The sequence below is a fragment of the Cetorhinus maximus genome, chromosome 5, assembly GCF_964194155.1.
Source record: "Cetorhinus maximus chromosome 5, sCetMax3.hap1.1, whole genome shotgun sequence".
NCBI lineage: Eukaryota > Metazoa > Chordata > Chondrichthyes > Lamniformes > Cetorhinidae > Cetorhinus > Cetorhinus maximus.
Window position 1 is genome coordinate 84,206,040 of NC_135883.1, and position 144,179 is coordinate 84,350,218.

A 144,179-nucleotide genomic window follows, 5' to 3' on the forward strand; every position below is an offset into this window, starting at 1 on the left:
ATGTATATTTGTTCAAACAAAAGGACTACGGGGGCTGACTGGATGTGGTTCAAGGCTATCAGACGGTGTTAAATAGTCTTCCCCATTTCTTAATCGAATCATCCCATGTCCGCGCGCGTGTGTGTCTCCCATTTCCTAATTGCAAATTTACAGCCCTTTGAACAAGTTTTTAGCTTTCATGTAAGGCTGTGATTGTCTGTGTATGCTTTGGTGCCCTAGCTGCTGGTCCTGGCTGGCACTTCACAATAAATCCAAATTTTCTGCATCTTCATTTCCAAGTCAGGACGGTGAGTGACTTGGAGGGTAACTTACAGCACGTGGTCTTCCCACTGTTCCCAACATTTACACTGTGCTTGGTCTGAATCTGGGAATGTTCATACTGTGAGCTGTCTGAAGCAGGAATGTTCACAATCTGCCTGGTCTGAATTCTGGAATGTTCGCACTATGAGTTGTCCGAACCCGGGAATGTGCACACTGTGCCTGGTTTGATCCGAGAATTATCACACTGCACCTTGTCTGAGCCAGGGAATGTTAAAACTGCAAATTGTCTGAACTGGCGAATGTTCACACTGTGAGTTGTCACAACCTGGGAAGTTTCACACAGTGCCTTGTCTCATGATTTGCTTTGCTGAATCTGTGAATGTTCAAACTGTGCCTTCTCTGAACCTGGGAACATTCACACGATGCCTTATCTAAATACGGGAATGTTCACTCTCTGCCTTGTCTGAACCTGGGAATGTTCACACTGTGCCTCGTCCAAACCTGGGAATGTTTACACCGCGCCTTGTCTGAATCCTGGAATGTTCACACTGCGTCTTGGCTGAATCCAGGAATGTTCACACTGTGTCTTGGCTGAATCTGGGAATGTTCGCACTGCAAATTGTCTGAACGTGGAAATGATCATACTGTTCCTCGTCTGAACCCGGAAATTTTCACACTGTGCCTTGGCTGAATCCGGGAATGTTCACACTGTGCCTTCTCTGAAACCGGGAATGTTCACACTGTGCCTTGTCTAAATCCAGGAATGTTCAGACTCTGCCTAGTCTGAACCCAGGAATGTCCAGACTCTGTCTGAACACGGGAATGTTGCTGCACATTGTCTGAACCTGGGAATGTTCACGCTGTGCCTGGTTTGAATCCAGTAATGTTCACACTGTGAGATGTCTGAACCCAAGAATTAATTTTTATTATTATTCATTGACAGGATGTGGGCTTCGCTGGTTGCACTAGCATTTATTGCCAATCCCTAGTTGCCCTTGAGAAGGTGGTGGTGAGCTGCCTTCTTGAACCGCTGCAGTCCAAGTGGTGTAGGTGCACCCACACTGCTGTTAGGAAGGGGGTCTCAGGATTTTGACCAGGCGACAGTGAAGGAACGGCGATATATTTCCAAGTCAGGGTGGCTAGTGACTTGGAGGAGAACTTACAGCATGTGGTGTTCCCACTATTCCCAATGTTTACACTGTGCCTGGTCTAAATCTAGGAATGTTCATACTGTGAGCTGTCTGAAGCAGGAATGTCCACACCGTGCCTTGTCTGAACCCGGGAATGTTCACACTGTACCTGGTTTGAGCTACGCTGTCTACACTGTCTACATTGTCTACACTGGCAAATGTTCATACTGCGAGTTGTCTGAATCCGGGAATGTTCACACTGTGAGTTGTCACAACCCGGGAAATTTCACACAGCGCCTTGTCTGAACCAGGGAATTTGCATGATTTGCTTGGCTGAATCCGGGAATGTTCAAACTGTGCCTTCTCTGAACCTGGGAATATCCTCACGGTGCCTTATTTAAATACGGGAATGTTCACAGGGTGCCTTGTCTGAATCCGGGAATGTTAACACTGTGAGTTGCATGAAACAGGGAATGTTCACACTGTGAGTTTTCTGAACCCGGGAATGTTCACACTGAGCTAAAAGCTACTGCGGATGCTGGAAATCCAAAACAAAAACAGAATTACCTGGAAAAACTCAGCAGGTCTGGCAGCATCGGTGGAGAAGAAATCAGTTAACGTTTCGAGTCTTCATGACCCTTCAGCAGAACTGAAGCATAGTTAGGAGAAAGGTGAAATATAAGCTGGTTTAAGGTGGGGGGGGCGGGGGGAGAGAGAAGTTGAGGGTGTGGTGATTGTGGAGATAAGCAAGCAGTGATAGGAGCAGATAATCAAAAGATGTCACAGACAAAAGGATCAAAGAGGTGTTGAAGGTGGTGATATTGTCTCAGAAAAGTGCTAATTAAGAATGGAAGACAGGACACTCAAGGTACAGCTCTAGTGGGGGTGAGGTGGAAAGACTAACAAAGCTTTAGTTTTAGATTTAAAAATAATGGAAATAGGTGGGAAAAGAAGAATCTATATAAATTATTGAAAAAAAAGGGGAGGGGGGAGAAACGTGGTGGGGATGGGGGGAGGGGGAGATTAAGATCTAAAGTCATTGAATTCAATATTCAGCCCGGAAGGCTGGAAAGTGCCTAGTCAGAAGATGAGGTGCTGTTCCTCCAGTTTGCGTTGGGCTTCACTGGAACAATGCAGCAAGCCAAGGACAGACATGTGGGCAAGAGAACAGGGTGGAGTGTTAAAATGGCAAGCGACAGGGAGGGTTGGGTCTTTCTTGCGGACAGACCGTAGGTGTTCTGCAAAGCGGTCGCCCAGTTTGCGTTTGGTCTCTCCAATGTAGAGGAGACCGCATTGGGAGCAACGAATGCAGTAGACTAAGTTAGGGGAAATGCAAGTGAAATGCTGCTTCACTTGAAAGGAGTGTTTGGGCCCTTGGACGGTGAGGAGAGAGGAAGTGAAGGGGCAGGTGTTGCATCTTCTGCATGGGCATGGGGAGGTGCCATAGGTGGGGGTTGAGGAGTAGGGGGTGATGGAGGAGTGGACCATGGTGTCCCGGAGGGAACGATCCCTACGGAATGCCGTCAGGGGGGGTGAAGGGAAGATGTGTTTGGTGGTGGCATCATGCTGGAGTTGGCGGAAATGGCTGAGGATGATCCTTTGAATGCGGAGGCTGGTGGGGTGATAAGTGAGGACAAGGGGGACCCTATCATGTTTCTGGGAGGGAGGAGAAGGCGTGAGGGCGGATGCGCGGGATATGGGCCAGACACGGTTGAGGGCCCTGTCAACGACCGTGGGTGGAAAACCTCGGTTAAGGAAGAAGGAGAACATGTCAGAGGAGCTGTTTTTGAAGGTAGCGTCATCAGAACAGATGCGACGGAGGCGAAGGAACTGAGAGAATGGGATGGAGTCCTTACAGGAAGCGGGGTGTGAGGAGCTGTAGTCGAGGTAGCTGTGGGAGTCGGTAGGCTTGTAATGGATATTGGTGGACAGTCTATCATCAGAAATTGAGACAGAGAGGTCAAGGAATGGAAGAGAAGTGTCAGAGATGGACCATGTGAAAATGATGGAGGGGGAAATGATGTTCTCCGACAGGATTTCCGCCTGTCTCTTCTGCCCTGCTCACCTTCATTGCTTTCCATTTCTCTCCTGGTGTTTGACAAGGTGTTTACTAAAACCCGCTTTCACAGCCATATCTCCTTTCTCAGTGACTGTCTCCGTCTCCGACTCACCCCACGTGGATTTCAACTGAAATTCCATCCCTCTTGTTTCGAACCCACCCAGGCTTACAGGTATCTCCGGGACATAAAACGTTTCTCGGACTGCTGTTCCCGTCGCATTCTGAGATCCACACTCAGTGCCATGCACCGCCATATGAACACACTCGACCTCTCCCTCCAGCAGCACCGCCGCACCCTTTTTCAAAGCTGCGCGTGCCCCCAGTTTCATTTTATTCTTCGCCTCATCCGTCGCCTCAGCAAGAAACTTTTTCTCTTTCTCTCAAGTGCTAAGGAACGCAAGCTCCAACAACTCATCGACACCAACACCCATCTGGGACCCTCCACCCCTGCTTGTCCCTCCGTCCCCACCCCATCTTCCAATCCCAGCCCCAGCCGCGTATTCACTATACCCCCTGACCTTCCCCTCTCCGATGCTGAACGTTCAGTGCTCAGCAAAGGACTTAGTTTCATACCCTTACGCCCTCATCTCAATGAATTTCGGGCTCGGCATGATGCTGAACTCTTCTTCCGCCGTCTTCGTCTCCGTGCTCACTTCTTTGGGCAACGGATCCTTTTACCCACCTCCAATATTCTCCCTCCACCTGGACCCCTCCCTCTGGATTCTTACCTTCTTTTGATCTTTTCATTGAGAACTGTCGGCGTGACATTAGCCGTCTCAATTTCTCTGCTCCTCTCACCCATTCTAATCTGTCTCTCTCTGAACTCACTGCACTCCGTTCTCTCAGGTCCAACCCCAACATTGTCATCAAACCCACTGACAATGGTGGTACTGTTGTTGTCTGGCGCATTGACCTCTACCTCGCGGAGGCTGAGCGTCAACTCGCAGACACTTCCTCCTACCTCTCCCTGGACCATGACCCCACCACAGAACATCAAGCCATTGTTTCCAGGACTGTCACTGACCTCATGTCCTCTGGAGATCTTCCTCCCACAGCTTCCAACTTGATAGTCGCCCAGCCTCAGACGGCCCGCTTCTACCTCCTAGCCAAAATCCACAAACAGAACTGTCCTGGCAGACCGATCGTGTCAGCCTGTTCCTGCCCCACGGAACTCATTTCTCGTTATCTTGACTCCCTTCTCTCTCTCCTTGTCCAGTCCCTTCCCACCTACATCCGTGATTCCTCTGACACCTTACGTCACATCAACAATTTCCAGTTCCCTGGCCCCAACCGCTTCCTCTTCACCATGGATGTCCAATCCCTCTACACCTCCATCCCCCACCAGGATGGTCTGAGGGCCCTTAGCTTCTTCCTTGAACAGAGGCCCCAACAATCCCCATCCACCACTACTCTCCTCCGTCTGGCTGAACTTGTTCTCACACTGAACAATTTCTCCTTTAACTCCTCTCACTTCCTCCAAATAAAAGGTGTGGCTATGGGTACCCGCATGGGCCCCAGCTATGCCTGTCTCTTTATGGGGTATGTGGAACATTCCTTGTTCCAGTCCTACTCCGGCCCCCTCCCACAACTCTTTCTCCGGTACATCGATGAGTACTTTGGTGCTGCTTCATGCTCTCGTCGGGACCTGGAAAAATTTATTAATTTTGCTTCCAATCTCCACCCCTCCATCATTTTAACATGGTCCATCTCTGACACTTCTCTTCCCTTCCTTGACCTCTCTGTCTCAATTTCTGATGATAGACTGTCCACCAATATCCATTACAAGCCTACCGACTCCCACAGCTACCTCGACTACAGCTCCTCACACCCCGCTTCCTGTAAGGACTCCATCCCATTCTCTCAGTTCCTTCGCCTCCGTCACATCTGTTCTGATGACGCTACCTTCAAAAACAGCTCCTCTGACATGTCCTCCTTCTTCCTTAACCGAGGTTTTCCACCCACGGTCGTTGACAGGGCCCTCAACCGTGTCCGGCCCATATCCCACGCATCCTCCCTCACGCCTTCTCCTCCTTCCCAGAAACATGATAGGGTCCCCCTTGTCCTCACTTATCACCCCACCAGCCTCCGCATTCAAAGGATCATCCTCAGCCATTTCCGCCAACTCCAGCATGATGCCACCACCAAACACATCTTCCCTTCACCCCCCCTGACGGCATTCCGTAGGGATCGTTCCCTCCGGGACACCATGGTCCACTCCTCCATCACCCCCTACTCCTCAACCCCCACCTATGGCACCTCCCCATGCCCATGCAGAAGATGCAACACCTGCCCCTTCACTTCCTCTCTCCTCACCGTCCAAGGGCCCAAACACTCCTTTCAAGTGAAGCAGCATTTCACTTGCATTTCCCCTAACTTAGTCTACTGCATTCGTTGCTCCCAATGCGGTCTCCTCTACATTGGAGAGACCAAACGCAAACTGGGCGACCGCTTTGCAGAACACCTGCGATCTGTCCGCAAGAAAGACCCAACCCTCCCTGTCGCTTGCCATTTTAACACTCCACCCTGTTCTCTTGCCCACATGTCTGTCCTTGGCTTGCTGCATTGTTCCAGTGAAGCCCAACGCAAACTGGAGGAACAGCACCTCATCTTCCGACTAGGCACTTTCCAGCCTTCCGGGCTGAATATTGAATTCAACGACTTTAGATCTTAAACTCCCCCTCCCCACATCCCCACCCCGTTTCTCCCCCCTCCCCTTTTTTTTAAATAATTTATATAGATTCTTCTTTTCCCACCTATTTCCATTATTTTTAAATCTAAAACTAAAACTTTGTTAGTCTTTCCACCCCACCCCCACTAGAGCTGTACCTTGAGTGTCCTGTCTTCCATTCTTAATTAGCACTTTTCTGAGACAATATCACCACCTTCAACACCTCTTTGATCCTTTTGTCTGTGACATCTTTTGATTATCTGCTCCTATCACTGCTTGCTTATCTCCACAATCACCACACCCTCAACTTCTCTCTCCCCCCGCCCCCCCCACCTTAAACCAGCTTATATTTCACCTTTCTCCTAACTATGCTTCAGTTCTGCCGAAGGGTCATGAAGACTCGAAACGTTAACTGATTTCTTCTCCACCGATGCTGCCAGACCTGCTGAGTTTTTCCAGGTAATTCTGTTAATGTTCACACTGAGTTGTATGAAACCAGGAATGTTCACACTGCAAGATGTCTGAAATTGGGAATGTTCACACTGAGTTGTGTGAACCTGGGAATGTTCATAACGAGCCATGTCTGAATCCGGGAACATCAATACTGTGATTTGTCTGAACCCGGATATGTTCTCACTGAGAGTTGTGAGAACCGTTGAATGTTCAGACTGTGCCTGCTCTGAATCCCGGAATGTTCGCGCTGTGAGTTGTCAGAACCCGGGAATGTTGACACTGTGCCTGGTTTGAATCTGGGAATGTTTACACTGTGCCTTTTCTGAACCTGAGAATTTTCACACTGTGCCTTGGCTGAATCTGGGAATTTTCACACTGTGCCTTGGCTGAATCTGGGAATTTTCACACTGTGCCTTGGCTGAATCTGGGAATTTTCACACTGTGCCTTGGCTGAATATGGGAATGTCACACCATGCCTTGTCTTAACCAGGGAATGTTCACACTGTGCCTGGTCTGAACCAGGGAAAGTTGACACCATGAGTTGTATGAAACTGGGAATTTTAACACTGAGTTGTCTGAACACAGAAAGTTCTCACTGTGCCTGGTCTGCATCCAGGAATATTCACACTGTGCATTGTCTGAACCCGGGAATGTTAACACTGTGAGCTGTATGAAACAGGGAATGTTCACACTGTGAGTTGTCTGAGCCCGGGAATGTTCACACTGTGCCTTCTCTGAACCCGGGAATTTTCACACTGTAAGTTGTCTGTATCTGGGAATGTTCACACTATGCCTTGTCTGAACAGGGAATGTTCACACTGTGCCTTGTCTGAACATGGAATGTTCAGACTGTGAGTTGTCTGAACCCAGGAACGTTCAACGGTGCCTAATATGAATGTAGGAACGTTCACACTGCACCTTGTCTGAATCCATGAATATTCACACTGTGCCTTTTCTGATCCAGGGAATGTACACCCTGGGAGTTGACTGAAACTGGGAATGTTCACACCGAGATTTGTCTGAACCCGGAAATGTTAACACTTTGTTGTGTCTGAACCCGGGAATTTTCACACTGTGCTTTGGCTAAATCCAGGAATGTTCACAGAGTGCCTTCTCCGAATCTGGAAATGTTCACACTGTGCGTTGTCTGAACCCGGGAATGTTCACACTGTGCCTTGTCTATATCTAGGAGTGTTCACACTGTGCCTTGTCTGAACAAGGAAAATTCATACTGTGAGTTGTCTGAACCTGGGAATGTTCAACGGTGCCTAATCTGAACCCCGAAATGTTCACACTGTGCCTGGTCTGAACCCGGGAAAGCTCACATTCTGTCTGAACCCAGGAATTTTCACACTGTGCTTTGGCCACATCCAGGAATGTTCACACAGTGCCTTCTCTGAATCTGGGAATGTTCACACTGTGCGTTGTCTCAATCTGGGACTGTTCTCTCTGTGCCTTATCTGAACCCGGGAATGTTCACAGGGTGCCTTGTTGGAATCCAGGAGTGTTCACACTGCGCCTGTCATGAACCCAGGAATATTCACACTGTGCCTTGTCTGAACCTGGGAAAGATTCCACTGCGAGATGGCTGAATCCGGGAATGTTCACACTGTGAGTTGTCTGAAGCTGGGAATGTTCAAACTGTGCCTTGTCTGAGCCCGGGAATGTTCACACTGGGAGTTGAATGAAACTAGGAATGTTCACACCGAGAGTTGTCTGGACCGGAAATGTTTACACTGTGCCTGGTCTAAGCCCGGGAAAGTTCACACTGTGCCTTGTCTGAACCCGGGAAAGATCACGCTGCAAGTTGGCTGAACCCGGGAATGTTCACACTGTGCCTTGCTGAACCCGAGAATTTTCACACTGTGCCTTGCCTGAATCTGGGAATGTTCACACTGCACCTTGTCAGAATCCGGGAATGTTCACACTGTGTCTCATTGGAATCCGGGAATGTTCAAACTGCAAGTGGTCTGAACCTGGAAATGTTCACACTGCCTCATCTGAACCAGGAATATTCACACCGCACCTTGTCAGAATCCGGGAATGTTCACATGGCGTCTCATCGGAATCCGGGAATGTTCACAATGTGCCTTGTCTGAACCCAGGAATGTTCAGAATGTGCCTGGTCGGAGCCTGAGAATTTTCACATTGCGAGTTGCCTGAAACGGGGACTGTTCACACTATACCTTGTCCAAATCCAGGAAAATTCACACTGCGCCTCATCAGAATCTGGGAATGTTCAAACTGTGAGTGGTCTGAACCCAGAAATGTTCACACCGCCTCTTGTCTGAACCGGGAATGTTCACACTGTGCCTTGTCTGAACCCAGGAATGTTCACAAAGTGCCTTGTCTGAACCCAGGAATGTTCAGAATGTTCCTGGTCGGAGCCTGGGAATTTTCACACTGCGAGTTGTCTGAAATGGGGACTGTTCCCACCGTGCCTTGTCCGAAGCCAGGAAAATTCACAATGTGCCTTGTCTGAACCGGGAATGTTCACACGGTGCCTTGTCTGAACCCAGGAATGTTCACAGGGTGCCTTTTCGGAATGCAGGCATGTTCACACTGTGTCTATTATGAATCCGGGAATGATCACACTGCGCCTTGTCCAAGCCTGGAAATTTCCACACTGCAAGTTGCCTAAACCTAGGAATGTTCACTCTGTGCCTTGTCTGAACCCAGGAAAGGTCCCACTGCAAGTTGGCTGAATGCGGGAATGTTCACACTGTGAGTTGCCTAACACCGGGAACGTTCACACTGTGCCATTTCTGAACCTGCAAATGTTCAAACTGTGCCGTATCTGATCCTGGGAATCGTCACACTGTGCCTTGTCTAAACTGGGAATGTTCGCACAGTAAGTTGTCTGAAATTGGGAATATTCACACTGGGAGTTGAATGAAACCGGGAATGTTTACATCGAGATATGTCTGAACCTGAAAATGTCCATGCTCTGTTGGTCTGAACCCGGGAAAGCTCACATTCTGTCTGAACCCGGGAAATTTCACAGTGTGCTTTGGTTAAATCCGGGAATGTTCACATAATGCCTTCTCCAAATCTGGGAATGTTTACACCCGTGCATTGTCTGAACCTGGGAATGTTCTCACTGTGACTTGTCTGAACCTGGGAATATTCACATGGTGCCTTGTCTGAATCTGGAGAAGTTCACACTGCAAGTTCTCTAAATCTGGGAATTTTCACACTGCGAGTTGTCTGAACCTGGGAATGTTCACTCTGTGCCTTGTAAAAGACTGGTAATGTTTACTCTGTGCTTTGTCGGATCGGGAAAGTTCACACTGCGAGTTGTCTGAACCTGGGAATATTCACTCTGTGCCTTGTAAAAAACCGGCAATGTTTACTCTGTGCTTTGTCGGATCGGGAAAGTTCACACTGTGCCTTGTCTGAACCTGGGAATGTTAACGCTGTAAGTTGTCTGAAATCGGAAATGATCACACTGTGAGTTTTCTGAATCCGGGAATTTTCACACTGTGCATTTTCTGAGCCCGGAACGTTCACACTGTGAGTTGACTGAAACCGGAAAAGTTCACACCGAGAGTCGTCTGAACCCAGAAATGTCCACGCTGTGCCTGGTCTGAACCCGGGAAAGCTCACATTTTGTTTGAACCTGGGAATTTTCACAGTGTGCTTTGGCCAAATCCGGGAATGTTCACACAGTGCCTTCTCTGAGTCTGGGAATGTTAACACTGTGTGTTGTCTGAACCTGGGAAAGTTCACACTGTGCCTTGTCCGAGCCCGGAAATTTTCACGCTGTGAGTTGTCTGACACTGGGAATGTTCACACTGTGCCTTGACTGAACTCGGGATAGTTCACACTGTGCATTGTCTGAATATGAGCATGCTCACACTGTGCAATTTCTGAACCTGTGAATGTTCACACTGTGCCTTATCTGATCCCGGGAAATTTCACACTGTATTTTGTCTGAACCTGGGAATGTTCACACGGTGCCTTGTCTGAATCCAGGGAAATTCATACTGCAAGTTCTCCGAATCCGAGAATGGTCAGACTGTGAGTTGTCTGAACCCAGGACTGATCACACTGTGCCTGGTCTGAATCCGGGAATACTCACACTGTGAGTTGTCTGAATCCTGGAATGTTCACACTGTGCTTTGTCGGATCGGGAAAGTTCACAATGTGCCTTGTCTGAACCTGGGAATGTTAACGCTGTAAGTTGTCTGAAATCAGAAATGATCACACTGTGAGTTGTCTGACCCCAAGAATGATCATATTGTCCCTGGTCTGAATCTAGGAACGTTCACACTGTGCCTTGTCTGAATTTGGGAATGTTTACAGGGTGCCTTGTCCGAATCCGGGAAATTTCGCACTGTGCCTTGTCTGAGCCTGGGTATGTTAACGCTGTGAGTAGTCTGAAAAGTCTTAATGTTAGTTTTCTGAATCCCAGAATGTTCACACTGTGCCACTTCTGAAGCCGGGAATGTTCACACTGTAAGTTGACTGAAGCCGGGAAGGTTCACAACAAGAGTTGTCTGAACACGGGAATGTTCACACTGTGAGTTATCTGAATAGAGAAATGTTCACACTGTGCCTTGACTGAATCCCAGAATGTTCACCTTGCACATTGTTTGATTCCGGGAACGTTCACTCTGCAAGTATTCTGAACCCAGGAGTGTTCACACTGAGAGTTGTCTCATATCGGGAATGTTCACACTGTGAGTTTTCTGAATCCTGGAATGTTCATACTGTGCCATTTCTCAAACCGGGATTGTTCACACTGTGAGTTGACTGAAACTGGGAAAGTTCACAATGAGAGTTGTCAGAACCTGGGAATGTTCACACCGGAAGTTGCTGAGCCTGGAAATCTTCACACTGTGCCTGGTCTGTACCTGGGAGAGTTGACACTGTGTCTGAAGCTGGGAATTTTCACACTGTGCCTTGGCTAAATCCCGGAATATTCACACAAGGCCTTCTACGAATCCAGGAACGTTCAGACAGTGCCTTCCCCGAATCCGGATATGTTCACACTGTGCCTTGTCTGATCCTGGGAATGTTGACACGGTGCCTTTTCTGAATCCAGGAATGTTCACACTGCACCTTGTCCGAATCCGGATATGTTCACACTGTACCTTGTCTGAACCTGGCAATGTTCACAAGGTGCCTTTTCTGAACCCAGGAATGTTCACACTATGTCTTCTCAGAATCCACAAATGTTCACAATGTGGCATGCCTGAGTCCGGAAATGCTAACACTGTGCCTCGTCTGCATCAGGAATGTTCCCACCGTGCCTGGTCTGAATCAAGGTATGTTCACACTGTGAATTGTCTGAAACTGGGAATGTTCGCACTGCGCCTTATCAGAATCAGGGAATGTTCACACTGTGCCTTTTCTGAGCCAGGGAATGTTTACACAATGCTTTATCTGAACCCAGGAATGTTCAATCTGTCCCTAGTCTGAACACGGGAATGTTCACACTGCACCTTGTCTGATTCCGGGAAAGTTCACCCTGCGCTTTGTTTGATTCCAGGAATGTTCACACTGCGAGTTACCTGAACCCGGGGATGTTCACACTGTGAGTTGTCTGAACCCAGGAATGATCACACTGTCCCTGGTCTGAATCTGGGAATGTGCACACTGTGAGTTGTCTGAATCCGGGATTGTTCACACTGCAAGTTGTCTGAATCCGGAAATGTTCACACTGTGCCTTGTCAGACTGGGAAAGTTCACACTGTGCCTTTCCTGAACACGGCAATTTTCACACTGTGCCTTGTCTGAATTTGGGAATGTTTAAAGGGTGCCTTGTCCGAATGCGGGAATTCTCACACTCTGCCTTGTCTGAACCTGGATATGTTCACACTGTGAGTTGACTGAAACCGGGGAACTTCACAATGAGAGTTGTCTGAGCCCAGGAATGTTCACAATGTGAGTTGCCTGTATACAGAAATTTTCACACTGAGAGTTGTCTGTACTTCGCATTGTTCACACTGGGAGTTTAATAAAACCGGGAATGTTCACACTGTGCCTTGTCTGAACCCCGGAATGTTCACCCTGCACCATGTTTGATTCCGGGAATGTTCACTCTGTGAGTATTCTGAACCCAGAAATGTTCACACTGTGCCTTGTCTGAAGCTGGGAATGTTCACACCGAGAGTTGTCTGAAACCAGGAATGATCACATTATGAGTTGTCTGAAACCGGGAATATTGACACTGTGCCTTGTCTGAATCCGGGAAAGCTCACACTGGGAGCTGAATAAAACCGGGAATGTTCACACTGTGAGTTGTCTGAACCCGGAAATGTTCACACTGTGCCTGGTCTGTACCTGGGAAAGTTCACACTGTGTTTGAACCCGGGACTGTTCACACTGTGCTTTGTCCAAATCCGAGAATGTTCACACAGTGCCTCGTCTGCACGGGGAATGTTCACGCTGTGCATTGTCTGGATACGGGAAAGCTTACACTCTCCCTTGTCTGACCCCGGCAATGTTCATAACACGCCTTATTGGAATCCGAGAATGTTCACCCTGTGCCTTGTCTAAACCCAGGAACTGTCACACTGTGCCTTGTCTGAATCCGGAAATGTTCACACTATGAGTTGTCTGAACCCAGGAACGTTCAGATGGTGCCTTGTCTGAACCCAGGAATGTTCACACTGTGAGTTGCCTGAACCCGGGAATGTTCGCACTGCACCTTGTCTGAATCCGGGAATGTTCACACTGTGAGTTGTCTGAACCATGAAATGATCATATTGTCCCTGGTCTGAATCTGGGAATGTTCACATTGTGAGTTGTCTGAACTCTGGGATGTTCCCATTGCGCCTTCACTGAACCTGGGAATATTCACATTGCGAGTTGTCTGAATCTGGGAATGTTCACACTGTGCCTTGTCGGAATGGGAAAGTTCACACTGTGCCATTTCTGAACCCTGGAATGTTCACACTATGCCTTGTCGGAATGGGAAAGTTCACACTGTGCCTTGTCTGAACCTGGGTATGTTCACACTGTGAGTAGTCTGAAATCGGTAATGATCACACTGTGAGTTTTCTGAATCCCAGAATGTTCACACTGTGCCATTTCTGAAGCCGGGAATGTTCACACTGTGAGTTGACTGAAACTTCGCAACGAGAGTTGTCTGAGCCTGGGAATGTTCACGATGTGAGTTGTCGGAATACAGAAATTTTCACACTGAGAGTTGTCTGAACTTGGCAATGTTCACACTGGGAGTTGAATAAAACCGGGAATGTTCACACTGTGCCTTGTCTGAATCCCGGAATATTCACCCTGCACCATGTTTGATTCCGGGAATGTTTACTCTGCAAGTATTCTGAACCCTGGATTGTTCACACTGCGCCTTGTCTGAAGCTGGGAATTTTCACACTGAGAGTTGTCTTAAATCAGGAATGATCACACTGTGAGTTTTCTGAATTCTGGAATGTTCACACTGTGCCTTTTCTGACCTGGGAATGTTCACACTGTGAGTTGACTGAAACCGGGAAAGTTCACAACGATAATTGTCTGAACCCGGGAATGTTCAGGCTGTGAGTTTTCTGAATCCAGAAATGTTCATACTGAGAGATGTCCGCAATGTTTTGCTTTTAATCTTCACACTGTGCCTGGTCTGTACCCGGGAGAGTTCACACTGTGTCTGAACCTGGGAATTTTCACACTGTGCCTTGGCTAAACCCAGGAATGTTCACACAGTGCCTTCTCCAAATCCGGATATGTTCACACTGTGCCTTGTCTGAATTGGGAATGTTCACACAGTGCATCGTCTGAATATGGGAATGCTCACACTCTGCCTTGTCTGACCCCGGGAATGTTCACACTCTGCATTATCGGAATCAAGGAATGTTCACACGGTGCCTTGTCTGACCCAGGGAATGTTCACACAGTGGCTTCTCTGAACCGGGAACGTTCACACTGTGAGTTGTCTGAACTCGGGAATGTTCAAACTGTCCCTAGTTTGAACACGGGAATATTCACACTGCACCTTGTCTGATTCCGGGAAAGTTCACCCTGTGCTTTGTTTGATTCCGGGAATGTTCACACTGCGAGTTACCTGAACCTGGGGATGTTCACACTGAGTTGTCTGAACCCAGGAATGATCACACTGTCCCTGGTCTGAATCTGGGAATGTGCACACTGTGCCTTGTCTGAACCCTGGAAAGTTCACACTGTGCTTTGTTGGAATGGGAAAATTCACACTATGCCTTTTCTGAACCCGAGAATTTTCACACTGTGCCTTGTCTGAATTTGGGAATGTTTACATGGTGCCTTTTCCAATTGTGGGAATTTTCACCCTGTGCCTTGTCTGAATCGCGGAATGTTCACCCTGCACCTTGTTTGATTCCAGGAACATTCATTCGCAGGTCAGAAAAGGCACAGTGTGAACATTCCGGGATTCAGAAAACTCACAGAGTGATCATTCCCGATTTCAGACAACGCATAGTGTGAACGTTCCCAGGTTCAGACAAAGCACAGTGTGAACATTCCCAGTTTTATTCAACTCCCAGTGTGAACATTGCCAAGTGCAGACAACTCTCAGTGTCAAAATTTCTGTATTCAGACAACTCACATTGTGAACATTCCTAGGCTCAGACAACTCTCGTTGTGAACTTTCCCGATTTCAGACTACTCACAGTGTGAACATTCCTAGGTTCTGACAAGGCACAGCTTGAACATTCCCGGCTTCAGATATGGCACAGTGTGAAAATTCTGGGGTTCAGAAAACTCAGTGTGTGAACATTCCCGATTTCAGACTACTCACAGTGTAAACATTCCCAGGTTCTGACAAGGCGCAGTGTGAACATTCCTGGGTCCAGAATACTGAACGTTCTGTTCTGGGAAAGTTCACAACGAGAATATTCACACTGCAAGTTGTCTGAATCTGAGAATGTTCACACTGTGCATTGTCTGAACTGGGAACGTTCACACTATGCCTTCTCGGAATGGGAAAGTTCACATTGTGCCTTTTCTGAACCCGGAAATCTTCACACTGTGCCTGGTCTGTTCTTGGAAGAGTTCACACTGTGTCTGAACCTGGGCATTTTCATACTGTGCCTTGGCTAAATCCCGGAATATTCACACAGTGCCTTCTCCGAATCCGGATATGTTCACACTGTGCCTTGTTCGCACCGGGAATGTTCACACAGTGCATCGTCTGAATATGGGAAAGCTCACACTGTGCCTTATCAGAATCAGGGAATGTTCATACTGTGCCTTGTCTGAATTTGGGAATGTTTACAGGGTGCCTTGTCCGAATGCGGGAATTTTCACACTGTGCCTTGTCTGAACCTGGGTATGTTCACACTGTGAGTAGTCTGAAATCGGTAATGATCACACTGAGCTTCCTGAATCCAAGAATGTTCACACTGTGCCGTTTCTGAAGTCGGGAATGTTCACAATGTGGGTTGACTGAAACCGGGGTAGTTCACAACGAGAGTTGTCTGAACCCGAGAATTTTCACACTTTGCATTGTCTGCACCGGGAATGTTCACACAGTGCCTTGTCTGCACCGGGAATGTTCACACAGTGCCTTGTCTGCACTGGGAATGTTCACACAGTGCCTTGTCTGCACCAGGAATGTTCACACAGTGCCTTGTCTGCACCGGGAATGTTCACGCTGTGCATTGTCTGAATAGGGAAAGCTCACACTGTGTCTTGTCTGACCCCGGGAATGTACGTACCACGTCTTAGCGGAAACCGAGAATGTTCACATTGTGCCTTGTCGGATTGGGAAAGTTCACCCTGTGCCTTGTCTAAACCCGGGAATTGTCACCCTGTGCTTTGTCTAAACCCGGGAATTGTCACACTGTGACTTGTCTGAATCCGGAAATGTTCACACAGTAGCTTGTCTGAACCCGGGAATATTCAAACTGTCCCTCGTCTGAATCCAGAAATGTTCATACTGTGACTTGGCTGAATCTGGGAATGTTCACACTGTGAGTTGTCTGGACGCTGGAATGTTCAGACTGTGCCTTCTCTGAACCTGGGAATATTCACACTGCAAGTTGTCTGAATCCGAGGATGTTCACACTGTGCCTTGTCTGAACTGGGAACGTTCACACTATGCCTTCCCGGAATGGGAAAGTTTACACTGTGCCATTTCTGAACCCGGAAATCTTCACATTGTGCCTGGCCTGTTCTTGGAAGAGTTCACGCTATGTCTGAACTTGGGCATTTTCACACTGTGCCTTGGCTAAATCCCGTAATGTTCACACAGTGCCTTCTCCGAATCCAGATTTGTTAACACTGTGCCTTGTCTGACCCCGGGAATGGTCACACTGTGCCTTATCAGAATCAGGGAATGTTCACACTGTGCCTTGTCTGAATTTGGGAATGTTTACAGGGTGCCTTGTCCGAATGCGGGAATTTTCACACTGTGCCTTGTCTGAACCTGGGTATGTTCACACTGTGAGTAGTGTGAAATCGGTAATGATCACACTGTGAGTTTTCTGAATCCCAGAATGTTCGCACTGTGCTATTTCTGAAGCCAGGAATGTTCACACTGTGGGTTGACTGAAATCAGGAGAGTTCACAAAGAGGGTTGTCTGAGTCCGGGAATGTTCACAATGTGAGTTGTCTGAATACGGACATTTTCACACTGAGAGTTGTCTGTACTTGGCAATGTTCACACTGGGAGTTGAATAAAACTGGGAATGTTCACACAGCACCTTCTCTGACCCTGGGAACATTCACACTGTGAGTTGTCTGAAATCGGCAATGATCACACTGTGAGTTTTCTGAATCCTGGATTGTTCACACTATGCCTTGGCTGAATCCAGAAATATTCACACTGTGACTTGGTTGAATCCGGAAATGTTCACACTGTGAGTTGTCTGAACGATAGTATGTTCACACTGTGCCTTCTCTGAACCTGGGAATATTCACACTGTGAGTTGTCTGAATCTGGGAATGTTCACACTGTGCCTTGTCTGAACTGGGAATGTTCACACTATATATATAAAAACAAAAAGCTAAAAGCTACTGCGGATGCTGGAAATCCAAAATAAAAACAGAATTACCTGGAAAAACTCAGCAGGTCTGGCAGCATCGGTGGAGAAGAAAAGAGTTGACGTTTCGAGTCCTCATGACCCTTCGGCAGAACTGAAGTATAGTTAGGAGAGGGGTGAAATATAAGCTGGTCTAAGGTGGGGGGCGGGGGGAGAGAGAAGTTGAGGGTAGGGTGGTTGTGGGGACAAGCAAGCAGTGATAGGAGCAGATAATCAAAAGATGTCACAGACAAAAGGATCAAAGAGGTGCTGAAGGTGGTGATATTTGTCTAAGAAAAGTGCTAATTAAGAATGGATGGCAGGATACTCAAGGTACAGCTCTAGTGGGGGTGAGGTGGAAAGACTAACAAGGTATTAGTTGTAGATTTAAAAATAATGGAAATAGGTGGGAAAAGAAGAATCTATATAAATTATTGGTAAAAAAAGGGAGGGGGAAGAAACGGGGTGGGGATGGGGGGAGGGGGAGATTAAGATCTAAAGTTGTTGAATTCAATATTCAGCCCGGAAGGCTGGAAAGTGCCTAGTCGGAAGATGAGGTGCTGTTCCTCCAGTTTGTGTTGGGCTTCACTGGAACAATGCAGCAAGCCAAGGACAGACATGTGGGCAAGAGAGCAGGGTGGAGTGTTAAAATGGCAAGCGACAGGGAGGTTTGGGTCTTTCTTGCGGACAGACCGCAGGTGTTCTGCAAAGCGGTCACCCAGTTTGCGTTTGGTCTCTCCAGTGTAGAGGAGACCGCATTGGGAGCAATGAATGCAGTAGACTAAGTTAGGGGAAATGCAAGTGAAATGCTGCTTCACTTGAAAGGAGTGTTTGGGCCCTTGGACGGTGAGGAGAGAGGAAGTGAAGGGGCAGGTGTTGCATCTTCTGCGTGGGCATGGGGAGGTGCCATAGGTGGGGGTTGAGGAGTAGGGGGTGATAGAGGAGTGGACCACGGTGTCCCGGAGGGAACGATCCCTACGGAATGCCGTCAGGGGGGGTGAAGGGAAGATGTGTTTGGTGGTGGCATCATGCTGGAGTTGGCGGAAATGGCTGAGGATGATCCTTTGAATGCGGAGGCTGGTGGGGTGATAAGTGAGGACAAGGGGGACCCTATCATGTTTCTGGGAAGGAGGAGAAGGCGTGAGGGCGGATGCGCGGGATATGGGCCGGACACGGTTGAGGGCCCTGTCAACGACCGTGGGTGGAAAACCTCGGTTAAGGAAGAAGGAGAACATGTCAGAGGAGCTGTTTTTGAAGGTAGCGTCATCAGAACAGATGCGACGGAGGCGAAGGAACTGAGAGAATGGGATGGAGTCCTTACAGGAAGCGGGGTATGAGGAGCTGTAGTCGAGGTAGCTGTGGGAGTCGGTAGGCTTGTAATGGATATTGGTGGACAGTCTATCATCAGAAATTGAGACAGAGAGGTCAAGGAAGGGAAGAGAAGTGTCAGAGATGGACCATGTGAAAATGATGGAGGGGTGGAGATTGGAAGCAAAATTAATAAATTTTTCCAGGTCCCGACGAGAGCATGAAGCAGCACCGAAGTAATCATCGATGTACCGGAGAAAGAGTTGTGGGAGGGGGCCGGAGTAGGACTGGAACAAGGAATGTTCCACATACCCCATAAAGAGACAGGCATAGCTGGGGCCCATGCGGGTACCCATAGCCACACCTTTTATTTGGAGGAAGTGAGAGGAGTTAAAGGAGAAATTGTTCAGTGTGAGAACAAGTTCAGCCAGACGGAGGAGAGTAGTGGTGGATGGGGATTGTTGGGGCCTCTGTTCAAGGAAGAAGCTAAGGGCCCTCAGACCATCCTGGTGGGGGATGGAGGTGTAGAGGGATTGGACATCCATGGTGAAGAGGAAGCGGTTGGGGCCAGGGAACTGGAAATTGTTGATGTGACGTAAGGTGTCAGAGGAATCACGGATGTAGGTGGGAAGTTCACACTATGCCTTGTCGGAATGGAAATATTCACACTGTGCCTTCTCTGAATCCGGGAATTTTCACACTGTGCCTTCTCTGAACCTAGGTATGTTCACAGGATGAGTAGTCTGAAATGGGGAATGATCTCACTGTGAGTTTTCTGAATCCCAGAATGTTCACACTGTGCCGGTTCTGAAGCCGGGAATGTTCACACTGTGAGTTCACTGAAACTTCACAAGGAGAGTTGTCTGAACCTGGGAATTTTCACACTGTGCTTTGGCTAAATCTGGGAATGTTCTCACAATGCCTTCTCCGAATCAGGGTATGTTCACACTGTGCCTTATCGGAATCCTGGAATGTTCACACTGTGCCTTGTCTGCACCGGGAATGTTCACGCTCTGCATTGTCTGAATACGGGAAAGCTCATACTCTGCCTTGTCTGACCCCGGGAATGTTCATACCGCATCTTATTGGAATCTGAGAATGTTCACACTGTGCTTCGTCGGATCGGGAAAGTTCACCCTGTGCCTTGTCTAAACCCGGGAATTGTCACACTGTGCCTTGTCTGACCCTTGGAATGTACACACAGTGGCTTGTCTAAATCGGGAATTTTCACATTATGAGTTGTCTGAACCCGGGAACGTTCACACTGTGAGTTGTCTGAACCCGGGAATATTCAAACTGCCCCTAGTCTGAGCACGGGAATGTTCACATTGCACCTTGTTTGAATCCAGGAATGTTCACACTGCGAGTTGTCTGAACCCGGGGATGTTCACACTGTGCCTTCTCGGAATCTGGGAATGTTCACACTGTGAGTTGTTTGAACCCAAGAATGATCATACTGTCCCTGATCTGAATCTGGGAATATTCACACTGTGCCTTTGCTGAATCCGGAAATGTTCACACTGTGACTTGGCTGAATCCGGAAATGTTCACACTGTGAGTTGTCTGAGCGCTGGAATGTTCACACTGTGCTTTCTCTGAACCTGGCAATATTCATACTGCGAGTTGTCTGAATCCGGGAATGATCACACTGTGCCTGGCCTGAACTGGGAACGTTCATACTGTGCCTTGATGGAATGGGAATGTTCACACTGTGCCTTCTCTGAACCTGGGAATATTCACACTGTAAGTTGTCTGAATCCGGGAACGTTCGCACTGTGCCTTGTCTGACCCCGGGAATGTTCACACTGTGAGTTTTCTGAAAACGGGAATGTTCACACTATGCCTCATCTGAATCTGGAAATGGTCACACTGTGATTTGACTGACCCCAGGTATGTTGATATCGTGCCTTGCCTGAACCCTGAAATGTTCACACTGTGCTTGGTCTGAATCTGGGAAAGCTCACATTCTGTCTGAACGTGGGAATTTTCACACTGTGCTTTGACTAAATCCTGGAATGCTCACACAGTGCCTTCTCCGAATTTGGGAATGTTCACACTGTGCATGGTCTGAACCCGGGAATGTTCACAGTGTGCCTTGTCTGAGCACGAAATTTTCACACTGCAAGTTGTCTCATCCTGGGAATGTTCACTCTGTGCCTTGACAGAACCCAGGTAAATTCCCACTGCGATTTGGCTGAACCCGGGAATGTTCACACTGCGCCTTATCTGAATCCAGAAATGTTCACACTGTGCATTATCTGAATACGGGAATGTTCACACTGTGCCTTAACTAATCCTGGGAGTTTTCATAATGTGCCTTGTCTGTATCTGGGAATGTTCACACTGTGCCTTCTCGAAACTGGGAATGATCACACTGTGAGTTTTCTGAACCAGGGAACGTTCAAATGGTGCCTTGTCTGAAGCCAGGAAATTTCACACTGTGAGTTTTCTGAACCCGGGAATGTTCACACTGCGCCTTGTCTGACCCCGACAACATTCATACTGTGCCGATTCTGATCCTGGGAATGTTCACACTGTGCCTTGTCAGAACCTGGGTAAGTTCCCATTGCGAATTGGCTGATCCTGGGAATGTTCACACTGTGCCTTGTCAGAACCCGGATAAGTTCCCATTGCGAATTGGCTGAACCCGGGAATGTTCATACTGTGCCTTGTCTGAATCCGGGGAGGTCCACACTGCGAGTTCTCCGAATCCAGGAATGGTCACACTGTGATTTGTCTACACCAAGGAATGATCACACTGTGCCAGGCCTGAATTCGGGAATGTTCACACTGTGCCTTGTCTGAATCTGGGAATATTCATACTGTCATTTGTCTGAAATCAGAAATGATCACACTGAGTTTTCTGAATCTGGGAATTTTCACACTGTGAGTTTTCTGAATCTGGGAATTTTCGCACTGTGATTTGTCTGAACCCGGGAATGTTCACACTGTGAGTTGTCTGAACCCTGGAAAATTCACACTTTGCCTTGTCTGATTCCGGGAATGTTCACACTGTGCCTGGTCTGAACCTGGGAATGTTTACATTGTGAGTTGTCTGAATCCAATCATGTTCGCACTGAGAGTTGTCTGAACCATGGAATGTACACTCTGTGAGTTATCTGAAACCAGGAATGTTCACACAGTGAGCTGTCTGGACCTGGGAATGTTCACAATGTCTGAAACCTGGAATTTTCACACTCAGTGTTGTCTGAAACGGGGAACGTTCACACTGTGCCTCGTCTGAACCCAGGAATATTCACATTGTGCCTGGTCTGAATCGATGAATGTTCAAATCACAAGTCTTCTCAACCTGGGAATGTTCACATTGTGCCTTGTTTAAATCCAGGAATGTTAACAATGTGCCTGGTCTGAACCCGGGAAAGTTCACACTGTGCCTTGGTTGAACCTGGGAATGTTCATACTGCAAGTTTTCTGAACCCAGGAATGTTCACGCTGTAAACTGTATGAATCTGGGAATGTTCACACTGTGCCTAATCTGAACCGGGGAATGTTCACACTGTTTTTTGTCTGAACCCGGGAAAGTTTACACTGCGCCTTGTTTGAACCTGGGAATTTTGACAGTGTGCCTTGGATGAATCTGGGAATGTTCACACTGTGGCTTGTCTGAATCCAGGAATGTTCACAATCTGCTTTGGCTAAATCCGTGAATGTTCACACTGTTCCTTGTATGAACTCAGGAATGTTCACATTGTTCCTTGACTGAATCCAGGAATGTTCACATGGTAACTTGTCTGATCCCAGGAATGTTCATACTGTGCCTTGTCTGAATACGGGAATGTTCACACTGTGAGTTGTCTGAATCCGGAAATGTTCACACTGCACCTGGTCTGAATACGGGAATTATCACACTGCGCCTTGTCTGAACCCGGGAACATTCACATTGTGCCCTGTCTGAATCCAGGAATGTTCACACTGCACCTTGTCTGAGCTTGGGAATGTTCACACCGTGCATTGTCTGAGCTCTGAGTGCTTACATCTGCCATGCCACTATAAACTGGTCACTATCTCTCTATCCAGGGTAACTAGGTCAAGTTACACTTTCCAGGCAGAATACTGTAACTAACCTGTTCCTATTTCATACGATTTTATGACTGGTGTTCAATTGCACCTTCCACCTCCCTGCACTGCCTGTCAAGCTGGGCATCAGAGGACACAAATTGTACATAGGTGCGTCTAATAGTTAATTTAGACCTGACCTTAGGATTTCTGATGGATTGATTTTGTCCCTCAACGTGCATGAGAGTTGGTGGATGGAAGTTATGCTCTGCCCCAAGGTCTCCCCAGGAATTTCTGGCCCTCCATTTGTGAGGATATTTGACAGATAGTATCACGTGAACTTAGCATACAATTCCTTTCCATTGAAGTATGAAATACTTACAGGAGAGGAGAACATCAGGACACAGTTAGAAACTAGATAAACCAGAGGGGTAATTTTAAGCAGTAACTACATGCTTAGACTCATCGACTTTTGGAGTGAACTGCCAAGGGCAATGGATATTGGATCTGCTGAATTCAAAAGGAAACTGGGTCAATTTCTCATTTAGTAAAGAGCAAAGGGATGGGGGTTTGATGTGGGAAGAAGATTTTTAAAATGGTCAGGCTATATCCTGAAACAAGAGTTAGGCGATGAGCAGAATCAACTGAATGACGGGTTTGTTTTCTGGACAGCATGCATAAATGTGAGTAAGTTATTTATCTATTCCCTCAGAATGATAATTTCTCTATGATCTTTTGACATTGTTTCCCAATTGAGAAAATATTAATGTATAATTCTTCACAGTTTTCATTGTGAAAACTAAATTCTGGCACCAAACCAACTCAGAAATTACCCCGCATTGTAGAATCTATATCCCATCTCTGATATTAAAACTTTAATTTACTGTGTAATTATGAATCCTCTTGTACCTCAGACTACAAGAATCAGCTGGATATACAGAAATTAAAGTGGTGCTTTGTGGCCCCATTTGTACAAACATTGATTCTATTTCACTTTTGAATTTTTGCAAGAGTAAGTGAAGCCAACATGTGATGTTAGTGAATGTTTTTTAGATTTCATTCAACTTTCTTTCAATCAAGAAAGCAAAATGTGGAAGAGAAGATAGAACCCTCATGGGAGATGTGAGTTATGAAAGTTTTGGTGAGTACATGCACAGTGTAGTACTTTCTCTGAACTGAAATGCAGTGTATTTGACACCAATCGACCTGGCTTGGTGTAATGAAGATACCATGGAAGGGTCAGAAAAGAGAAGCTCTGTCTCAAGGCTTAGATGTTTGGTTTAGTAATGCTTAGTGATTTTTGGTAAACTACTGCAACCAGACAGAGTTGATGCTTAAGACAAATGTTAGTACCAGTGTACATATACTAAACATGGGGTGCAGTCAGTTAGGATTCATCATTGAGGTTGAACTGAGAGGATAAGAATTCCTGGTGTTATGTGCTTTGACTGAAGCTGAAGGCCATGACAATGGTGGTGAGAACACCTGAATAGCTGCTGCTGGAACATGATGGTTACAGGTATGACATGATAATATTTCTTGCCAACATACTAGAGGCTGAGTGCATAGGTTGCAATAATTGTCAATTGAAGCTTATTTATTTGGCCCAAAATTAATGGAAAAATAATGGTGAATTAATGCGCTCACCATTAATAGTTTGTAAAAAAAAATCCAGCAATTTGAGCCACAGAAATATACCATGGGTTCCAATTCTCCAGAAATTATTGGATTATTTCCCGCACTCCATCGTTAACCTTGACAAAACTGGAACTGCAATCTCAACTTAATCCTAACCCTTGAACTGAATTGCATGTCTTGAAATTGCTGGATGAATGCCATTAATTGAATTAATCTCACGGAAGCCATTTAGGGTTGATAATCTTGTTGTAAGAACACTGTTAGAGAAGTGATTTATGGTCCTGACATGACACTCAATGTTGCAGGCCAACAATGAAACTTTTGGGTCTCACTCCAGCAGGTTTTTCTTTATTCAGTCATGGGATGTGGGGTTCGCTGGTTGGGCCGGCATTTATTGCCCATCCCTCGTTGCCCTTGAGAAGGTGCTGATGAGCTGCCTCCTTGAACCGCTGCAGTCCATGTGGTGTAGGTACGCCCACAGTGCTGTTGGGGAGTTCCAGGATTTTGACCCAGCGACAGTGAAGGAACGGCGATATATTTCCAAGTCAGGATGGTGAGTGGCTTGGAGGGGAACTTCCAGGCGGTGGTGTTCCCATCCACCTGCTTCCCTTGTCCTTCTAGGTGGTAGCGGTCATGGGTTTGGAAGGTGCTGTCGAAGGAGCCTTGGTGAATTCCTGCAGTGCATCTTGTAGATGGTACACATTGCTGCTACTGTGCATTGGGGTGGACAGAGTGAATGTTTATTGATGTAGTGCCATTCACAGCAGACTGTTTTGTCCTAGACGGTGTCAAGTTTCTTGAGTGTTGTGGGAGCTGCACTCTTCCAGGCAAGTGGGGAGTATTCCATCACACTCCTGACTTGTGCCTTGTAGATGGTGGACAGGCTTTGGGGAGTCAGGAGGTAAGTTACTCGTCACACGATCCCTAGCCTCTGAATTGTTAGAATTGGTAGAATTGTTCCTATAGGTTGTTTAAACTTTTAATCTGCTTTGGCATTATTGTTGTGCCAGTCCTACCATTCATGTTCCTATTATTGTCGGAAGACAATAGCTTGCTTGCAGTAGCTTGCTTTGAGGGAAAATGCCGCCAAGACTCGTCAAAGAAAGTTTTCTTTGTATCCTTTCTAGATCTGTTATAGATTAATTGATAGAACAGCCCAGGCCTTCCAGTCTCCAGGCAGTTGGAGACCGAACATACCCTGGAGGATGCAATATGAGACCCCTCAGATGTCTCAAAGCAAGGAATCTGTGGGAATTGCTCGGGAAGTTTCAACTTCCAATGGGCAATCCCCTGCGCCTCCAACTCTGAGTTAGAATCGGAGACTTCAGAGTGTTCCCAGGAAATGTTAGGCAGATAAAGAACGGGTCTAACTCCTGGGTAACTATATGGCTGACCCTCTCTGACTCACCTCTGACCACACCACACCCCTCCACCCCAGCCCTGCGACTCCCCCCGACCCCTCCTGACCCTCCGACTTCCCCCTCTTGCAACTTCACCACCCAACCCACTCTGCCACCTACAACCCTGCCACCCTGCCCAGCTGGTACCCTCACACACTCATTCACTAAAACACTGAAAAGCTATTTAGTGTGTTAGTGAATGAAGACTTACCAAAATATGACAGCTAGTGCCGTAAAAAGGGGGCGTGGCTTGGCTTCCCCCAGCAAACAGGTACGCTCTGCACTTCTGAAGAGGCCCAGTTTGGAAGTCTGGCCTAGAAATTCGAAGCTCCGGAATTGTGTAAAAAAATAGGAGTGGAGTGGCAATCCGATGGTGATCATCACTCCTTGTATCATGCAAATACCATTTTTCTCAGAACTCCATGTTTGAATCCCTCCAGTTAGGTTTCCACCCCTGCTACTGTACTGAAATGGCTCGTTTCAAAGTCACAAATGACATCCTATGTGACTGTGACAAATGCAAACTATACCTCCTTATCCTTCGGCAGTCTTTGACACAATTGACCACACCACTTCTCTCAACTCCTCCACCGTTGCTAAATTAGCAGACTGCTTATCCAACATCCAGTACGATATGAGCAGAAATTTTCTCCAATTAAATATTAGGAAAATTGGAGACATTGTTTTCTGACCCCGCTCCAAACATCTCCTCCCTGTCTACTGACTCCATGCCTTCCTTTGGCAAGTCTGAGATTAAACCAGTCTGTTCACAACCCTGGTGTCATATTTGACATTGAGATGAGTTTCTGACCAGATTATCGTACCATCACTAAGACCATCTATTTCCACCTTGGTAACATCACATGACTTCACCCCTGTCTCAGCTTATCTGCTGCTGAAACCCTTCATTATCACAGGTCTTGACTATTCCAGCACTCTCCTGGCTTGTCTCCCACATTCTACCCTTCATAAACTTGAGGTCATCCAAAACTCAGATGCCTGTATCTTAAGTCACAGCAAGCCCCATTCACCTATCATCCCTGTGCTCGCTGACTTACACTGGTTCCTGGTCAAACAATGTCTTGGTTTTAAAATTTTCATCCTTGCCTTCAAACCCCATCATGGCCTCACTCCTTTCTATCTCTGTAATCTCCTCCAGCTTCACAACCCTTCGAGATATCTGCGCTCCTCTAATTCTGGCCTCTTGAGCATCCCCAGTTTTAATTGCTCCACCATTGGTGGCTATGCTTTCAGCTGCCTAGGTCAATACTTGGGATTTCCATTCCTACACCACTCCATCTGTCTGCCTCACTTTCTTCCTTAAAACCGACCTCTTTGACCAAGCTTTTGGTCATCTGATCTAACATCTCCTTATGTGCCTTGGTGTCATATGTTGTTTTATGTCGCTCCTCTGATGTACCTTGGGACATTTTATTACTGGAAGGGCTGTGGATGGATTTTCCCCTCATTGCACAAAGTGCGGCAACAGACGTGAAAAATGGCGTGCTACCCGCCAGCCGCAATGGCGGGTTTTCATGCCATATCGTCCACTTCCCGCCGCATTAATTACGTGCGCACATGAAACATGCCAGATCGCACGTGGCCTCTGATTCGCCTGCCCCATGTGAGTTCACTTCCTCGCCCTGGGCGCCATACTTAAACAGCACCCATGCACAGCTTTTTTAATGTTTGCAGCACATGACTGCTCCACTGAAGGCGTGGCTCCCAAGGGAAGAAGCATGCTGCTTCGAAGTTCAGTAACACCTCACTGAAACGCCTGCTGGACGCAGTCGAGACCCGCTGCGATGTCCTCTACCCCCGTGATGGCTGGAGGAGGTCCATCAACCTGACCTTGGCAGGCAGTGGCAGCAGTGGTCAGTGCCAACACAGCACAGAAGAGGTCAGCCACCCAGTGCAGAAAGAGGATGAATGATCTCATCTGTGCCGCCAGGGTAAGTCAACTATCACATCACTCTAAAATCACACACTCACTGGCATCTCATGCTGCCACTCAAGGGATATCACCGCTCACTCTGTCACACACAACTTCACATTTCCATCTGGCCTCATATCCTTTGCAGTTCATGTGCTCATCCACTCCATGGCCGCACTCACCACTGTTATGGCCAGTCCCCGGTCGAGGTCCCCCAATTTGTTATGATTCTGGGCGAGATACCCCAAATTGTTAACTTCTCAAACAGGACCCCAATTTTGTTATGCTCCTGGGTGAGGAGGAATGAGCTGGCTCCCCTTCTTTATTCAATCCTCTCAGTTGGTCGCAACAAGATTTAATTTAAAAGGAAACCCTTCCCTCATGGATACCTTTTCCTAGTCCAAATGTATTTATATTTTAGACGGAGCCTTCTTAACCAGGCTTTCTTGAGTCAAAGAAAGAGGAAGTTTATTGGTTATTAAAAACACAAGGAAAAATAATAAAAATGCAACACACATACACACAGATCAGAAATGAGAAGTTAAGTTCAAAAATAAAAATTAAAAAACATACGAGTCACTCTGGCTTGTCCGTGAAGAGTACATGGCGAAACATTGAGGTCATTAAGCTGGGTGATACCGGTAGAATTGTGACTTAGGATAGAGTGCTGGGAGTTGGGTAATTAATGGAGTTAGGGAAGGAAGGGAAAGAGGTACTCTTTTGCTTTCTGACTTTCTCAGCCTTCAGCAAGTGGTCGTACTCTGCTACAGGAAAAGAAGCCAGTTATTTGGTAAGTATCTGGCAAGTGACTAAGGTTTATTCTGTTCCTAAGGTTCAAAATAGTCTAGCAACTGGTGGTAAGGCTAACAAAATATATTTTAAAAAGTAAAATATATAATATATTAATATATTAAATAGTTAATTAGGGCTGAAGGGTTCTCAAAATTCCCACATTTTTCATATCATCAACAAGGATATGACTTTTGGACTTATATGGCAGAGGACCCAACTGCTGAGTTAAGTGTAGAAGCCTGCAGACAGGAGGCTAGACCCATGAAGGCCTGGGACTGGACATGCCTGGGCTTGTTGAGTGCAGTGTGGATTGTTGCCTGCAACCAGACAACAAGAGGAGACAGAATACACATTCTTCCCTTTAAAACAATCAACCCAGAGAAAGACTTCATCTTACATGAAACTAAAGCCCATCAAAATCTTGCATAAATAATCGCTACTAACTACTAAGGCAGGAAGGCAGCAATAAATGCAATTATGCGAACCTATCAATACTCCACATATACAATGGCTTTCAGTTCAAGACTAGTTACGGGGACAGGAAGACAACGATAAACATCATGCGAGCCCATTAAAAACGAGACAACAATCACCTGAAGAAGCCCACCAAAAAACAGACAAAGAACTAACCTTGATTTGGATTGTGATAAGAAATTCGAAAAAAAAGCAGTATAACTGGGCCACCAGTTACGAAGGAGGAGGGTGAGCAGTTTTGGAGGGGTTGAAACAGAGTTTAAGCAGGGAGCTGAGCTAAGCGGAGGAAGGAGATCTGGAGGTTTGCAGGCCCACAGGCAACATCACGGCGAGGGGCATGGGGTGGCAGGCTCAACCGAAGACAACAAGGCCGCAACCACAGCCCTCCATGAAGATCGACCACCCACAACCGTGCCCTCCACCCAAGTGAAGAACCTTCGCAGATTCCACAGACCAGGACCACAGCAGGCCCCAGAGGACACAAAGAGCGTACCCCAAAACTACAACCAGCTTACCTGGCTGGATTTCGAACTGTCAAGGAACCCTGGTTGGTTAGCATGATCCCTGACCTCTCCTAGTTCAATTTAGTTAGGTTTTGGGGGTGGGACAAGGGTAAGGGGATTAGTAGCGTGATTTTCCCTCATTATGCTGTGTGTTCCCCATTCTTAACTAAGTGTACTTTGTAGGTCTGTATAATCTCAGTATAATCCTAATGTTATAAGTTCATTTGTGACTTCAATAAACCCAGTTTTCTTTTCTTGCACCAAAGCCAGTTGTCTGCTGCACTTTGTCACAACCCCCAAATAAGTCCAAGGTCTAGAACCCAGGGAGTGGGAGCAATTCGGACCACTCAGAAGTCAGAGGTGAAGCTGACACACACCACCACCCCCTACAGAACACATTAAGGATGTCAGGGCAGGTGATGTGTCACAGCTGCAGCACATGGGAGCTCCTGGATGCCAGTTTGATCCAGGGCAAACACGTCTGCAGCAGATGTTTGAAGTTTGAGCAGCTTTGGCTCAGAGTTTATGAGCTGGAGGTTGAACTACAGACACTGCGATGCATCGGGGAGGGGGAAAGTTACATGGATTCTTTGTACACCTCTTAAGACAGGATCTTTTGATTTGGTTAGGGGTCAGGTACAGGAGAGTGTGACTGCGAGTGAGACAGGTGTAGGAGTGCAGGCCCTTGCAACTGTTCAACTTGTCCAACAGGTTTGAGGTTTTTTCAGCTTGTTTGGGTGAGAGTGGGGGCTGCAGGGTGGATGAGATAACTGGCCATGGCACCGAGATACAGGAAGCCATTCAAGTTGGGGGAGCAAAATGAAATGTAGTGGTAGTAGGGGGATAGTATAGTCAGAGGGATTGACACTGTTCTCTGCAGGAAAGGATGTCTCAGAGAGGCTGCAGAGCATTCTGAAGGGGGAGGGTGAACAGCCAGTGGTCATGGTACATGTTGGTACCAACAACATAAGAAAAAAAAAGGACGCGGTCCTACAAGCTGAATATAGGGAGTTAGGATGTAACTTAAAAAGTAGGACCTCAAAGGTTGTAATCTCAGGGTTACTACCAGTGCCACGTGCTTGTGAGAGTAGAAATAACAGGATATATCAGGTGAATACGTGGCTGAAGAAATGGTGTAAGGAGGAAGGATCTGGGCAGGACTGGGATCAATGTTCTGGTGGGGGGGGTGTTTTCTAGTGTAGTTGGGGAGGGTTTAAACTAGAATGGAATGGAGAAGGGAACCTGAGCAGGGAGACAGAGGAAGGGGAAACAAGGAAAGAAATAAAAGACAGAAAAGTAAGAACAAAAGTGGAAGGCAGAAAAAACAAGGGCAAAGGACAAATGGGGTCATAGTGCAAAATAAAGTTAAGATGACTAGCAAGGTTAAAAAGACAAGTCTGAAGGCATTGTATCTTAATGCATGGAGCATTCAAAATAAGGTAGATGAATTAACAGTGCAAATAGATATAAACGGTTATGATATAGTTGAAATTACAGAGACATGGCTGCAGGGTGACAAAGGATGGGAACTGAACATTCAGGGGTATTCAATATTTAGGAAGGACAGGCAAATAGGGAAAGGAGGTGGGGTAGCATTGTTAGTAAAGGAGGAAATCAATGCAATAGGGAGGAAGGATATTGGCTCGCAAAATCATAATGTGGAATCTGTTTGGGTGGAGATAAGAAACACCAAGGAGTAGAAAATATTGGTGGAGTTGTAAATAGGCCCCCAAACAGTAATGGAGATGTAAGGGAAGGCATTAAGCAGGAAATTAGAGATGCATGCAATAAAGATACCCTGTAATCATGGGTGACTTTAATCTACATATAGATTGGACAAACCAAACTAGCAATAATACCGTGGAGGAAGTTTTCCTGGAGTGTGTACGTGATGATTTTTTTAGACCAATACGTTGAGGAACCAACTAGAGAGTAGGCTATCCTAGACTGGGTATTGTGCAATGAGAAAGGATTAATTAACAATCTTGTTGTGCGGAGTCCCTTGGGGAAGAGCGACCATAAAATGATAGAATTGTTCATTAGGATAGAGAGTGAAGAAGTTGAATCTGAAACTAGGGTCCTGAATCTAAATAAAGGGAACTATGAGGGTATGAGGCACGAGTTGGCAATGATGGATTGGGGAACCATACTAAAAGGGTTGACAGTGGATAGGTAATGACTAATATTTAAGGAATGTATCCATGAATTACAACAATTATTCATTCCTGTCTTGCGCAAAAGTAAAACAGGAAAGGTGGCTTGACCATGGCTTACAAAATAAATTAATGATAGTATTAGATCCAAAGAGGAGACATATAAAATTGCCAGAAAAAGCAGCAAGCCTGAGGATTGGGAACAGTTTAGAATTCAGAAAAAGTGGACAAAAAGATTGATCAAGAAGGGGAAAATGGAGCATGAGAGTAAACTTACAAGGAACATAAAAACTGACTGTAAAGCTTCTATAAATATGTGAAGAGAAAAAGATTAGCGAAGACAAATGTAGGTCCCTTACAGTCAGAAATGGGGAAAATTATAATGGTGAACAAAGAAATGGCAGAAGAATTGAACACATATTTTGGTTCTGTCTTCACAAAAGAGGACACAAATAATTTCCCAGAAATGTTAGGGAACCAAGGGTCTAGTGAGAGGGAGGAATTGAAGAAAATCAGTATTAGTAAAAAAAAAATGGTGATATAGAAATTAAAGGCTGAAAAATCCCTAGGGCCTGATAATCCAAACCCCAGAGTACTAAAGGAAGTGGCCCTGGAAATATTGGATGCATTGGTGGTCATCTTCCAAAATTCTATAGACTCTGGACTTTTGGACTCTGGTTCCTACAGATTGGAGGGTGGCAAATGTAACCCCATTATTTAAAAAATGAGGGAGAGAAAACACAGAGAATTACAGACCAGTTAGCCTAACATCAGTAGTGGGAAAATGTTAGAGTCTATTATGAAAGACATGGAAAACATTAATGGGATTAGACAAAGTCAGCATGGGTTTATGAAAGTGAAATCATGCTTAACTAATCTACTGGAGTTTTTTGAGGGTGTCACTAGTAGAATAGACGAGGGAGAACCAGTGGATGTGGTGTATTTGGATTTCAAGAAGGCTTTTGATAAGGTCCCACATAAGACGCTCGTGGGCAAAATTAAGGCACATGGGATTGGGGATAACATATTGGCATGGATTAAGAATTGGTTGGCAGACTGGAAACAGAGAGTAGGAATAAATGGATCATTTTCCAGGTGGCAGGTGGTGACTAGTGGTGTGCCGCAGGGATCAGTGCTTGGGTCCCAATATAAAATATAAAATTCTAACAGGGCTGTACAGGCTGGATGCAGGGAGGACGTTTCCCCTGGTTGGGGAGTCTGGAACCAGGGGCCACAGTCTCAGGATACAGGGCAGGCCATTTAGGACTGAGATAAAGAAACATTTCTTCACTCAGAGGGTGGTCAACCTGTGGAATTCTGTACCACAGAAGGCTGTGGAGGTTGGGTCAGAGTATATTCAAGAAAGAAATTGATAACTTTTTGGATGTTAAGGGCATCAAGGGGTATGGAGAGAAAGCGGGAATATGGCGTCGAGATAGAGGATCAGCCATGATCATATTGAATGATGGAGCAGGCTCGAAGGGCCGAACGGTCTACTCCTGATCCTAGTTTCTATGCTTCTATGAAAGAGTCTGAGTCCAGATGCTGTGCTGCCTGCTCGGTGCCAGGGTTCAGGATATCTGCTTGGGGATGGAGAGGAACTTGCAGTGGGAGGGGGAGGACCCAGTCGTCGTGGTCCATCTAGGTACTAATGACATAGGCAGGACAAAGAAGAAGGTTCTGCATAGTCACTATGAGGGCCTCGGCACCAAATTAAGAAGCAGAACCTCAAAGGTCATAATTTCTGGTGCAAATTGGCATAGGGCAAATCAGAGATGCATGTGTGGCTCAAAGACTGGTGTGGGAGAAGTGGGTTCTGGTTCATGGGGCACTGGCACCAGTACTGGGGAAAATGGGATCTGTACCATTGGGACGGTCTACACCCAAACTGTGCTGGGACCCATGTTCATGCGAGCCACATAAATGTAATTTTCCTGACTTCCGCCCCCACTTTTAAATTAAATAGTGGGGGAAAGGGATCAAATTTTGGAAGATGTGGTAAATCAAAGAGTAGAGACAAGGCAAAAGAAAAGGTGTTATTATGGGAAATGAAAAACAGACTGTGACAAGAAGGGATAGAGGGTAAAAATCAAGCAGTAAATTAACAATTGAAATTAGAGGTTATAAAAAGAATAAAACTAAAACCTCTGTATTTGAATGCACATAGCATTCAATAGATGAACTGAGAGCACACATAGAAATAAATAATTATGATCAGATAGCCATTATGGAGACAGCTGCAGGAGGGCATGGATTGGGACCTGAATATTCAGGATATTTAGGAAGGACAGGAAGCGAGGAAAAGGTGGAGGGGTGGCTCCGTTAGTTAATGATGGTATTAGCACAATGGAGAGGGATGACCCAAGTTCAGGAAACCAGGATGTGGAAATGGTTTGGATAGAGATGAGAAATGGTGTAGGCAAGAAGTCACTTGTGGGGGTCATATACAGGCCCCCTAATAGTAACCACATGGTAGAGTGGAACATAAAGGAAGAAATAATTGGAGTTTGTCAGAAAGGCATGGCGATAATCATGGGAAATTTTAATTTATGTATAAACTGGAAGTGAAGGTGCCCCTAGGTAGCAGCGATGACAATATGATTGAATTTTACATGCAGTTTGAGGGTCAGAAGTGTGGATCCGAGACTATGTTTTTAAACTTAAATAAGGGCAATTATGAGGGCATGAAAGCTGAGCTGGCTAAAGTGAATTGACAAATTGGTTTAAGCGATAGGTCAATAGGGATGCAGTGGCTAATATTTAAGGGGATATTTCAGAATGCACAGAATAGATACATTCCAACGAGCAAGAAAAAGTCCAAGGGACAGACACACCATCTGTGGTTAAGTAGAAAGGTTAAATATAGTATCACACTTAAAGAAAAGGCATATAATTGGGCAAAAACAGGGGCAGGTCAGAAGATTGGACAGGATATAAGGAACAGCAAAGAATGACTAAAAAAACAAAGGAGGGAAGGAAAAATTCGAGTATGAGAGAAAGCTGGCCAGAAATATAAAAACAGATAGTAAGAGTTTTTATAAATAATTTATAAAGAAACGAGTTATCAAAGTGAGTGTCGGTCCCATAGAAAGTGAGTCTGGAGAATTGATAAGGGAAAACAAGGAGATGGCAGATGAATTGAACAGATATCTTGCATCAGTTTGTACTATAGAGGATACAAGTAACATCCCAGAAGCAGTTATAAACAAGGAAATGCGGGAGGAAGTCAGGAAAATTACAGTCACCAGAGAGGAGCCACTGGGATAGAAGTTGGATGCGGCCGTTACTTTCAGAGCCACTGGCAATGGATGCCCTCCCAGTCCCCGTGGCACCAATTCCTGGAGAATGTGGCAGATTTGAGTCACCAGATCCCTGGACATGTGGCGGCGTCGGCTACACTGGTTCTCGATCATCTGCAGATAACACATGCAAGTTCTGTACACCCTCGCTCTTGCGATCCTGCTACACACGATGTTTCTGTGAGCATCACCCTCTGCACCCGGAGAGGGACCTGCTGGCCCTTGGTCTTGAGGATTTTGCTCCTCCCTTTGGTGAGCCAAACACCTCCGTCACAATCTTCTCCTTCTTCTCTCCTGCCTGTATGTGGTTATGCAGGCAGTGATAAATCCAGGCTCCATCTTTCTGATTTTCTCCTCTCTGCAGCATCAATGAGAAAGAGATAAGAGTCAGCATTAGCTTCCAAAGGTCCTCCTTCTGTCAATGACTCATCACTAAATGTGGGTTCCAGGGCTTTGTTCCCCTGTCGGCAACTCCTCGCCCCTGAGATAATGGCCAGTGCGGGTGCGTATCAAGGTGCCCTCATTTCCTGCCCCCCCGAATGCAATTACATGACTGACTGCTATGAGATTGCTTTGGCCAAGTGCTGGGATCTTCATTCGCTGCACTCTAATACAACATGCTTTGAAATAAACATAAGGGTAAATGTTTAGTCAGGAAATGAGATTATTTGATGGCGGCCTGGGGCATCTCTTCTGTGAACCGTCCAATGCCACGATTATAACACACTTCTAAAGCTTGTCCAGTCGCCCAATTGCTCAGGAGTTCGTTATCACTGGGTAATTTCCATGCTGCAAACAAGGGGTTAAAACAAGGAGATTGATTAGTGCCACTTTGCAGGAATAGTCTCATACGAATGTTCATCAATGCTTCACTTTCCTGATTCCCTGCATTGTCATTGAAAAGCTCCTAACATGTCTCAGCTGTGCCTCTATCTTCATTTGGGAATGCACAGTTCAGTTGGGTGGCCCTTTAACCAGCCCCTCCAGTTCATGCACCTGCCCTCCAATCCACCCGCAGAGCCCTCATCAGCAGAGCTTCTCCACATTTTAATTTTGCACTGCCCCATTGCTGCAGGCTGGGAGATGGTGGTGCTGAGCTCTCACTGCCAGATCAGCTTGGACCCTCCCTGTGTGACTGTGGAAACCCCCCTCATCGTCCCGGAGGAGCTCAATGTTCAGGTTTCCCTCCCTCCAAGGACCTCTCAATCCTCCCCCTGTATTCTTTGATCCCATCGTGATTGTGGTAGATATCCGTTTGTTAGCCCCTGAACATTTTGAGATGGATGTGCCTATGCCCCATGTGGACCTCACCTCTCCCCATCTTCAGGCCACTTGTACAGTTAAACATATAGCACCCCACTATGTACCCTCGGATACCCCCACAGTGCCTTTTCCCCATCTGTAGACTGCAGCTGCCTACACTGACTGTCAGCTCCCTGATGCAGTAATGGATGTCAAACTGTCGTTAGTTATGTCACCCCTTGCAGCCTGGAAGGAATCTGACCCATAGAGGTTGAAGGTCACAGTCACCTTCACAGCCACTGATATTGCCGTCCTCTCACTGTTCTGAGATTGCAGGTCTGGTTACAAGAGGCAGGGTTCTGTGAGCACCTCCTTTGTGAATTGCAGCCGACATACCTCCACCTAAGCTAGGAGCAGTGTGTCAGGAAAGAGTTCCCAGAAGATGTAGTGGATGAGGCCACCTGCTGAGAGCCCTTCTCCCCCTCTCTGTTCTCCCTCTGCGAGCAGCTTGGCTTCATATTTGCTGTCACTACTGCATCTCACATGCTATAGCCCCAGTGGAATAGAAACAATAGCAACCATGACTTCAGCAGCTGTGACCAACTCCTCAAAACACCCAGCACTTTCACAAACTCAAACAAAATTAGTAGAAAGTTGTCAGGAACTAACCTCCAGTATGTGATTAAACACCACTGGTAGGGGTTCTTCCTGCTATTGAACACGTTAAGCTGTGCAGTTGTGTTTACCAGAGGACATTAACTAGAGCGCCAAAGTCTAAAATAGTAGTACTGGTGCTCTAGTTAATGTAGATGCCGACCAAGTCACAACCTGCCTACTCTGCATACTTCCAGCACATACTCCTAATGCCCATGTCAACATCTCTCATCAAGATAACGTTGAGAGTCAGCCATGCCAGAAGTGAGCATGAGCAGTGCAGATGCCATTTTGAGAGCAAAATGGCACCCATAACACCGAAACTATGTGCACCACAGAACCAAGTTTTGCAGCCCTTAAGTTAAAGCCTCATTGCAGTTAGTAAGAAGCTACGGTGACCAAATTGACTATCATGTTTACCTACAACAGATAGTCTTGAAAAAGTAATTCATTGCCATAAAGTTCTCTGGGAATCTCAAGGTTATGCAGCCTTGCCCTCAGCTGAGTCCTAAACTCTGGAATTCCCTCCTTAAACCTCTGCTCTCTGCCTCTCTTACCTCCTTTAAAATGTTCCTTGTAACCTACTGCTTTGCATTTAGTCACCTACCCTAATATCATCTTAAACATGTCAAATTTTGTTTGATACCACTGCTATGAAGCGCTTCAGAACATTTTACAATGTTATAGGTGCCATATAAATACAAGTTGTTTTTGTTGAAAGGTGCTATATAAATACAAGTCCTTACCTTGTGCATATGCAAAGTTTATCAAATGCCACAAGGGAATTCCTTGCTATCAACTTAGAAACCCCTGTTAACAAGAATTCACTGTTTAAGGATCTTGGTGCTACATAATAGAAAAGGGGACAATGGACAATAGATCAAGACCATGACAACTAATTGATCATTAAATGTATTACTTATTGACAAAAGAAAATCAAAATTTGCCTCTGTCTCTCTCTCTCTCTCTTCATAAAGCTGTGTCACTATCCGTCATCCTCTTCTGATTAGTGAGAGTGGGAATTCAGTGCAGAGGGGGAAGGAGCTGCCTTTAACTCTTGTGTTTGTGTAAGCTTGAGAAATAAGTATTTAAAACTAAGAGCCTTTAATTAATGCTTTATTAAATTAATTATTTAATTTAGTTAATTAGATTTTAAAAAGCTAAAACTAAACCAAGTGAATTAATTACATTAAGCTTTAATTAATTCAATATATTAAACAAAGTTACAAAAGGCAGTGCAGGTGTGCTGATTCTGCAGCATGTAAGAGTTTGTGGAGATCAGCATAATCCCAGGCAAGTACATCAGTAGCAGGTGTCTGTAACTCAAGGAATTTCGACTCAGAGTTGTTGAGCTGAAGTCCAAGATGCAGATATTGCGGTGCATCAGCGAGTCCAAGAGTTATCTGAACATTTTGACCCAGGAGTAATTTACAGCCTTATATTAGATGTGCGTTAGATTTGGTTAGGTGTCAGGAACAGGAGGATGTGACTGACTTAGGCAGGTAAGGGGACCTTAGATTCAAAAGTGGAGGAGCCTCAGGCTTCGCCACTGTTTAACAGGGACAAGATATGTGCTACTGGTGTGGCTGATAACAAAGACTGCAGGGAGAATGGGCAAATTGACCAAGGTGACATGGTACAGGAAGCCATTCAAGTGGGAAAAGTGAAAAGAATTTAGTAGTGGTAGGGGATAGCATAGTCAGGGGGATAGATACTGTTTGCTACAGCCAGTCTTGATGGCAGTGTTGTCTGCCTGAAGCCAGGTTTGAGGACATTTCCTCGAAGGTGGAAAAGAACTTAGAGAAGGGGTGGGTGGGTGGGTGGGTGGGGGTGGTGGTGGGATCCAGTTGTTGTGGTCCATATAGCAACCAATCACATAGGTAGAAATAGAAATGAGGTTCTGCTAAGGAACTTTGAGGAGCTAGGGCATACATTATAAAGGTAATAAACTCTGGATTATGACCTGAGCTAAGTGCAAATTAGCATAGGGACATGCAGGTCAGAGATATGAATGCATTGCTGAAGGAGTAATGTGGGAGGCAGGGGTTGCAATGGTAAGATGAAGCTGTTCCATTGGGACAGACTCGATTTAAACCAGGCTGGAGCCAGAGCCCTGATGAGCTGAATGGCTGGAGTGGTGGATAAAGCTTTAAACTAATAAGAGAGAGGAGGATTCAGATAAGGGTAAATTGATAAACCTGAAGAGAAAAGTCAAGGCTCGGGAGCAGAGTATCAATTGAAGTAAAATCAAGCAGACTACGTCAGGAAGGATCAAAGGATTTAATAATGGTAATAGAGCATTTAGTAACTATGGTCACATCAGGCAAAAAGTTAAAATTAAAGGCACTGTGTCTGAATGCACAAAGCATTTGAAACAAAATAGATGAATTAATGGTATAATTATGGATAAATGGATTTGATTTAGTCACCATTACTGAGGTATAATTGGAAGACGGAGGTTGGCAATTAAATATGCCAGGGGAAATGACTTTTACAAAAGATAGGTAACTTGAAAAGGAACAGGATAACCTTGATAATAAAGGGTCAGATAAAGGCAGTAGGGAGAAAGAATCTTAGCCCAGAAAATCAGAGTGTTAAATTGGTACGGTTGGGGCTAAGCCTACCAAAAGATTCTCTGTGATGGTGTCATGAGTCCCCTTTGGATGGTCAAAACTAAGATACAAAGATTCATGAAAGTAAGACATCATTTCATGTAAGATTGACTTCAATAACTGGGAACAGTCTGCATATGGCTGAAGCATTTTGTTCCAAAGTCTCCATACTGTAACACGGAGATTTGAAGAACTACGGCTTCAGATTGCCACAGGAAAGCATAATTGGAGGAATGAGCATGTGGCAGTAACCCCTGTGTCAGCAAATGATGACCTATAATATCCCCACTGCAACTGACAATGCCTTGCTTGAACAAGATTGTACTTCCCCTTGAATACTCACAACAGATGAGCAGTAGATGTACATCAGCAGCAATGATGCAAATCCAAAGAAGAAGGAGAATTAACAAATGGCAGAAAACACTTCTCGGAGTAGTTTATAGGCCCCTAACAGTAATCACATTAGACAAAGTATAGATCAGGACATTAGGGGAACATGTAACAAGGGTAATGCAACACTTACTTCATGCAGACAGCAAAAACCAAAGTAGCTTGGAGGATGACTTGATAGATGCATTCAAAACAATTTTCTGGAACAATGGCCCTGATTTTTGCAGTCAGTGGTGAAGTGACAGTGTTCACTGCTGACCTTGAAGAAAGCCCACAAATGTCTAGCGATCTATGTTGTGGATTTCAACTTTCCCAATGTTAAGTTCATTCTGGTGCCAACTATAGGAGATTACTAATGTCCAGCAACAGTGTTGTCACCAAGCAGGTTAAGCAGCCAATCACATTGAAGGATTCTCACTGACAGCAAACCACGAAGTAAAAAGCACTGATTATCCTTCAGTGTTTCTTTAATAATTTCACAGACTGCAAAATAAAGTTGAGACATAAAAAATAGAAAGGTTCACATTTATATTGCATTTTTCATGACCATCAGACATTACAAAGTGCTTACAGCCAATGAGGTACTTTTTGAAGTGCAGTCACTGTCGTAATGTAGGAAGTGCGACAGCTAATTTGCGCTCAGCAAACTCCCACAAACAGCACTGTGATAATGACCAGATAATTTGTTTCTTGTGATGTTGATTGAGGGATAAATATTGGCAAAGACTCCGATAACTACCCTGCTCTTTGAAATAGTGTCATGGGATCTTTTACATCCATCTGAGCAGGCAAATGGGGCCACTGTTTAATGTGTCATTTGAAAGATGGCATTTTCAACAGTGCAATGCTCTCTCAACACTGCACTTGAGTGTCAGCCTTGATTTTTCTTCATACACATGGGATTAAGGTAGAAACTGTAGTATCATAAAGAAGCTTAAAAAAAGTTATTTTAAAAACTCTTAGAATTGTTATCAATGGAATGGAGAAATTTGACATTCCATAAATAAAAATTAGTTTTTCAACTCAGAGGTTACTCATTGATAATAATGGCTTAGTAAGCCATTTAAAATCCAGTTACACCTCATTCAACAAGGCATCATTTTTTCAAGGGGTTTTATACTGAGATGATTAGTGCAAATGTGGTAATTTGCATCAAATCAGTGATTTCTAGATGGTTTCCACCTGGGAAGACTTCAACAGGGCATCTTGTTGAGGAGCGTAGAATCAATGACAGCAACATCTGGATTGCATTTCACTGCAAACGTGCAGATGCCAAAAGTTGCTGTCAGTTTCACAGAGTAACAACAGGGAATCCTGGCAGTTTAACTGTCATTACAACTGTAAAATCTGGGCTAATGCGTCGAGGAGCCAACTCTGGATCAGGCTATTTTAGAAGGAGTATTGTGCAATGAAGCAGAGTTAATCACTAATTATTTTGTAAAAGATCCTCTGGATGACCATAATGTGAAATAATTTCATATTAATTTGAGAATGATGTAGTTAAGTCTGAATTTAGGGACCTAAATTTAATAAAAGCCAATTAAATAAGTATGAAACAAGATTAAAAAGTATGATGATAGATAAGCAACAGCAAACTTTAAAAAAAAAGTCATAAATCTCAATGAGTAGACATTCCCAAGAGGAATAGAATTCCACTGGAAAAGTGGTACAACCATAGCTAACTAGAGAAGTCAAGGATAGTATTAGATTAGAAAAGAGCTTACAATATTGCCAAACAAAACCCTCCCTATAGAGAGGATTAGGAAGGATAGAAAAAACAGCAAAGGATCAACAATTGATAAAGAGGGATAAACTATAATTTTAGAATAAACTGGAAAGAAATATAAAAACAAATTGTAAGAGCTTTCTCAAGTGTGTAAAAAGAAATTAGTGTCTGGTATTTAATGGTTATGGCAATGGGCCTGGAGAGCTGGTGGCAATCCAGCTGTGATTTAACGCCAATCAGGCACATACCTAGTTATCGAAGCACAGAATTGTTACGGTGCAGAAGGAGGCCATTCGGCCCATCATGGCTGCACCGGCTCTGCGAAAGACCATTATGACTTAGTGCCATTCTCCTGCCTTTTCCCTGTATCCTTGCACATTGATTCTATTCAAATAATCATCTAATGCTCTCCTGAATGGCTCGATTGAACTGCCTCCAATCCTTTTACGAGCAGGAACAGTTTCTCCTTATCTACTCTGTTCAGCCCCCACATTGCTTTGAACACCTCTATCAAATCTCCTCTCAGCCTTCTCCTCTCCCAGGAGAACAGTCCCAATCTCTCCAATCTATCTTCATAACTGAAGTTTTCCATCCTTGGAACCATTCTTGTAAACCTCTCCTGCACTCTCTCTAATGTGTTCACATCCTTCTTATAGTGTGGCGCCCAAAACTGTACACAGTACTCCAACTGAAGTCTAACTAGTGTACCATAAAAGTTCAGCATAACCTCCTTGCTCTTGTACTCTATGCCCCAATTAATAAAGCCTAGGGTACTGTATGTTTTATTAACTGCTCTCTCCACCTGGCCTGCCACCTTCAATGATCTATACACTTAGACACCCTGCACCGCCTTAAGAATTGTACCCCTTATTTTATATTATCTGTCCATGTTCTTCCTACCAAAATGCATCACCTTGCACTTCTCCGCATTGAACTTCATCTGCTGCCTATCTGCCCACTCTACAACTTGTCTATGTCCTTTTGAAGTTCTATACTGTCCTCCTCACAGTTTACAATGCTTCCAAGTTTCGTATCATCGAGGGGATCCTTGTCATATTTGAGGTTAATGCCCCACTTCCAAGTGCTGCTGGCCAATCAAAGGCCGGCAGCTTTCCAATTACTGACCGCGCCACCTGGAGTTGTGGCCACTGCTGGAACTGCAGTAGCCCAGGCTGCAAATTGTCACTGGAGCCCTGTAGTGAAGGTAGGTGAGGCAGGTTCACTGTGGCCAGTAGAATACCAGTGGCAGGAGGATATGCGCTTTGGTACTTGAAGTCCTCAATTGGCATCTGTGCAGGAAGAGCATACTTGATCATTCCTTCCTTGCACTTAATTGGTGGAGGTGGTGGAGAAGAGTCGGGAGGTGACGGAGTCTCCACCTCGCACCTTCCCCGCAATTATATGCGCCCTCCCACTTCCTGGGGAACGTTTACTTTCGCTGGGCAGAATTTAATGTGGGTCATTAAGAGGCAGAGACAGAAGAAATTATAATGGGGAATAAGAAAATGGTAGAGACGTTAAACCAACATTTTGTGACTATCTTCACATTAGAAGACATAAAGAATATATCAGAAATTGAGGTCTAATGAAAATGAGCTACTTAAAGTAATTAATATTTGTAAAGAAAAGGTACAGTAAAAAATAAATGGGATAAAAGCCAATAAATTTCCTGCTTTGTTGGCCTCTACTCAGGGTTTTAAAGAGATGGCTGCTGAGATAGTGGATGTATTTGATTTAATCTTCCAGAATTTCATAGATTCTAGAGGAGCGCCGTGGATTGGAAGGTCGCAAATATAAACCTGCTGTTCAAGAAAGGAGGGGCAGAGAAAAACAAGGAACTATTGGTGGGTGAGGCTGAGATCAGTTGTTGGGGAAATGCTAGAATCTATTATTAAGGAGGTGGCAACAGGACACTTGGAAAATCACATTATGGCTGACAAGAGTCAACAAAGTTTTATGAAAGAGAAATTGTATTTGACAATTTTTAAAAAATTCTTCTTTCATGATGTGGGCTTCGCTGGCTAGGACAGATTTATTGCCCATCCTTAATTGTCCTTCAGAAGGTGGTGGTGAGCCACCTTCTTGAACCGCTGCAGTCCATGTGGTGTAGGTACACCCACAGTGCTGTTGGAAGGGAGTTCTAGGAATTTGACTTGGCAACAGTGAAGGAAGGGCAATATATTTCCAAGTCAGGATGGTGAGTGACTTGGAGGGGAACTTGCACGTGGTGGCGTTCCCATGTATCTGCTGCACTTTTCATTCTGGATGGTAGTGGTTATGGGTTTGGAAGGTGCTGTCAAAGGAGGCTTGGTGAGTTGCTGCAGTGCATCTTGTAGATGTTGCATACTGCTGCTACTGTGTATTGGTGGTGGAGGGAGTGAATATTTGTGGATATGGTGCCAATCAAGCGGGCTGCTTTGTCCTGGATGGTGTCAAGCTTCTGGAGTGTTTTTGGAGCTGCACTCATCCAGGCAAGTGGAGAGTATTCCATCACACTCCAGACTTGTACCATGTACATGGTGGACAGGCTTTGGGGAGTCAGCAGGTGAGTTGCTTGATGCAGGATTTCTAGCCTCTGACCTGCTCTTGTAGCCACAGTATTTATATAGCTGGTCTAGTTCAGTTTCTGGTCAATGGTAACCTCCAGAGTGTTGACAGTGGAGATTCAACGATGGTAATGCCGATGTCATGGAGAGATGGTTAGATTCTCTCTTTTTGGAGATAGTCATTGCCTGGGGCACTTATGTCTGCAAATGTTACTTGCCACTAATAAGCCCAAGCACAAGTGCTGTGCAGGTCTTGTTACACTGGGACACAGGCTGCTTCTGTATCTGAGGAGTCACGAATAGTACTGAACATTGTGCAATCAATAGTGAACATTCTAACTCCTGACCTTATGATGGAAGGAAGGTCATTAATGAAGCAGCTAAAGATGGTTGGGCCTAGGGCACTACCCTGAAGAACTCCTGCAGTGATGTCCTGGAACTGAGATGATTGATCTCCAATAACCACAACCACCTTCCTTTGTGTTAGTGGAGAATTTTCATCCTGATTTCCATTGACTCCAGTTTTGCTGGGGCTCCTTGATGCTACACTTGGTCAAATGCAGCATTGATGTCAAGGTCAGTCACTCTCACCTCACCTTTGGAGTTCAGCTCTTTTGTCCATGTTAGAACAAAAGCTGTAAAGAGACCAGGAGCCAAGTGGCCTTGGCAGAACCCAAGCGGAGCATCAGTGAGCAGGTTATTTCTGAGTAAGTGCCGCTTGTTAGCACTATCAATGACACCTTCCATCATTTTGCTGACAATCAAGAGTAATGGGGTGGTAATTGGCCAGGTTTTATTTGCCCTACTTTTTATGGACAGGGCACACCTGGGCAATTTTCCACATTGTCAGGTAGACGCCAATGTTGTAGCTGTACTGGAACAGCTTGGCTAGATGTGTGGCTAGTTCTGGAGCACCAGTCTTCAGTACTATTGCCGGAATGTTATCAGGACCCATAGCCTTTGCAGTATACAGTGCACTCAGCTGTTTCTTGATATCAAGTGGAGTGAATTGAATTGGCTGAAAATTGGCATCTTTGATGCTGGGGGCCCCAGGAGGAGGCCGAGATGTTTGATACACTCAGCACTTCTGGCTGGAGATAGTTGCAAATGCTTCAGCCATGTCTTTTGCACTGTTGTGTTGGGCTCCCCTATCATTGAAGATGGTGATATTTGTGGATCCTCTTCCTCCAGTTAGTTGTTTAACTGTCCACGACCATTCACAACTGAATGTGGCACAACTACAGAGCTTAGATCTGATCCACTGTTTGTGGGATCACTTAGCACTATCTATCACTTGCTGCTTATGCTGTTTGGTGTGCCTGGTGCTGCTCCTGGCATGCCCTGCTGCACTCTTCATTGGACCAGGGTTGAGCCCCGGTTTGATGGTAATGGTAGAGTGAGGGATGTACCAGGCTATGAGGTTACAGGTTACCCATCTGGTTTACTAAAGTCCTTTAGGGAAGGAAATTTGCCCTCCTTACATGGTCTGGCGTACATGTGACTCCAGACCCACAGCAATGTGGTTGACTCTTAAATGCCCTCTGAGCAAGGGCAATTAGGGATGGGCAATAAATGCTGGCCTAGCCAGCAAAGCCCACACCCCATGAATGAATAAAAAAAAACTGTCATCAGATAGTTCAAAAAATTAGGAAAATAAGTTCAACAGATGGACCATAAGACCCAAGATGAGCGGAATTTTCCCAGATTTGCACTAAGTGCGGTCGCGGGCTGGTAAAAGTATGTTTTACCAGTTGGCCACGATGGCGGGTTTTCATGCTGTATTGTCCCAAGCCAGCCTCATTATATATGCATTCCCGGGAAACACGCCATTTCCATGGCAGACGGGCTCTTATTCGCCCTCTCGCTATCACCCTGCCTTTGCATCACGCCGGCCGCCATGTTTAAAAGGCAGCTGCCAGCACACCGCTCATCACTACCAGCTCACCACCGCTGCCCGGGTGACATGGCCAGTAAAGGAAAAAAGACTGCAGCACCCCGGTTTAATGACGGGACCCTCGAGTGATTGTCGGGTGCTGTGGATGCCTGCTGGGATGTCCTGTACCCCAGCTCTGGCTGCAGGATGGACAGACCAATCTGACTTGGGAGGCAGTGGCAGTACTGGTCAGAAGAGGACAGCCACCCAGTGCCGCAAGAGGATGAATGATCTCCTCTGATCCGCCAGGGTAAGTCACTCTTCTCATCACTCTCAACTCACACACTCACAAACCCGTCACACATCCACAGGGCCCTCACTCACTACCAGATCAAGGGACATCACCATTCACTCTCTCATACACACCCTCATTGTCCTCAGCCCATCCATGGGACCACTCACCACCCGCACAGGCAAGGTACATTTATCATCTGGCCCAGCAGGCCTACTGCTTATGCTTTCTTCACCTCTATTCATGCAGGAGAAGCTGGCACACAACAAGAGGGAGAGGTCGCAGACTGGTGTCGGAATGCCCGAAATCAAGGTCTTCACAGACTTTGAAAACAGATCCATCCAGCTGGCCGGCGACAATCGGGACTGGTCCTGTCCTGTGCCGATGATGAGGTCGGCATTGCTCTACCAAGTGAAGATCCAGCAGAGCAACATCCATCAGACAACCATGCTGTGAGTGATGTGTCCTGTTTCACAGGCCACTGCCATTCACTAATTATCTCTCCTTACTTTCTCAGGCACATCTGCCAAACAGCTGACCTAGTCCATGACCCAGGGCCTCCAATCAAGGCCCGAAGAAACATCCAAAGGGGAATCTGAAGGCACCCTCCACGAAGTTCTGTCACATCGCTCATCCACACCCTCCACCACCACAGAGACACACTCCTCAGTAGGACCTAGCTTTAGAGTAGCCTCGGGATCACAATCTGGTGAGCATATCGCACTGTCTGACCCACAGCAGGCAGGGACTTCCCAGATCACCGGCATTGAGAGGACTGCTGGAGGCCAGAACTTTGCTGAGTCCGAGTCATGTCACAATTGCTGGAGCTGCAAAGGCAAGCTCAGGAACATCTGGAAGGGATGTCCAGATTGCAAGGCACGATGGAGGAGTCTGTCCACCTACAGGCCAAGGTGATAGCGCCGGCATGCCAATGCACCGAGGTGAACACTGGTAGGAAGGCGGCCGCCATGGAAGCCTTGGTCCAGGACGTCGCTCCTGCACTGCTGTGTGAGCTCAGCTCCATCGCTGACGCATAGTTGGCCCCCAACAGTGTGTATGCAAGAGAGGTGCTGGGCAGCTCGGTCTCATTCCAGCTACCCTTTCCCCTCAAGGAGTCAGCTAGGGACCCCCAGGCACCCACAGGGAGGAGGGTCAACAGGTGCACACTCCGGGGCCATCCACCCAGGTGACTCCGGGAGTGACCGCCCCATCCATATCCCCTCTTGCTGTGATCTCCACAGCTCCAGCTTCACAGGCCAAGAGTGCCACAGCCACACAGCAGGACCCTGAAAGCAGTCCGTAGCCCTCCGAGTCTTGGCCCTCGGAGGATGCCCACCAAAATTACCACAGACAGGGCGTTGCAGTCAGCAGGCTGCCTCCGCCTCCGCTGTGGGTGTCCGGGAATCACCAAGACGTAGTGGCAGGGTTAGGAAAGTTAAGGAGAATTAGTTGCACAGCCTGTGCATGGGCGTTAATCACTTGTACATACTGTTCACTATTGTCAATAAATTCGCAAGAATGTCTCCCTGCCTATGGCTCCTCATTTTGTTGAGCAGTGTTCTTGTCACTCAGATGTGAAACCTCTTTGCACAAGGTAAAGGCAGGTGTCTCAGTCCAGGGCCTCTTCCCTGTGCTCTGTGCAACCTTCAGACCCAAAGTGATGTTCCGGCCTCACACTGCCTGGAACCATTACTGATGCCTGCACCTCGGCAGTGCTTGTCATTGCTGACAGAATGTCGTGGACAGGAGTCACAGAGTTCTCTCATTCTCTCTGTGTGCTCTCAGCACCTTTAAGGAGGGGCTGGCTCCCATCTGTTCAGCATCTGTGACCAGTGACGCTGTGCTCCTGAAGGGCTCAGGTGCTGAAGGCGGACAAAGTATCAGATGCTTCTAAAGTTTCATGGCTGCGTCTCTATATGACCCTGATCACAGAGCGCAAGTGAGCTGCCCTCGGCCAGACAGGCGTCAGACATTCTCAGAGGCTATGTGAAGATCTATGGAATGTCCTCACTGCATGTCGTCATCATCCTCCTGCAATCGATCGACTATTAGGGCCTCCACTGCATCTCAATGACAGGAGCATTATTACAGAGGGTATTCGTGCTGCCATAAGCCAGGCTGGAGTCAAACATTCACAACTGCGATGTGAGGATCTATGGTGTCCCCTCACTGCATGTCGTCATCATCCTCCACAAATCTAGCAGCTAAGAGGGTCTCCCGAGCATGCCTGCCTCGTCTAGCCAGTGCGAGAGCCTCATTCAAGAACCTCCTCACTCTCATCCCCGTCATCGTCAACACTGAGGACCCCCTCACCTTCATCCCCGTCGGCAACCTCATTGGAGGAGATGTGCAGCTCCTCCGTCGCCTCCTCAGCCAGCTCGACTCCCTGTTGCAGCGCCAGGTTGTAAAGGGTGCAGCAGACGACGATGATGCGTGACACCCTCTGCGGACTGTATTGCAGGACTCCACCAGTCCGATCCAGGTACCGGAACCTCACCTTCAGCATCCCAATCGTTTGCTCCACCAAGGTGCGAGCTGCAGCATGAGCCTCATTATAGCGTTGCTCTGCTGCAGTCTGAGGCCGCTGCACGGGTGTCATCAGCCACATCCTCTGCGGGTAGGCCTTGTCCCTGAGGAACCATCCCTGCAGCTTCTGTGGACCCTGGAAGACTCCAGGGATCTGTGACTGACTGAGGATGTAGGCGTCGTGCACACTCCCTGGAAACCGTGCGCACACCTGCAAGATGTGTTTCTGGTGGTTGTATACCAGCTGCACTTTCAGTGAGTGGAATACTTTGCAGTTAATGAAGTCCACCATGTGCAGCGATGGAGACCTGAGCGCCACATGAGTGCAGTCGATCGTGCCCTGCATCTGTGGGAATCCTGAGATCCAGGCGAATCTAATGGCCCTTGCATCCTGGCTGTCCCGGTCCTGGGCGAAATGCACAAAGTTATGTGCCCTCCAGAAGATGGCATTCGTGACCTCATGGATGCATTTGTGGCTGGTGGCTTTGTGATATCCCATAGAGGTCACCTATGGAGCCCTGAAAGGAGCCACTGGCATAGAAATTGAGCGCTGCGGTCACTTTCACAGTTACTGGCACTGGATGCCCTCCATGTCCCCTTGGTGCTGTCCTGCAGTTAGTGGCAGATATGAGTGGCCAGGTCCATAGAGATGCGCAGTCGTCGGTGACTCTGGTTCTCTGTCATCTGCAGGAATGGCAGGTGGCGTCTTTAGATCCTGGGTGTCGCTAGGTGCCGACCAGCCACGGCTCGCTGTCGCTCCTGGGCGGCATGTGCAGGAGCCCCAGCCACCCCTTCTTCCTGAGGTTGCTGCTCCTGCCTTCGCGCAGCCAGGTGCCTCAGTCGCTCTTTCCTCCATCTTCTTCACTCTCTGTAGGCCATCAGGCATACAGCTAGGTCACCAGGTTCCATACTCCTGATGTGGTCCTCCTGGAACATGAAAGGGAAAGAGACGTGGTTAGCATGGCTGTACTAAGCACCTTTCTTGGCCCTGTGTGTTGGCCCCTTAACGCTTTCCGGGAAGTGCTGGCCACCCCTTGGATGGCCACAGATGAGTGTTGTCAGCCTGCGACATGGGGGACACTGGTCCTAACCGGGATGCTGAGATTGCAAGGGGCTGTGAGCGCCTCCAGCAGTGACTGTTACATGGCCAGCGTTGTTGAGGAGGTTGTACAATGTGTGCAGCCCAACTGCTCCGCAGTCCAGTAAAGTGGTGGGCGGACTCGCAGTCTGTGTCAGCAGGGGGGGCATGGGGGAAGGGGGTGTAAGGTCTGGAGCCCTTGGTAACACTTTGGTGCCTCCGCGTTGCTTGTCTGGGCAGGCAGGCTAGGAGCCCGCTCCTGATCATATCACTGTGGCTGTGCCTGAACTGCCTCAGTTGCAGAGGCATGGTCAATTTATACAGTTATCCCTAATGCGTGGCCACTTCCCTCGCCTACCCTGCCCCCGCCTCAATTTCTTGTGTGCGGGATCCAATGCCAGGGCAGCAGTTACCACCCCTGCTCCCCCAGACAACAACAGATGCCTCCAAGGCCATAAGCTAGACTGGAGTCAAACATTCACAACTGCGATGTGCACGTTGCCTGTGCACTGTTGTGAAACATGTCAACGTGCTTTCCTGCCAACATTGGCAGACTATCCACCAGGGGTTCGAAAGCCTGGCAGGATGGCTTTTTAATGATACGCTGATTTATTACAATGAGCTTCCCGAAAACCGTTGGCGGAAAATGCGGCCCGCCGCCGGCATGCTGAGTGGAAGATCGCAAGCTGCTTTCCCTCTGTCGTGAAACCAATCGCGCCATATTGTCCATGCACACCACCTATCACGCCCGCTGCAAGCGGGCACAGAAAATTCCGCCCATAGGAGCAGAAGTAGGCCATTCGGCCCATCGAGTCTGCTTCACCATTCAATGAGATCATGGCTGATCTGATAACCCTCAACTCCACTTTCCTGCCTTTTCCCCATAACCCTTGATTCCCTCAATGATTAAAAATCTGTCTATCTCAGCCTTGAATATACTTAACGACCCAGCCTCTACAGCCCTCTGCTGTAAAGAATTCCACAGAATCACTACCCTCTGAGAGAAGAAATTCCTCCTCATCTCTGTCTTAAATGGGCGACCCCTTACTCTGAGATTATGCCCTCTAGTCCTAGACTCTCCCAGAAGGGGAAATAACCTCTCAGTATCTACCCTGTCAAGTCCCCTAAGAATCTTATATGTTTCAATACGGTCACCTCTCATTCTTCTAAACTCGAATGAGTATAGGCCCAACCTACTCAACCTCTCCTCATAAGAAAATCCCTCCATATCTGGGATCAACCTAGTGAACCTTTTCTGGACTGCCTCCAATGCCGGCATATCTTTCCTTAGATAAGGGGATCAAAACCATTCACAGTATTCTAGGCGTGGTCTAACTAGTGCCTTATATAGTTTTAGCAAGACTTCCCTATTTTTATACTCCATTCCCTTTGAAATAAAGGCCAAAATTCTATTTTCCCTCCCTATTACATGCTAAACTTGTATGCTAGCTCTTTGTGATTCATGCATAAGGACCCCCAAATCCCTCTGTGCTGCAGCTTTCTGCAGTCTTTCTTCATTTAAATAATATTCAGCTCCTTTATTCTTCCTGCCAAAGTGCATAACCTCACATTTTAAAGATGATTTGTTCTGGAAGGATGATTCTAAACCAAAAGCACCAAAACTGAACCACAGTGAGATCATTGCAATGATGTCATAGCCGGTCACACAGAATGAATTTGATGGGCTCTTTGCGTCAGATGCTGAAGACAATTAATTTGTTAGTTTTTAAAACAATTTGATTGTGGTTAAAGGTATCCCTGTGGAATTAATTAATTCAATAAAATCTGTCACATTGATTTAATTTGAATTGCTGGCGTCAAGTATTTTCTCACATTTCAAAACGGCAACCACCTGCACCAGCATTTCATATTTTATACTCAACATATAAGTCGATGCTTGTTTTGGAAGATTTTTCGAGGCTTCAAAGGTTGACTTATACATCCTGATATATGGTTATTTACAATCTATATCAATGACATAGGTGAGGAGGCCATAAGTAATATATCCAAGTTTGCTGATGGTACAAAGCATGGTGGGAAAGTAAGGTGTGAAGAGTACACAGAGAGACTGCAGGGGGATATAGATTGCTTAAGTTATTTGGCAAAAAGGTGTCAGAGCGTAATATAGATAAGTTTGAAATCTACTTTCATAGAAAGAATGGAAAAGTACAATATTTTTTAGAAGGCAAGAGATTCCTAAATGTTGGTATTCAGAGGGATTTGGGGATCCTTGTACATGAAACACGGCAAGTTAACATACAGGTAAACAATAAGGAAGGCAAATAGCATGTTAGCCTTTTTTGCAAAGGGTTTCAAGTACAAGAGTAAAGAAGTCTTGTTGCAATTATATAGGGCTTTGATGAGGTCACACCTGCAGCTTTAGGTTCCTTTCCCAAGGAAGGGTATATTTGCCTTACAGAGGTGCAAAAAAGGTTCCTAGACTGATTTCTATGAGGAGATATTCAGCAGAACAGCCATACATTTTCTAGAGTTTATAATGAGAGGTGATTTCATTGAAACATAAAACTCTTAGAGGGGTTGAGAGGGTAGATACTAAGAGGTTGTTTCCCATGGCAGGAGAGTTTAGAACTAGGGGATCATATTCTCAAGATAAGGGGTTTGGCATTTCAGACTGAGATGAGGGGAAATTTCTTCACTCAGAGGATTGTGAATCTTTGCAATTCTTTGTGAGCTGTGAATGCTCAGTCAATTATATTCAAGACAGACAGCGATAGATTTTTGGGCACTAAGGGAATCAAGGGATACGAGGATACAGTGGGAAAGTAGAGTTGATGTAGAAGTTCGGCCATGATCTTACTGAATGGCTGAGAAGCTCGAGGGGCCGGATGGCATATTCCTGCTCGCATTTCTCATGTTCTTATGATTAGTTATCTCCTTCTTTTATCTTTCTGTTTATCTCCAACTTTTTCTGCCTCCGCTTTTTTCTCTCTGCATGGCTCTAAGACACTAATTATAGATTTGATTTGAAACTCAGGATATATCTAATGAATTAGATATATTAATATCTAATTACAGTAATTACAAGCTCTGTAAAATGAAGCCTCAGAATACATAAATGAGAAAGAAATTGTGCAGGTTGAAAAACTGCATTTTTTTGAATTGCATAAAAAGATTAGTGATTAATAGTTTCCACTTCTTGCCAGAGGCTGGTATCAGTGCACCAAGAAGCATGGCAAAACTGTCACTCAAGTAAGAATCCTCTTGCCGATAAATCTGTAGTAATAGTTTTGTAAGGATGAAGACAAAAGCAACAATCTTCGTGGCTAATAAAATTAGGCTAGAAGCTAGCATGTTCATATGATATTATTTGTCATATTTTAATGGAAACATAAAGCTATTTTTTAAATGGGTTAATGCATCTATTTAAATAGTGGGCAGTGGATTGCTCAAATATGTCTCTAATAGTCCATTATTCAGTCATCTTTGCACTATAAATGATTTATTCAATAATTTGAATTAAACAATGCAAATAATATGGCACAGTGGGAATTTAGCACTAAAAGTCAAATCAGATAATTTGAATTAAGAAGTTAGTCTAAAGAGTATGTATCCGTATTGTATGTTACAACTATGCATCAATGGTATTTATGTTTCAAAACTGTAATGAAAATGAAGTCATATGTTGGATGGGTTGTTGTCTATAGCTATACCAGAATCTTCCTTAAAAAATGCTTTTTCTGATTACATTAATGATTGTCTTCCATTCCTTTTGTTTAAATATTGTTTAGATTTCATTTTAGTCATTTATTGTTTAACAACCTCCCAAAACACCAGCCAGAGTACACAGACAATTGCTACATGGTTGAACTGACCTACAATTGCCAAGGAGGTCAACTGGAAAAAGTGACATTGTTTTCAGAACATGAATTAAACCTTTCTGAAATTGGACAATTCTTTTTATGATGGTAATTTTTGCCAATTTCAGTACAATTTCATTGTTTCAAACCACATACAGGATATGCTGTTCTGCAGATGAAATAACAGTAGAAGTGCATGAAGTTGCAGTAATTACCCAATAGTTACCATTAAGAACATCAGAAAATGTTCAGGACTTGTCCATTCAAGCATTAGAGTAGAATTTAACTGCCCCTCCCGCCAGCCAAATTTTCTGATCCCGCCAAAGTGAATGGACTTTTGAACAGCTCGCAGCATTTTCTGCCCCTGCCCCCACTGTGAAGGGGCCTTAAAATTCCACCCTAAGTGAATTTCATTGTGCATGGTAATTCTTAATTATTACCAAACAAACTCTCTAGCACTGAAAGTTTAATTTTACAAATGTGGAATTTCATTCCTTCAGCTTTTAATTATTGTTGCATGGTGACCCCTCACCACGTGCATTGGCCATCAGCTAAATGGAGGCAGCTTTCCAGTGGAAGCCCAGGGACGAGGGCTCCATTGTCCAAAGAAGGGGCTGCAGGCAGTGCAGGCAGCACTTGCGGCCCCAACAACCTCCCAGGAGGGGTTTGTCTTCATTGCTGAGCAGGTCCCATTGCCAGAAAGTGGGGGTTCAGGACCTGCTTTTAGCCCATCAGCAGATTCCCCACTTACCTGGTAAAATTCCGCTGCCTGGACTCTGCTCCAAAGCAGACCTGCAGTACTTTGCAGAATGTGTATCAAGACTTGTAGTGAACTGCTGTATGCTGGACAACCTTGCCAACAGCCCATGTCCAAATGCAGCAAGACCTGGACAATATCCAGGCTTGGACTGACAGGTGGCAAGTAACATTCACCCCACACAAGTGCCAGGCAATGACCATCTCCAACAAGAGAGAATCTAACCATTGTCCCGTGATGTTCAATAATATTACCATCACTGAATTCCCCACTATCAACATCTTGGGGATCTTCATTGACCAGAAACTGAACAGGACTAGACATATAAATACTGTGGTTACAAAAGCAAGTCAGAGGCTAGGAATCCTGTGTCAAGTAACTCACCTCCTGACTCCCCAAAGCCTGCCCACCATCTACAAGGCATAAAGCAGGAGTGTGATGGAGTACTCCCCACTTGTCTGGATGAGTGCAGCTCCCACAACACTCAAGAAGCTTGATGCCATCCAGAACAAAGCAGCCCGCTTGATTGGAACCGCATCCACAAACATTCACTCCCTCCACCACCAACGCACAGTAGCAGCAGTGTGTACCATCTACAAGATGCACTGCAAGAATTCACCAAGGCTTCTTAGACAACACCTTCAAAACCCATGACCACTACCATCTAGAAGGACAAGGGCAGCAGGTAGATTGGAACGCCGCCGCCGCCTGGAAGTTCCCTTCCAAGTCATTCACCAGCCAGATTTGGAAATATATTGCTATTCCTTCACTGCTGCTGGGTCAAAATCCTGGAACTCCCTCTCTAACAGCACTGTGGGTGTATGTACACCCACATGGGCTGCAGCGGTTCAAGTAGGCAGCTCACCACCACCTTCTCAAGGGCAACTAGGGATGGGCAATAAATCCGAGCCTGCGAAGCCCACATCCTACGAATGAATAAAAAAGACATTATGGCGCAGCCCTTGCCACCAGCTGACAATGAGGAAGAAGAGCTGTCATGAAAGTATAATTTTCATAATATTTATTGTGAAGTAGGTTTATGGGGGCAAGTATAGTTGGGCCTATCTGTGTGTGATTTAACTACATTTGGAGTCAAGTAGACTGCAAGCTTTAACTAACCAAAAGAAGCTTGGTGCTTGACATGCTAATGAATAAACATGGGTGCTGGCTTAGCATGAAAGTTGTGAAGGGAATTTGCATTTTTTGATAAATGAAGGGGTATTTGGATTTCAAAGGGATTTTAGTCTGTTTACAATTAGCCAGATAAGCAAGGCCAAAGAATATGTTTATTTTTCCCAAAGGTTACTAGAAATAGTAACAACATGAAAGCTTTTATACTGTGAGGAAGATACAGTTTCAAAGACAAATGAAACAATAGAATTTATATATTAAAAAGAGAGAAACGTATGTAAAGGAGAATGAAGGGCATTGTGAAAGGAGAAGGCCATGTAGGAACTAACAGGAGTGTGTGAAAAGCCTTATTGAAGCCTCCAGCATTTGTGCATAAGTCTGCTATCTAATGAAACTGAAGGTGGGGAAAAGCAATTTGGAATTTGCTATCCAGGGTATTGTGTTAAGTTGCTGAGTTTATGTTAAATCTAAAATCTATTTTTGGACTGTTGCCTTTAAAGGGAGTGTAACTGGGAGTCAGGTTAATTAGGAATTATAGGAGTTATTATAGTAGTAACTTGTAGTCTTATGTATGTGCTTGAAATCTTTTATTTTGTTAATAAACTTTTTAATTTTTAAAAATCTCTAAAGGTCTTGGTGGATTTATTATTCTGAACTCAGTGCACATATCTTGTAATAAATACAAATTGCAAAACCATTGTGATAGAGCAACCAAGTTTCCCTCGTGGATTTGGTCCACTTAGCACACATCATCTGCCATGTTATAACAGAGCAGGAAGAGATGAGACAACCAACATGGCCCCCCTTCTGATCAGGCTGTTCATGATCAACTCATCTTGAATGTGATACAGTAAATGCAATCCCAACTCCCCGTTCACCAACAATCCCACACCTTGCCTTTCCTCTATTACTGAGCATCACAGTGTTCCCACGGCCACAGTGCAAAAATAAAAGCCAGCACAAAATAAATAATCCAAACCAAATTTATAAATATAATCATGCCATATTGCACACTAACATAACTGATCACTTTTGTGCATTCCTTAGTGCCTGTCTTCTATTTGCCTATACCTGTCGTAATGGTCTTATGAAGTGCTATTCCAGTGGCTGGTGGAAAGTTTCTGACTTTCAGTTGAGTACACTGCGGATGGCCACAGAGGACAATCCTAAACTGCTCTGGATCTATAAGGCCCAGCTTTAGACTGTACCATATTGGCATGGGTGGCAGCTGTCGGGGGGAAGTGGTAGTGGTTGGAGGATGAGTGTTGTCATCCTGAAAAAGAACAGTAGGTATATTAAATAGGCTTAACATAGCCATTGTCACTCCCATGTCAGTGTCTCAACACTAACAACCTGTTGATGGATACTCTGCAAGCCTCTTTGAATACTGGTCATTTACATCCATGAAGGCAGCAGCCTAAGATTGCATGTCAGAAAGCTGGCCTTACATAACGTGACAAATTGAGATAAAAACAGAAAATGCTGGAAAAACTAAGCAGATCTGGCAGCATCTGTGGAGAAAGAAACAGTTCATGTTTTGAGTCAAATATGACTTTTTTTCAGAACGGAAAGGAAACTGAGATATTGGCCATCAGCCGCTGCATCATGGTCGGGTCCACAAGTGTGCTACTGGAGTCAACCACCACTTCCATGGTGGAAAGGATGAGCTCCAAGCTCTGCACAAAATCCTGTGCAAGGTTAGTGCCAACTTCTGCATGCACCTTTACATTACGCACAGGCTTTCAGATTAAGAAGCAAAACATCAAAGGTAATAATATCTGGATTATTACCTGAGCCACGTGCAAATTGGCATAGGGCAAATAAGATTAGAGAGATGAATGTGTGGCTCAAAGACTGGTATGGGAGAAGTGGGTTCCGGTTTGTGGAGCACTGGCACCAGTACTGGGGAAAGTGGGATCTGCACTGTTGGGACGGTTTACACCTGAACCATGCTGGGACATGTGTTCTTGCAAGTCGCATAATTAAGGAAGTAGAGAGGGCTTTAAACAAGGTGGGTGGGGGGCGGTGGGTTAGGGATCAAGCTTGGGTAGATGTGGCAAATTAAGGAGTAGATTCAAGGCAGGAGACCATAATAGTAATATGGGAAATGAGGGTCATAGAATAGCAGGAAGGGGCAGAGAGATAAAATCTGAGAATACACCAATAGTCAAGACTAGATGTTGCAAAGATAACAAAAAGTCAAAACTAAAGACTCTGTGTCTGAATAAGTGTAACATTCATAACAAAGTAAATGAATTGATAGCGTACATTGAAGTAAATAAATATGATTTGATAGCCATTACAGAGATGTGGCTGCAAGATGACAAGGAATGGGTCCTGAATTTTGAGGGGTATTCAAGAAGAATAGGAAGATAGATAAAGGTGGAGGGATAGCACAGTTAATCAAAGAGGGCTTGGTGCAATAGTTAGAGATGACCTTTGTTCAGGAGATCAGGATGTAGAATCGGTTTAGGTGGAGATGAGGAATAGTAGGGGAAAGAAGCCACGAGTGGGAGTGGTCTATAGTCCCCCTAACAGTAACCACAATGTAGGACAAAGTATACAAGAAGAAATATTGGGTGCTTGTGATAAAGGGACAGCAATAATCTACATCTAATTTTAATCTACATATAAACTGGAAAAATCAAACTGGCAGTAGTAGCCTGGATGAGGAGTTCATAGAATGCTTTTGAGATAGTTTTAGAGCAGCATGTTTTAGAACCAGAGAGCCGGTTATGTTAGCCTTGGTATTGTGTAATGCAACAGGATTAATTAATGACATCAGAGTGAAGGCATCTCTAGGTAGCAACAAGCACAATATGATTGAATTTTGCATCCAGTTTGAAAGAGAGAAGAGTGGGTCTAAGACTAGCATTTTGAACTTAAATAAGTGCAACTGTGTGGGCATGAAAGCTGAGCTAGCTGAACAGAGTGAACAGAGATACTAGGCTAGGGGATAGGTCAATAGAGAAGCAGTGGCAGACATTTAAGGGAATATCTCAGAATACTCAGAGTAAGTATATTCTTACTATAAAGAAAAATCCTAAGGGGAGGACCCACCATCAGTGGTTAACTAAAGAAGTTAAGGAAAAAGCATATAACTGCGTTAAGCTGAGTGGCGGTCAGATGATTGCTCAGAATATAAAGAATGGCTGAGAATGACCGAGAGGTTAATCAGGGGAAAGAAATTAGAGTATGAGAGGAAGCTAGCTAGACATGTAAAAACAGTTAATCATAGATAATAAGGGAATGTCAGGTGAAATGAACAAATATTTTGCTTCTATCTTCACTATAGAGATTGCAAACAACATTCCAGTAATACCTGTAAATCAGGAGATGGTGGGGAGAGGGGAACTTGGTGAAATTACAATCACTGGGGAAGCGGTACTGAACAAACTGATGGAGCTACGGCCTGACAAGTCTCTGGGTCCTGATGGACTTCATCCTAGAGTCTTAAAAGAGGAGGCTAATGAGGTAGCAGATGTGTTGGTGTTAATTTTCTAAAATTCGCTAGATTCTGGAAAGGTTTCATCCGATTGGAAAGTAGCAAATGTAACCCCTCTATTCAAGAAGGGAGGGAGGCAGAAAACAGGAAACTATCGACTAGTTAGCTTGATGTCTGTCATGGGGAAGGTGTTAGAATTGATCATTAAGGAGGTTATAGCTGGGCACTTAGAGATACTCAAGGTAATTGGGAAGAGTCAGCAAGGTTTTGTGAAAGGGAAATCATGTTTAACCAACTTATTGGAGTTCTTTGAAGGAATAACATGCACTGTGGATAAAGGGAAGCTTGTGGATGTGCTGTACTTGGATTTCTAGAAAGCATTTTAAAAGATGCCACATCAAAGGTTATTGTAGAAAATAAAAGCTCATGGTGTAGAGGATAACATATTAACATGGATAGATTGGCTGGATGAAGAAAACAGATAGCATGAATAAAAGGTTCTTTTCTGATTAGCAGGATGTGAAGAGTGGAGTCCCACAGGGGTCTGTGCTGGGGCCTCAACTTTTTATAAATTTATATCAATGACTTATATGAGGGGAGTGAAAGCATGGTGGCTAAATTTGCAAACAACACAAAGATAAGTAGGAAAGTATGTTGTGAAGAGGACATGAGGTTGCAGACAGATAGAGATAGGCTGAGTGAATGGGCAAAAATCTGGCAAAGTATAATGTAGGAAAATGTGAAGTTAGTCACTTTGGCAGGAAGAATAAAAAAGCAGAGTATTACTTAAACGGAGAATGGCTGCAGAATACCAAGGAGCTGGTGGATCTAGGTGTTCTTGTGCATGAGTCACAAAAGGTTAGTATGCAGGTACAGCAAGTAATTAAGAAGGCTAATGGAATGTTGTCCTTTATTACAAGAGGAATTGAACTTAAAAGTAATGAGGACTTGAAACGTCAACTGTGCTCCTCTCCACCGATGCTGCCAGACCTGCTGAGTTTTTCCAGGTATTTTTGTTTTTGTTTTGGATTTCCAGCATCCTCAGTTCTTTGCTTTTATATTAAAAGTAAGGATGTTATGCTATACAGGACATTGGTGAGACCGCATCTTGAATATTGTGTGCAGTTTTGGTCTTCTTATTTAAGGAAGGTAAATGCGTTGGAGGTGGTCAGATCAGGTTTACTGGATTGACACCTGAGGCAGAATTCTGCCCCCCCACTGCCAAGGGGGGAAGTTCAGGAGCGGGCGCGCCTCCGATCAGCGCCGCCGATGGGGGGGGAGGGGGGCGCACCGCCATTTTACGTGGGCGGGCCGATTAAGGCCTGCCCAGCATGACATCCGCCAGGAAGCGCTATGCGCTCCCTGTGCGGGCAGGAGGGGATTCCCTAAGCCAAGAGTGCACCCTTTCGCGCACGCGCAAAAAATTTCCCTGACGTCCCCTCATGTGACTCTGTCACATGAGTTGGGACATGTCCATCGCTTTTAATTAAACTTTTATTAAACTTTTAAAAACCTACGTGAAACCTCATCCCGCCCGTGGATGAAGTTTCATGCTTTTTCCGAAGCCCGCCAGGGCTCCCGGCCTGCCCGTCAACCTTAAGGTTGGACGGGCAATTCCTTTAACTACTTTAATTAGTTTTTAAATGGCCTCAATTGGCCGTTGACAGGTTGGCGGGCACACAGCTGATTCGGCTGCACCCCCGCCAACCTGAAAATTGAAATGACACGGGGTGACATCGGGAGCTCCGCCCGATGTCATCCTACATCATTTTACGCGTCGGCGAGTGGGCCCCGCCCCCCGCCCTCAATATCCTGCCCCTGGAATGAGCAGGTTGTCTTATGAGGAAAGGTTAGACAGACTGGGCTTGTTTTCACTGAAGTTTAGAAGAGTGAGGTGTCATTTGATTGAAGTATCTAAAATCCTGAATGGTATTAACAGGTGGACGTGGAAAGGATGTTTCCACTTGTGAGTGAGTCCAGAACTAGGGGGCACTGTTTTAAAATTAGGGGTTGCCCTTTTAGGACAGAGATGAAGAGAAATTTTTTCTCTCGGGGGTTGTGCGACTTTGGAACTCTCGGCCTCCGAAGGTGGTAGAGGTGGGGTCATTGAATATTTTTAAGGCATAGGTAGATAAATTCTTGTTAGGCAAGCGAATTAAAGATTATCAGAGGGAGATGGAAATGTGGGATACAAAACACAAGCAGATCAGCAATGGTCTTATTGAATAGCGCGGATCAGGCTCAAGGGGCCAAATGGCCAACTTCTGCTCCTTTTTTTTAATGTTCTGATCGGCCTGCTAATGCATCAAACATTTTATTGTGTATATCCATCAGCCTTCTTTGGTAACTGCTCCACTGAAGTGCTCATCTGAGTTCTCTACAGCAAAAGTTGTGTACATTTTGCCCTCCAGGGAGCTGGCACCTATGCTATCCCTGCTTCCTGCCCTGGCTGCAGGCTATTTGTATCCAGTGTTCCACCATGTGTATGTCCTGACTCTAAACTATCATCTAATGATCTGCAATGTCAGTATCTGCGCTGGCGATTGTGAGTATGAGATTGAGTGATGGTGTTTCTTCCTCCTCACCATCTTCTTGCTCTCTTGCCTGGCCAGGTGACAGCTCTAGGGTATTTGAAAGGAGAAAGATACAAGCTAGGATTGTGGTGCAGGGAGATGGGGTGGGACAGTCAGGGGTTGGTGGAGTTAAAAGTGCATGTTTACACCATCTGCAAGCTTCTAAATTAGAAGAGATAGTGTGATGAGTACAAAGTTGGATGTGAGAAAGAGGATTAGGTGTGCAGATACCATCATCTTCGATAGGTGCAGCCACCCATTGGCCATGGCTTCAGCAATGCCAGCTTCAATGATGGCGAGCACCGTCTCCCCCAAGGAGGTAAGGACATGCAGCCACACCTCTCTCTGCTGGTTAGCAACTGCTGCCTCTGGTTCTGCGTCATTTTCTCCTGTGAAAGAGTGTCAGTGTGTGTCATGCAATCTGTTTAGGTAATGTGGCTGTCAAGGTGAAATAGTTGGAAATGTATGTTAACTATGAGATGTCGATGTGAGGCTTGCAGCAGTGCTGTGTGTGTGAGGGTGAGGTGAAGCCATGAATGTGAGGCATGAGTCTTGTTTGATAGAGATTGTTGACAGGTCAGTGATCAGGGTGTGGTGCCTTGAGCAATATGAAAGGCTAGTGGAGCAGTTGGTGTGATATTGCATTTGAAGATGCATTCCCTGATCTTCACCACTCATATGAAGTTGTTGAACTTTTTGCGGCACAGCAGCCAACTCCTCGGGGCGAGACTTCTGACTGCCACGATTATCTGGTCCCACAGCGTCTGAGTTTCTCTTCCATGCCTCCTGTGGATGGACAACATCTCTCCTGCTCAACCAAGGCATTAAGATCTCAACTCCTTTATTCAAAATATTACTATTCAAGGTGCATTTCCTTTCTTTCATTCTTATTTCTGAAATATATTCACACTGAAGTGCAGCTGCCATCTTTCTGCTATCCAAGCCTATGCATCACTGTCTGGAAATTTGCATGATCTTCAACCCAATTTGGTATCTTCACTAAATTTCTAAACATCAGACATCAGTGAAAAACTTCTTACCAGGCTGTTGTGAAGAATTTGCTTTTGCCCTTACCACCCCTCCAACAGTCATGTGGTCACATTCCCTTTAAACTCATGCACTATAATTTTCACATTAAGTACAACGTATCTTTAAATATAAAGGGGAAAATAAATTAAGAAATTGGAAAATAATAGATTTTTAATGTAGGATTAAAATGTTTCTTTAGTGTTATAAAGATTTAGGAAACATTTAATTCTTTGCTTTATTGAAAAAACATGGAGTTCCTAAATTCGACACCATAGTTTCCAACTCTTTAAGTATAGGACACATGCTATTATGCATGATTTTTCATGCAATTCCATATAACTATATAGAAACAATAAAGGCTAATGGTGAAAAATAGTCATAAGATGAACACATTTTCCTTTAAAAAATCCTACAGCTGTCAATAAAATCTGATCATAAACTGACCTTTTTATTCCTTTCCCACCTGTTAAATATGATTTTTTTTCTAATTGGCTTATCTTTCTTCCTTCAATAACAATCATCCAAGCAAATTGGAAAAGGTTAAACAAAAAAACTTAAGCAGAGCATCTATCAATTTCTTGTATACAATCCCTTTGTGATATTTATTATAACGTAAACCACTTCAAAATATATATATATTAGTGTTAAAAAAAAACTCAAGATGTGCTGCAAGCAAAAGCCCATCAGAGTGGCAAAATTGAATCCAGCTGCAAGACCTAACATGTCAGTGCAGTCTGTAAAAGGTTCCTTTTTCATACATTAAAACAATCTACTGCAGATCACTAGAGCATTGCCAAATGCCATATGTTTGGCATCATGGTCACAGCATCTGGTATTCTTTAACAAACAACAAAAAATGTAAAACACAATAAAATAACTGTCAGTCACATAACGTTTACTTTCTCATGTTTCAAATGGTTGATTTGCATTTGAAAGTTTATATATAAAAATAAACAAGTGTCAAAAATCCAAGTCTTATTTTCACACACATTACTCAATCCCTCACCTTTTGGCTTCATTGCTACTGTAGGCAAACTTCGATAGACGTATACCAAATCAAAAGAAAAGCATACAAAGTCAAGATAAGAGTTCTGTATTTGAACTGTAAGAACAGACTTTGCTTTCTATCTGCATTGTAGTGAATTGTTTTCCCCTACAATATGTGAATGACAAAACTGCTGAAAGCTGTTCCAAATATTTTCACTCTGCAGAAAATCAGTGTTGGTAATGCTAATATCACAACTAATTGTATAACTAATTATGTAAAAATTTAATAATTTTTAAAGTCAACTACAGAAAAATAACATGTATTAAGGCTCTTGTAAAATTAATTACAAAACAATATATAATGCATAATATAAGGTTTAATTCATTAGCAAAGATAAACACTCACCCAAGTTTCAATTATTGTAGGCATAATGTTGATGCATTTTTAAAGCAGCATTATTGAAGGTTTTATTTATAACCTAGCAACCAATCCATGAGGGGCTCTAATCCACATGTTTTCATTGAGAAGCCTGCCCATGGCGGTAACCCACCCCGTAGAGGTTGAAAACGCATTCTTTCACAGGATCTCCAAACTGTGAGGTTCCTCCTCTACCTCAGCTCTCCCTTTCTCCTACTTTGAGAGCCCAAGTTTGGCAGTAACGTTCTGCAACATCCTTGTCTTCAGAACAAGAAAATGTTGTTTAGCCCCTGAAATTAGCTCTGTCATTCGATTAAATTGTGATTACTATGTACCTCAATTCCATTTATCTTCCTTTGTTTCAAATCTCGTAATGTAACAAAAATCTATCAATTTCAGTTTTGAAAACTCTAATTGACCTAGCATCCACAGCCTTTTGGGAGTGAGAATTCCAGTCTCTCGCCCTTGTCTTCGCCACCCTTCAAATGGTTCAACAATACTTTGCAATCTCCTTCCAATCTGCATCCTTCACAGATTCTATCCTTCCAATTCTAGTCTGCTCTGCATTCTTCTCGCCCTCTAGTTCATTCAGAGCCAGACAATCTCTTCTTTTGGGATTGTCTTAACTCCTCCACTTTGCTGTGCTCAAAAAAAAGTATATCTGGCTTGTTCAGTTACTGCATCTAAATGCTCCACTACTTGTTCCAACACCACTGCCTTATCCCCATCAAACACACACGTAAAGCACACGAGGTAAGTTGTAGGTATAAGCACATGATTATTATTTTCAATGAGTAAAATATATCAATGCTGTTTTAAATACTCAGCTTAATTAGCATTAATTCAGGGCTATGCTCATTCTTAAACATGCAGGAGTCAGAGAAAGAGAACAACGATGAATTTAAAAACTCAATGTAAAGGATGATAAAAGCATATCCATGTGAAGCAATATTTATCTTTGATGATTCTGGTGTAGCATTTTTGCATTGAAAAAAATCACAAAATTAGTTGCAAAACTACTCACAAAATGTTTCATTTTTGCAACATTTTAGGCACTGACTGAATGCGGAAACAAAAAGATAAACTAGCAAATTGCTTTGGGCACAAAGCAGATGGTTGTGTTAAATAGGAGTCACAAATTTCAGCTTCAAATTCTGAAGGAAAAAGAGACAACCACATATGATTTTTATTTTAGTATAGTATGCCCCGCATATATAAACTAAGGGTTAAAAGGAATCCAAACCAGATAGTTTATTGAATAGTAAATATAAAATTATCTAATGCACAAAATGTATAAAAGGTTACCATCAGATTGTTGTGGATTACGGTAATTTTACATTCAATGACTTACAAAGTTCTGCAGATCATTTTCTCAGAACAACTTTGCACAAATTTTCATTTAAATGGTTCTAAAGCCTATATTTATTTTTTATTTTGAGAGCTAGTGTTGCAAAAGCTATAGGCGAAGATGGCATGGTGGTAATGTCACCGCACTAGTAATCCATAGGCCCGGGCTAATGCTCTGGGGACATAAGTTCAAATGCCACCAGGGCAGCTGGTGGAATTTGAATTCAATTAATATATCTGGAATATAAAGATAGTCTCAGTAAGGGTGAAAAAAAAACTCATTTGGTTCACTAATGGGAAGCCTGCCATCCTTATCCGGCCTGGCCTACATGTGACTCCAGACCCCTCAACAATTTGGTTGACTCTTAACTGCCTTCTGAAATGGCCTAGCAAAGCCACACATTTCAAAGGCAAGTAGGGATGGGCAATAAATGCTAGCCTTGTCAATGGCACCCACAACCCATAAAAGAATAAAAAGTTAAAAATATGCAAAAGGTCCTGAGAATGTAGGTTCTCAATCACATTAAATGTTCCACATAAAGAAGCATACTGTGTTTTTGTGGCAATCTGATGTGTAATATACCTTGAAGAAGAATGTCATAATGGAATGGATCACATGATCTTAGTATCCAATAACAGAGTAGTGTGGGCTATCTCTGTAAGTTAGTAGTCAGTAGTTAGTTGCAGAGGTAGTATAGAGATAGAGTTTGAAGTGTTAGCACATGTTTAGTTGTTTTCTACCTATGAAGTGTCTGCTACTCAACCAGGATCCACAGTTTTCAATGGAACTGTTTAGGAAATCATACTGCAACATGCACTTCAAGAAACGTCTGCATGATATGCATCATTTTTCTCAGTTAAAAAAATATAAAAATGCTGTAATGTTATCCAGGTATTGCTTTTTTAAAGTTGTTGGAAATAGCACAAGTCCCAAGTTTGAGAAACGATAATGTTGTTTGGGGGGGAATGGGGTGCATGTTAAAATAGATTTTACATGACCCTACAGACCTAAAGCAAATCTGATTGTTATTTTTGGAGTATTCTGCACTCTTATTGTAGACTTTTCAGTTTCAGTATTTTAGGCGATTGTGATAGGCGAGGCCCAAATCCTTTACCTGAGAGCATTTTAACCAGACTTAGTGTCTAGGGAAACTTTCAGAAACATGTCCAGAATAACAAACTGAACAACTTTAATTACTTTAGCAACTGAAATGATCTTATGCTTGCATAGGATCTTTCTCCCTTCTTCAATGAGTGATACAGTATGAAAACATCAGATATATCAATACATTTACATATATACATACACACATGTATATACAGTGATGTACATACACACATGGGCATACCATTTCTTTAAATAAATTAGTAATTCATCTATCTAGCTTCTGAATTTTTTTTGCAGTTTATTTTCTTGTACATTTTACTACTGTGGGAGTTGTGCTTGTCTACAGCAGCAAAGCTTGATAAGCCCCAAAAATGTGCAGGGGTGATCACAGTGCATGATTAACCTACATCAATTGCTTCAGATGCAGGCAGCAGGCCAACCTCGTGCAGGCTGCTGAATATTGTTAACTGCGCTGCTGAACAGCTGCACACCTCAGCAGAAGGAACAAAGTGTGAGAGGCTCGCAACAGTTAAAGCCTGCACTTCTTCCATGAGAGGTACTTTGCTGCTGCAGCAGATGCTGGAAGCCGATCTCCTATTGATTCTGATCTGGGAAAGACATAATAGTTGCATGCTACTGGATATTGCAAGCTCCAAGATTATCTGGGGCTGCACTGGAGGCCTTGGTTCTGATTGAGAGAAGAGATGTGCTCTATACGCAGGGAGCCAGCAAGCACCCCAAACAAACTCTGAGAAGGCAATGGGAGCAGATGGCTAATGCAATCAATGCCAGAAGTCTAGCTCAAGGACCTGAATGCAATAAGTTCAATGACTCCACACAAATAGTCAAGATCAGTGAATGCATCTTCAAATGCCATATCCCAACAATGGCACCATGAGCTTCAGACACTGCACATTACACCCTTTCAGTCACCAACAACCTTTATTCATCAGAGCTCATACCTAATATTCATAGCTTCAACTCACCCTCATGTTTAATGCTTCTAGGCTTAGAACTGCTCAAGGTTGTTCTCCAAGACCATTTGCAGTCTTCAGCCATGCAGCGGGCACTAGGGTAACACTGCATTGGAGCACTAGGATTAGCAAAGATATACAGAAAACAGGCATCTAGGGAATGCACAAACTGATTAGTTGACATTTCTGTGCAACATGACATGATTTAATTTATATATTTGGTTTGTAATATTTATTTTTTGGTAGTATTTATTTTTACATTGTGACCAAGCAGACATTCAGACAGTCATTGACAGCAAGATAAGGTGTGGGACTCTTGGTAAATGGAGAATTGGGGTTGTGTTTACGGGTATCATAGTTGGATTAGTTGTTCATGGATAACCCAGCCAGAAACGGGCTGTCTAGGTTGCCTCCTCTATTTCTTTATCTCCTCCTCCTCACAGACTCGGTCTGTATAGCTGGCGGTGAGGACTGTACCCTTATGTTAGTGAGCTTGTGCAGCATGCAGCAGACCACCACAAATCTTGATACCCACTCTGCCATGTATTGCAGGATTCTCCCAGAGCAGTTCAGAAAGGGGAAGCACTGTTTCAGCATGCCAATGTCTTATTACATGACATGTGGCAGCATGGCTATCGTTATATGCATACTACCCACAGGTATGTAGGTTACGCACCAGTCGGCAGCCATGTTGTCCTCAGAGGCCATCCTTTTTGATTTGTCAGGGGGCTCGTGCAGATGGCAAAGTGGACTGCCGCAGAATGATGTTAGAATGAATGATGTCAGTATATTTGGCATTGAGCTGCATGATTCTCTGTCGATGGTCACATACCAGCTGGACATTGAATGAGTGGAATCCCGTTCATTTGAGGTACATCTCAGAATTGAGATGCGGTGTCTGCAAAGTGTCATGCATGCAGTCAATGACACCATGGCCTGCTGCCTTGCATCCTCACACTGTCACACACCTGCTTCACCTTCTGTTCCCTGGCAAGAGAGAATGAAATGTAGTTAGCCCTCTTTGAACACGGCATCAGTGACCTCCTTTATGCAACAGTGGATGGCAAACTGGAAAATATTGCAAATATCTCCAACTCCAGCCTGGTAGGAGCCCAGTGCCTAAAAGTTCATAGGCACAGTGACCTTACTTCACAGTAAGTCAGTTCTTGTCCTGCTGTCAGATGGCAGTTGCATCTGCTGCAGGTGACTGATTTCAGAGAGAACATCCTTAATGAAATGCAGTCTCACACGTTGTTCCTCTCTTACAGTTCAGGTGGAAAATTGCTCCCTGTGCACTCTGGCTCGATATACCCTCCTGCTGAAAGTTCTACTGTCCCTCCCTTTAAGATGATGATAGAGAAGCACATAAGTATGAAAAAAAAACAAGTTGCGAGATTATGGAAAAGTTGATTTTGAGGGGCTGAGAATGGAACTTGGGAATAACAGACAACTATACTGGCAGACAACACTATGGATCAATAGGAAACATTTAAAAGTGTTCATCAGAGTGCAGGAAAAATATATTCCGTGAGAGGGAAAGATCAAGCTAAACACTGGTGGGATTCCACGGATGAAGGGAGACATAAGAGAACAACTGAGGGTTAGGAAAGAGGCTTACATCAAGTACATCAAAGCAGAGGAGAATGATAAGAGAGAATACACAGATTAGGAGAGAAGGCAAAATAACAATTAGCAAGGTAAAGAGGAGCTATGAAATTAAATTATCAAGAAATATAAAGCAATATAATAAAATATTTGATATGCACATCAATAAAAAAAGGCTGTGAAGGGAATAGGGCCATTAAGAGATAAGGAAGGATAATACCACAGGTGACGATAGAAGGATGGCAGAAATAGTAAATAGTTATTTTGCTTTGGCTCGAGTGGAGCATTAACACAAGCGTGGACTGGTTGGGCCAAATGGGCTGTTTCATTTTCGCATATCTTACATAATCCCATGTAAATCCCTCGTCTCACAGTTTGTCTTCCTCTGTATACCTTCCACTCGTTCTCCCGGTCATGCTGCATTGCATGGGAATGCCACTAATGCAGCAATGTCTGGGAGCAATTGGTTTGCACAGAAGCCTTGAAGATAGGACCAACTCCTTCAAGCACCTACCATACCTCCATGTAAGCTTTGGCAACTTTACAGAACTCAAGAAAACATCAAACATTTGCACAATAGTAGCAGCAGCCACAAGAAATCAACAACTAACCCAAAAGGAATTGATGATCCATTTAAATAGTGCAGTTGGGTGGCTGTGGGGAGTGGGGGCTCCCTGCTGCTGAACACATGTTTAGACTTGGCTGATTAAGAGATGGCATTAGCTGGAGTGGTGAGCATACGTATTGACATCATGATCTGACTGCTCTGCATATTTCCAACATGTGCTAACTTTATATGTGCTAACACAATGTGGCATCTGCCATGATGCCTAACAGATATGTGCATATGCTGCAGGTGCCATTTTGAAGCTCTAGGCAACCCAAAAAAATGGACACTACATATTTTAATTTTGAAATTGTCAATTTGACTTAAAGGTTTGGACAAACATAACTGAAAACAATTTATTTCCTGTATTTCAATAACTGTTGGCCACATTTGAAAATAACTGGCTGTCAAGCAACAGTGACTCAGCAACCTGCTCACTGATGTTCACTTTGGATTCCACCAGGTTCCAGACCAAATGTGAACAAAAAAAGAAATTACTTCCAGGGGTGAGGTGAATGATTGCCTTTGACACAAGGTAGCATTTGAGCGAGTATGGCATCAAGCAGCCTTAGCAAGATTGAAGTCAACAGGAAAATTGAGTTCTGATCAGATTACTGATGAAGGGTCATCATCGACGTGAAATCCTGGCTGTTTCTCCTCAGTGTCTGACCTGCTAAGTGTTTCCAGCATTTTGTTTTTAATTCAGATTTCCAGCATCTTCGATATTTTGCTTTTGTTTTTGTGGGGAAAAACTCCCCTGCTTGGAGCCATACTGAGCACAAAAAAAAATAGTTACGGTTGTTGGATGCCAATCATCTCAGCCCCAGGATATCACTGCAAGAATTCCTCAAAGCAGTGTCCCAGGTCTAACCCATCTTCAGCTGCTTCATCAATGAGCTTTCCTCCAAGATAAGGTTAGAAGCAGGGATGTTCACTGATGATTGCAGTGTCCAGTACCATTTGCAACTCTTCAGGTACTGAAGTAGTCCATATCTGCATGTACCAGCACGTGGACAATATTCAGGCTTGGGTTTAAGTGGCAAGTAACATTCTCTCTTCACAAATGCCAGATAATAACCATCTCCAACAAGAGAAAATCTAACCATCTTTCTCTGATGTTCAACAGCATTAGCATCACTGAGTCCTGCACCATCAACATCCTGGGGGTTACCATTGATCATAAACTGAACTCTACCATACATATACTTTAACATCCACTCCCTCCACCATCTATGTGGACAGTCTACAATTGCACTGCAGCAACTCACCAAGGCTCCTCAAGCAGCACTTTCTAAACCAGTGACCTCAGCCACCTAGATGGACAAGGGCATCAGATGCATGGGAACACCACCACCTGCAAGTTACCCTCCAAGCAACACATCATCCTGACTTTGAACTATATCACTATTCCTTCACTGTCGCTGGGTCAAAATCCTGGAAATCCTTTCCTAACAGCACTGTAGGTGTATCTGCACTACATGGACTGCAGTGGCTCAAAAAGGCAGCTCGCCACCACCTTCTCAAGGGCAATTAGGGTTGGGCAATAAAAATGCTAGTCAACCCAGTGATGCCCACATCAAAGAAGAAAAATACATAAGAGGTCAGAGGCTGGGAATTCTGAAGCTAGTAACTGACCTCCTGACTCCCAAAGACTGTCCACCATCAACAAGGCACAAATCAGGAGTGCGGTTGAATACTCCCCACTTTCCTGGATAAGTGCAACTCCAACAACTCAAAAAGCTCGACACCATTCAGGATGAAGCAGCTCACTTGGTCGGTACTCAATTCACCACCTTAAACATTCCCTTCACGAGCAGCATACAGTAGCAAGTTTCTACCATCTACAAGATGCACTGCAACAACTCACCAAGGTTCCTTCAAAAGCACCTGCTAACTTACGACCTCTACCACCTAGAAGAACAAGCACAATAGACACATGGGAACACCACCAGGGTGTTATATGTCTCCTCCAAGACATATAACACCCTGACTTCACTGTTGCTGGGTCAAAATCCTCCCTAACAGCACCATAGGTGTCCACTAGGCTCCCCGTAGGAACCTGCAAGTTTGCTTCTTCAACTCTCTTAGGCTCAACAGGTTCTGCAGGTACTTCCAAAGCAATAGGAGTTCCTTCTACCTGTGGTGTAGACTCCAAAGGGAATGCTTGGCGCACCTTTTCTTGTGGATCTGTTTCCTGAGGTGATCTATATGCCTTCTGATTATCCGACCTTCAACTGATATACAGTAAGACAGGGGTCCTGTCACATCAAACGGACTGTAGTGTTTCAAGAAAGCAGCTCACCGCCTCATGGACTGCAACTTTAAGAAAGCAGCTTTCTCAAAGGCAGTAAGGGATGGGCAATCAATGTTGGTCTTGCCAGTGACGCTTACATCCCATGAATGAATAAAAATCAAATTTTTGATACACTAAATAACTACTGCCAAGAAACCTTTTAAGAATTGTTTTTAAACTTTGGTACTCTTTTGCGCTATGGGGCTTTGGCCTTTACTTGGGCTCCTTAAAAAAGAACAATATAACATTGTTCAATTCAATTTTATACATTCACTGATTACTTGATAAGATAGTTTTTAAAAAGCATATAGATTACTTGAGTTTATAGAGCATTGCTTTTCTATTCAAAGACTTTTATACTAAAACTCTAAGCCTCAACTGAAGTAATGTGGACAATTCTGGGCACCACACTTCAGGAAAGATGTGAAAGCCTTAGAAAGGGTGCTAAAGAGATTTACTAGGGTGCTACCATTAACAAAGGACATCAGTTATGAGGAAAGGTTGGAAAAGTTAAACTTCTGTTCCAAGGAGAACAGTCTAAGGTAAGAGGTTTTGACGGAATAGGTAGAGAAAACTTATTCCTTCTGGTGAGTGAATCAATAACCAAACAAATTTAAAATCATTGGTAAACGATCTAGAGGGGAGATAAAGAGAAAAGTTTTCACTTATTGGGATATGGAATACTGCCTGAAAAAGTGGGAAACCGCCAATGCTATAAACAAGTTTCAAAGGAAGTTGGACAGGTACTGGAGGGTGAGGAACTTAAGAGTTACGAACAAAAAGCAGGGGCATGGGACTAAGCGCAACTGCTCTTTCAAATTCAAGAGAGGCACAATAGGCCAAATGGCCTCTTCCATTACGTAAATTTCTGTGATCTTATGAATTCTTCAGTATTAAGAACCATATTATTGTGGTATGGATATTTTAAATTGATATTTTACTGTAATCCACAGTTTAATCCAAACTGGTGCTTTTGTACCATAAGGGAATAACATACTATGTTTAACATAATCATATATTCAAATTACATTTTTTCCTTCGCTGCATTCTTTTAAGAACGTCACTGCACTACAAATCACTGTCTGTGCGTAAAAGATATTAGCCCCAAAGTTTCATAGCACAGCACCTTGCAAGAGAGAGATTGATGTTATCTGCTGCTGTCTAGAACTAGCAATAGCTCTTCCCAGTGCCCTTTAAAGCACCCATGTTAACAAAACGACGTCTTGATTTTGTTGACAAAGCATTGCATGGCTGAATGTCAGATTAGAAAACACTCGCCATCACTAATTGACACTTTTGAATAAAAAAAAGGACCCAGAATAAGAAATATACCATTTTTAAAATATTTGTTCATGGGATGTGGGCGTCGCTGGCTAAGCCAGCATTTATTTCCCATCCCTAATTGTCCTTGTTCAGAGGGCATTTTAAGAATCAACCACATTGCTGTGGATCTGGAGTCATATGTAGGCCAGGCCAGGTAAGGATAGCAGATTTCCTTCCCTAAAGGACATTGGTGAACCAGATGGGTTCTTACAACAATCAACAACTGTTTCATGGTTATCATCAGACTTTTAATTCCAGATTTTTATTGAATTCAAATGTTACCATCTGCAGTGGTAAGATTCAAATCCGGGTTCCCAGAACATTACCCTGGGTCACGAGAATACCAGTCCCACGACAATACCACTATGCTGCTGCCTCCCTCAAAGTGAATTTGGCTTTGTAGTTTAAACTGAGTATTAACCATAATTCATGGGAAATCACTTCACTACAAATCATTGCCTATACTTTAAGAAGAAATATTAGCCCCAAAACTCTCACAGCATAGCACAGGTTTCGGTCCATAAAATTATTCTGATAAATATGCAAGAGTAATTCTATGATCATGATGAACTTTCAGGAGTGGAAATGTAACTTAAAAATATATTCTTAAATTAAAAAGGACAGGACATTTGCTTGGAATAGACAAGGCAGTTAGAATTTTCTACCTACAATTTCTATATTTAGATATTTGCTCCTTTGCCAATATTTTCAGTAAAATCCCAAGTGCAGAGGGAAACATTTACCATTCAAAAATCTTTGGGCCTACAGGCTGTATTCAAATGTATTTCTAAATTAAATGTTTCATTCTCTTAATTTTAAAAAATGTACATTAGGTAACATGAAAAGGTAGTAGAGCATTACCAAAATTCAGAATTTTAAACAGTCAGCTTGACCTCCAATGTATTAGATCTGACTATATTACAGCCCCCTTCAGCACCCTCTCCACCCAAGATTGTTTATTTCTTTTAAAAACAGAGAAATGAAAACTCATTACCTCCAGAGTGATTATTTTTAATGATTTCAAAACAAAGTAGCCCAAAATAATTATTTGTAAAAATGTTTTAGGGAGGCAGTTAAAAGTTTTGTTCAGCCAACCACCGACTGCTTCTAAATCCATATACTAGATTTCACTGTATTTTCTCTTGTTCACATCACTCAAAGTATTACACAGCATTGTTCAATAAATAGAAAATACAACCCAGTATTTTTTAAATGACAGACGTGAATCAGTGATCTGTATTTTATGCAAAACAAACTTTATTTACAGCCAAGTTAAAACTGATCTCTTAAGAAGCTATGAAGGAGGACTCAAAATGTTAACTGTCTCCACAGATGCTGCCAAACCTGCTGAGTTTTTTCAGCATTTTCTGTTTTTATTTCAGATTTCCAGCATCCAAAGTATTTTGCTTTCATGCTCTGATCTTTTAATCATTTATTCATTATGTAGTATAGTATATCGAAAGCAACACGAATCCAACAACTGTCAAGAAGATTCTTCAGCTGAAATCGGAATTATTCATTTGCCCAGGGTATAAAACATAAGTATTCTATTTTTGTAAAAATATTAATACATTGTAGAACAGAACAAAAGAAGTTGTCATAGTAAAATGAAAGAATGACAAAAATAGAATTATTTTAGTAAGAAGCTGAGACAAAAACAATTGTCTCCAAAAAAATTTTTTCCTTTCCTTGATTACATACAACTCAATATTTCAGTTAACAATAGTTCATCAAATACAGAAAATAGTGCTGATAACATATGCATTGTTTCTCTTCAGCCTCTGCTCTTCTTCAGAACAGCCTGCGAATTAAAAACAGAAAACAGACTCAACTATTGAAAGAAGTTTGTATGTTTTATGATCTATCATGATGCTTTGTACACAATGATCTGAGAACAGGTTGTCATGTCTTAATTACAACTAAGAAGGTCACAATAAATATTTCCTCAAGGCTAAATTTTATTTAATTGGAAAACTATCAAAGGAGCATTATAACCGTCTAGCATCATGTATACAAGGATCACACACAAATATTTTGATCAGGTAAACTGCTATTTTATCGCAACCCATCATATATTGTGTTGTAAAAACATTTTAAAGCAAATATACTGAAAAGCAAGTGGAAGATTGGTACAAACATGTCCAACATTTAGCACTTTTTGTCCTTGATGCGATAGTGACTGTCCTCAACATCAAGGCAGTATTTGACCTCATGTGGCTTCAAGGATCCTTTGTAAAACTTAAGTCAATGGGAATCAGAGGGAAAACTCCCCAATGGCTGCAGTCACACCTAGCACAAAGAAAGATAGCATGGTTGTTGGAGGCCAATCATCTCAGCTCCAGGACATTGTCTCAGGAATTCCTCAAGGCAGTGTCCCAGGTCCAAACATCTTCAGTTGCTTCATCAGTGACCTCCCCAGTCTGAAGGGGAGATGCTCAACAATGATTACAGTATTCCGTTCTATTCACAATTCCTCAGATAATGAAGTAGTCCGTGCCCACATGCAGCAAGATCTGGAAAACATTCAGGCTTGGACTACAAGTGGCAAGTAACATTCGTGCCACACATGAACCAGGCAATGATTATCTCCAACATGATACAGTCTAACTACTTCCCCTGGTCATTCAACAGCACTGCCATCATCAAATCCCCATCATTAGCATTGACCAGAAATTTAACTGGACTAGACAAATACCATGACTACAAAAGCAAGCCAGAGGTTGAAGTATTCTGCGGCAAGTGACTCACTTCCTGACTTGCAAAAGCCTTTTCACCACCTAAAAGGCACGAGTCAGGGGTGTGATGAAATGCTCTCCACTTGCCTGATGAGTGCCACTCTAATAACACTAATCATCCAGGACAAAGCAGCTCATTTGATTGGCACCCCATCCATCATCTCAATATTCACTCCCTCTACCACCAGCTCATTGTAGCTAATATGTACAATTTACAAGATACACTGCAGTAACCCACCAAGGTTTAACAGCATCTCCCAAACCTGCAACCTCTACAGCCTAGAAAGAAAAGGGCTACAGATGCATGTAAGTACCACCACCTGAAAGTTCCCCTCCAAGTCACACACCATTCTGACTTTGAAACGTATCACCGTTCCTTCATTGTCACTATCTCAAAAATCATGAAGCTCCCTACACAACAGTACTGTGGGAGTACCTTCACCACACAGATTGCAGCAGTTCAAGGAGTCAGCTCACCACTGCCTTCAAGGGAAATTGGGGATAGGAAATAAATTCCCAGCAACACTCGCATCCCATGGGCAAATTTAAAAAAATTGATGGGCCACACTTTTTGCCAGATTAAAATCGCCTAGGTTGGAAGGACAATTTTAGTAATGGGTAAATGAAAAAATTGGCTTTGCCTACATTTTCATCACTCTTTCATCTCCATTCCAAAAAGCCAGTATGTCAAAGAAATAGGTCTACACCTAGGTTTAGCAAAATCCTATAACTTGGATGAGCCCAGTGTCCATCACTTGTAGATATCAATCAGCATCTTACTTTGCTCAGGTTAATGCACAAAGATCTGTGGCTTGCATTTAAAACAATCTACAGTATCCAGATGAATAAATTCCATTCCACTTCACTAAAATGATCCAAAATTAGAGTTGTATTGTTGTGGCATTTCTTTTTATTCATTCATGGGGTGTGGGTGTTGCTGGCTAGGCCAGCATTTATTGCCCATCCCCAATCATCCTCAAGAAGGTGGTGGTGAGCTGCCTTCTTGAACCACTGCAGTCCATGTGGTGTAGGTACACCCACAGTGCTATTAGGGAGTTCCAGGATTTTGACCCAGTGACAGTGAAGGAACGGTGATATATTTCCAAGTCAAGATGCCAAGTGGCTTGGAGGGGAACTTCCAGGTGGTAATATTCCCATGCATCTGCTGCCCTTGTCCTTCTAGATGGTAGCAGTCATGGGTTTGGAAGGTGCTGTCTAAGGAGCCTTGGTGAGTTTCTGCAGTGCATCTTATAGACGGTACACAATACTGCCACTGTGCATCGATGGTGGAGGGAATGAATGTTTGTGGATGGCGTGCCAATCAAGTGTGCTACTTTGCCCTGGATGGTGTCGAGCTTCTTGAGTGTTGTTGGAGCTGCACTCATCCAAGCAATTGGAGAGCATTCCATCACACTCCTAACTTGTGCCTTGTAGGTGGTGGACAGGCCTTGCGGAGTCAGGTGGTGAGTTACTCACCACAGGATTCTTTGCCTCTGACCTGTTCTTGTAGCCACAGTATTTAAATGGCTAGTCCAGTTCAGTTTCTGATCAATGGTAGCCCTCAGGATGTTGATAGTGGGGAATTCAGCGATGGTAATGCCATTGACTGTGAAGTGGCAATGGCTAGATTTTCTCTTTTTGGAGATGGTCGTTGCCTAGCACTTGTGTGGTGCTAATGTTACTTGTCAGCCCAAGCCTGGATATTGTTTAGACATTGTTTCAAAATATGCCCTGTGCAAATGAGAAAATAAAACTATTTTCCTGTGTCCTTTGCGCCTGGGCATCAAGCAGGAAAAAAAACATGTCCATAGTGTGCTACACCTGCAATGAATGAAGCCTGTCTTTATTTCCAGATTCAGATCATTTACATAAGTTAAATACCACTCTCAGCAGGGCCCATTGTGTGGAACTGGGGAGGAATGCCCAGTGCTGCTGTTAACCTCTTCCACTTGCAGCAACTGGAGTGAACAGCTGAAATTTACAGCAGAAAGAGGGGTCATTTAACCCACCGCTCTAACAGGACAGACACAATCATTAACAAATCCTATTGCTTTACTTCAACCGCACAACTCTATCTTCAACTTCAAATTGTTATGTACTCCTCCCTAAAAGATGAAAAATGCCCTATCTCAACCTTAAGGCAAACACTGCGAGGATTTGTTGGGGATTTCAAAGAAATCAGATTGGCTAGCAGCTCCTAAGGGCGGGACTTCCTCCCCAGTGAGGGCATAAGTCCCACGCGGCCATTGTTTAGCCTGCTCACAGCACGGTATGGCTGTGGACTGGCATGGAGCTGGTCAGCTCCGTGCCAATGTTGCTTCCAGGGGTGCGGGCGAGCCAACCACCCACTGCATAATATTCAGCCAAAGGTGTCCAGGAGCGAAAGGGAAGGAAAGAAAGGAGGGGTGGCAGTGGTAGCACTGATTAAAGAGAATATTAGAGTGCTGGAAATGGAGGATGCTCTAGAGGAGTTAAGGGCAGAACCTACATGGTTACAGCTAAGAAATAATAGATGTGCCTTTACACTACTAGGTGTATTTCATAGGCCAGCAATTAGCAGGGAAGATATGGAGGAATACATTTGCAAGGAAATTACAGAAAGATGCAAAATCTATGTAGCATAACAGGGTACTTTAATTACCCTAAACTGGGATAATAATAGTGTAAAGGACGTAGAGGAGAAAGAGTTTGAGTGTTCAGGAGAATTTTCTACATCAGTTAGTTTCTAGTCCAATGAGAAAGGAGGCATTGCTGGATCTGGTTCTGTGGAATGAGATGGGTCAAGTGAAGCAAATGTCAGTAGGGAAAAATTCAACGGGACAGTGGTCATAGTATCGTAAGATATAGCTTCGCTATAGAAAAAGGCAAAGAGCAATCCAAAATTAAAAATTAATTGAGGGAGGACCAATTTCGGTGACATGAGAATGGATGTGGCCAGGATAAAAGTATAAAAGGAGGAGTGGGGCCAGTCAGGGGTCCAAAAGGGGGTATGGTTGCAAGTACTTTGCATAGGTCTTTACCAAGGAAGATGATGTGGACAAAGTCATAATGAAAGAGGTAACTGAGGCACTCAGGTGAGCTAAAAATTGATAAAAAATACATATCAGAAAGACTGGATGTCCTTGAAGTTGATAAATTAAAAGGACCAGATCAGATGCAACCAAAGATACTAAGGGAAGTAAGGGTGGAAACTGCGAAGGAACTGACCATAATCTTCCAATCATCCTTAGCTACAGGGTGGTGCCAGAGGACTGGAGAATTGCAAATGTTACACCTTTGTTCGAAACAGTGTGTTGGGTTAAGCCCAGCAACTACAGGTCAGTCAATTAAACCTCAGGGGTGGAAAAGCTTTTAGAAACAATAATCCAATGCAAAATTAACAACCACCTGGGCAAATGTGGATAAATTATGAAAAGTCAGTACAGATTAATTAAAGGCAATCATGTTTAACTAATTTGCTTGAGTTTTTTTGATGGGACAACCAAGAGGGTTGATGAGGGTAATGCAGTTGATGTCATGTACATGACTTCCAAAAAGCCCAAAGTGCCACATGACAGGCTTGTCAGCAAAGTTAAAGCCCATGGAATAAAAGGAACAGTGACATCATGCATACTAAATTGGCTGAGTGATAAAAACAGTAGTGGTGAACAGCTGTTCTTCAGACTGGAGGAAGGAGATTTCCAGCCATGGGTGTTAGGACCACTGTTTTTCTTGATCTATATTAATGACTAAGATGCACAGGCACAATTTCAAAATTTGCTAATGACAAACCTACAAGCATTGTGGACTATGATGAAGATAGTGAGAGTCAAGAGGGCATAGACAGACTGGTGGAATCAGCAGACAGGTGGCAGAAGAAATTTAATAAAGAGAAATGCGAAGTGATACATTTTGATAAGAAGGATTACAAAATAAAGGATACAATTCCAAAGGGGGCATGGGGCAGAGGGACTTGGGGGCATATGTGCACAAATCATTAAAGGTGGCATGACAGGTTGAGAAAGTGGTTAATAATATTTGGGATCCTGGACTTTATAAATAGAGGCATAGAGAGTACAAAAGGAAGTTATGGAGAACCTTTATCAAACAGTGGTTCTGCCTCAACTTGGAGTATTGCGTCCAATTCTAGGCACCGTACTTTAAGAAGCGTGTGAAGGCATTAGAGAGGGTGCAGAAAAGATTTACGTCAGTGGTTCTAGGGTGAGGGAATTCAGTTTCATGGATAGATTGGACAAGTTGAGGCTGCAATCCTTAGAGAAGGCTGAGAGGAGATTTGACTCAGGCATTTACAGCACAGAAGAAGGAGGCCATTCAGCCCATCATGTCCGCACTGGTCAAATATCTGACAGCACTAATCCCATTTTCCAGCGCTTGTCCCATAGCCCTAAAGGCTATGGTAACGCAAGTGAATATCTAAATACTTCTTAAATGCTACGAGTGTTTCTGATTCAACCATGCGTTTAGGCAGTGAGTTCCAGATTCCCATCGCCCTCTGGGTGAAAAATTTCTCAACTCCCCTCTTAGCCTCTACCTCTTACCTTAAATCTATGTCCCCTGGTTATTGACCCCTCTACGAATGGAAAAAGTGCTTTCCTATCCACCCTATCTATGCCCCTCAATCTTATACACCTCTATCAGGTCCCCTCTCAACCTTCGCTGCTCCAAGGAAAACAATCCCAGTCTATCCAATCTTTCCTCATAGCTCAGACCCTCCAGCCCAGAGAGCATCCTGGTAAATCTCCTCTGCACCCTCTCCAGTGCAAATCACATCCTTCCTATATTGTGGTGACCAGAAATGTACGCAGTACTCCACACTTCATTCGAATAGAAAAAAATTCACGGCTATGGGCAAAACGTGGGGAGTGGGACTAGCCGAGTTGCTCTTGTAGAGAGGTGACAAGGACACGGCAGGCTGAACGGTCTCTCTCTGTGCTGCCACCATTCTAAGATAGCAGAAAACTCTTAGCATTCATTTAATGGGACTAATAATCCAATTCAGATTTAAAGATTTATAGAAGGTAAGCTATGGAAGAGCCACACTAGATTATGCAATTAGTGGAGAACCAATGCCAGGAGCTTGCTGATTCGTTGCTGAAAAAAATATTCTACAATAAAAAAAAACTGACAAGCACTTGAAACAATTTCAAGAACAGCAAGAACTGAAAATTGATGTGTGTGGGGAAAAGACAGGACCTGACAGTATCCTGGTGAGATGCCTTTATAGGGCAGGATTGTATGGTAGCAGGCTACTCTCACAAGTGAAATATCACCAGTCCTAAAATTGCTCGAGCCCATTTTGTTCCAGTTCTCCTCATTCCCAATGTGTGCTTATTCTTGCAATGTATGCATTATGCAACATTTTCCAAAGTACTTTTGAACCATTTTTTGTAAACTTTAATATAGCAAACAAATTAAGTTTTCAAATAATCCTCTCAAGTCAGCAACTATTTTGTATGACTGATCACAAAAAATACCTTTCACAAATTTGAAAACTGCTTTTTTTAAAAAAAAAGCAGCTCTTTTATTTATGCTATTTTATATACTTTGAAACAACGGTAGTGCCATACCAAATTTTTTTTGCAGATATTTATGGAACATATTTCTGAAGTAACTTAAATTTTGGGCTAAATATATGATCCAAATTACCTGTAATGCAAAAAAAAACTGTTTTTAGTAAGAAGTTTATATTCTAAGTTACCATAAATTGCAATGCAAGATACATGAATCACAAAAACTAACGTTTGTAATTATAGTTTACATAATCAAAAGCAGTGCTCAGGTTTAAAAGTATCTAAAGTCACTTACCACATACTGTTTAGGGCCACTAACCTTACTTCATAAATTCAAATTCAAAGGTTACAACAATTATAGACACCTGGAGGGTATTTCAAGAGGATTCTGAACTAATTAGTTCCTTAAGTGTCTAGTTTAAAATACCCCTTGAAGGATAAATCAAAAAATGGAAATTAGAGTACTGAATCTGTACAAAATACACACTCCTGATAGTGAGCTCCCCTATACAACTTCATCTGGATTACATTACATCAGTTATAGTTTGACTGACTGATTAGCTTAGCCACTTGTTCCTCTTTTAATAAGAAAGATACAAAGAAGTATGTAAACTAGCCAAATGTTTTTTTCAACCATGTGGAGTCCAAGGGGGAAAAATTCAATGAGGCTAGATATTGCACTTGGGGATCATAATGCATGATGACCCTACACCCAGTCCTATTGAGGCAGGCAGCACACAAACTTCATTCCGCTTGCTCAACTAAATGATTTCAACGTGCAACCAGCAAGGGACCAGGTGCTTGTGTGGCTGGCATGACACACAGCTAGTCTGAACCCCTTAAAGGGCCACTGCACTCATTCAACAGAAGCTGCTTCAACGTCTCTGGAAGTCATGGCTGGAAGGTAAAGCAGAGCAAATGGTACAACAAGCCAGAAAGGGGCTCTCAGGTTTCCTGATATGGCACTGGAAGTTTTAGTGATAAAGATGAAATGGAGGCGATATGCCAGGGGGCCTTCAACAAACATCCTGAGAAGAGAATGAGAGCAGATAGCCATAAAAGGTCAATTGCTGGAATCTTGCCCCAAGTACCTGACTGCAGTGCTGGCAAAAGCTCAATGATCTCACAAGAACGATTAAGGTCACTGAATGCATCTTCAAACAACATCACCTACCACCAGGCAACCAACCTTTTAGGCTGCTTAAGTTCCATAGCCCCCTCCCTCACCTATCAGCAATCAGGGCTAATGCCCAACATTCAGAGACTCCACTTCAATCTCACACCAATGCTGTCAGTCTCACATCCACCTCTCATTTCTTCACATACCTCCAGTTAATTATCTATGGCAGGCACATTAGCCAAATACATTGCAACACACTTAACATTTTTCCCACTTTTTTTCAGCACAAAGATGGCAACAGAGAACTGTAAAGGCACAGCACTTCTGTACCTCCTATGCCCTCTGGAGGAAACGGTGATCTGCCTCAGGCCATTGCATTCGGCGGCGTCGAGAACATTCAGGATAACATGTTCCTGCCTTTGCCCCTTCTCAAATCCAACCTCATCCTAATCCTGCTATCTGAAATGAAATTCAAGCTGCAGATGGTGTGACTGTGGACCTCTTGTTTTCCACCCTGCCCTCCTTCCCTCATCCCAGCACCCTCTTCTGCATTTATTCTTTCAGATACCAAAGAACTACTGCCTGGCAGCCAGTGGTGCCTCATCTTGAAGGCTGAGAGTTACACCAGAACCCAGAGCTGCTCAAAGTCATTCTAAAAGGCTGTCTGATTTAGAAGCATAGTCACTTGACCTACACTTGCAGCCAAATCTCTCAGGTACTAACACTGCATGCACCTTAGGGGAAAGTACAGAGTCAGATTCAGCATGTGGTAATTCACTAGGCACAAGTGACTGGCAAACAGGTCAGAGGGAAAGGATAATTTGTGTGCCAGCTCACTGGAACAAGAGATTAGAGATGACTCAGTTAAGGACTTCAATTGGGTGGCATAAAGGGAACAATGATGGATACGAGATGCTTGGTGTATTGGTAGGCCTGCCACAAAGCCTCTTCTCGAGGTCAAGAAACATGGAGGTCTCTGGCTCCAATTAGGCACAGGGCTTCATGGAGGGCTTGGGACCCATCCTTTCCAGTGTGAAAAGGGTGGCCAACACCATGACAGCACTTATCTTATTCCAAACCGAGTTCCAATCGTTCACCACCCAGGTCCACAGAAACCTACATTGGCACCCGGATTCTCAATGATTCATTTAAAATAATCAAATTTGTGCTTTAATTTCTCCAAGATCTTGCCTTTCTCCATCTCTGTAAGCTACTTCAGCCCTAAAACCTCTCCCTCTCGCCACAAACCTCAATTTCCTGACTCCTATTTTTTATGCAGTCTTCACCCAATATTGGCAGCTGATGCACAGCCACCTAGGTCCCATGCTTTAACATTACTTTTGTACCTTCCTCTTCTTGATTAAAAACCTCCTGAATACCACTCCATTGAGTAAGTATTTGTCCATCTCTCCTGTTTCTTATTTTTCTTCACAGTTCGGTGAACTGCCTGGGGACATTTTAAAAGTATTGTATAAAAAAGTTGATTGAGTTTACTTGGCTACTTAAACACATCTATGTGAATTCTCCACTTTCTGTGAAAGGTTGATGAAATAACAATATACAGCTTTCATAGCAAAATCAATGTTCCTCTGTTTCTTGATAGACAAACACGAGACGAGAGAGGGTGAGAAGAGAAATAGAGACGGAGAGGGAAATCCCTTGAAAATGCAAGATATTAGAGTATATGGCTCAAGTTCTACACTAATGGGGAAAACTTGCCCTTTGACGTGGGAGCAGAAGAGATCCACACATCTACTTTAGCTAAGTCCTTACTGGAATGTGAATGAGATAGTGTGACATCTGGACCTTCTGGTGTCACAAGCAGCTGCCTTCTCACAGCAACACGCACTGTTTGACACTGTACATAACAATCCACTAAAGAAATATATATTTTTTTTAGAAATTCCACTCAAGCAACACAGGCAAAGTACAACTTGCTAAAAACTGCCTTTTCAAATTTATTTTCCCCTAAGGAAAGCTGTACGTGTTTCTGCCCATCTGTGTCTTACAGCTACGATCAGTTAACACATCTTTAAAAAGTAGCTCCTCTCTTTAATTTACCTTTCAGCACTTTTACCTTTGTGGAACACTTAACATGCAAATTATGATGTTAAGCATAAACTTACATCGATACTAATCCTCACCTGTGACTCACTTCTCTGAATTTACACTTTATTTTATCAGTAAAATATTCCAAATAAACCCACAAGTTGGCTTGCTTTGCCTCCCACACCTGTTCAAAGCTTTGAGTAGAAGAGTACTTCAATGCTGAGCCTGAACCCAATAGGTTGCTAAAAGCATAAATAAAATCAATTTTCAACATCTGTGTAGCTAGAATTACTTACCAGTAAATAAATCAGTAATATTGAACTATTTGGCTCACTTAAGAGCAAGAACAACACTTCCATACAATGTTACAACATGGCACAGGCGGCATTGAGAGTGAATGATCTATCCATTTTCAAACCAGAAATATGCATATGCTGGAGTCAGTTTTTTTATTGTGGAGTCAAAGTTAGTGTTGAAGAAAAGCATTAGGATTTTGCAAGTTAACCATACAGAGAATCAACAAGGTTATAGCACAGAAGACCATTCATCCCAAACTCATTAGCTCAACGAGAGCTTCTGGAGAAGTTAGGTCGAAGGAAACTCCACTCTGCAAGCGTTTCGTAGCCATGCCTATGTTTTCCCTAACATTAGCAAATAGAAGAAAACATAGCTGCTGGAGGTGTAGTGAAACAAAATTATATTTCATTCAAGAAAACAGTGTGGAGTTAATGAGTTGAGAATGTTTAGATTCTTACCATTCACATTAAGTATTAAGTGCCATCATAAAGTTTGAAGTTTTTGTACCATGTCCACTTAAATGGACTCCCACATAATATTTAACATTTGCTAAAAAAAATCTATATCATATTAGTGTGATTAATATCAAATAGCATCAATTTTTGCAACTTAAAAAAACATTTGTTTTACCTTTGCCACTTCCTTGACATGGTTTGGCTGAATAGTAGAACTTTTTGATTCAACAGCTTTAGTCCGAGCCTCCACAGCCAAACGATGAAGGAACAAGAGACAGTTTAAATGTACCTATAATTCAAATAAAAAAATAGATTGACCATCTATTCTGACAAAAAACGCAACAGACTAGGGGGAGGAAGAGGAAGAAATTTTTGTGCGCAACCAAGCAATACCAGTGGCTTTGAATTGACATTTAAATGTCTTGCTAAGTCATTTCAGAGGGCAGTTAGTCAATTTTTAGGGATGGGGCAGTATTATGTAAAGAAAATCACTTAAAACTTTCCCTCCCTTTCAACACACCATCCCTTCTTGGCTCGTCTGAATTCAATTTACATAGCAGTAATTTTATACCGCAGGGCGATTGGAGATTTTACTTTAATCTCAGTGTGTGGAAGATTATACAGGTTTTCTCTACACTATATATAGATATAACTAAAAAACATAATGCACAGCAGATATTTCAAAATTAGATCAATTCATTGTACACAGTAGGTTATATAAAAACCAGATATCCTTGGAAGTTGATTTGAAAAACTATGAAAGCATTGTTTTTGATTTCTGGTGGTCTTTTTTTAAGAAACATATTCAAAAGATTCAAAAACAGCCCTTTAGTACTGCACTATACCAACCCAGATTAGCGGAATTATAATGCGCAAGTTCTGCTTATTACAGTTCAAAAAACCTGGAGTGATTGCTGTTCCTATTATGGTATAATACAGTTGCCTATTGTGCTTTAGTAGGCTAAAACTTATTTTTAAAATTACAACAAATACAAACATAGTTGTTACAAGAACTTCTCTGCGCTTCGAGGAAATTAAAACACTGGAAGACTAACTATTCCAAGCCTCCCTTTAACTTTATCAACAGAACATTCCTGTTGTTTATATTATCTTTAAATACACTATTTTTTAAAAAATACTAAAAATGGACATTTTGAATCATTATTGAACCAACTGATTGTTGGTTATGACTCACTTTCATACAATGGTTTGGATTTGTAAACTAACTGAATATGTCTGCGACCACTAGTTATAATTATGTGTATGTGACCACAAAACTATTTATAAATTCTAGTTACATTTTTAACAGTCCAAGTGAAGTCTGATGTTCAGGACAATTCCTTCAATTACTGTATTCCTATTCACACATCACATAATGGGATGATATCAACTCTACTCAATGAGAAACACTGCACACAAACTACAGAATTAGGATGAGGGACTATCTTGACAGAATCACCAAAATGCACTAGTTTCAATGTTTAAAATATATGTGAAAAGAACAAATAGGAAAAGGAACTAGCTTCCAAAGAATAAATACTTTATTTGTCCAATAACAAAGGATGTGCGATTCTACTTGCATGCTTTTACAAAAGGTCTAGATAGGTGGATTATTAGTGCAATCTGTTTTAGTGCACAGGGACCATCCAGTATGATGTAAAGCTCACCACGAACATATTGCAACTGATTTTGCTTCTAGAATCTAACCAATGTCCTCAATAAATTAATTAATTAAATGGTATCAAAATTACATCTAAACAAGACAACAAATAAACTTCTCACATTTTAAAGGTGCAGAAAATCAAGATGACAGCCTATGGCATTCACAAAGCTTTCAATATGCACAACATATACTGTTCACAAGTCTGATTCAGAATATTTTCTATTTAGAAAGGCTACACGCATTGTCCAATATCTAAAAAATCAGAAACATATACAATGATACAGAATTGGAAGAGGTGATTCGGCCCATCGAATCGGCGCTGGCTCTTTCAAAAAGTGATCTAGTTAATTACATTCTATATATCCCTACATTTTCTCCTACTTCAAGTACAGTATTTATCCAATTTCTGGTTGAAAATTTCTATTGAATCTGTAACCACCCCAATCAGGCACTGCATTCCTGCATTCGAAATCCTAACCACCAGTTGATTAAAAAAGATTTTCCTTGCATTGCCTGATTCTTTGCCCCAATTATCTTAAATGTGCACCTGCTGGTTATTAACCTTACATTCATTGGGAAGCTACCCTTACTCTAAATCCTTCAAAACTACCTAACGAATTTACTCTTAGTCTTCCCTACTCTAAAGAGAATAACCCCAGTGTCTCCAGTCTATCCACAGATGCATCTAGTGTGTGGGTGAACAATTAGCATATTTTCCACTTTTGTGTACTAGTTTGCTTTTCATTTTCAGCCTACATCGCTGGCTAGCAGCAATGTGAAAAAGAGAGCCAAGTGTGCAAGTTTCTCCCTGTCAGTGCACAGCCTCTCAATCGGCAAATCCTCAGCTTTGCATCCTCATGGTGACACACAGAAGTGGGTTGCACATTGTCTCTGAGGCACTTGAAGGAGGCTTAGCCCCTAAACATGCCAGTGGGCCTGCACACTGCTTGTGGGCATGCCCTGGCACACATGAACCAAACTCCCAGCTATGGGCAAATAGCCTTGTGGATACCTTGGGAATCAATCCTGAGAAATAAAAATGGATTACAGCCCAAAGGCAGACTAATGTCTAAATATGTCATCTTTCCAGCAACATCTCCTAGACTTTCTTCTATTGTCATGCTTTCACTTCTCTATCAGATATTCTGCCCTCCCAATTCCCTACCCCAACCCTTTAGTGCTCGTCAAAGTTCCTGTTTTCTTGCCGTTGTCCCGGGTTTGACCCCTATTAAACAAGTCTACAGTTTCCCTGTGCCTCTTTGAGCTGGTCAGAGGGTGCAAATTGAGGCACTCGGCACTGGCTCAAGGAGCAACACCCCAATTGCCTCAATCCACTCTTTTCGATCTTCAGGCTCACTGCGCCTGCTAAGGGCTAATCTTGCCAATCTTCTTTCTAGCCAACTCAACCCTCCCACTGCTGACCCTGTGGAATGCGCCAGATCAGTTCTCACCACCCCTCTACGCATCTCCCTCCAGAATGTTGTTCATTTGTGAACAAAGCCCGAGTCACCCATTAAGTTATTGTGAATTATTGCATCAACATCATGGCCTTAACAGAAACCTGGCTGTGGGGTGACAACACCTTCTCTCTGAAGCCTCCCTGCCTGGCTACATTGCCCGCTACTTGCCCCATCAAGACCATCGTAGTGGCAGTGTGACACTTAGCACCAGGTCACACTTTGGCTTCACCCCTCCTCCTTTGGTACACTCCCCCCTTTTGAGCATCTCACCTTTTTCCATTCCACTTAACTCTTTCAAAATTCATTCTCTACTGCCCTCCCAAGTGTGATAAAAATGTTATTACTGAAATATCTCCACTGCTTTCCTTCCTCAGCCTCTACACCAAACAATTCAACCTCAGTGATTTCAGCCTCCATCTCAACTCTCTCCTCTGAATTCACTGCCCTCTTATACTCCCTAAATCTTTCCCTTCATGTAAACTCCCAACACATTCACGACCATCTCCTTTACCTTATCATCTCACGTGGTCTTGGTAGTCCAATTGTCTCAACCACAGATAAGGCCATCTCTGATCAGTTTCATGTATCACTCATGACCTTCTGGGAGCGAAGACAGCCGGACCCGAGAGTGACGCCTCTACTCGGGCAGCGGATAAATAGAGGTCAAGGCTCGGGGCCTTCACTCACCTTCCGGGAGCGGAAACAGCCAGACAGAGGGACACCCCCGGACTGGCACAATCCAAAGTCCAGGACTACGTGCTGAGGGACGCACTAAAGCTTGGGGCAGCTGCCGCAAAGGCGCAATGGGGAAGGGTCGCTGTCTAAGACCTTTCTGCCACAGCGCACCGAGAGACTGGGAACTGTTTAGAGCCCCTCGGGCTGTACAGCTCAAAATGAAAGGCTGTAAATGATTGTAATATTGTTTGTACTGATGCACCTGGTGATACATTTTGTAAAAGTTTAACCTGGATTGTACCCTTGTAATGGTGTTTTTGAAATGGTTTGGAATGTGATTGAAGATATTTTATGAATAAAGTATATTTTTGCAAAAAAAAAACCCCCACTCGGGGAGCAGGCCGAGTTTGAAAAAAAAAAATCCAGGAGTGACATCACAGGAAAATTGTAAGCTCATTGGTTGGTAAGAAGATGCTGTTAGGGGGTGTGTTTAAAAAGCTTAAAACTAGAAAAACGTATCATTTATAAAGTAGTAACTACTTGGATTTCAGGAAGGAACACTAGCAATAGGGAAGTAAAGTTAAATCAAGTCAAAGCGAAATAGAGTAATAAAGTAAACCAAAGTAAGATAAAGTTAACATAAGTGTAGTAAAGTTATTAGCAATTTATTCTACTCATTCTACTTACTCTAAGTGTAATAAATAGCTTAGAGTTATGGGATGGCAGGTCAGCTCGGCCAAGTGGAGTGTACATTGTGCGGTACGTGTGAAGTTGTGGGCGCACCATGTGTTCCTGACAAGCACATGTGTAGGAAGTGTCACCAGCTGCACAAGCCTGAGTTCTGGGTTTCAGAACTTGAGCGGTGGCTGGAGACACTGTTGTGCATCTGCGAGGCACAGGGCTATGTGGATAGCACGCTTAGGGAGGTGGTCACACCACAGGTCAGAAACGTACAGCCAGAGAGAGAATGGGTGACTGCCAGGCAGTCTAAGAGAACCAGGCAGGTAGTGCAGGAGCACCCTGGTCTATCCTGCTTGCTAATCGGTTTTCCATTTTGGATGCTGATGAGGGCGATGGTTCCTCAGAGAACTGCAGCCAGAGCCAAGCCTGTGGCACCACAGGCGGCTCAGCTGTATTGGGGGGAGGGGGAGGTTGGAAGAAGAATGGAAGGGCGATATAGGTAGGGGATTCCATAGTCAGGGAATCGGACAGGCATTTCTGCGGCAGTAAACGTGACTCCAGGGTGGTATGTTGCCTCCCTGGTACCAGGGTCAAGGATGTCACAGAGCGGCTACTAGACATCCTTCGGTGGGGAAGGGGATCAGCCAGAAGTCGTGGTCCACATTAGTGCCAATGACATAGGTAGGAAGAGGGAGGAGGTCCTGAAAGCAGATTTCAGGGAGTTAGGAAGATAAAAAGCAGGACCTCAAGAGCAGTAATCTCAGGATTACTCCCAGTAGTACATGTTAGTGAGCATAGGAATAGGAGGATTGATCGATTAAATACATGGCTGCAGAACTGGTGTAGGAGGGAAGACATCAAATTTCTGAGGCATTGGGACCGGTTCTGGGGCAGGTGGGACCAGTACAACCTGGACAGGTTACATCTTAGCAGGACTGGGACCGATATATTTGCAGGGAGATTTGCTAGTGCTGTTGGGGTGGGTTTAAATTAGTTTGTCGAGGGGTTGGGAACCTGAGGTGTGGCCGAAATTGGAGGAAAGTAAAGTTGGTAACAGGAAGTAGTAGTGAAAATAGAAGGCAAGAGAAACAAAGCAGAGCATTGAGTATGCTTCGAATGCAGAATGATGTCAAAAAGACAAAGTTAGGGGCACTCTCTGAATGCGGACAGCATTCGCAATAAGGTAGATGCCCTAAAGGCACAAATAGGGGTAAATGGGTATGATATAATTGTAATTACAGAAACATGGCTGCATGGTGACCAAGACTGGGAACTGAATAATCAAAAATATTCAACATTTAGGAAGGACAGACAAGAAGGGAAAGGAGGTGGAGTTGCGCTGATAATATGGGATGCGATCAATGCATTAGTAAGGAAGGATCTCAGATCGGAAGAACAATGTGTGGAATCCATTTGGGTGGAGCTAAGAAACAGCAAAGCGCAGCAGACACTGGTTGGAGTTGCTTATAGACCACCAAACAGTAGTGGTAATGTGGGGCATGGTTATTAATAAGATGATGGGAGAAGCAGGTAGAATGGACAATACAGTAATCATGGGTGACTTCAATCTGCATATAGACTGGGTAAACCAACTGAGCACTAATGCTGTGGAAGGTGAGTTTCTGGAGTGTGCTAGGGATGGTTTTCTAGAGCAGAGTGTTGAGTAGCCAACTAGAGAACAGGCTATTTTAGATCTAGTATTATGTAATGAAAAAGAGCTAATTAATAATCTTGTTGTAAAAGAACCTTTAGGGATGAGTGACCACAATATGATAGGATTTTACATTATGTTTGAAAGTGAGGTAGTTCACTGTGAAGCAAGGGTGTTAAAGTTGAATAATAAAGGAAATTGTGAAGACATGAGGGACAAATTGGCTGAGGTGGATTGGGAAAGTATATTAAAAAGAATGCATAGACAATGGATAGTTTTCAAAGAACCACTACATAGCTTTCAGCACCTGTACATTCCTTCAAGATGCAAAAACCCAAAAAAGTCAGTCAACTGTGGGTGACAAAGGAAGTTAAGGATTGTATAAGATTAAAAGAAAAAGCTTATAAAGTTGCCAGAAGTAGTAGTAAACCTGAGGATTGGTAGGTTTTTAAGAATACAGCAAGAAACTGGTAAAGAAACGGAGAATAGGATATGAATGCAATCTAGCAAAAACATAAAAACTTCTATAGGTAAAAGCTTCTATAGGTATATAAAAAGGAAGCGCTTGGCTAAGGCAAATGTGGGTCCATTACAGGCAGAGTCAGGATAAATTCATAATGGGGAATAGAGAAATGGCAGAGAAGCTAAATGATTACTTTGTGTCCATTTTCACTGAGGAAGATACAGGAAATCTCCCAGATTTAGAGATCCAAGAGACTAGGGGGAGCGCAGAGTTGAAGGAAATTTGTATAAGAAGGTTGTATTGGAGAAATTAACGGGATTAAGAGTTGATAAGTCCCCGGCACCTGATATTCTGCATCCCAGCATTGAGAGAGGTTGCTATAGAGATAGTGGATGCATTGGTGATCATTTTCTAAAATTCTATAGATTCTGGAATAGTTCCTGAAGATTGGAAGATAAGAAACGTCACCCCACTATTTAAAAAGCGAGGGAGAGAGAAAACAGGTTACTACAGGCCTGTTAGCTTTACATTAGCAGGGAAAATGCTAGAATCTATTATAAAAGGATGTTCCTATGACCCACACCCCCTTTCCACACCCCGACCGACCCTACCTCCTTCCCTATCTGTACCTGGAATAAACTATCCTCAATTCATTTACAACTGCACTTTCAAAGTCCCAACTTAGTCACTACATGTATGCAGCTGCTGATTTGCTCAAACACACTCACCTCCACCTTTGATGTCCTAACCCCCAATAAAAACATTATTCTCTCACATCTTCTCCCAGTACTGCCCTCATTTCAGCTCCCTTTAGTCCAAGGGACACACACTTGAAATGATATGGTGGGCAATAGGTTTAGCTGTCCATTGCCAGATCCAGCTGGGCCACTTAAAACACTATCTGGTCCTGTTCTCGTCTGCTAAAAGTGCTCACTATCCAGGATCATCCTGGGATGCAAAGATAATTCCCAGCTTTCTTTCTCAAATGCTAATTGTCTTAAAACCCCTCTAACTTGACCCTCCATCCTCACGTGTGAGGAGCCCATGGACTTCTTTGTCATTAAGAGCAAGACTATTAAATCAGCTGCCTGTTGCACCCCTCCCTTCCACTAGCCCAAATTTCCTCTAATTCTCCCCCCTGTCCTAGCCCTGAACTCTCATATTTTTCTAGTTTCTCTCCTATCTTCTTCACGCACTCCTCAGAACTCATCTTGTCCATGAGGCCCACCTCCTGTTCTCTCGATCCTATTCCCACTAAACTGATCATCCAACTTCCCCTCCTGGCTCCCATGTTAGCTGATATCATAAATGGTTCCTTTTCATCAGGTGTTGTCTTTCTCCCCTTTAAATGTGCCTTCATCAGCCCCTCCTCAAATTAAAACACCCTTTACCTCACTGTCTTTGCAAACTATCGACCCATCTCCAAATTCCCTTTCCTCTCCAAAGTTTTTGAATGTTACGTTGCCTTCCAAGTCCATTCCCATCTTTCCCCGAAAACTACATTTGAATCCCTCCAATCTGATTTCTGCCCGTCACAGTACCTAAACAGCTTTTATCAAAGTCACAAATGACATCCTACATGACTGTGACAAAGGTAAACTTTCCTTACTCATCCTTCTTGACTTGCCTGCAGTATTTGACACAAGTGGCTACACCTCTTGCCTGGTTCCATTCTTATCCATCATTTCTATTCCTGCTCCCATACTGTTACCTCCGGTGTTCCCCCAAAATCTATTCTTGGTCCCCTATTTCTCATATCACTGCTGCCCCTCAACGACATCCAAAAGCACAGCATTAGTTTTCACAGTACATTGACGACACTTCTCTCAGCTCCTCCACTGTGTGTACTGGGAGAGCAGAAATTTCCTTCTATTAAATATTGGACCAAAGCCATTATTTACAGTCCCCACTTCAAACTCCATTCTACTTCTTGCAAGTGTCTGAGATTAAGCCAGTCTGTTCTCAGCCTTGGTGTCATATCGTTAAGATCACTTATTTCCACCTCCATATCACCTAACTTTGACCATCTCAGATCATCTGCTGCTAAAACCCCTCATCCATGCGTTTGTCACCTCTAAACTATTCCAACGGACTCCTGGCTGGTCTTCACACTCTACTCTCCACAAACTTGAGGTTATCCAAAACTCTGTAGTCCATGTCTTAACCTATGTGCAGTAAGTCCCATTCCCCTATTCCTGTGCACGCTGACCCACATTGGCTCCCGGTCAAGTAGTCTTGCTTTTAAAATTCTCATCCTTGTTTTCAAATCCCTCCACGGCCTTGCCCCTCCCTATCTCCTCGAACCCCAAAATCTTCAGTTATCTTCACTCATCTAATTCTGGCACCTAATGAATCCGCAATTATAATTGCTCCACCATTGGTAGCCATGCCTTCAGTTGCCTAGGCCCCGAACTCTGCAATTCCTTCCCTACACCTCTCCACCTCGCTTTCTTCCTTTAAGGAATTCCGAACATCTCCTTAAATGGCGCAGTATCATAATTTGTTCGACAATGTTACTGTGAAGTGCCTTGGGATATTTCATTATGTAAAAAGTGTTATATAAATTCAAGTTATTGTTTTAAATGCTCATCTCTTTGACCAAAGTTTGCCCAACCCACTCCTCGCTTTCCTGCCCATTACCCGAGTCCCCGAGGTGCTTGGCCAAGCTGCTAATGTGATCCAGTCAGCAACTATGTAAGGAGGTAATGGTGGGTCCCAAAACCCCTCAACAGGAACACTCCCCCACCCCCCAAAAACACAGCCCCTTGTGCTTAGGCGGCACTCAAAGCCTTATTTCAACACCATTTTTAGTTTGACAGGACATAGCTAGGATGGTGACGGTGGCGTCTGGGACATTATTTATAAGGTATGGTTCCGTGAGTATGACAGGTTGTTGCTCGGCCAGAATGTACTCTGGATGGGGGGTTTCAATGTCTCAGTAGCACCACTACTGACCGAGCTGGCCAAGCCCTAAAGGGTATAGCTACTAGACTGAGTCTGCAGCAAGTGGTGAGGGAACCAAGAGGGGAAAAAACAGAGTTGACCTAATCTTCACCAAAGTTCCTGCCTCAGATGCATCTGTCCGTGACAGTATTAGTAGGAGTGCCACCAGACAGTCCTTGTGGAGATGAAGTCACATCTTCACCTCCCTCCATTGTGTTGTGTGGCACTACCACCATGCTACATGGGATAGATTTCAAACAGATCTAGCAACTCAAGACTGGGCATCCATGAGGTGCTGTGGGCCATCAGCAGCAGCAGAATTGTACTCTGTAACCTAATGGCCTAACATTTCCCTCACTCTACCATTACCACCATGCCATGGGATCAACCCTGGTTCAATGAAGAGTGCAGGAGGGCATGTCAGGAGCAGCGCCAGCCATATCTAAAAATGAGATGTCAACCTGGTGAAACTACAACACAAGACTATTTGCGTGACAAACAGAATAGGCAGCAAACAATAGACAGCTAAGCGATTCCACAGCCAATGGATCAAATCTAAGCCCTGCAGTCCTACCATATCCAGTCGTGAATGGTGGTGGACAATTAAACAACTCACTGGAGGAGGCGGCTCCACAAATATCCCCATCCTCAGTGATGGGGGAGCCCAGCACATCAGTGCAAAAGGGCATGTCAGGCTGAAGCATTTGCAACAATCTTCAGCCAGAAGTGCTGAGTGGATGATCCACCTCGGCCTCCTCCTTAGGTCCCCAGCGTCACAGATACCAGTCTTCAGCCAGTTCGATTAACTGCACATGATAACAAGAAACAGCTGATAGCACTGGATACTGCAAAGGCTATGGGCCCCGACAATATTCTGGCAATAGCACTGAAGACTTGTGCTCTAGAACTTGCTGCAACCCTAGCCAAGCTATTCCAGTACAGCTGCCATACTGGCATCTATCCTTTGTGCTAAGTATGACTCCAACCAGTGGAGAGTTTCCCCCCTGATTCCCAATGACTCCAGTTTTGCTAGGACTCCTTGATGCCACACTCGGTCAAATGCTGTCTTGAGGTCAAGGGCAGTCACTCTTACCTCACCTTGGGAGTTCAGCTCTTTTGTCCATGTTTGAACCAAGGCTGAAATGAGGTCGAGCTGAGTGGCCCTGGCAGAACCCAAACTGGGCATTAGTGAGCAGGTTATTGCTAAGCAAGTACCGCTTGATAGCACTGCTGATGTCCCCTTACATTACTTTACTAATTATAGAGCATAGGCTGATGGGGCAGTAATTGGCTGGGTTGGATTTGTCCTGCTTTTTGTGTACAAGATGTACCTGAGCAATTTTCCACATAATCAGGTAGATGCCAGTGTTGTAACTGTACTAGCTAGGGGCGCGACAAGGTCTGGAGCACAAGTCTTCAGTGCTATTGTCAGAATGTTGTCAGGGCCTATAGCCTTTGCACCATCCAGTGCCTTCAGCCACTTCTTGGTATCACATGGAGTTAATTGAATTGGCTGAAGACTGGCATCTGTGATGCTGGGGACATCCAGAGGAGGCCGAGATGGATCATCCACTTGGCACTTCTGACTGAAGATTGTAGCAAATGCTTCAGTCTTATCTTTTGCACTGATATGCTGGGCTTCTCCATCATTAAGGATGGGGATACTGTGGAGCCTCCTCCTCCAATGAGTTAATTGTCCACCTTCATTCATGACTGGATGTGGCAGGACTGCAGAGCTTAGATCTGATCCGTTGGTTGTGGGATCACTTGCTGCTTATGCTGTTTGGCACACAAGTAGTCTTGTGTTATAGCTTCACCAGGTTGACACCTCATTCTTAGGTGCCCCTGGTGTTGCTCCTGGCATGCCCTCCTGCACTCTTTATTGAACCAGGGTTGATCCCCCAGCTTGATGGTAATGGTAGAGTGGGGGATATGCCAGGCCATGAGGTTACAGATTGTGTTCGAGTACAATTCTGCTGCTGCTGATGGCCCACAGCACTTCATGGATGCCCAGTCTCGAGTTGCTAGGTCTGTTCAAAGACTATCCCATGTAGCATAGTGGTAGTGCCACACAACACGATGGGGGGTATCCTCAATGTGAAGGCGGGACTTTGTTTCTACAACGACTGTGCGGTGGTCACTCCTACCGATACTACCATGGACAGATGCATCTGCAGCAGGCAGGTTGGTGAGGATGAGGTCAAGTTTGCTTTTCCCTCTGGTTGGTTCCCTCACCACCTGCCACAGACCCGATCTAGCAGTAATGTCATTCAGGACTCGACCAGCTTGGGCCGTAGTGGTGCTACCTAGCCACTCTTGGTGATGGACATTGAAGTCCCCCACATTCTGCACCCTTGCTATCCTTCAAGTGGTGTTCAACATGAAGGAGTATTGATTCATCAGCTGAGGGAGGGCAGTATGTGGTAAACAGGAGATTTCCTAGCCCATGTTTCACCTGACGCCATGAGATATCATGGGGTCCGGAGTAGAGGTTGAGGACTCCAAGGGCAACTCCCTCCCGACTATATACCGCAGTGCCGCCAACTCTGCTGGGCCTGCCCTGCCAGTGGGACAGGACATACCCAGGGACAGTGATGTTGGTGTCTGGGGCATTATCTGTATGGTATGATTCTGTGAGGATTACTATGTCAGGCTATTGCTTGACTAGTCTAAGAGATCTCTCCCAATTTCGGCAGATGGTGTTTAGTAAGGAGGACTTTGCAGGGTCAACAGGGCTGAGGTTGCAGTTGTCATTTCCGGTGCCTAGGTCAATGCCGGGTGGTCCGTCTGGTTTCATTCCTTTTTTGTGATTTTGTTACAACGGAGTGGCTTGCTAGGCCATTTCAGAGGGCATTTAAGAGTCAACCACATTGCTGTGGGTTTGGAGTCGCATATAGGCCAGGAAGATTTCCTTCCCTAAAGGACATTGGTGAACCAGATGCATTTTTACAACAATTGAAATTGGTTCCATGATCATCATCATTAGATTTTTAATTCCAGATTTTTATTGAATTCAAATTCCACCATCTGTCGTGGTGGGGTTCCAACCTGGGTCCCCAGAGCATTACCCTGGGTCTCTAGATTACTAGCCCAGCAACAATGCTACTATGCCATTGCCTCCCCAATCACTGCAGGAGTTCTTCAGGGTAGTGTCCTTGGCCCAACCATCATCATCTGCTTCATCAATGACCTTCCTTCCATAATGCCAAGGCACAAGTCAGGAGTGTGAGGGAAAACTCTCCACTTGCCTGGATGTGTGCAGCTCCCACAACATCAAGAAACTTCACATCATCTAGGACAGAGCAGCCCAATTGATTGATACACCATCCACAAACATTCACTCCCTTCACCATTGACGCACAGTAGCAACAGTGTGTACCATCTACAAGATGCACTGCAGGAACGCACCAAGCCTCCTTAGACAGCACCTTCCAAACCCACGACCACTACCATCTAGAAGGACAAGGGCAGCGGATAGATGGGAACATCACCACCTGGAATTTCCCCTCCAAGGCACTCACCATCCTGACTTGGAAACATATCGCCAAAAGTTCTAGGACTTCCTCCCTAACAGCACTGTGGGTGTACCTAAACCACGTGGACTGCAGCGGTTCAAGGCAGCAGCGCACCACCACCACCTTTTCCAGGGCAATTAGGGATGGGCACTAAATGCTGGCCCAGCCAGTGAAGCTCCCATCCCCTGAATGAATAAGAAATATGCCATACCGTGGCGCCCTGAAAGGAGACGTTTGCTGGGGTGATTCGGGGGTTGGGCAAAGGAAACCCTTGTTGGGCTATCAGAAACAGGTCGCCAAAGACAGTGAGCAGGAACTGCCCCCACCGAGAGGTTTGGAGGAGGCGGTTACTCCCAGACACTATGCTGTTGGCTCAGGTCACTGGGGTAGAGTTTTGAGAAGGGAGGAATCATGGGCCCGTCGGGTTAAAACACGGTTCTGGGTCCGGGCCCAGGCCCAGTGCTGACACTGGGAGAGGAGAGGTTTAGGATAGGCGGGCTCACCATGATGTGGATATCCTTGCTGAGCCGCAGATGCGGTTTGTGTTTTTTCAGCACCGACTGGAGGCTCCTCCGCGGCACCGCGCGCTTCACCATCGCTAACGGCTCCGAACCTCCGCGCGCCTTCAAATCTCGGCGGTCGCCGCCAAAACAACCAACCGCCAGTCACTACCAGATCAAGCCCCGCCCCCTCCGCTCGGCCCTGCTCCGCCCACTGCCCTGCGCTGAACCTGGTCCCGCCCCGGCCCCTCGACCCCGCCTCTCAGCTCAGTCCGCAGCCAGCGCTTGTCTTTAAACTCTCCTGGTGGACGTTGTGATTTGGCCTCTTTGTGTTGGCTCGAAGGCAAGATTCTAATCTTTCTTCTCCTCCTCTTGACAAAATTGTTTCAAAGTGCTCTGTACTGTAATTTTAATTAAACAAGTCGTTATTGCAACTCTTCTAAATTAATTTTTTCTTCTTCAGATGCTTTCCTTTTGCCACGGGTTAGATGCAACATTGTTGCGAAAGTCATGGAAGCAACAGCATTTCTGTGATTGGGCTTGATTGATAAGTATGGGATCGTGCTGTGTAAGATCCGATCTTTCCCAAGGTGACTGGTCACAAGTCCACTTGGTCATAATGTGATCAGGCAGAGTTACCATGGCTTTGTGAAAGGGAAATCGTGTTTAACTAGCTAATTAGAGTTGTTTGAGGAAGTAATAAGCCAGGTAGATAAAGGAGAACCTGTAGATGTAATATACTCAGATTTCCAAAAGGCATTTGATAAGGTGCCACATCAAAGGTTATTACATAAGGTACACATGGTGCAGGGCAGGCTTGTCCAAACTTTTCGCTTGGGGGGGGGGGGGGGGGTGGGTGGCACATTTCCATTTTTTTTCTCCCTCAAGGGACTGATGAGCAAATTTCGGAAAGATTAGGTTCAGCACGACTTTAAACTAAATTTTTTTTAAAATTGAGGAATTAAGAAAATAAACAATTGCTGGGAAAAAATAAAACATTGCCATAGCAATAAGTTGTTAAGTTTAAAAAAAGAATAATTAATAAAATATGAACAGAGTGTGAGAGGGTCAGAGTGTGTGTGCCAGGCTCACTACCAGTCTCGGGGTGCTCACTCACCCTCGTCCACTGCGAGTGAGTGTGTGTGTGTATGTATTGATGTGTGTGCTGGTGAGAGTAAATGAGAAAATTGAGACTACGAGTAAGGTAGACGCACAATCACACTCTCCCAGTCTCTCTCTCACTCCCTCACTCTCTCACTCACCCCCACACACACTCACTCTCTCACTCACTACATTCCCACACACACACTCTCACTTACTCCCACACACACTCACCCACTCTCACTCATTCCCACACACACGCACACACACACACTCTCAATCTCATTCACTCACTTTCACTCATACCTAGCAGAAAGGAAGATCATTGTGGTTGTTGGAGGTCAATCATCTCAAGTTCCAGGACATCACTGCAGGAGTTCCTCGGGGTGGTGTCCTAGCCCAACCATCTTTACCTGCTTCATCAGTGGTTTATGAAGGCAGCTCACCATGACCTTCTTAAGGGCAATTAGAGATGGGCTATAAGTGCTGGCCTAACCAGCGATGCCTACATCCCATGAATGAATAAAACAACTCTCTCACTCACTCCCACACACACTCACTCACTCTCAGTCCAACAAGCACTCACTCACACTCACTCCCTCACACATTCACTCACTCTCAATCTCTCAAACACGGCAGCCAGCCTCTGTCCCTCTCCCCCGAACCTGTGGCTCTGCAGCATCTCGGGCCTCGCAGCCGGCGTCTCCGCCCCATGGCTCCGGCACTCTTTTCCCCTGGGCCTGATTCCCGGGCCCGCTCCCCAGTTCTCTCTCTTCCCCCGAGCCCACTCCCTGACTCTCTGTTCTGCCAGACCCACTCCCCAGCTCTCCCTTCCTCCAGACCCGCTCCCCTATGAGCCTATCAGCAACAAACATGGGAGAGAAACAGCCTGTGATTGGAGGAGCTGCTTCTTGCGGAATCTTCCATTCCAACTTACCCGTTTTACCAGCATTTTCAAAACTGGCTCCAGGGTCTGCATAGAGGAGCTTTGGTGTAAGGGGTAACATATTAGCTTGGATAAAGGATTGGTTAGCTAAAAGGAAGCAGAGAGTTGGGATAAATGGGTCTTTTTTAATCATTGCCGGGGCCTCAACTATTTACAACTTACATCAATTATTTGGATAAAGGGACAGAATGTATATACAGCTATATATATAAGATCTATATAAATTTGCCAATATTACCAAGATAAGTAGTCAAGAGGAGGTAGAGAGTCTGCAAAGGGTAGGCAGGGTAAGTGAGTGGTGTAAAGAAAATATCATCTTTTCCAATATAACTGTGGGATACTGTGAAGCAGGCTTGTGGGGGCTGTGTGTATGTTGTGTGTGTGACTAACTTAATTAAACTGAAGACAGTCAGGCTGCAAGGTTTAAATCATCAAAGGTTAGGTGTAAAAGCAGGCATTTTGAAGTGGAGATAGACAAGCTAAAATGGGATACACGTGAATACAACATGAATAGGAATTTGCATTAGGAGATAAATGAGGAGTACATTTTTAGCTTTTTTAATTTCAAAGAGACACAAAAGGAAGTTTTGCAACTAGCAAAAATCATAAATGAATAAAGTAAAGTTATTAAGTTTATTTTTCCTGAAAGTAGTGGCCATAAAGACAACATGAAAGATTTTTAGATTCTGGGAAAGGTAACTTTCAAAAGAAAGTTAAGAACAATGGGTTTAAAGATAAAAGGGAAGAAATATGCTTAAGGAAAGATTGAATGCTGTATGCGGTGTATGGTCATGTGATTTTAAAGAGTGTGCTGTGTGAGCACAGTCCTCTGAAGGAAACAGCTTCTAGCCATCCCAGAGAAGTGTCTGATTGTTTAAGAAAGCAAGGTTTTGTCACAAACCTTGGATTCCCATTGTCAAATGAGAGGGAGAGAGAAGCTTGTGAAATATCTCCCCTGTAGCAACAGTGGGTGCCTTGTTGTAATATTACTGGATGTTCTATAGATTAAGAATCTAGAGGGACTGTTGCCTGGAAAAGGGGTGTTTATTTGTGAGTCTAGCTAAATCGAAACCTTTTGGCAAATGTTGTAAGACTAAATTTAACCGTGTAACTGTAGCAAGTTTTCTTTTCTTCTGTTAATAAATGTTTTAACTTAATATTGAAAATCTTCAAAAGTGGTAGTGGAATCTTTACTTCTGACATCAGTACACATACCTTCCCATAATAAAAATACAAATTGCAAATCGTTGTGGTAGCTTGACCAAGTTTCCCTTTGGGATTTGGTCAGCCCGACAGTTACCACCTGCCATAGCATAACAGTGGGCAAAGATTTGCCAAATGGAGTATAATGTGGGAAAATGTGGACTTGTCCACTTTGGTAGGAAGAATGGAAAAACAGTATACTATTTAAATGGAGAGAGATTGCAGAACTCATTGGTACAGAGGGATCTGGGTGTCCTGGTACATGACTCACGAAAAGTTAGTATGCAGGCAAGTGATTAGGAAGGCAAATGAAATGTTGTTGTTTATTGCAAGAAGAATGGAATAAAAGTAGGGACATTTTACTGCAGCTATATAGAGCATACAATTTTGGTCTCTTTATTTGAGAAAGAATATAATTGCACTAGAAGCAGTACCATTCAGTTCATTCCTGATGAAGGAATGACGGGCTTATCCTATGAGGAATGGTTGAACAGTTTGGGCCTATACCCATTGGAGTTTAGAAGACTGAGAGGCGATCTTATTGAAACATATAAGATCCTGAGGGGACTTGACAGGGTAGATACCAGGAGGATGTTTCCACTCATGGGAGAGAAAAGAACTAAGGGACACAATTTAAGAAAAAGAGGTGTCCCTTTTAAAACTGAGATGAGGAGAATATTTTTCCCACAGAGGGTTATTAGTGGAAATTCTCTTCCCCAGAAAACAGTGAAAGCTGGGTCATTGAATTTATTAAAGGCAGAGTTAGATTTTTGAAAGAAAAGGGAACCAAGGGTTATGGGGGGCCGACAGGAAGGTGGAACTGAGACCACAACTAGATCAGCCATGATCTTATTGAATGGTGGTGTAGGTTCAAAGGGCCACTCCTGCTCCTAAGTCCTATGTTCCTATGGTCAGGTGGGTGCCCTGGAAGTGTTATACTCAGTCTTGCTGCTCCTTCAGAGCCATTGTCCTCTTAGGATCATCTGCCTCTTCCATTCCAGACTTCATGCACTTAGAGGGGTGAATTCTCCCATCTACACCAGACAAAGCTGCTGATACCCTCACAACAAACATCTGTAAGGAAAGTAAAATGTTAATATTTCAGGCATAGGAAAATCAGAGCTAAGTTTAAGGTCTGAAGTCAATATTAAGGCCAGACAGCTGCAAGGCACCAAGTAGAAAGATGGGGTGCCTCTCAAGCTTAAGGGTTAATGTTTCAGATGGAATTTTCAGTTGCCAAGCGAGTGGTTCCTGGTGTTGGCCTGTTTTTTTTTCTCCCACTGAACAACTGAAGCCTGGTTTGCCAGGTTTTCATGTTCCTTCTCTCCAGTTTAGCTAACTTGATTTAAATATTCACAAATTCTTTGGACTGCCTTTTTGCCTTCAATTTTTATTTTTGGCTTATGCCATTATTCCTTCTGCCAGTTACCCATCACTTGTTCTCTACCTAATCACTTAGCAATTCATTATTTTTTTCTTGTGTATGTGGTTCCTTTTTCACCCCACTTTGTTCCTTATAAGCTATTTCTCTGTAATTTTTTTAATGTCCTGATGAAGGGAAAGACTCGAAACATTTTTTCTTTTCTTTATTAAATCTTTATAAATCATTGATTAGGTCTCAGCCACATTGTTTCGTGCAATTCTGAAAGGATTAAGAAGGATGTCAAGACTTTCCATGGAGAGGATGCAGAGGAGATTTACCAAAATGATTTCAGTGATGAGAGACCCGTAGTTATGTGAAGATACTAGAGAAGCTGAAGTTGTTCTCCTTTAAGAGTGGAGCAGATTAAGGGGACATTTAATAGAGATGTTCAAAATTATGCTGGATTTTGATAGAGTAAATAGATAAAACTGTTTCCATTGGCAGAAGGATCAATAACCAGAGGACATCGATTTTAAAAAAACCAGTGGGACATGAGAATTTTTTTTAACACAGTTGAGTTGTTATCATCTGCACTGTGCTGTCAGAAAGGGTGATGGATCTTTAAAAGGGAACTAGATATATATTTGAAAATGAAATATTTGCAAGGCTCTGGAAAGAGCATAGTAATGAGACTATTTGGACAGCTCTTTTATGAGTCAGCAAAGCCACGATCGACCAAATGCCATTCCAAGTTGTAAAATTCAATGATTTACAGATGGTGCCTGACTTATTAAGTGTTTCTGGCATTTTCAATTTGTGTTTGAGTTTTCCGGCATTTGCAATATTTTCTCCTTTTCTGACTAAAGGAAACCTGGAAAAAAGTTAAAATATCAACAGTCCTTAGTTAAACTTCACTCTTGCTCATGGCTCTGAGAAAATGTAGATGCTTTTTAAGTTAAAGGCATTTAAAAACACAAATAAAAATAAAATAGAATCTTAGTTAAGACTTTGTCTGTGTTTTATCATCATCCTCACTTATCTCCCAGCTATTAAAAATAGCTAAACCCTTCTCTCCTTCCTATAAAAGGATGTAGCTGACACTTTCCTGGTTCTAGGTTGTAAAAATTCCTAGCCAAGTGTGGTTTCCTTATCAATTCCTAAATTATGCTGTCTTCCTGACATAAGAAAAGATGCATTTGTGTGTAATTTTTTGGTGTGTGTCCTTTCTCATCAGTGGATCCTCATTGCTGTTAAGACACAAGTTTGTCCATGCCAGGATGTGTAGTTAGACTTGTAAACACCATTTGCCCTTCTAAAAAATGAATCCTTTTAAATTCTTTAAGCTCTCATTTATACAAAATAACTCTTTTACCTTTATAACCCTTCATTATGACCATATTTCTTTACATGGATTCCTTCACAGAGCACGTATACATGTATATCCAGAATGCCACATCACTCACTATTGCACAACAGTGTATCAAGGCAACAATTTATCATTCCACAGCAGGTGGTGAGATTTGAGAAATACATTCAACGTAGCTTCTGTTTCTGTGTAAAATATTATGATTATTTCAAACTTCTTGGAACCACAAGATAGATCCTAACAGTGGAAAGATGTCCCTGCCCCATATCCATTAGCCTCCATATTGCTCATTAAATCTCCATCTCTTGTCATTGGTGTACTGTCACTGTCCAACAATTCTAGAACACAAGAATTTGGAGCAGGAATAGACCATTTGGTCCCTTGACCCTGCTCCGTCATTCAATAAGATCATGGCAAGAGAGTGTGAGAGAAACGGCAGGGCCATTTACAGCAAGAGAGTGTGAAAGAAGCGGGGCCATTTACAGGGAGAGAGTGAGAGAGAAACAGCATGGTAATTTACAGCGAGAGAGTGTGAGAGAAACAGCGGGGCCATTTACAGCAAGAGAGTGTGAGAGAAACAGCGGGGGCATTTACAGCAAGAGAGTGTGAGAGAAACAGTGGGGTGATTTACAGGGAGAGAGTGAGAGAGAAACGGCATGGTCATTTACAGCGAGAGAGTGAGAGAGAAACGGCATGGTCATTTACAGCAAGAGAGTGAGAGAAACCGCTTGGTCATTTACAGCAAGAGAGTGAGAGAAACAGCGGGCCATTTACAGCAAGAGAGTGTGAGAGAAACAGCGGGGTGGTTTACAGGGAGAGAGTGAGAGAAACAGCGGGGCCATTTACAGTGAGAGAGTGTGAGAGAAACAGCATGGTCATTTACAGCATGGGAGTGAGAGAAACCGCATGGTCATTTACAGTGAGGGGGTGTGAGAGAAACAGCACGGTCATTTGTAGCGAGAGAGTGCAAGAGGAGCAGGGCCTTTAACTGAGTGAGAGAGAAACAGTGGGGTCATTTACAATGAGAGAGTGAGAGAGAAACAGCGGGGCCATTTACAGCAAGAGAGTGTGAGAGAAACAGCATGGTCATTTACAGCATAGGAGTGAGAGAAACCGCATGGTCATTTACAGTGAGGGGGTGTGAGAGAAACAGCATGGTCATTTATAGCGAGAGAGTACGAGAGGAGCAGGGCCTTTAACTGAGAGAGTGAGAGAGAAACAGCGGGGTCATTTACAATGAGAGAGTGCGAGAGGAGCAGTGTGAGAAGAGTGTGAGACCATTAAAGAGCGCGAAAGGGAAAAGAGCACGGAGAGCAGCTGCTTGGTGAGTATTTCTAGTCTTTAAAGTAAAAGTAAGGTCCTTAGTTTGTGTTGCGACCTCCTGTCTTTTCTCTTTTTCTTAAAGATAGCTTGTTAAGTATAAGATCGATACTGGTGTATATAAAAAATAATTATAATAAAATGTAAAGAGCGGGGATAATTAATTAACATGTTGAAAAGAAAACAATAGCGATGGCAGGATGGGTGATGTGTTGCTGCTGCAGCATGTGGGGTGGTGGACACCAAGGTGATCCAGAGCAAACACATCTGTACCAAGTGTTTGCAGCTCGAGGAACTTTGGATCCGAGTTGAGGAGCTGGAGTCCGAGCTGCAAACATTGTGCCACATCAGGGAGGGGGAAGTTTCCTGGACACTTTGCTCCAGGAGGCGGTCACATCCCTCAGATTAGGTAATTCAAATTTGGTCTGTAATCAGGGACAGGAGGGTGTGACTGCAGGTGAGGCAAGTATCGGGCATCCCAGGGGATAGCGTTCGAGAAGCCTCAGCCCCTGCAACTGTCCAACAGTTACAAGGTTCTTGCAAGCTGTGTGGATGAGAGCGGGGACTGCATGGAGGATGAGTGAACTGACCACAGCACCATGGTACAGGGAGCCATTAAAGTGGGTGGAGGAAATGGGAGCTTAGTAGTGGTAGGGGATAGTATAATTAGAGGGATAGATACTGTTCTCTGCAGCCGTGAGCATGAGTCCCGAAGGCTGTGTTGCCTGCCCAGTGCCAGGGTTAAGGACATCTCCTCAGGGCTGAAGAGTAACTTGGAGTGGGAGGGGAGGGATCCAGTTGTCGTCGTCCATGTTGGTACCAACGACATCGATAAGACTAGAAAGGAGGTTCTGCTGAAAGAGTTTGAACAGTTAGGAGCCAAATTAAAAAGCAGAACCTTCAAGGTAATAATCTCGGGATTGCTACCTGACCCACGGGCAAACTAGCATAGGGTAAATAAAGTCAAGGAGTTAAATGTGTGGCTCAGAGATTGGTGTGCAAGGAATGGGTTTCAGTTCTTGGGGCACTGCCACCTGTACTGGGGTAGAAGGGAGCTGTTCCAGTGGGCTTCACTTGAACCATGCTGGGACCAATGTCCTGGCAAACCGAATAACTAGGCCTGTAGAGAGGGCTTTAAACTAAATAGAAGGGGGGAGGGTTCTGGAAAAGTGATACGTAGGCTTACAAAGCAAAAGGACATGGCAGCCTTGCAGGGCAGCTATTTAAGTAAGATACCCAGAGTGTGACAGGAAGGGACAGAGTGTACAAATAAAAAATAGCAGCAAATAGGGGAAAAATGGTAAAAAGGCAAAATTAATGGCCCTTTACTTAAATGCACATAGTATTCAAAAATAAATGAACAATGAAAAATGAATAATATAACAAAATAAGTGAATTAATGGCACAAATAGAGGTTAATGGGTATGATCTTATAGACATTACAGAGACGTGGTTGCAAGGAGATCAAAGCTGGAAACTAAATATTCAGGGGTATGTGACATTTCAAGAGGACAGGCAGGAAAGAAAGGATAGTGGGGTAGTTTTGATAGTACGAGATGGAACAAGTACGATAGCAAGAAATGATCTTGGATCAGAAGATGTAGAATCCATATGGGTGGAGGTAAGAAATAACAAAGGGAAGAAGACACTGGGTGGGAGTAGTCTACATGCCCCCTGACAGTAGCTATACTGTAGGACAGAGAATAAATCAGGAGATAATGAGGGCATGTAAAAGAGGCAGTACATTAATCATGGATGACTTTAATCTTCATGTAGATTGGGGAAATCAAATTGGCAGAGGTAAACATGAGCAAGAATTCATACAGTATATTCGGGATTGTTTCTTAGAACAATATGTAATGAATCCAACCAGGGATCAGGCTATTTTGGATCTGGTAATGTGTAATGAGACAGGTTTAATAAATGATCTCAGAGTAAAGGATCCTCTTAGGAAACAGTGACCATTATATAGCATTCAGTTTGAGAGTGAAAAACAACTGTGCTAAACTTAAGTAAGGGTTATTACAATGGAATGAGGGCAGAGTTGGCTGGAGTGGACTAGGAAAGGAGTTTAGCAAAAAAGACGGCTGATGAACAATGGCAGACATTTAAGAAAATAGTTCATGACTCTCAACAAAGATATATCCCAGTGAGGAAGAAGGATTCAAGGAAGGGAGTAAACCAACCATGGTTAACGAAGGAAGTTAAGGATAGTACCAAATTGAAAGAAAAACATACAATGTGGCAAAAATTAGTGGTAGGCCAGAGGATAAGGAAACTTTTAAAAACCAACAAAAAATGACAAAAAATAAATAAAGAGGGAGAAAATAAACTTTGAGGGTAAATTAGCAAGTAATAAAAAAACAGACAATAAGAGCTTCTTTAAATAAATAAAAAGGAAGAGAGAGGCCAAAGTGAACATAGGCCCATTAGAGAATGAGGCTGGGGAAATAATAATGGGGAACCAGGAAATGGCAGAGGAGTTGAACAAATACTTTGCTTCAGTCTTCATGGAAGAAGATACTAATAACATTCCAAAAATACTAAATAATCAAAGGGTAAAAAGGGGGGAGGAAATAAATACGATAACTATCACTAGAGAAAAAGTACTACAGAAACTAATGAGGCTAAAGGCCGATAAGTCCCTTGGACCTGATGGGTTGCATCCTAGGATATTAAAGGAAATAGCTGCAGAGAGCGTGGATGCACTGGTAGTAATCTTCCAAGAATCCTTAGATTCTGGAAAAGTTCTGAGGATTGGAGAACGGCCAATGTAACACCCTTATTCATAAAAGGGAGGGAGGCAAAAAACAGGTAACTATAGACCAGTTAGCTTAACATCTGTCATTGGGAAAATATTGGAGTCTATTATATAAGATGTAATAGCAAAGCATTTAGAAAAACATAATCTAATCAATCAGTGTCAGCATGGCTTCATGAAAGGGAAATCATGCCAGACAAATTTATTAGAATTCTTTGAGGAGGTAACAAGCAGGATAGATAAAGGGGAACCAGTAGATGTAATATACTTGGATTTCCAAAAGGCGTTCGATAAGGTACCGCGCATATGGCTACTTAAGTTGATAAGAGCCCATGGTGTTGGGAGTAGTATATTTGCATGGATAGAGGATTGGCTAACTAATAGAAGACAGTTGGGATAAGGGGGGAATTTTCAGGATGGAACCTGTAACTAGTGGAGTGCCACAGGAATCAATGCTGGGGCCTCTATTTACAATATATTTTAATGACTTAGATGAGGGAAGTGAATGTACTATCGCCAAGTTTGCGGATGACACAAAAATAGGGAAGGCAAGTGGTGATGATGACACAAGGAGTCTACAGAGGGATATAGACAGTCGAAGTAAGTGGGCAAAAACTTGGCAGATGGAATATAATGTGGGAAAATGTGAGGTTATGCACTTTGGCAGTAAGAATAGAGGAACTGAATATTATTTAAATGGAGAAAGACTGCAGAAGGCTACAGCACAGAGGGATTTGGGAGTCCTTGTGCATGAATCCCAAAAAGCTAACATACAAGTTCAACAAGTAATAGGGAAGGCAAATGGAATGTTGGCCTTTATTTCAAAGGGAATGGAGTATAAAAATAGGGAAGTCTTGCTAAAACTGTACAAGACACTAGTTAGACCACACTTAGAATACTGCAAACAATTTTGGTCCCCTTATCTAAGGAAATATATATTGGCATTGGAGGCAGTCCAGAGTTGGTTCACTAGGTTAATCCTGGGTATGGAGGGATTTTCTTATGAGGAGAGGTTGAGTGGGTTGGGCCTGTACTCGTTGGAATTTAGAAGAATGAGAGGCGACCTTATTGAAACATATGAGATTCTTAAGGGGGCTTGACAGGGTAGATGCCGAGAGGTTGTTCCCCCTTGTGGGAGGGTCTAGGACCAGAGGACATAATCTCAGAGTAAGGGGGCACCCACTTAAAACAGAGATGAGGAGGAATTTCTTCTCTCAGAGGGTGGTTAATCTATGGAATCCTTTACTGCAGAGGGCAGTAGAGGCTGGGTCGTTAAGTATATTCAAGGCTGAGATAGACAGATTTTTAATCATTGAGGGAATCAAGGGTTATGGGGCAAAGGCAGGAAAGTGGGGTTGAGGATTATCAGATCAGCCATGATCTCATTGAATGACGGAGCAGACTCGATTAGCTGAATGGCCTACTGCTGCTCCTTTGTATTATGGTCTTATGATCTTATGGTTTCTAGACTCCCCCACAAGAGTATATATCCTCTGAGCACCTACTCTGTCAAGTCCCCTCACAATCTTATATATTTCAGTAAGATTACCTCTCATTCTTCATAACTCCAATGGGTTTCGGCCCAACCTGCTCAACCTTTCCTCATGCGATAACCCCTTCATCCCAGGAATCAGTCGAGTAAACCTTCTCTGAATTGCTTCTAATACAGTTGTATACTTTCTTAAGTAAGGAGACCAAAACTTTTCACAGTTCTCTCAATGAGATCTCACCAATGCCCTGTACAACTGTAGCAACACTTACTTCCCGACTTTTATACTTGGTTCCTCTTGCAATAAATGCCACCATTCCATTTGCCTTCCTAATCATTTGCTGCACCTGCATACCAGCTTTTTGTGATTTATGTACCAGGACGCCCAGATCCCTCTGTCGAGTTCTGCAGTCTTTCTCCATTCAAGTAATATGCTGCTTTCCTATTCTTTCTTCCAAAGTGGAACAATTCGCATTTTCCCACATAATACTCCATTTGCCAAATTTTTGCCCACTCACCTAACTTATTTAAATCCCTCTGTAGACTCTTTATGTCCTCTTGATAACTTACTTTCCTACCTATCTTTGTGTAATCAGCAAATTTAACTACCACACCTTAGCCCCTTCATTCAAGTCATTGAAATAGATTGTAAACAGTTGAGGTTCCAGCACCGATCCTCGTGGCATTCTACTAGTAACAGCTTGCTAACCCAAAAATGAGCTATTTATCCCTACTCTCTGTGTCCTATCAGCTAACCAATCCTCTATCCATGCCAATATGTTACCTCCTACACCATGACCTCTTACTTTGTGAAGTAAACTAGGATGTGACACCTTGTCGAATATCTTTTGGAAATTTAAGTACACCATATTGATAGGTTCCCCTTTATCCACATTGCTTGTTATTACCTCAAATAATTCTAATAAATTAGTCACACATGATTTCCCTTTCACAAAACAATATTGACCCTGCCTGATTGTATTATGATTTTCTAAATGTCCTGCTATTACCTCCTTAAGAGTGGATTCTAGCACGTTAGGCTAACTAACCAATAGTTTCATGCTTTCTGTCCCTCCTGTCTTGACTAGAGGTATTATATTAGTGATTTTCCAATCTGGGACCTTTCTAGAATCCAGGAAATTTTGGGAGAGCACCACCAATGCAGCTACTATCTCTACAAACACTTCTTTGAAGTCTCGAGGATGAAAGCCATCAGGTCAAGGGGACTTGTCAACCTTTAGTTCTATTTGTTTACCCAGTACCTTTTCCCGAGTGATTGTGATTATTTAAAGTTCCTCCCTCCCTTTTACCTTTTGATTTTCAAGTATTCTTGGGATGTTTTTTCTGTCTTCTACAGTGAAGGCAGAAACAAAATACCTTTTCAGTGCTTCCGCCATTTCCTTGTTTCTCATTAATAATTCTCCAGTCTCACCCTCTAAGGACCAACACTCAGTTTAGGTACTCTTTTCATTTTGAAATACTTATAGAAACTCCTACTACCTATTTTTATATTTCTAGCTAGTGCCACGAAGCTATTAATGTATATAATATTTTGGAAAATATTTTCCTTTTAAAATAGAGGTTTAGTCTGCGGGTGTGTCTTAATTAGAGTAAAGTCAGCTAGTCTGGGTACTTTGATATATACTAGGTTGAGATGTAAACAGACAGGTAGAGTGTATTTGCATTTTTTTTGAATAGAGCATTCAAGAAGTGGGGTGAAAACTTGATGCCTTCCTAGCAGCTACCAAGCCATATGTTTTATTACTAATAAACTTTGGTACGATGAATGGGGTTTCATTGTTAAAAGGTAAATTTCAAAGAGACTGGTGGGACAACGAGAATTTGAATTCAATCAGTGGTGGTAAGTATAACTTCAGTAGTTTTCGGGTGTGCAGAGCAGAGGCAGTGTAAGATCAAAAGGCAGCTGTAAGCCTCCAACTGGCTCCACAGTGAAAAGAATCTCATTTTGAATTTGTAAGGTGAAAATGCTTTGCCTAGTGTTTGGTTAAGTCTATGGGTTGCTGTTGCCTTAATGGAGATTAGTTTGGGAATTTGTTAAAAGTTATGATAGTAGTAATTTGTAGCCATGTGTATATTATTTTTAACCTGTGTAAATTAATAAAATGTTTCAATTAGTAATGTAAAACCTCAGGAACTGATGGTCTGATTCCTGAATTTAGAGTCATATCTCAAACATAACACTTAAAATTATAGGTTATGACAGTCGTTTAGTTTCTCCCCCTGGGAATTTTAAATAACTCCACTTTACCAACTGTATTGGTCATAACACTAACCTCTCATACTCTAATTTCTCCCTCCATTCTTTTAGTCATTCTTTGCTGATTTCTAAAATCTGTCCAATCTGACCTACCACTAATTTTCACAATATTGTATGCTTTTTCTTTCAATTTGATACTACCCTTAACTTTCTTAGTTAGCCACAGATGGTGCATCTCTCTCCTAAATTCTTTCTTTCTCAATGGAATATGTCTTTGGTGAGAGTTACAGGCCAGGATTTCCCGGTCGGTGTGTGGGTCCCGCTTGCCGATGTGTAAAATGACGCAGGATGACGTCGGGCGGAACTCCTGACGTCACCCTGCCCCATTTCAATTTTCAGGTAGGTGAGGGCTCAACAGAATCAGCTATGTGCCTGTTGGCCTGTCAATGCTAATTGAGGCCATTGACAAACGCATTAAAGTAATTAGTGGACTTGCCCGTCCAACCATAAGGTTGGCGGGCAGGCCAGGAGCCCTGGCGGGCATTAGCAAAAGCATGAAACCTCAACCAAGGGCGGGGTGAAGTTTCATGTAGCTTTTAAAAAATGTAATAAAAGTGTCTTGAAAGTGATGGACATGTCAGGGAATTTTGTTTTCAATTTTTAAGATTTTTTAGTGTGGAGCCGATCTCCCTGAGGCAGCACTTAGCCTCAGGGAGATGAGTGCGTTCTTTCGTGTGTATGCACGAAACAGCGCACTCTTGGCTCAGGGAGTCCCCCCGCCGCCCACACAGGGAGCGCGTACCGCTTCCTAGCAGATGTCACGCTGGGCGGGCCCTAATTGGCCCGCCCACGTAAAATGGCGGCGTGCCCCTGATTGGGAGCGCCCGATCGGAGGTGCGCCTCCACGCGCCTGGTCCTAAACTTACCCCCTATTCTGCCCCATGGAATATTTCCTTAAATGTCTGCCACTGTTTCTCTTCTGTTCTACCATTTAACCTCTTTTCTTAGTTCCCTTTTGCTAACTCTGTCCTCATACCCTCGTAATTGCCTTTATTTAAGCTTAAGGTACGAGCCTTAGACACACACTTCTCACTCTTCCTCATACTGAATGCGAAATTCAATCATGTTATTATCACTGCTACCTAGAGGCTCCTTTGCTATAAGGCAATTAATTAATCCTGCCTCATTGTACACTATCAGGTCTAGCATACCCTGCTATCTGGTTGGCTTTAGAATGTGCTCCGCTAAGAAATTTTCCCAAAAACTCTTTCTCTGTTAACTCATTTTCCAGGCTACCTTTGCCGATCCGATTCATCCAATTTATTTGTAGATTAAAGTCACCCATGATTATTGCCGTACCTTTCTTACAAGCCCCCATTATTTCTTCCTGTTTACCCCATGATACAGTGTAGTTACTGTTAAGAGGCCGATAAACTACTCCCACAAGTGACTTCTTACTTTTGCTATTTCTTATCTCTACTCAAACTGATTCTGTATCTTGATCTTTAGAACTTATCTCTCACTATTGTACTAATATCATCCTTAATTAACAGAGTTAGCTCATCACCTTTTCCTAAATACCTGTCTTTCCAAAATGTCAAGTACTTTTGAATATTTAGGTCCCAGCCTTGGTCACCTTACGGCCACATCTCTGTGATGGCTATCAGGTTGCACTTATTATTTTCTATTTGACCTGGCAATTCATCCATTTTGTTATGAATGCTATGGGCATTTAGATACAGAGCCTTTAGTTATGCCTTTTCTACTTCCCTGTTTTCTCACAGATTGCCTTCTACTGTGACTGGGAGATTAATCTGTGGTTCTTAAAAACTCCAGGACAATTAAGAGACTTGGCAACCCTACTGTTGCTATGCTGCCAGACTCCTCCAATCTGAAGGGGATCAGGTGTAAGGAGTGCCCCCAAATTTACCCAGTCGCCTTTTCAATGGATGCCTAACCAACATGTCCAGAAGAAAATGAGGTGGATGATATCACTGAGGCTCTTCCCCCCCATTTCTATGCCTTTGCAATAGTTGTGCCTCTTGTAGGCATCTTACACCTCTGCACCTTTTTTCTTCTCAGCCCCAAGAAACAAATCTTCCCTAGTTTTTGATCAGTGGAATTCTCCTGTATGGGAGCAGGTTGGCAATATATAACCTTGACCTAACCTGATGTTGAAGTTGTAATCCCTGTGTTCACTTCACATAGGCCAAACATCCTGATTTCAGCCAGCTAGTGAAAATTAATACTGAAATCCTCTTATGTTGTATGTTTATTATAATTATTTAAAATACTAATAGCTGTTTTTGGCATCTATTTGTTCACACTAACAAAACTTATCATCCAATGTAAAGTTTTTTGCTGTGACTTATAAATTAGTGTATATAAAGATACATGACTGACGAATGAAAAAGAAAGCTCACGCCAGTCAGTCTGGTGTTCTCAATTTGAAAAAATGTAAAAGCGTTGCTGAAATATTATGAAGCTATAGTTACTGTTAAATTGGTAATAGTTAATCATGTCTTTCCCAGGAGAATAAAGATTTTACAGTATGTAACCCACAATGTTGGAATATATTAAAACATAAAAATGTCCAAATTTTAAGTTAAGTGCTTTGTCTGGTAGTCTTTGTTATTATTTGAATGAAGCCTATTTAGACAGTGTTTGGTAAAGCTTGTAATTTAGTTTTGTTACAACATTTTTTTTCTCTTACGTTCTTCATAAGATATTTAGTATTTCAATAAAAAGAAACAGTGCTGTCAGCAATTCGAATGATGACCGAAATTTGGCAAAGTCTTCAGGTACTAAACAAGATAGCAGGTTGAAATTGGTTGTCACAACAGCAACAAGAATTAGCAGACAGCAACACCTGTGCTTTTTCTTCACACACTTAGGATTTTTTTTAGGATTAACATGCTGAGTCAGAATTATTTCTGCATCTGGCAGTATGTGCATGATTTGATGCTGACATGTTTAGAGAAGGCCTTCATGAAAACTTCTTGGCTATAATTATGCTGAATTAACCATGTAGATTAAATAAGGGATATTTAGAATCTGCCGTGGGTTTACTTAAGGTAAAGCTAAGGCTAACCTCCTGAAATACATCTCAAGGAGTCATAGTCAGAGAATCATTACAGTACTGAAGGGGCCAATCAGCCCAGCAAGTCCATTTCAGCTCTCTGTCGAGCAATCCTATCAGTCCCATTCCCCCGCTCTGTCCCTGTAGCGCTGCGAGTTTATTTTCTCCAAGTGCCTATCCTATTTCCTTTTGAAATTATTGATTGTCTTTGATTCCATCATTCTGGTAAGCAGTAAGTTCCAGTTCATTGCCACTTGCTGCGTAAAAAAGTTCTTCCTCACATCCCCCCTTGCATCTCTTGATCAAAATCCTAAATCTGTGTCCCCTAGTCCTGATGCCATCAGTTAACGTGATCAGCTTTTTTCTCTAACTTATCTAAACTTGTCATAATCTTGTACATTTCTTTCAAATCTAGCCCCAGTCTCACCCCAGCTTCTCCAACCTAAGCTAAATTCCCTCACTCCTGGAATCATTCTAGTTAATCTGCTGTGCATCCTCTCAAGGACCTTATCGATTTATCCTTTAGAAAAATCAGGGTATATAGCTTTAAGGGTTAAGGTATTTGTTAAATTGTTAGGGCAATTGTTTCATTAATTTAATTATTTAATTTAATGTTTAGTTTGAGGTGGAAGACTATGTGCTCTTGATGCAAATTTCCAGTGCCAAGGAAGGGTTTCCTTGAGGGCTGATGTCTTTCAGGACATTGGTCTTAATGATGTCATCCCTTGAAAGCAAATTCACATGTGTGGATTATACCAGCCCTTCAGTACCTGTGATGATTAAAGTGGAATTTGTTGAGAATAGATATTCAATGACACTCCATCGTCTGTATACCTTTGAGTCTGGTGGATTTTATGGCGGGACGGATTACCCACTCCTCCCACCGCCGATCTAAAAGTTGGTCGGCACCTTGCCTACCAGAAACCCGGCTGCCTTGCAGTCATATTACGTTGGGGACTACCTTAATAGGGTCAGAGTGGGACACCCATCAGGGAGGAAGTCCTACCCTAGAGAGCTGCTGGCCAATCAGATTTTCTGGCAGCTCTGTTGTCCCAGCAGCCAAAAGAGAGTAGTGGCCACTGCTGGGACTACAAGCAGTCTCAAAGAAGAAGAGAAGAGGCCTTCCAGACTTAAGGTAAGTCTGTGGATTTTGGAAGGGCCTGACTGTGAGGCCTGAGCGAGAGGGGGAAGGGGTTGGGGGGATTGGACTAGAGCGGCTGGTGGGAGGGAAGGATGGGGGATACAATCTTGGGGAGGGTGCACCCGATGGGCACAGGAGTCCCTCCAAAGGGGTTACTTCCCCTTGCTGCCCAACAGCAGTCCACACAGTCAAAGCCGTCGGGCTGCTTGTCCTACATCCTCCTTCCCCCGCTGATGGTAAAATTGCAGTGAAAGCAGATTGAGGTTCTTAAGTGGTAGTCAATTTAACAAGTAAGGGCCTCAATCGGCCTAAAGGTAGGTGGGCTACCTGACGACTTACCCAAGTTACCCACTATGAACCCACTGTCTTATGCATTAACAACTGTTTGTTCTACTAGTCAGTCTCTGCCTCTGCATTGCATACATAGTCTTTAAATCATGCAGGTCTCTTAATGGTGCATGTGCATGTTGTTATTGACTGTTCATCTGGGTAATGTTCCTTGTCCAGAAAGTATAGTTCCCATGGCATTTGTTGCCATGGCAACTAATGTTGTTTCATTGCAGTTGTTGGGGACACGTGGACCTCTGGGATAATGAGATCCCATCTTCCTGACTGGCTGACTGCAGTGATGGAACAGCTCCGCTAGTTGTTCATATATGCCTGCAGCTGCAGTGGTATATTTGATCACTCACTCCCAACGTGTACGATCAAGGTAAAAATTTCTCCATACAAGTCCCAAGTTTCCACATGGGCTGACTCCTGTTGAGAGCGTTGAAGGTTTGTGGTGTTAGAAAATAGAGATAGTTTAAGTAAGTTATATTGTATTTATGGGTGTTAGGAATGAGCTTTAGCTTTAAATTAAGTTTGATTTGTGTTTCTGTATTTGTGTGTTAAGAAAAGGGGAAGTTGAGTTTTAGTTTCACTTTAAAAGATGCCTGCATTTTAATGAAGGTTTTACGACTCTTGAAGGGAAGTTAAAACAAACACAAGGTAGAAAAAACTGTGCTGTTGCTTAGCAACATGGTTCCAGAGAGAGGGACCCACAGAGACAGAGAAAAACAGAAAAAGTAGTTTCAGTTCAGTTGAAGCCAGAATTCCAAAGAGGATGGACAGGAGAGGGAACCGCAAGAACAGGTTCCAAAAACTAAAGAAGAAATTCCCCAAAATCCAGGGAGTGGAACAGGAAAGGTCCCAAGAGGACTGTTAAGTCAAAGAGCAAGGACAGGAACCTGGGAAAGGCCCTGTTAAGTGAAGGTAAGAGTGAGGAGCAGAGAAAGGTTCCAAGCCTAAAGAGGAGAAAGCTGCTGGAACCAGATTTAAAGCAAAATAGAAGCCAGAAGATCCAAGGAGTCTGTAACTCTTTACTATGGGCATGTGAAGCAGTAGTGTTCTGTTGGCATGGCTGAGTCAGAGAGAGAGTGCACGGAAGAAAGCTTGGACATGTCTGCTGGAGCCCTGCAATATAGTCTGCAGAGGGTGTCACACATCATCGTCACCTGCTGTGCCCTTTACAACTTGGTGCTGCAATGGAGAGAGGAGCTGGCTGAGGAGGAGTTGGAGGAACGGCATATCTCCTCCGATGAGGAGAACATTGATAGGGGTTACGGTGAGGAGGTCCTCAGAGTTGAGGATGATGGTGACGATGCCATCGCACTGGCCAGACAGTGCAGGCGCGCACAGGAGGCCCTCGTAGATGCCAGATTTGTGGAGGATGATGATGATATGCAGTAAGAAGATGCCATAGTTCCTCACATTGCATCTGTGAACGTTTGACTCCTGTCTGGCTGATGGCAGCGCACATACCTTCTGTGATAATGCTCCTGTCATGGAGACGCAGTGGATGCTCATATTCCCTATATTCCAGGAGGATGATGATGATACGCAGTGGGGACACTCCATAGATCCTCACATAGCTTATGTGAATGTCAGGCTGGTGTCAGATCGCTTGTGCTCTGTGAACACGATCATATAATGGAGGTGTAGCGGGGAAACTTTAACTTCTTCTGATCCTATGACATCTTTTGTGAGCTGAGCCCTTCAGGACCACACTATCACCGGACACAGATGCTGATGAGATGGGCTGCCAGCTGCACCTCAAAGGTGCAGGGAGCACACAGAGAGAATGACAGTAACTCTGTGCCGCCGGCCCAGGACACTCTGGCAGCAATAATAAGCACCAGCAAGATGCAGGCATGACTGATGTGACTAGTGACAGTGAAGGCGCAACATCAGTGTGCTGGGAAATTTGCACAAAGCATAGGGAAGAGTCTCCTGGACTGAGACACCTGCCTTTATCTTGTGCAGGAACCGAGGTTTCACATGTGAGTAACGTGAACACTGCTCATCAGAACAAGGAGCTATAGGCAAGGAGACATTCTTGGGAGTTTATTTACAATTGTGAACATTACATACAAGTGATTAACACCTGTGCCCAGGCTGTGCAACTACTTTTACCTAACCCTGCCGCTATATCTTGGTGCTCCCCAGACATCCACAACGGAGGTGGAGGTGGAGGTGACTGCTACACCCTGTCTGTGATGACCTTGACAGGCATCCTCTGGAGGGCTGAGACCTGGAGAGCCCTGGTCTGCTTTCAGGGTTCTCCTGTGTGGCAGTGGCACCCTCCTCAGCCTGTGGAGCTGGATTTGCTGGCGTCACAGGAAGAGGGGATTCAGATGGGCCGGATACTTATGGAGTCACCTGGATGGATGGCCCCGGGGTGTCCACCTGCTGATTCTCCTCCATATGGGTGTCCGCCGACCCTTGGCTGACTCCTTGAGGAGAAGGGGAAGCTGGAGTAAGATCGAGCTGTCTCACACCCCTCTCACTTTGACACTGTTGGAAGCCAATGATGGCATCAGCGATGGAGTTCAGCCCACACAGCAGTGCAGGAGCAATGTCCTGGACTAAGGTCTCTATGGCGGCTGCCATCCTACCACTGTTGACCTTGGTGCATTAGCAAGTCAGTATTATCACCTCAGACTGAAGGCAGACGGACTCCTCCATCATGCCTTACAATCTGAGAAGTGCAGCGGACATCCCTTCCTGATGTTCCCTAACTTGCCTTTGCAGCTCCAACAACTGAGGTAAAATAGGAAAGGTGGCCAAACCATGGCTTACAAGGGAAATTAGAGATAGTATTAGATCCAAGGAAGAGGCATACAAATTGGCCAGAAAAAACAACAGACCTAAGGATTGGGAGCACTTTAGAATTCAGCAAAGGAGGACCAAGTGATTGATTAAGAAGGGGAAAATAGAGTATGAGAGTAAGCTTGCGGGAAATATAAAAACTGATTGTAAAAGTTTCTGTAGATACGTGAAGAGAAAAGGATTGGTGAAGACAAATGTAGGTCCCTTACAGTCAAAAACAGGGGAATTTATAATGGGGAACAAAGAAATGGCTGACCAATTAAATACATACTTTGGTTCTAGCTTCACAAAGGAGGACACAAATAACATACCAGAAATGTTGGGTAACACAGGGTTTAGTGAGAGGGAGGAACTGAAAGAAATCAGTATTAGTAGGGAAATAGTGTTGGAGAAATTGATGGGATTGAAGGCCGATAAATCTCCAAGGCCTGATAATCTACATCCCAGAGTACTTAAGGAAGTGGCCCTAGAAATAGTGGATGCATTGGTGGTCATCTTCCAAGATTCTATAGAACTGGAACAGTTCTTACAGATTGAAAGGTAGCTAATATAACCCAAACTATTTAAAAAGGGAGGTAGAGAGTAAAGAGGGAATTATAGACCAGTCAGCCTAACGTCGGTAGTGGGGAAAATTCTAGAGTCCATTATAAAAGATTTAATAGCTGAGCACTTAGAAAACAGTAGCAGAATCAGACAGAGACAGGATGGATATATGAAAAGGAAATCATGCTTGACAAATCAACTGGAATTTTTCGAGAATGTAACTAGTAGAGTTGATGAGGGGGAGCCAGTGGATGTGGTTTATTTGGACTTTCAGAAGGCTTTTGACAAAGTCCCACATAAGAGATTACCATGTAAAATTAAAGCGCATGAGATTGGGGGTAGTGTATTGAGATGGATAGAAAACTGGTTGGCAGACGGGAAACAAAGAGCAGGAATAAACGGGTCTTTATCCGGTGACTAGTGGGGTACCGCAGGGATCGGTGCTGGGACCCCAGCTATTCACAATATATATTAATGATTTAAATGAGGGAACTAAATGTAATATCTCCAAATTTGCAGATGACACAAAACTGGGTGGGATGGTGAGCTGTGAGGAGGATGCAGAGATGCTTCAGTGTGATTTGGACAAGCTGAGTGAGTGGGCAAATGCATGGCAGATGCAGTATAATGTGGATATATGTGAGATTATCCACTTTGGTAGCAAAAACAGGAAGGCAGATTATTATCTGAATGGCTATAAATTGAGAGAGGGGAATGTGCAACGAGACCTGGGTGTCCTCGTGCACCAGTCGCTGAAGATAAGCATGCAGGTGCAGCAGGCGATAAAGAAGGCAAATGGTATGTTGGCCTTCATAGCCAGAGGATTCGAGTACAGGAGCAGGGATGTCTTGCTGCAATTATACAGGGCCTTGGTGAGACCACACCTGGAATATTGTGTGCAGTTTTGGTCTCCTTATCTGAAGAAGGATGTTCTTGCTATAGAGGGAATGCAGCAAAGATTTACCAGACTGATTCCTGGAATGGCGTATGAGGAGAGATTGAGTCGGTTAGGATTATATTCGGTGGAGTTCAGAAGAATGAGGGGGGATCTCATAGAAACCTATAAAATTCTAACAGGACTAGATATGATTGATGCAGGAAGGATGTTCCCAATGGTGGGGGAGTCCAGAACCAGGGGTCACAGTCTGAGGATATGGGGCAGACCATTTAGGACTGAGATGAGGAGAAATTTCTTCACCCAGAGAGTGGTGAGCCTGTGGAATTCGCTACCACAGAAAGTAGTTGAGGCCAGAACATTGTGTGTTTTCAAGGAGGAGTTAGATATAGCTCTTGGGGCGAAAGGGATCAAAGGATATGGGGAGAAAGCAGGAACAGGCTATTGAGTTGGATGATCAGCCATGATCATTCTAGAGGAGCTGGCTCAAAGGCCGAATGGCCTACTCCTGCTCCTATTTTCTCTGTTTCTATGTATGACCGAGTCCAGAGGCTCATCATCTGACTTAGACTTAGCAGATTGCTAGTCTCCTGCAGTCCTCCAGGAAATCTGATAAGTGCCTGCCTTGGCCTGCTGTGGATCAAACCGTGTGGTGTGCTGACTGGACTATGACCCCAAAGCTACTCTAAAGCTTGGTCCCACTGAGATGTGTGTCTCTGCACTGGTGGAGGGTGTGGGTGATTGCTGCAACGGGTCTTCAGTGCGGGTTTCAACAGATTTCTCTTCTGAGGTGTCTTCAAGGCTGGAGTCGAGGACCTGGGTCATGGACTCCCTCGGCTCCTTCCCAGATGTGCCTGTGAAAGCAAGGAGAGATAATTAGTGAATGGCAGTGGCCTGTGAAACAGGACACATCACTCACAGCATGGTTGTCTGATGGATGTTGCACTGTTGGATCCTCACTTGGTGGAGCACTGCTGACCTCACCATCAGCACAGGAACGGTCAAGATCTTTGCCGGCCAGCTGGACGACTCTATTTCAAAATCTGTGAGGACCTTGATTTCAGACCTTTCTCCACCAGTCTGCAACCTCTCCCTTTTGTTGTGTGCTAGCTTGTCCAGCAAGAATAGAAATGGAGAGAGTGTAAGCAGGACACCAACCAGGCCAGTATTACAGAATCACAGAGTTTTAACAGCAGAGAAGGGGGCCATTCAGCCCATTGTGTCTGCACCAGCTCTCCAAATGAGCATTATGACCTAGTGCCATTGCCCTGCTGTTTCCCTGTACCCTGCACATTGTTTCTATTCAAATAATGATAGTAGATGATAAGTATGTCAGGCATGTGTGGGTGGTGAGTGGTGCCATGGACGGGATGAGGAGATTGAAGGTGTGTATGAGAGAGTGAATGGTAATACCCTTGAATTGGCAGTGATTGAGATGCCTGTGGATGTGTGATGGGTTTGTGAGTGTGTAAGTTGAGAGTGACGAGAAGAGTGACTTACCCTGGCAGAACAGAGAAGATCATTCATTCCTTTTCAGCACTGGGTGGCTATCTTCTTTTGCAGGGCATTGGCACTGACCACCGCTGTAACTGCCTCCCAAGTCAGATTCGTGATGTTGCTGCCCCTCCTGCGGCCAGAGTTGAGGTAGGGGACATCACAGCATGCCTCCACAGCATCCAAAAGACGTTCCAGGGACGTGTCAGTGAGTCAGGGTGCTGCTGCCTTCTTGCCTTTAGTGACTATGTCTTCTGTGCAGCAGTCCTGGGCTGGAAGCGCTGAGAGGTGTATGCACGGCTGCACTTTAAATATGGCGCCTGGCATTAGGAATCAGCGAGGTGACACATGGCAGGTGAATCAGAGGCCGCCTGCCAGCAAAACAAAGTGTTTCCTGGGAATGCATGATTAATGAGACGGGATACAGCGTGAAAAGCTGCCATTGCGACTGGAGGGTAAAACATCCTTTTTCCCGCCCGCTACCGCACTTGGTGCAAATCTGGGATGATGCTACCCAAGAGGTTCCTGCTATAGTGAAGTGGTCTACTTGCAGCTTCATCCACGGTCTGTCTGGGATGTCATGCATCATCGGCTCTCTAGCTTGTTTAGCTTGATCCTTGTTAGAAGTACCGCACTGGCCAATGTAGTCTTTAATTTCATTGCTCATGTTTGGCCAGCAGAACGCTTCTTTTGCCTTTCTCAGACTCGATTCAATTCCTTGATGGCTTGCATGGATGCGCTTCAGCTTCTCTCCTCTCATCTCCTTAGGGATGATGACTCTATTTCCTTTGTACAAGATGCCACCTTGGGCTGTCAATTCATCTCAGTATACCCAGTATGCCCTTGTGACCACACATGTGTCCTTGATGCTCTCAGGCCATCCTTTCATTACTACTTCTTGTAACACTTAGAGAGTTGCATCTTGTTGGGTTGTTCACTTGATTTGAGCAAGCTCTTGTCTGTCAGATTCAATGTCTCTGTTGGATTGATGATTTCCAGATCATGTCGAGCTGCTGCGTCATGTTAAATCTCTGTCAGCGCATTTAGGGTTACCAGCCCAAGCTTTAGACTTGTTTCAGCTGAGATGAGTGGCCGTTGCATCCCATCTATGATCTGGAACTCTAAGTCTTCCTTCTTGCCATTGCATTGGGCTCTCAGACTAATTTGTCCTCTTGATACGAATGTTGTGCCATCATATAGCCTCAATCTCACTTTCAAGTGCTTCAATTTTGAATCACTATGTTGAGCCACTTCACCCAGGTCTTTGAAGGTCAAGATGATGCATGAGTGTCTATATGACACTTTTTGTTCACTTGTTACTCTCCTCCTGCGGTCATCATTGCGACAGACACAAACCATTTATCACCTATAGACTTGACAGAACCAACCTGTTGCATCATGTATTGTTCTTCATCAGACTGTTCTGGTGATATCTCTCCAGTGACCATCTGTTTAGATTTGTTTTGCTTCTTTATAGCCAAACAATTGTGTGCGAAATAATTCTGCTTCTTGCAGTTAAAACAGTGCTTTCCCCATGTTGGGCAACACTTCTTTTCCTTTGTATGATGTCCTCTGCAATATTGGCATCCTGCTCTTTGTCTGCGATTACTCTGCTCTTTTGGCCATACATGTCTAGCGTCAGTTTCTCCACTTTCAGTAGACCTGTTCCCACTAAGGGGTCTTGGATACCTAAGAGTACAGCAACATTAACTGGAAAAACAGCAGTTTGTGTCAGTTGGTGTGTTTTTTTTTCTCATTTTTTTAGGCATCTGTGCTTCATGAAGTAATGGATCACAAGTAGCTCAATCATTGTCCTCCTGACTGACCTGGATTGGTTACCTAATACAGTAGTTGATTTCTTGACTTGATTTATTCAGTGTTTTCTATCTTTAATCAGATCATCTTTTAGCTGTCTGAATTCACCTGATTTGGCAAGCAGTGTTACTGCAGTCACATACTGATCTATGGTTTCCTTTTCACCTTAGGCTCTAATGTTGAATACATAGTGTTTATAAGTAACGTTCACTCAGGGTTCAAAGCGTTTATTCAAGGCTTTCAAAATCTCTGCCGTCTGTTTTCTTTGTTCGTCGGTTAGATTTAGAGTGGTATACACTTTGTAGTAGAGTATCCCCAGCAGTGTTAGAAGTGTGGCTACTCTTACCAGTTCCCGCTTGTTATTTAAATCTGTTGCCAGCTCATAGTTTTGCCATTGCAACTGGAAAAATTACCAGTTCTTCCACACATCACCTTTTACTTCTACTGGAGCTGGAATTGGACAGTTTAGTGCTATTAGTTTAGTTACTCACCCAGCATTTTACTTGTAGTCTTCGGTATGTGTTTGCTTTTCTTTGTCCTTTTTCAGCAGCTTGTAGCAGATTTGAACATTTCTGTGAGCCTTTCTGAGCTGTTTCTTCTCTGCAGCATTTCCAGGATTTCAAAACTCTATTTTATTTCTGCTTCTTGACACCATGTTTCATGTTTAAAGACAGCAAAGCTTCCCAGTGTTTTCTCATTGTAAGTCTTTATTGAACTGATCTAAGATGGCCACCTACATTGAGCTTGCCTTATGGCAGAGTCATATTACTATGGCAAGCCAGATAGGGCATGTAGTACTGTTGCATTTCAAAACCCAAACACCCACCTAACCCATTCTCAGTCACAAACTTAGGCAGTTGCCTAATAGACTACAATCTGCCTCTATCATCAGGTCATCTGTAAAAGGATAATAGGAAGTCAAACATTAGATCATCAACAGCAAGAAGGGTTATCAAACAAAAGTTGATGCTAAACCCCAGAAGGAGTAATTAGGCAGTTGATCAAAGAGATAGGTTTTAAAGTGTGTCTTAAAAGATAAGTAGAGAGGCAAAGAGATTTAGGGAGGGAATTCCAGAGCTTAGGACTCGGCTGTAAGACGTAACGTATGATATGGAAAATAATAGGCAATGTTTTTTTAAAGTAATTGTGGTTAACATCCTGAAACAATGCCTTGCAGTAAGAGGGGAACAGGTGAGCTTTGAAAACATTTCTGAAATGCATAAACACTACTGACCACTCTCCTCAAGAAGTTAAGATAAAGGGTTCACCTAGGCTAGTAACAACACATGAAGGAGTGGCAAAGAGGCTGCCAGGATTAGCAGGAAAACTGAAAAATCTGAAGTACAGTTCCAGCACGTTGAGAAACAGCAACAATGCACAGGAGTATATGGCAAAAGACCAGGTGTTCAAAAATAAGATCAAAGATAAAATTGTCTCTACCAGTATGGATTTGCCTTGGAAATACATGGTAATATGTCTGCAGAAACAGGCACCGATCTGAAGCTTGCAAAATTCAAGAGCCAATGGGAAAAGGCCATGTCTGAATATCTCACTGGAAAAGAAGAACTAATAAAATAAGTACCCAATGTAATGATAATGGGAACAGTAGGGAAGATATTCTCAAAGGGGAGGTGGGTTTGTGTGTGTGCAGGGAGTTAAAGGCCCTGAAATTGACATTGGGTCAATTTGCCAAAATCATCCTGACCTCTCCCGGGTTTCCCTGGCAACTTTGATCTGGCAGGAAACCAATTAATGTAATAATAATAAAGACAATTAATAAAGGCATCTTTAACTCTATTCTGACTGTCCCAGTCCAGGGCACCCATTCCCTGACCTGTCAGCAGCTCGTGAAGGTGAGTGCATAGTGGGGAAAGCTTCTTCAGTGGACTTGACAAGCTGGGAATGCTTTGAACAGTGAAAATGAAGAGCTCCAGCCATGGTCAGTTAAGAGGCTGCTATTCAAAGCACATTTTTTCAGAGAACACTATCACTGCTTGACAAATGATTTCTAACTTCTTGGAAGGCACTTCACCTATTTAGTATTTCACTCACTTTCAGCTGCACTTCCCTGCTGTCATCTCTCATCATAATATGGGTGCAGCTTTTGTAGTCCCACATTGCACCTCTGATGAAGGGCAAGAGCAGAGCAGGATCAGCAGAGGCACATGTTGCCTTCTACTCAGCCACATGCCCCACCAAAGGGCAGAGCGGATGGACATTGAGATCTAACTGGAAGGAGTGGAGACTCCCAACACAGGTTCTACAGACAGAGGATCAGCTCTCCTGTCTCTGAGCACCAGTTCCTCTGGGGCCCCTGTATTCATAGCAGGTTGCTGCTGACATCTGCAGCCTCCTGGAACAAGAGCTCCTTCCCAGTGCAGCAGCTAAGTATGCATTGTGGCTGATAAGGAGCCTGTCACTGGCTAGCCGGCCAAATCCCTCACCCCCACCTCCCCCTGTTCCTGGTCTCTACCTCATCTGAGTTGCGTGCTCTCTTCACCTGCCAAGAGAGAAAATGGAGAGATATGAGTGTTAATAGTGGCTGTCTGCAGAGGAAGGAATGAGAATATTTGTGGATGGTGAATGTGAAGCATGGGTGTGAGATGGCATTAGGCTGAGTTTGAATATGAGTGTTGGCTGTTCAGATGGGGATGTGATGTGGCTGCAGTGAGAAGAATGAGTGGAGCTGTAGGATATGAGGTCTTGAGGACTGCAGTGCAAGAGAATGCTGGCCAAGTAAGAGCATGAGGTTTGGCACCTAAAAGTGTCATTTCACTCACCTGTCACGCCCACCTGAGATCCTGGATTATCTTGGTGCACATCTCCAGGTTGGAGGGACCAGACTTCTGCAGCTGTCTTCCTTAGTTATTTCCATCTATGCCTAATAATAAAAATATAAAATGCTGGAAAAACTCAGTAGGTTTGGCAGCATCAGTGGAGAGAGAAACAGAGTTAACATTTCAAGTCCATATGACTCTTCTTTCTCTGAACTCACTCCACTCACTGAACAATTTCTCACTTGTTTCACTTCCTCCAAATAAAAGGTGTGGCTATGGGTACCCGCATGGGCCCCAGTTATGCCAGTCTTTTTGCGGGGTTTGTAGAACATTCCTTGTTCCAGTCCTACTCAGGCCCCTTCCTACAACTCTTTTTTCGGTACATCGATGACTGTATCGATGCCGCTTCGTGCTTTCTTCTGGACCTGGAAAAATTTATTGATTTTGCTTCCAATTTCCACCCCTCTATCACCTTTACATGGTCCATCTCCAACACTTCTCTTCCCTTCCTTGATCTCTCTGTCTTCATTTCTGCGGGGTAGACTTTCCACCAATATTCATTACAAACCCACCAACTCCCACAGCTACCTTGACCACAGCTCCGCATACCCTGTTTCATGTAAGGACTCTATCCCATTCTCCTAGTCCTTCACCTCTGTCACAGCTGTTCCGATGATGCTACCTTCCAAAACGGAGCTTCTGACGTATCTTCCTTTTTCCCTAACCAAGGGTTCCCCCTTGACAGGGCCCTCAACCATGTCCGACGCATCTCCCACACCTCTGCCCTCACCCCTTCCTCTCTCTCCCAGAGCCATGATAGGGACCCCTTGTCCTCACTTTTCATCCCACCAGCCTCCGCATTCAAGGATCATCCTCCACCATTTCCTTCAACTCCAGCATGATGCCACCACCAAACACATCTTCCCCTCACCCTCCTGAGCAACATTCTGTAGGGACCATTGCCTCCGTGACACCCTAGTCCATCACCCCCAACTCCAACTCCCCTTCCCATGGCACCTTCCTATGCAACCACAGAAGGTACAACACCTGACCCTTTACCTCCTCCCTCCTTGCTGTTCAAGGCCCCAGACACTCATTTCAGGTGAAGCAGGGCTTCACTTGTACCTCCTTCAATTTGGCCTACTGTATTCATTGCTCCCAATGTGGTCTCCTCTACATTGGGGAGACTAAAATCAGACTGGATGACCGCTTTGCTCAGTCTGCAAGCATGACCCAGACTCTCCTGTCGTTTGCCATTTCAACACACCATCTTGCTCTTATGCCCACATGTCTGTCCTTGGCGTGTTGCAATGTTCTAGTGAAGCCCAAGGCAAACTGGAGGAACAGCACCTTATCTTCAAATTAAGCACTTTATAGCCTTCCGGACTTAAAATTAAGTTCAGCAACTTCAGACCATGTTGAAATTCATCTTTATCACTTTTTTAATAAAATTATTATTTTTTATTTATTTATTCATTTCTAACTTTTTTTAATCCTTTTTCCCCAACCCTCCCCACCACCCCCTCCCAATAGGGCCATCTGGCACTTGTTTTTATGTTTTGCTTTCACAGACCGCTGACCCTTGTTCTGCTATTAACATATTCTGCTGTCTTATCTTTATGCCACTATCAGCACCTTCTTTAGTCTTTAACACTACCATTAACACTCCCTTTGACATCTTTGTCAAATTTCTCCTTAGCTCCCACCTATCCCTGACCTTCCATTTTGGTTCACCTGCTACACCCCTCTTAAACAGTATAAAATCCATACATTTCTACTTCTCTTTAATTCTGAAGAAGAGCCATATGGACACGAAACGTTAACTCTGCTTCTCTTGCCATAGATGCTGCCAGACCTGTTGACTTTTTCCAGCATTTTGTGTTTTTATTTCAGATTTCCAGCATCCACAGTATTTTGCTTTTTTCCATCTATGCCTAACTGGTTAGAGAGGTTATCATCTTCCTCGTGTGCTTGGGAGGGCTCAGCTCACTGCAGCCCCTCAGATCCCACAACAGTATCTCAAGGCACAAGTCAGAAACATGGACAGCAGCCTTCCCAGCTCTCCTCTCCGTTTGGGCTACTGTAGTCTCAGAATTAGTGCTGATGAGCCCTTGTAACCTATGCTGTGGTCCCTTTAATCAAAAAAACTTCCTTTGACAGAATGGATGGCATGCTGCCCACCCTCCTAGCTGACCAGGGGACTCGGTGGTGATGTCCTAATGCCGTTGCTTGAGAAACAGCCTTGGCTAAGTTCACTAATTAATAAATTTGATTCCTGACTGCAAATAGTTCAACATTCCATCAGAGACTGTGCAAAATAATTTTTTTAATTCATTCATGGGACGTGGGTGTTGCTGGCTAAGCCAGCATTTATTTCCCATCCCTAATTTCCCTTGAGAAGGTGGCGGTGAGCTACCTTCTTGAACCGCTGCAGTCCATGTAATGTCGGTACACCCACAATGCTGTTGGGAAGGGAGTTCTGGGATTTTGACCCAGTGACAGTGAGGGAACGGCGATATATTTCCAAGTCAGGGTGGTGAGTGACTTGGAGGGGAACTTGCAGATGGTGATGTTCCCATATGTCTGCTGCCCTTGTCCTTCTAGATGGTATCAGTCATGGGTTTGGAAGGTGATGTCAAAAGAGCCTTGGTGAGTTCCTGCAATGCATCTTGTAGATGGCACACACTGCTGCTACTGTGCATCGGTGGTGGAGGGAGCGAATATTTGTGGATGGTGTGCCAATTAAGCGGGCTGCTTTGTTATGGATGGTGTCAAGCTTTTTGAGTGTTGTTGGAGCTGCACTCATCCAGGCAAGTGGAGAGTATTCCAGCATACTCCTGACTTGTGTAGATAGTGGACAGGCTTTGGGGAGTCAGGAGGTGAGTTACTCGCCACAGGATTCCTAGCCTTTGACCTTCTGTTGTAGCCACAGTATTTATATGGCTAGTCCAGTTCAGTTTCTGGTCAATGGTAATTTCCCAGGATATCGCCCAGCCCACCCAATGTTTCCTGGCCCACTTAACACCTGAGTTTCAAAAAAATGGTAAGATATCAAATTATACAGTGATGGCCTTGCAAATACTTCTTCGAAAGAATATAAATGGTTATTTTTAAATTAGAACCGATACTTTCAATTCCATCAGAAATCATTTTTCTCAGCACATCAACATGAATTACTTGATAAAATTAAAATATTATTCAGAAGGATTATGAACACGATGTTCATGAACATTTACATCATAACCGTATTTTGAAAAACCCACGTGTAGTTATTGCATCAAATAGAATGCTAAATAATATTGGAAATTCTTGTTGTTTTGTGTTTTCTTCCTGGCTGAAATACTAAAACTGCTAAATGAGTATATAATATGTACAAATGCTGACATAATTATCTTTCTAAATCCAGAGGGGAGCTGGAGAAATGTAATCAGAGTGAACAAATAATCGTATGGCATCTTATTCAGCTTCGATTTTCAGACTTGTTAAGTATGACAAACTGAAATAAAGCTACAAGAGAGCAAGATTTTATTTCTTGGGATTTCAGCATATAATATGCTATTCCATCATATATATCATGATCTGTAGAAAACTGTTGTCTAAAGTCATTCATCCTGGTGTTAACAGGCGAGGTTTCAAAGTGGGAGCAGTTTTCCTTCAACGTACCCTCTAATCTTTTCTGGTAGTGCACGGCGATTTGTTTAAGTGTGTGGACCCTTTAATTTTTTTGTGCGATCACTTATAAATGAATCAATGAATTCAAGGACCATATCAGTCAGTGCAGTGCTTGTAATGGACATCAAGCTAACCAAGCTAAGGAGCCGCTCATGACTCATGACATCCCAGATAGCCCATGGATGAAACTGGGAATAAACCTCTTCACTCTCTTTGGAACTGATTGTTGCTTCACCATCGACTACAATTCAGACAACTGGTAGTTAGTCAAACTGACGTCAACGACCACAGTGAGATCGTAGAATGTCTTCAGTCGTTGTGATATTCCTGACATTGTGATGAGCGGAAATGGCTCTCAAGGTCACGAGTGAAGAATTCAGGTGCTTCATAAATGATTGGGAAATTCAACACTGCACATCATCTCCACACTACCCCAAATCACATGGAAAGTCTGAGGCAGTAGTGAAATTGGCAAAGGTATCATCAAAAAATCGAGTAGATCCATCACTTGGAACATGGTAAATTTAAACATGTAAATTAAAATGGCTGTTTTGTGTGTGACCTGCATGGGAACTTATGGATCTTGGTTGCTTAACATTGCTTTCCTGCATGCTTTAAAGGTTACACTCCATAAGGTGTATAATTCTTTTGACAGGATCCCCATCTGGAAGTCAGACTGAAAGACAGGTTTGGCTTCCATGCGTGGAGCATTCCTGGAGCAGGCTGCAACACAAGGTATGGAACCTGTGACTGCCAGTGGGTGGCCAGGAGGTGGTTCTGATCCCAGGGGGAGGGGTTAGCCTTTGATTAGGAGGGGTTCCAATCCCAGAGAGGCAGGTAGCTTGGAGTGCCTGGGTGGGGGAAGGAATCACTCCTGCTTCTCCTGGCCCACAATTGTGCTTTAGGGGAACTTACCTTTTCCCCAAAGCAGTCCTTAGCTCTCTTGAGTTGAATTTCCCGAAGCCTGGAAAACCCAAACCAGTCACTTAAGTCTGTATGGAGAGTTAAGTGTGAGGCTCCCATTCTCATTGTAATATATAAATACCTACCACGCCTCCTGGGAGCATTTTAGCTGCTCGGCCCTTGTCCTGCCTCCATTAAAACTTAAAGTGTGCAGTTTGGAGGCCTGTTAGGGTTGGGTTTAAGATTTAAAATATGTTTATATCTCATCTGATCCCAACCACCCATTTTGGATATTAAAGTTACCTCCACAATTTCTATATTTCTTTCTATCTCTATCTACTCTACCTGTCCCTGAAATGGTGAATCAACCACTGATGTTACAGAATCATGGAATTTAAAGCCACTGTATCTAAAACAAGGTACTGTATGTGTTTTAGGTTTGATTTAAATAAATCAAAACTACTAATTTGTGTGTCATCCATGTTTTTCATGCACTATTAACCAACTCCATAATTCAAGTTAGTTTCACTTTTAGAGAATTTAGGCAGTGAAACCATTGACGTAAAATTAATTGCATCTGTGAAGGTTGTCGCATTTTGTGTTCAATTTCACATATCAGTTGATAAAAGACAGCATATTCTGTGCAGCTCATTTAAATTGGCTGTAAAGTGTTTTGGGGTATCCTGAGGTTGTGAAAGTCGCTATATAAATATAAGTTCTTTCTTTCATCAAGAACAAGACCATGGAAGGATTTGAAAACAAATGTGAGGATTTTAAAATCTTACCATTGCTTAACTGGAAGCTAATGTAAGTCAGCAAACACAGGGGAGATGGGTGAACAGGACTTGGTGTGAGTTAGGACATGGGCAGCAGAGTTTTAAATGACCTCAGGCTTGTGGATGGCCGGGAAGCTGGGCAGGAGTGCACTGAATTAGTCAAGTCTAGAGGTAAGAAAAGCAGTGTACAAGTGTGTCAGCAGCAGATAAACTGAGGCAAGGAGTGGAGTTAGGCAATGTTACGGAGCTGGAAATATGTGGGCCAGGATTTTCTGGCCCCGTCGTGGTGGGAACCACCGTGGGGGTTGCGGCCCAGCCAAAAGCTCATTGACTTTCAGCGGGACTGGACAATCCCGGCAGCGGGCGGGGCTGGAAAAATCCCACCTGTGGTCTTCGTGATGGCATGGATATGTGGTCGGAAGCTCATCTTGACATCAAATACTGCAGCAAAGTTATGGACAGCATGGTCAACCTTTTCAATTTTTTTATATTAGTTAAGTTTATCCCATTTGTCCACAAAACGAGGGGATGCATGTTGTAATTGCAAGAGTTTTCAATATATTTTGGATTTTATTGGAAACAAAAAGTGAAACTCGGAGGAAGAAGAATGAATAGGGAACGGGTATTTCCTCTGATTGGGAAATCAATGGGTCGTTGATTTAAAATTGTCCCAAGAAGAAATGAAGAGAACTGAGGAGAAATTTCTTTACATAGTTGGTTACTGGACCATGGAATACTTTGCCCCATGGAATGGTTAAGCCAAAGAGTATTGCATCTTTCAAGATAAAGTTGGATGAATAATAGAAGAATACATAGGGCTTTTGGCAGAGAACAGGGAACAGGGATTAGTTTTAGATTGTTCGAACAAAAAGTCAGCAGAAACAAGATGAGCCAAACTGCCTCCTGTGGTACAATATACTTGCTTGCAGTCTGTTTGTGCAACTACCCTTTAAATTCTAACTGTAACCCTTTAACCTGCTGGCTTCTCAGATATCCCATCCAAACAATTCTTGGCCCAATATGTGCAGGGATGTATATGTATTGTTATAATAACCTGACTGTACAAAATCATACAACATGTTAGCACAATGAGCACAGTGTGAGCATTGTGATTCCTTCATTAGTTCTGCAAATTGAAGAGTTTTCTTTAAATGAGCGAAATATACATGTTAAACATTGTAAGGTGTTTTTAATGAACTAAAGCTATTTGATATAAGTAAATTCAGTGTGAGAGGAAGACATGCAGAATATTTATGATTGTATTTTACAAAGGAAATTTCTTTTAAGGTTACCGGTATACAAGGCCACAATTTTCACGTCGACGTGCAGGGGTGGGCTCAACACGCCGAAGCGTAAAATGACGCATGGTGGCATCAGGCATGTATCCCGACATCACTGCGCGTCATTCGGATCTTTCGTACGGCGGGCCTGTTATGGCCATTGAAAAACCAATTAAAGTAATTATCAATGCTGCCCTTCCAACCTTAAGGTTGACGGGCAGGCAAAGAGCTTATGCGGCTTTTGCGTTTTTCAGAAAACCTCATCCACGGGCGGGATGAGGTTTCCTGAAAGTTTTGTTAAATGATTAAATATTTTTGTCACAATGCATAAACACGTCCCAGCTCATGTGACACTGTCACATGAGGGGACATGTCTAAATAATTTTTACCTTTCTATATTTAAATATTTCAATATGAACTTAATCTCCCTGAGGCAGCTCCATGCTCATGGAGATTTCTGCGCTCTTTTGCGTGCATGCGCGAAAGAGCGCAGGCCCTGACTCTCCCTCCTCCCTGCGCCCGCGCAGGTAGCACTGAGCGCTACCAGCCGTGCGTCACACTGGGGGGGGGGGGGGGCCTTAATTGACCTGCCCATGTGAAATGATGCACGCAGCCGATCGCAGGCGACAATCGGCTCCGCACCCACCCGCGCCCGTTCCCGACCAGCCCACCCCACAGGCAGAAAATTCTGCCCCATGTTACAGAACAAGAAAGCCAAGGACTATTTTTAAATTACTTTGGAAATCTAGAAGGAAACATCATAATTCTGTGGAATTCTATTGTTGGCCTTTTAAAAACCAAACAATTACAGAGAATTATAGAGTTAATTCAGTCACATCACATAGCTGGCAGTTCCACATTGCAGTGCTCACACTGTGCTCATTGTACTGATATGTTGTATGTCTTTGTACAGTCAGGTACAATACATATAACAATACATATACATCCCTGCACACATTGGGCCAAGAATTATATGTTTGGATGGGATATCCAAGAAACCAGCAGGTTAAAGGGTTACAGTTAGAATTTAAAGGGGAGTTGCACAAACAGACTGCAAGCAGGTTTTGTGTGTCCTCACAGAATGAAAGCCAGATGGAACAGCAATAAGAGTAAAACAACTCCATTGAAGAATTATACCCTTGAGGTGTTGCCCTAGGAAGTGCAAAAAAGGAAGGTTGCTCTCTTTAGAGCAAAGGGTTATCCTCCAATCAAGAATGAAGTATAAAATGCATGGGTAAAAACACACTACCAATTTTATGCTTTCAATATTTGGAATTTCCCTTCAGGCTTTCTTGTAGTTATGTTTTATTCCCTCCAATACAAATGATGCTTCCGCTTAAGTTACAGACCCATGTAACTTCTTGTTTTCACATGTTATAGCTTATAATCAGTGACATTCTTGAGTTGTTAACTTTTGGGATCTGTGAATGCAAACAACTATATTAGGTATACCCTTTAAAATTTGAGTATTCTTAGCACTTTGTCTAAGTTTGTCCCTGTTAACCTAATTTTATTTTTATTTTACAACATCGAAACTTGACAGCACAGGAGGAAAACATTCAGGCCATTATGACTGCACTGGCCGAAAAACAGCAACCCAGCCTATAATCCCACTTTCCAGTTCTTGGTTCAGAACTTTTTAGATTACAACACTTCAAGTGTGTATCCAAGTACTTATATAATGCGATGAGGGTTTCTGCTTCTTCCACCCTTTCAGGCAGCCAGTTCTGCTGAAGGGTCATGAGGACTCGAAACGTCAACTCTTTTCCTCTCCGCCGATGCTGCCAGACCTGCTGAGTTTTGCCAGGTAATTCTGTTTTTGTTTTGGATTTCCAGCATCCGCAGTAGTTTTTTGTTTTTAACCAGTTTCCAGATCCTCACTACCCTCTGGGTAAAAACAATTTATCCTCAACTTTCTTCTAATCATTCAGCCAATTACTTTAAATCTATGTCCCCTGGTTAGTGACCTCTCTACCAAGGGAAATAGGTCATTCCTATCCATTCTAAATCAGCTTCTCATAATTTCATATACACATTCAAATCTCCTCTCAGTCTCCTCTGTTCCAAAGAAAACAACCCAGCCTATCCATTCTTTTGTCAAAACTTCCCATTCAATTTGTGTAGTAGGTAGAAATAAACATAATGGCTAATTTTATAAAACCAGGTTTCTTGTAGGAAAAATATAAGCGCATTTGGGTCCATTCGGGGGAGTATACATTTTCACAGTGCAATGCCAAGGTCTATACAAGAGGGGAAGGAAAATCAGGCCCAAAGAAATTAAAAGCCAGCTGCAGTTAAATTCCATACCTCAGCCTAAATTGATCCAAGTGTAATGAGGATTTATTATTGGGCCAAATCTTGTTGGAAAAATAACAGCGAATTTACACCACACATTATTATTAATGTGCAGATCTGCCAGGAAGTTCAGGGAAGAAGAGTTACAGCCTGAGCTGTGAATGTCTAGAACTTGCTGGTCGATGTTTGCCATGCACAAACAGCATCCCACCCTCAGCCTCCTGGTTGCCATTAAAAACTTGCTGGATTTACACATTTATTGCCCATTAAACTCATCTCAGAAAATTAGGACTCATACTTAACAGTGTATGTCCTTCTTTTAACAGCATGTTAATGCAATGCCAATCAACCTCTCCAGCCCAAAACGGGAGCAATTCAACTGGAGTCTCATTCCTATAGACAGTAAATTGTTAGAGATTTTAAAAATGTTTTAAAATGATTTTAATATTTGATATTTCCTTTTCCTTTCTGTCTTTCTCTTATCTGATTTTTCTTTCCCTCTGTTGATTACTCTTTCTGTTCCATATTTGATTTTAATTAATTCTCCTTCTCTATTGTTTCTCTTTTTCTTTCTTAATCCTTAAATTCCATTGGTTAAGGAGATAGACCATTGGTCCAATCATTTGCTAAGGTAACAGAGCTCTGTCTCCCTCACCTTCCAGCAAGTTGTGGTGCAAATTACAGAAGGATGCAGAGAAAGGTCTTACTAAAGACACAAAACATGAGATGCCCCATTGCAACAAGATTTGGCCCTAATGGGTGGAATTTTATGGCCCTGTCGAGGCGGGGCAGGCCGTAAAATGCGGTGAGAATTTCAAAAGTCCATTGACTTCAGCTGGACCATAAAATCCTGCTGGTGTAAAATTTCACCCAGTGGCATGAATTTTCAGGTCCTGTTAGGTGCAGGAACAGAGACTGGGAGAGGATGAAAGTACCGACACCAGCCGGTGTTCCAGTTTCATGATCTCATTCTTGGAGCCGGCGAGTTCCACCAGAGTGGGGGAAGGCGTACTCATGATCCTGCCCAATCTGAAGCACAATTAACATTGTTAAAGCTCATTCAGAGAGCAAATTCAGATTTTCACAGGCTGCAGCACTGCCTAGGGTAGACCAGCTGAATGGGGGTGGTCATGACCAGCCAGTCATGGCCGCCTGGGGAATTACCGGGGCTCTATGAAAGGTTGGACAGTGCAGAGGGGGACTCAGTCATTGGGAAGCAGCTGCCATCAGCTCAGCACAGATGGTGGGGACAGTGGACGGTAAGCGCTCGCGCAGTGCCGGGGCTCATCCTGTCATTGTGGGGCAAAGCTACCAATCACAATTAGGGAGCCACCTGACCACAATGAAAGCTGTAGCTGGTGAATGGGGGCATGCCTCTTGGATTTTGGGTTCAGTTGTGATGAGCAGCAACACCCTCAGCAGGAAGACCAGAATCCTAGTCATCAAGAGGACAGAAGGGAGGGACAAGGGGCAGGAAGGGCAAGGAGGCCGTACCTTCAAAATTGGATCTACCGGCAGAGAAGGAGCTAATTTAAAATGACTGAGAATCAGTGCCACAGGAGACTGTGACTCTTCAGGTAGATAGTCACAGATATCTATACCCTCTTCATTCAAAACCTCACATCTCACAACACTGCTTGCCATGCCCTGCTATCAAAGTCACAGTGGACTTGAACTTCTTCATTTCTGGCTCCTTCAAAGGATATGCTGCTGACTTTGGAATGTTTTGCAAATGGCTGCCCACCACTGTATCTTGCAGGTTACAGGTGCCCTTTTTGCTCAAGCTGGACTGTACATTTAATTCCAGATAGATGCAGCTCGCAGCAACAGAGGGCAGTCACTTTCACCTCCATCACTAGATCCCCCCCAGGTGCAGGGCTTCATCAATTGCACCTATGTGCCTATCAATGCAGTAGAAATGTCTGGCACATACAGTATTAATGTGGGACTGAGTACAGAACCACCCACACAGTGATGCAAGAAAGCACATGATCTGGCCAGACACATGCTAAGACCTGGGATGGAGATAGCTCCATACCTGTACCCTTTACAATATGTGTATTGTTACAAGTAGTTAATTAAGATTTGCTGTTAACATACAAAAGACAAAAAGACTTCTTTAACAGACACGTTCTGCAACCAACACCATCCCAACATGGTGGCAGCTCCAGATCAAAAACTCTCATCCTCACAAAAGTGCTGAAAGACTCAGAAAAATGACATCTTCAAAAGATTCTGAACTGAAAGAAGTCCCAACTGAAGCTGCAGATGCTGAGAAAATTCACCAGAAAAAGCTTCAGAGAGAAGAGCCTGGAAGCTAAAGGCAGAAGTTTTACGGCAGCAGAAGACTCCATATAGTCTCTCTTGGAAGTCCAGCTTCAGCACGCAGAGTTCATAGCCTGCGAAGTTGAGTTAAATCCATTTCACTTTCAGGCTGCATCCAGTCCTGAGAAGCCCTTTTACTAATTCAGTCAGAAGCACTGTTTGAATTAAACCCATCACTATTCCCAATTCCCTGACTCCAAGCTTCAACACGTGGCCTTCGAGTTGAATAGGAAAAAAAGCAATCTAATAATAAATTTACTTAACTCTTGGGAACCTTCATGACCATCTGAATCCTTAAATAGCAAGCCTGCAGTCCATTCAAATGTCTCGATGCTCGCAACATCCTTGAATAAATCATGTTGGCAGATTGCCAACCCACACAGCCATTGTTGAAAATGCTCCTTCCCGAAGCGCACCGCCATTTTGCAAAGCCTACCAAGACCGGCAAGCATGGGAGATCCTTTGTTCTGCAGTGAACAGCGACACCATCTTTGAAACCTGTAAGGTCTTAAAGCTGTACCTACACTTCAGCATGGATCACAATTCCACACTTCCAAATCCACTGGGACTTACCCAAGGCCCAGAGCAGTCACAAAATTGGAGTCTTTGTAGGGAAAGAAGTTTAAGATACAGCATTGCTTCAGCTTTAAGTAAAAAATCAGAAGCGGAACAAGTAAAGACACTTCTTTATTCAATAGGGCCAATTGCAGATGGCATCTTTCCATGACATGATATTGATGAGTCATCTGCCAAATTTGAGGAAGTTCAACTTGAGATCCAACAAAATATTGGAAAGAACTAAATTCAATAAGAGAGTTCAACTATGTGGGGAACCTGTCGATTCCTTCATAAATGATCTCATCAGAGTGGCAGTGGGATGTGAATATGGGGATTTAAAGTCTGAGCTCATCCAAGACAGAATCATGGTGGGTGTTGCAGATGATTCACTCTCTGACCTCCTACAAGCTAAAGATGAACTTACCCTAGAGAAGGTAATCCAGCGAGTTAGACTTTGCAATGTGCACAACATACAACAATCCTAAGATGAGAGAATACAACCTGGGGCAGAAGCCAACCCTCAGTCCAGCTTACCAGGGCACAAAGACACAGGGACAATCCAAGTCAGGGAAAGCAATTTCTGAACCACCCAGCAGAGTGACCTTGCCAGCGCTCCGGTGTGAAGTGCCCTCATAGAAGAGATCAGTGTCCTGCAAGTACAGCCCAATGTTTCCACTGCAACAGACAGAGACACTTTGGTAAACTGTGCAAGTATAAACCTCAGCACCACACAGATAGCCCAAAGGTAATCCATGAAGTCGAGACTGAAAACCCAGAAGACACACAGCCATTCTTCTTGCGTGAGATCAGTGATTGTGTTCTTCATTTTGAAATGTTGACATCCTGGTAAATGGTCATCTAACAAAATTTAAATTAGATTCAGGTGCCAGCATGGCAGTCCTGTCAGACAACGAACCAAGGCTCAAAGGCCCCTGGCTTCGAACAACGGACACTCCACTTTATGGAGCAGGGGGAGTCTGACTCCCATCATTAGAATGACCCTGGAACCACTGAGGTATAGCAGCAAACAAACCTTTGAGCTGATGTACATCATCCATAACCAGCCTCTCTCTCTTCTGGGCAGGGATAGCTATGTAGTCCTGGATCTCCTCCACACGGTGGAGGATGTCAAGACTACCACTGTCGTTAGCCAACCAGAACAGCATGGTCCTGAGCGCTGAAACACTAAAGGGTGTTCAGATTTGAATTTCACCTGCAGTCTCTCTTCTCTCTTTGCAGAGAAGGTTTGTCTATTATCATTCCAGGTCCTGGAAAGCCTCCACTGGTCAGACAACCTGCCACCCACAAGATTATCATGGCACCTCTGCGAGAACTGGTACCAGAGAATGATTAGCAGGCTAATTAGTCTCTATCTCCAAATGTGATGGTGGTACAGCTGGTTGACACATAACCACTATGCACACACTGCAACTCCCAACCAGCATGCCAAAACCACATGGGGTGCTGCAACTGGGTAGTAGTCTATCACCATCAACAACAAACTGCAGAGGTAAGCATACCACTGAACCTTCGTCTCACCACAGGAATGCTCTTGTTCAGCCTCAGAGGGCTTCCAGATGGTTCACATAGAAAAAGGAGAAAAAGCAGCACCAAGGAGACAAATGGCATGTTCATCCACCTCGCAAGAAACGATCAAGAGTAACCACAACCATGCATCAACACAACAGCCAAACCGACTAAGCATGGTTCAACATAAAACAATGGAGGAGGAGAATGAAAGCATACCCAAATGCTAGTCCAAACTCCATGCCAACAACAAGAACCCAAACCAACAGAAACTACCACTCTCCTGACAGAACGAGTTATGGAAGGTTTATAAGGCCTCCAGACCACCTAAACTTCTAACTTCAAGGACTTGAAGGGGGAAGATGGGGTACTGAGAATGTTGTTAATGCTAATACTGCAATAGCAATAATGTTGGGATAGCTTTCAGGTTGCAACAATAAGGTAAATGCATAAGACTTATAACAATGTGAGACTTGAAGTAAACTAAAGTAACTATTTCCATGGGATAAAGACTTGGGAGGAGGTGTAGCAGAAGGATCTGGCACATACAGGGTTAATGTCAGACTGAGTACAGTACCACCTACGCAGTGATGTAAGAAGGCACATGACCTACACCTAGGGTCAGTGTGGTGTTGGCCAGAGATGTGTTAGGACCTAGGATGGAAATAGCTCTGTGCCTGAACCCTTACTGTATATTTGTACATAGTTACAAGTTGTTAATGAAGCCTTGCTGTTAACATACACAAGACTACAAAGACTACTTTAACAGGCACTTTGTGCAACCAACACAGTCCCAACAGTCAAGGCACTGATTGACCACGCACTGAGACACATCAACAGGAAGGGCTTCCACTCCCTCAACTTTCAGCTGGTCCGCGACCATGACAAGAGCTTCCTCCAGGTGCTCTCGCTGTCCTGGCGGTTGCCATGGGCGGAATTTTCTGTGCCCGCTAGCATCGGGTGTGATCAGTGGCATGAGCGGACAATTTGGCATGATAAGATTCATGACGGTGTGAAACCAGTTCGCGATCATCCTCTCAGCCTGCTGACAGCGGGTCGCGTTCCTGCCATTGGACGTTGGGAACCTCATTGTAATACAAATTAGGCCAGCCCGCTGGAATTGTCCACCCCACCCCGTTGGATCGTCCATCCCCCCGCCGATGTGTTTCACATCAGCACATAAGCGACGTGCACTTGGCGACCTGCACTTCGAGGGGAACTCGGAGGTGAGTACACAGTAACATTGTACAGCAATCGCAATGGTCGCCTGTTGGACGTCAAGCTTGCGGGGCGCTGGGAGGTTGGGGTTAAGGGCAGCCCTGCTGTTGAGGCGACTTGTGAGTGGGGGCAAGTGCAGCCCTGCCTTTGAGGTGGTTTGTGAGCGGGGTTGCAAATGCAGCCCTGCCGTACAGGCGGCTTGTAGGCGGAGGGGGGGGCAAGGGCCTGCCGGTGAATATAGCGCACAAGCATTTGGGGTGGGGGTTAGAGTGGGCGAGGGAAGTGGCCAGGCATTCGGGAAGCCTGTATAAAGCAACCATTCCTCTGCAACTGAGACAGTTCAGGCGCAGCCATATTGATATGATTGGAGTCGGTCTTTTGGTTTATCTGCCCACTCGAGCAATGCAGAGGCATCAAAGTGCCAACAAGTGCTCCAAAGATTTTCAACCTCCAGCGCAGACTGCAACGTCATGAGCATTTTATTGGACTGCAGAGCAGTTGGATGACTGCACACATTGTACAATCTCCTCGCTAATGCTGGCCATGCAGCAGTCACAGTCACAAGGCGCTCACAGCCCCTTGCAATGTCAGCATCCTGGTTTGGATCAGTCTCCCCCATGGTTCAAGCTAACAGTGCAGCCTTGAAGTGGCAGATTAGGAGAATGCCTGCGCCTGAGCTGAGAACACAGCATGCAGTCCAATGAACAAATCTGCCACCAATCGGTCGGGTGGACTGGGGTGGAAGTGATGGGGTTTCAGGTAGCAATGCAGCGCGCTAATCTCTGACCATCCAAGTGGTAGCCAGCACTCTCTGGGAAGCATTAAGGGGCCTGCACACTTAACCAGGACAGGTTCTTAGTACACCCATGATAACCAAATGTCTCTCTCTTTCACCCTGCAGGAGGAGTACATCAGGATCATGGAACCTGGTGAACTAGCTGTATGCCTGCTGGCCTACAGAGAGTTAAGATGACGGAGGAGCGAGCGACAAAGGCCCCTGGCTGTGCAGAGGCAGAAGCAGCAACCTCAGGAAGAAGGGACGGCTGGGTCTCCCACACACGCCACTGAAGAACCACAGTGAGCCATCGCAGACCGGTGCCTAGTGACACCCAGGGGTCTAAAGATGCTGCCTTTCATTCCTGCAGATGCTGGAGATTGCGCATGTCTAGGGAACTGGTCAGTCACATCTTCCAGCTACTGCAGGATTTGGCGCCACGGGGACATGGAGGGCATCCACTGCCAGTGGCTGTGAAAGTGATGGTGGTGCTCAATTTCTTTGCCAGTGGCTCCTTTCAGGGCTCCACAGGCGACGTATGTGAGATATTGCTAGCCTCCATCCACAAATCTGTGACTCCATCTTTGCAAGGGCTGTGCATTTTGCCCGGGACCAGGACAGCCAGGATGTAAGAGTGATTGGATTTTCCCAGATCTCAGGTTTTCCCACAGGTACAGGGTGCCCTCGCACTGGCTAGATGAGGCAGGCACGCTCGGGAGGCCCTTATAGCTGCTAGATTTGTGGAGGATGATGACGACATGCAGTGAAGTGACCCCATAGATCCTCACATTGCATCTGTGAACGTTCGACTCCAGTCTAGCTTCTGGCAACGTGAATACCCTCTGAGAATGCTCCTGTCATGAGATACAGTGGAAACCCTAATAGTTGCTCGATTGCAGGAGGATGATGACGACATGCAGTGAGGACACTCCATATATCTTCACATAGCCTCTGAGAATGTCTGATACCTTTCTGGCCGAGGACAGCTCCCTTGCGCTCTATGATCAGGGTCATATCATGGAGATGCAGCCATGAAACGTTAAAAGCATCTGATCCTTTGTCTGCCTTCAGCACC

At 43.9% G+C, this 144,179-nt stretch overlaps 1 protein-coding gene across 2 annotated transcripts; it reads right to left on the bottom strand.

Annotated features, from left to right (window-relative positions):
- Positions 1 to 35,212: 35,212 nt before the first annotated feature.
- Positions 35,213 to 99,304, bottom strand: cenpw (centromere protein W). Of its 2 annotated transcripts, none has more exons than XM_078541295.1 (3): positions 99,118 to 99,304; positions 85,739 to 85,852; positions 35,213 to 35,401 (listed from the first exon to the last, which is right to left on the bottom strand). In XM_078541295.1, exons 1-3 carry the CDS (start codon positions 99,208 to 99,210, stop codon positions 35,231 to 35,233), a joined length of 378 nt encoding a protein of 125 aa, XP_078397421.1. In that variant the 5' UTR covers positions 99,211 to 99,304; the 3' UTR covers positions 35,213 to 35,230. The 2 variants fall into 2 exon arrangements, with proteins under 2 accessions (XP_078397421.1, XP_078397422.1); XM_078541296.1 differs by lacking the exon at positions 35,213 to 35,401 and adding an exon at positions 74,633 to 75,198.
- Between the last annotated feature and the right edge of the window lie 44,875 nt (positions 99,305 to 144,179).

Coding starts and splice junctions, on each gene's coding strand:
- cenpw (XM_078541295.1), bottom strand. CDS start 99,210: ATGGTGAAGCGCGCGGTGCCGCGGAGGAGCCTCCAGTCGGTGCTGAAA. Junction 85,853..99,117: donor GCAAGGATATCCACATCATG/GTGAGCCCGCCT, acceptor TTTGAATTATAG/GTACATTTAAACTGTCTCTT. Junction 35,402..85,738: donor ATGTCAAGGAAGTGGCAAAG/GTAAAACAAATG, acceptor TTGATGCTGCAG/AGAGGAGAAAATCAGAAAGA.